This window comes from Pyrgilauda ruficollis, unplaced genomic scaffold (genome assembly GCF_017590135.1).
Source record: "Pyrgilauda ruficollis isolate IOZ18807 unplaced genomic scaffold, ASM1759013v1 scaffold7, whole genome shotgun sequence".
Classification (NCBI taxonomy): domain Eukaryota; kingdom Metazoa; phylum Chordata; class Aves; order Passeriformes; family Passeridae; genus Pyrgilauda; species Pyrgilauda ruficollis.
Genome location: NW_024528821.1, coordinates 6,734,251 through 6,865,689, shown reverse-complemented (window position 1 = coordinate 6,865,689; position 131,439 = coordinate 6,734,251). Strand labels below are relative to the sequence as shown.

General features: G+C 44.6%; 3 protein-coding genes across 4 annotated transcripts in view; all 3 read right to left on the bottom strand.

Annotated features, from left to right (window-relative positions):
• Positions 1 to 1,427: 1,427 nt before the first annotated feature.
• Positions 1,428 to 16,532, bottom strand: IL13RA1 (interleukin 13 receptor subunit alpha 1). The gene is made up of 10 exons (XM_041485228.1): positions 16,424 to 16,532; positions 13,165 to 13,322; positions 9,744 to 9,879; positions 7,630 to 7,750; positions 5,693 to 5,877; positions 5,164 to 5,315; positions 3,872 to 4,004; positions 3,326 to 3,422; positions 2,976 to 3,060; positions 1,428 to 1,858 (listed from the first exon to the last, which is right to left on the bottom strand). Exons 1-10 carry the CDS (start codon positions 16,503 to 16,505, stop codon positions 1,739 to 1,741), a joined length of 1,269 nt encoding a protein of 422 aa, XP_041341162.1. The 5' UTR covers positions 16,506 to 16,532; the 3' UTR covers positions 1,428 to 1,738.
• Positions 16,533 to 23,747: 7,215 nt separating this feature from the next.
• DOCK11 (dedicator of cytokinesis 11) lies at positions 23,748 to 100,289 on the bottom strand. 2 transcript variants are annotated; one of them, XM_041485110.1, is made up of 54 exons: positions 100,103 to 100,289; positions 83,173 to 83,289; positions 82,860 to 82,949; positions 82,110 to 82,192; positions 80,968 to 81,037; positions 78,648 to 78,743; positions 75,613 to 75,747; positions 74,437 to 74,614; positions 73,922 to 74,001; positions 73,459 to 73,542; positions 71,532 to 71,672; positions 69,720 to 69,929; positions 69,265 to 69,387; positions 68,200 to 68,282; positions 66,599 to 66,721; positions 66,340 to 66,416; positions 65,656 to 65,840; positions 65,330 to 65,395; positions 65,060 to 65,152; positions 64,545 to 64,668; positions 63,831 to 63,952; positions 63,337 to 63,423; positions 62,148 to 62,237; positions 60,525 to 60,643; positions 58,863 to 58,932; positions 58,663 to 58,788; positions 57,635 to 57,706; positions 57,119 to 57,265; positions 56,574 to 56,657; positions 56,011 to 56,122; positions 52,426 to 52,604; positions 50,526 to 50,639; positions 49,957 to 50,032; positions 49,569 to 49,672; positions 47,570 to 47,681; positions 47,383 to 47,449; positions 46,858 to 46,905; positions 46,605 to 46,670; positions 46,247 to 46,380; positions 45,449 to 45,564; positions 43,509 to 43,646; positions 38,960 to 39,142; positions 38,191 to 38,304; positions 36,297 to 36,512; positions 36,156 to 36,213; positions 34,360 to 34,466; positions 33,248 to 33,370; positions 32,227 to 32,340; positions 30,290 to 30,436; positions 29,209 to 29,419; positions 28,693 to 28,886; positions 28,144 to 28,244; positions 26,719 to 26,857; positions 23,748 to 24,254 (listed from the first exon to the last, which is right to left on the bottom strand). In XM_041485110.1, exons 1-54 carry the CDS (start codon positions 100,202 to 100,204, stop codon positions 24,132 to 24,134), a joined length of 6,273 nt encoding a protein of 2,090 aa, XP_041341044.1. In that variant the 5' UTR covers positions 100,205 to 100,289; the 3' UTR covers positions 23,748 to 24,131. The 2 variants fall into 2 exon arrangements, with proteins under 2 accessions (XP_041341044.1, XP_041341045.1); XM_041485111.1 differs by lacking the exon at positions 46,605 to 46,670.
• Positions 100,290 to 109,867: 9,578 nt separating this feature from the next.
• The window catches only part of WDR44 (WD repeat domain 44), a 23,310-nt gene continuing 1,738 nt past the window's right edge, over positions 109,868 to 131,439 (bottom strand). The window contains exons 2-20 of the mRNA XM_041485203.1: positions 126,696 to 126,729; positions 124,188 to 124,262; positions 123,061 to 123,691; positions 122,330 to 122,460; positions 122,144 to 122,236; positions 121,082 to 121,218; positions 119,984 to 120,067; positions 119,557 to 119,663; positions 118,435 to 118,586; positions 116,868 to 117,006; positions 116,709 to 116,773; positions 115,376 to 115,489; positions 114,458 to 114,580; positions 113,360 to 113,551; positions 113,095 to 113,196; positions 112,713 to 112,828; positions 112,146 to 112,273; positions 111,383 to 111,514; positions 109,868 to 110,930 (exon numbers count right to left, since the gene is read on the bottom strand). Coding sequence (XP_041341137.1) covers positions 110,836 to 110,930; positions 111,383 to 111,514; positions 112,146 to 112,273; positions 112,713 to 112,828; positions 113,095 to 113,196; positions 113,360 to 113,551; positions 114,458 to 114,580; positions 115,376 to 115,489; positions 116,709 to 116,773; positions 116,868 to 117,006; positions 118,435 to 118,586; positions 119,557 to 119,663; positions 119,984 to 120,067; positions 121,082 to 121,218; positions 122,144 to 122,236; positions 122,330 to 122,460; positions 123,061 to 123,691; positions 124,188 to 124,262; positions 126,696 to 126,729 — 2,650 coding nt within the window. The 3' untranslated portion in view covers positions 109,868 to 110,835. The remainder of the gene's footprint in view (positions 110,931 to 111,382; positions 111,515 to 112,145; positions 112,274 to 112,712; positions 112,829 to 113,094; positions 113,197 to 113,359; positions 113,552 to 114,457; positions 114,581 to 115,375; positions 115,490 to 116,708; positions 116,774 to 116,867; positions 117,007 to 118,434; positions 118,587 to 119,556; positions 119,664 to 119,983; positions 120,068 to 121,081; positions 121,219 to 122,143; positions 122,237 to 122,329; positions 122,461 to 123,060; positions 123,692 to 124,187; positions 124,263 to 126,695; positions 126,730 to 131,439) is intronic.

Here is a 131,439-nt window from a genome sequence, read left to right as displayed (position 1 = left end):
TATTTAAGAGGCTCAGTGGACAATGGGGAAATAACTGGATTTATTGATAAGGAGGGAATACATAAGTGCATAAAAATGCACATTTATAGCTAATAAGCATGTGGCACTCGTTCTACTTCGTGCAGAACAATATGTTCTAAACATAATAGCATTTAGTTTCACTTTTTTGACTGAATGGAGTTTGAAGACAGGGATGAACTGTAAAAGGTTAGTAGCTATAAAGTCTGCTCCTAGAAAGCCTATCAGGAGATCTCTTCCCAGTCTGCTAAGACTGCCCATGTCTCACTTGTCTACACTTATCTGGAAGGAGCAAGAAATCCCTGAGCACTAATCATAAAGGGCTTCCATGGATCCTTTTCTCTCCATTCCATTATCTTCTTCCTCCAGCACAATCAAGGTACCACTGTAACCACCCTTGCAGCACAGGGCAGAAACTAATGCTGAGAATGCAGAGCAGAAAAATGTCACAGTTGTCCAGAAAACACCTGCTGAGCTTTCCTGGGTAAAGAACCCTCAAAACAACAACAAAAACACCTGTCAAACTGTTACAGTAAAATATAGAAGAAATCTTTTTTAAAAAGTCAAGTCAGCACCTTGTTTTACATTGCTAAGTCCTAGAGGGGAAGCTCAAATCAGAGTCTCATCACTATAGAAAGAATAAAACTTATCTCTTAGAAAACAGGTCAAGGTTGTCACCCCCTCTTCCACAAATCCATCAGTTTGGCAGGATGGGTCTTGAAGCCTTTGAATTAGTTGGTTTAATATTTGCTAATCAGTTTGACCACAGCTCTTTAGACTCATGCATCCATCCTGATATTTTTGCTGGACAGGCTCAGGACAACTTAGCTGCTAAAAATCAGGTGTCTTCAGGCCAATATGGCCAAAGTAGAATCACAGTCTGGTGAGACTCAATACAGTTATCTGCTACTGCACAGAACAAGTAAAAAAAAAATCTATTTCTCATTTTAAACAAAGTATAATTAACCCAAGAAGTCCATGAAGGCAAGGCATCTGAGGACAGGCAACTGACAGGATAACAAAACTAAGCCTTTTTTATGAATATGCTGAACACCAGCTGGAAAGCAGAGGCTTTTCATACACATTTTCAAATTAAATTCCTTCTTTAGTGGGATTTGACCAAGCCCCAGCTGATGGGCAGAAGCACAAGAATGTCAGTCCCTAAATGCCCTCTAGAGAGTGCCCAGCCCAGGCACACAAAGGGTTATCCACAAGCAGTCCATGCTCTGCCATCCCACCTGGCAGCAGCTCCACGTGTAGCACTAATGACCCATCCCACCTACTGCAAACAGAGCCAAATACTTCAGAGAAGTCACAGTGCTTGCTCAAAAAAAAAAAAAAAAAAATCAAAAACCCCCAAAAAAAAAAAAAACCCCCAAAAAAAAAAAAAACCCACCAAACAAAAAAACCCTGACAGTCTGGTGTGAGGCACAAACACAAGTGCAAGTGGCGAGTAACAGGGCGGAGCTGGCTGAAGCCAGAGCAGGGAACCCACAATGCAGTCCCATGGAATTACATACATGCTCATCTTGCATCTTGACTGAGCTCAGATGAGGATTTCTGGCAGAGATGGAAGAACAGCCACTGTTTGTGATGCATCTTCAGAGGAGGAGCCAGTGAGTCAGAGCTGGCCAGTGCCTCACAGGCCTCTTCACATCTACAGTCACCTGAGGTACAGGAGCAGGATCAGCCTCCTCCTCTTTCACTGATAAAGCAGAGTCTACCTGTTTTCTTTTTCAGGATTACTGCTCTCTGAAGTTTCTGTTAAAATTAAAGAATGAATTTCTTCTTCTATAATTAACCTGTCAAAAGCATTTGTGGGGTCATCCTTTGCAGAGCTCTGAAAGAGAGGAACAACATTTTTAACAGTGTCTCCTCGTGGCAAGGGTTGCTTTTTCACCCCAGTAAGACAGACCCCTGTTCCACAACATAGACCCTGTGTTATGGTGGGAAGCCAAAGTAGCTGGGCAACAAACTGTGCTTTTCAGAGCCATGGCTTAGGCCTGGCTGACAGAAGAGATATCCTCTAGAGATGAAGTTGGTCCCCACTTTAAGGGTGCTTCCAGCTACAACCAAAGGGTGAAGCTCAGGCAAGAGGATGGAGAGCTGAGCACGAGCACACTTTGTAGAGTTTTCACTGAGCACACAGAGAAAATTACTTGGGGCAGTAGCAAAACACTTGTGAAAGCACAACAAAGTGTAACAGCTACCACAGTGGCCAAGAGTCCCATCTGGGAGAACAACATTCATGTCAAGGTTTGAATTATGGCTTGTCAGTGTATTTCTCTTTGGATTTTTATAAAGGAAGATTTATTTAGAAAAGTTTCCTTAATGGGTATTATGTTTCTTTTCCCCAAAATAAGGCACCACTGCAAGTCTTTCATCAACCAGTGCCTGAAACAACTATAGCTGGTTTTGTTCTTTCATCAACAAGAAGCTGTATGTCTGATTTACTTCCTAGCTGACAGACTATGATAAATGTGAGAGTGCTAAAAATGTTAGTTTCTGGAAGCCAAACACAAATAGCTTAATTCAGCATCATAAATATGATTAAGTAGCAGAAAGACATGAATGTTCAGTAGAAGTCACTTAATGGAATTGCAAAAACAAAACCAACAATCCTCAAACCAAAACCCACACAGCAAAAGAAGCCTGACAATCAGAAAACTGCCGCCCAAAAAACCCCAACCTGAAAAAAATTTAAGGGACTGGAGTAACAGAATAATGCAATTCTATTAATCTAACTGGAAAAGCACATACAGCTGGGGTGGTGGGGAAGGAAATCTAAGTTTTGAGTAATTGTTTCCGAACAATTCCTAGTATTGTAAAATACTTAATCTTCATATGATATAATTACTTCTACACAGTTAGTTATAAGACAGACATAGGAAAAACAAAACTGCAAGCCTAGAGATCCCAGTTCAATAGATTTGTTGACCGATCAGCTTCTTACTAACCTGGGAATCCTCGTTCTGCTCTCCAAACATGCGCTTAAGAATTTCTCTAGGGTCTGGAATTGGTGGAAGAATTAATATCTTCAACCTTCATGAAGTTAAAAAGAAAATATTTAGATTAAAGATATATTAATTCAAAAATCATTTAAACATGTCGAAATCATGTTTGGGTACAGTCAAGAAAATGTGTGGAGTCAATTTTGTCATCACTGGCCAGCCTTCGTTTTCTGTACAACTGTACTCATTTCTTATTTTTACTCCCCAAAACACAAGGGGAACATTGACACAGACAGATTCTAAATAACTTTCATCTTGACAAAGACAGCAGCAAATGTAAGGAGATCAATATTTACCTTTTTAGATAAACCAGTAGAATTATTGTAGATACTGCCACTATTAATGGAATGGTAATTATTAGAACAAAATAGATTGTAGAATCTCTCTTCTCACCTGGAAAACAGAAATTGTAGAAACTTAGGGACATTTTGAGAGGCTTTTTAGGAATAACGACAACAAAATAGTTAATTCTCCAATTTTTTCATAAACTCAGTGCTTTTTCAAGTACACTAGCACTTTTGTAGGCAAGGACAGTCTTGTTTTCCAAAGATGGGATTATAATGTAGATGTGCTTGGCAAGGAAATGCAAATGAGCAAGACTCAGGGCTGAAAAACTGGCTACACTGGACTTTGCACAGCTCCACAAATGGCACCACAAAACAGCAGCACAGGCTGGGACTGGTGGTGCTGCTGAGGGACTAGAGCCCTTCTGCCCTCTTTTCACTCAAATAGGTACATAAGGAGATGATCTCTGACTCCCATTTATTTAGCAGAGAGAAAGGTTTTAAATGCCTTAACAGATGAAGAGTAGAGTGCAACACAAAGCAGGGCAAGTGTCTCACCAATGCTCTTTTCCTCGCTCCAGTCGCTTTGGAGGTGGCTGTTGTAACACTCCCGCTTTGGCTTTGCTCTCACTTTGAAGGTGTACTTGCTGTTAGGATCAATGCCAGCAATTGACACAGAATTCACTTCAGACTAAGGCAAAAAAGAAAAGGCAATTTGCTTTGTTCAATTAGCACTGTATTCTCAGTCACTTCCAGGACTATTTACATTGTGCAGCTAATGTATTCTGAATGTTTTGATGGAAGACCTTTTTATGACTATGAAACCTTAAAAATAGGGCATAGTGGAATTTAACAAGCACAGAAGGCCTAAATGCACATTCCAAAGCTAAGATTTAATCTCATTCACTGCTACATCTATCATGCAGCATTTGGCATCAATGATTAAACTAAGACTTTGCATTTGGAACGGTGCCTTTCTAAACTTTTTTTTCCTTTTTCTGAGAAACATCTGTGATTTACCTTCCCTTCTTGTCAGGGCAGCATAACCAGCCATAGCAATGTGTTCTGTGATGCCTCTACAAAGAAGAGCACACACTAGATAGGACCTAACCACTTATTTTTTATCCAAAATACCACTTTCCTGGGGAATGTTGCTAGCATTCAAGTTTGGCATAGAATATACAACTAAACATGCTCCACAGGAGAAGACTGCCACTCACTTTGAAATTTATCATGCTGTTTTTATCATTCTGACTAAACAGTACATTCAGTTTGGCTATGGACATATAGCACGAGTCCATCCAGACACTAAACTCAATGCTTTTTATGTGCACACTAAAATCAGTGTACCTGAGGGTGCACCCCCTCTTTCTTCCCCTCCATCCTCAGTCTTTATCCCCTTGCTTTTCTCTGTGAGATTCTCTGTCCTTGTGTGCACCAGCAGCTGATTTTTCTTTAGGGCAATCAGGTCACAGCATTCAAGTCCAAAGCTGCCACATGGCCAGAGACCAACAGCAGGAAAACCCAACACCAAAACACAAAGCCCATAAGCCTGAGAAGCAGACAGGCACCATTTCCTGATAGTCTAGTAAATCCCTCTTTATCAGACTGTTCTTACACACTAACAAATTGTCCTAACAAATGATGGGAAGGATTCATAAGACTTGCATGAATTTTGATGTACAGCTTTTACTAACATAAACCTACAGTATGAGAGAAAAATCCTACATTCACACAGCACTTCCAGCTCTGGCACCCAACCCAGTCACATGCAACTGCTCACTTTCAACCACAAATATTACAAAAGATTCACAGGAAAAAAAAAAGAAAAAAAAGCAACGAAAACTTACTGCAATGATCTGACCATTGTCCAAATCCCCATTGCAATACTTAACTTCGTAGTTTAAACAACTTTTTGGAAATGTTTCTGATTCACTCCATTTTACATCAATTCCATCATTAGTCTTTGACAATGTCAATTGTCTTGGTGTGGTAGGTTTTACTGCAATGCAAAATGGAATAATTAGTTCAAAAGCCTGTTTCACTGCTTACAAAAATTGTTCAGTCCTGTATTGCAGAATACTACACTTACAGCAGATTAAGAGAAAGAGGAAGAAGTTAGCACCAGTAAGTCAAAAAAAGAGTAAATCCAACTAAAGAATGAGTAGAAATTAATAGAAAATTACCCCTCCCCTTCTTCCCAGACACCCATCCCACAGAAAACAAACTCTTGTCTATATCATTTCAAATCAAAGGTCAGTAGAAGGGAGCATCTAGTCTCATTGTCTCATCCATACTTTATGAAGTTTCTCAAACACAACAATGTACTACCAAATTTCTCATTTTAATTATATTTGTATGATGTGATGTTAAACTTACCAAGGGTGGTAGGATTTTTACTTGCACACACAGGCCTAACTTCTTCAGAATCCCCTCTAATCAAAATACTTATAGCAGGATAAGTTCTCCTGTCTTTTGGGAAGGTAAGATTGAAAATGCATTCAAAGATTCCTTGGTCTACAGAGGAGCTGCTACAGTCCTTAGCGTTTTCCAAGCCATCAAACCTACAGGAAGAAATCATTCTTGTAAACTTCAGAAGAAAAGGACAGCAAGGGGAAGGCTTGTTTATAAATGTGTATTACAAATTCTAAAGACTGGTATTGCATTAAAGCTATGCTATAGCATATAAAAAAAAGTAAAGCTACGCAAAGTAAGCAGCCTCTAATTTATCTCAAGCTTTAGAAAGAGCATTGTTTTTGTGAAGAGTGCCAAGGAGCAGAAAGAGAAGCAGGCTTGCTTTATATCAAAAAGAACAACTGCTGTCAGCTTTGGTTCACATTTTCCACATGGGAGAACAATTCCAAGGAGTAAAGAATATTTAGAAAACATACTAATTTGGACCACTTCTTGTCAGCAGAATTTCATCTCTGTGATAGAACAAGCTGATCAATTTTCTTTAGCTCTGCCTCAAGTATTGCAGCTTTGAGACAGTTGAGTTTTCCCTGATTTGATTTTCAAAATGTCAGTATTCCCTTTCAATAATAGAGAAGTTAGGAAGACAAACTTCTTCCTTGCTTCTCTTTGTTGCCCAAGTCTCAATGAAAATACACCACTAGCCTTTCCTCCCAGGAAAACAAAATACCCCACCTCACTGGCATTGTGGAAAATGTAACTTACAGTCTAAAATTGAAGTGTTTTCTTAGTTTTTTTCTTTAAAAATCTATAAAGTCTTATTCTTTCAAAGCAGCATGAATTAAAACACTTTGAAGTCAGTGCAGCTACATCTTCCATTAAAAGTAAGGGCAGGTTGAAAATACATAGCTCAAATCTACAGCATTATTCCAGTAAGTATCCCTATACCCAGAAATTCAGATCATCAACCCTGCATTGGTCCTGTTCTTATACCAAAGAAAAAGATTGAGCAGCAATCTAGACAGGGAACAAATACTGCCCTCACATTTAATGAAAGCACCAAGATTTGTGCTGTTTGCTGCCCAAATGCCCTGAACTGAACAGCTGGCCTTCAAGACTGCCACAGGAGAAGAAGAGCAAAAAGTTTACGCAATTAGCTCAAATCAAACAGAAAGCTGATTTAAAATACAACATGGGCTTTCGAAAAGAAAACTCCACTATTTCTACAGAAGCTAATGCAATCTGGCATTTCACAAGCCCCAAAGTGCAGAGGTATGCATAGATCAGCATGTACAGCTATCAATGCCAAGACCTGGCTCACGCAAGTCTCCTCCTTTGGAACACGACACCATTTATGGCTGTCCACTGGCCAGAGGGGATGATGATGATAAAAAGATGTTCTTCATAGCTTTAAAGGTGAATCAGTTATTTACATCATTGAAGATGCAAACAGAAGTTCTGCTAAGAGTTATTAATGCTTTCATACCATTTCCCAATGGTTTATGAGCTGACACATACATTGTGGTAATCCTAACTTAAACATCCTGTTTTGTTGGGCTGCAAAGAAAGCAACTAATACATTGGTCTAGCTTAGTTCTTAATTATTCTCTCTTTGAATCAAGTGCCCAAACAGAAAAATATAGAAAGCAATAGCAGCTGTGTTAATCTGGGCTACAGAAGCAGACACAAAACAGTTTTATCAGCTTCCCAAAAAGTCTTGGCCATAGCAGCTTCTGACCCCTCCAGTGGTGAAGTTTTCTGTTGGATGGGGCTGAGCAGTAACTTGGACACAATGCCCTGGGAATTTTATAAGCAACAGGAAGCAGACAAGCGGAATGTGTCATGTAAAACTAAAGATTAGTCCTGGAGCACTTCAGAGCTGAGAACACGAATCTCCCACGAACCAGTAGAACAAAGTGTAGTTGGTGTCGCTGCTTGCGTTCTCCCCACGACGCCAGGTACAAGCCATGTACTCCAAATTGTGCCAAACACAGCCCAAGTCAACAGCAGCAGTACCTGGAATACCTGCAAGGCAAGTTGGAAATGTTCTCTAAGGTTTATTTTGTCCAAGTTTTCTCTGCTGTTTCCAGAAGCAGAACATTTCATTTTACATAACTGAAACTGGAAGGCAGAAATGGGTTGGTTACCTCCCAGACTACACTGCCTGTTCAGCACAACAAACCAATTCCAGCTGTTTAGAGCTTGCAATGGCTGAAATCTCAGCAGAGTAACTTCTAGAGGCAAGCCAATCACAACAGCACATCCCAGAGCTCACCGTGGTTTAATTGCTACTTAGAGTACCAGATGCTAAGGACAAGGTATTGAGTCAGGAAAACATTTATTTCTATTAATCTACAGGTACTTTAAAAATAAGTCAAAGTAGCTGGTAATTGCAGGGAAAACTATAACAAAGCTAAATGCTTTTACAGCTATCAGTGTCAACCATAATTAAAGCTATTAAAAACTATTTTTAGCTTCTCCAGATACAGTATTAGCTGCTTTGCATTTATAATATGACTATCAGTGTCAACCATAATTAAAGGCTGACTATTTTTAGCTTCTCCAGATACAGTATTAGCTGCTTTGCATTTATAATATGAGAAAATACCTCTGAGTCTTAAATACTGACAAAAGCAACACTAGGTAAGTTGACTTTTTAATGGAGACTCGTATACCTTTAGACCTCAAAATGTAACATTTGGAAACTTAAGTCACATCAATATAAATGAGTACTTAGCAATTGTGAATAAGTCAATGGATCACCAGGCAGAGCAATTATGGAATAAAGTCTTTCATATTCAGTCTTGCATTTCTGTATGAGTTCTTTAGACTGCATTACCATATTACATTGCATTGGATACCTTTTCCTTCTGACAAGTAGCAACATCTCCATGAACTAAAAACTAAACCCGTATTAAATGCAGATCTACTTTGAAAGTCCAGCTTGCGTTCTCCCTGAAGCAGCAACTAAAAATATAGGGAAATGAAACAGGTTTTCCTGTTTCAAGAAGTATATAAAAATATTTCATCTGCAAACACACTTTTAAAAGCCCCAGCCTGTTTAGTACATGTTGTCCTAATGATCTGCTTCCCTGATTTTCCAGGGCCCTCCTGGCAGACACACACAGGCTTGATAAAGTCTCTTATTCTCCCAGCCACATGTGGTTTTCATCCACATCAAGTCATGCTCCTGGGTTAAGACAGACTTTTAGGCAAGAGGCTCATTTTCTTGATGTACATCCTAACTTCAAGTATTCAGCAAAATAACTTACTCCTCAAAGTCTGCTTCCTAACAGACTTTGAGGAGTCTTGCTGTGGACCCCATACTTCTGCATGCCAAGAAACAAAAAATACTTTTTCTTCATTCATTTTGCTATGCTTTGTAGACCTCACTCATCTCTTGAAGAAGACAGAACCCTATTGCAATTATTTAAGCAATTTATTCAACAAGTTATTAAATTTACTACATTCCTCCCTCCTACATAGACAGTTGTAGAGTTATTTTATGGGCTTCTGTTTATACAGAAAAATCATAAAAAATAAACTGACTTAGATGCCAGTCATGAAGGCAGCAGGCTTAATGGAGTCAGACCTATCTCTAATGCCACAACCACCAAAACCAAAGCAGCTCGTACTCCATTCCTGGGTTTAGGTGGGGGGAAGAAAACCAAATCATTTGTCATACCATCTCAGATGCATGGGAATTCCTGCCAGCGTAAGGAAATATTACAGCCCTTCAGAAAGAAGGGCTCAAAGGAGGCAGAAGACAAGTACAGGACCTACACTGCTGTTTTGGAAGAGGACTTCAATCTTACAAGCATGCCCAGAAGACTTTAAGCATCAGAAGACCCCAGTTCTGTTTAAAGGTGGTATAACCATTCTGTTTAAGCTCTATCAATAAAACCAGCCCTTGTATCTGGTGTTTCTCTATGATGCATTTCATGATTTCTTCTTGAAAGAGAGGAGAAAAAGCCATGTCTCCTCAGGCCAAGAGGGGTCTGGCCACTGCTGGCATTACCTTTTGGCAGAAGGGAGGTCTCCACCCAGGGGCTGGGCTCACTGGTGTTGTCATTCTTGCATTCACTTCTCACTCTGAGGCGCATTTCCTCATTCAAGTGTGCATCCGTCACACGGAAGCGGCTCTTGCTCCACTCCTGGGTTTAGATGGGGGAAGAAAACCAAAACATTTGTCATATTATCTCAGATACAAGGGAATTCCTGCCAGAATAAGGATAAATTACAGCCCTTCAGTAAGACTACAGCTCAAAGCCAAAGGAAACCAGTGTCTGACTATGCGGGAAGCCTCAGCGTCGCTTGGCTTTGCTTTTTTCTTTCTCAGGCACAACCAGAACTCACAAAGAAAAACTACTCCCATCCCTGTGACCTACAGACCTAAGTAAAGACTACACAGAGATCAAGAAGTAAGTATAACAAGGGGGAAAATGATCCTAGAAAAAGTCTTCATGGATAATACAAAATAAGCTTGTTTATACTACAGTGGTATTAACAGGCACTTACAGATCTGACCTTCACCTTTCTGTGTGTGTGCACATGAGGACATGACCAACAAAATGAAGAACATTTTAAGACGCAACCAAAAAGCAGTGAGATGAGTTTAGATGATTTAAGGAGCAAAAGAAAAACCTACCAAAACAAACCCATAAATGGCTATTAAAAGCAGTGACACCACATCAAGCCCAAGTATCTCACGATTTTCCATTTCAAGTATGTTTGTATGAGAAAAAGGCTCACCCTTTTATCACACACTTTCTTGAGCATCTTTTGTTGGCCTAGGAGGATGCTTTTTATTTAACTGGAAACTGGGTACGAAACAAATATCTTTATGGCTGTTATATCTGTTATGGCCAAAGAATGCTGTAACTAATCATATATAGAAATAATAAACATTGGCACTAATGAGAGGGTAAACAAATGTACAGATTAGGTTTGTGTGGGTTTAAAAGATAGGTGTCTGGCAAGGAAGGTGGGATAGAATAATTTGGTGGGAAGGGGACCCACATTTTCTAACTCCAAAATAACGGGGCTTTCAGGCAAAGACATGAGAAAAGAACAGCAGTTCTTTGCCAGCATGTGTGTGACCCTGCAAACAGCGGCAGCCCCAGCGGGCAGAGCACAGCCCCAGCCCAGCCTGCCTTGGCTGCAGTTCCGGGCACGGCCAGCAGGGGCGCTGCTGGCTCCCGGCCGGGCAGGGGGCGATGCTTCCCCGCGCCTGCAGGGGGCGCTGTGCCGCCAGCTCGGCCGCGTCTCCCTCACGCGCTGATGGCGGGCGGGCCGGCGGGAGAGAGGGAAAAGCGGCTTTGTCTGCAAAGCGCAGGGACAGCCACTGTCAGTGCCCCTCTGGATGGCGAAAGGAGCTGCAGTAGGAACCTCAGAAGAAGCAAGCTGGAACGGTGTGCAAAATGCCGCAGTAATAAATGAAATGTAGCAGAAACTCCGCAGCCGTAGCAGGAGCCGCGGGGTGTCCTGTTGGGCAGGGTGTGGGGTTACAGCACAGTGAAACACCCGGAGCAATGGCAGAGGAACAGCGGGGCTGGGCAGCGTCAGCCCGGCCCATGAACACAACCAGGAGAGGCTCCCTCGGAGGGGAAAGGGGCTCAGGGTCCTGGGTTTTCCTGAGGCACCCGAGTAGATGGTCAGGATTCCTTCCTGAGAGATCAGGTGTTAACAGTGCCCCAGTTCAATGGCTGCTCCCACGAGCACAGCCTCACCCACGGTAGGAGAAAACAGTGGGAGAGGGGACTCCCCAGTGGTGGGGAATTCTTCCCACAGCAACCACAGCCTGTGACCCCAGGAGCGAGAGAGAGCTCTGAGCCGAGCCCAGCCCCTCACCCTCAGCCAAAATGTCAAAGTATCTCTGCCCTTCCCAAAAGAAAACCCCCCAGCTAAGGGGCTGCAGCCAGCTGCACCCCTTCAGCCCACCTTGGCCACTTCTTTTGTCTCTCTTTAGCACCAGTTGTTATCATCTCTAGCAACAAATGGGAGAAAATTTCCTTAAAAAAAAAAAAAAATCCTAACCTCCAACAGATTCTGTGAGCAAAAAGAAGCAGCAAGATGTACAGTCTGTTTCATCCTGTCCTGTGAAACTGCTGACCCTCAGTTCTTTCATTGCTGATGACCTTACTATCTATCAGACCCTTCCACAAACTTAGTCAGCTCTTCAACCAAGGAGACTTTCTACTTGTTGATTTGTTAATGAATCAATCAAAAGAGGCAAATATGTTTCTGCTGTGTTAGCAGGTTCAACTGGCTCATCTAAAGGTCCAGCGAAGATTATTAGAGGTCATTAGTGTCAAAATGAAACATCACCCTTTTAGGTGTAACATTAAATCAGCTCAGCTGTTTGCAAAATGCAGAGTCACAGAATTATAAAATGCTTTGGGCTGGAAGGGAGCTTAAAGACCATCCAGTTCCAACCCCCTCGCTGTGGGTTCCTGCGTTCCGCTAGAACAGGTTGCTCAAGGCTCCATCCAAACTGGCCAAACCACATCCCTACTCATGTCCAGGATATCCTGGAGCTGTGAGAAAAAATGCAGTGGTTAGCATGAAGAGGCCAATGTAAGCATCAGGCTGTAAGACTGTAACAGGGCTCAACAACAGACTCCTTCAAGAGGCATCATATCAATTGTAACCATACCTGATATAGCAGCACTGCCTCCCCCACAGCTGGCATCTACCAAAGGCTTCAAACTCCCAGAGTTTGGAATAACGAATTTATTTTCTTACTGGCAATAAATTGTAAAAAATCTTGTCCTACAGCTCATAGCAACGGGCACCATGGCAATGCCCTGTTCAAACAGCAGCTAATCCACAGCAAGGAGCACATCTGGGCTGCAAACCATCTAACACAGAAAATGAAAGCCCAAAACAAATGAATTACATACTTCTGTTCCAGGCAACAAACATGCACCATACTGTCTTCAAAACACAACCCTCCCATAAATAATTGTAATTGCAGGGAGAAGGTAAATGGGGGAATGTTAATTCTTTGCATTACCTCCAAAACATGCAATACTGTCAAACTACAGTGAAATCTGCATGTCTCTTCAAAGTGAGTCCAAAGTAAAGGAGAAAAATTCAAATTGCAAATTCCCATTAAATTCTTGAGTATGTAGACTGCCCTGTATCTAATTTTTCTAGAAAGCTGCACAAGCAAAGACTGAAACGAGACTTTTCCCATTATTATTACAGTACTTCTGTGTTACCATCAGCACTCAGTTATCAGAGAGCAACAGACAGATTCTTCTGATCTGAAGATCCCATATGCTGGTATGATTCACTTTTGAGGTTTTGATCCCACGATAAGAATGAAATGCTGTGTTAAAATTGTATTTATACATGTGTATATGCTCTCCCACATGGAGATTTTTAACACTAAGACATTTACTGGAACACAGAGCCCAAAGAGGTGATGTACTTACTCTTCTGTCCTCAGGAACCCCATTAATGACGATGTCACTGGAGTACTCCAGGTTGCAGCTACTGCTGACGTTCTCTGGGGGGTTCCATGTCCAGTTCAGAGTACAGATATGGGTAAATGAATAGTCCAAGTTGGATGGAGATGGAAGAACTTTTGCTCCTGGAAGAAAGGCGTTACCAGTGTAACAATCCTGCTGGCCCACACTTTACCATTAGTAATACTGGCAGATTTTTAACTCTCTGACAGAAAAGAACACAAATAACTTCTCAGCTTCATCAGCCCACTAAAGTGTTTCTCAACACAAAGTGTTACCTCAACTCATAAATAATTTAAATATGCACAAATTAACTGAAAAGTATTTTTAAGAAATTGTAGCCTGCAACAACACAGTGGTTGTGGTACTCGAGCTTTTGCACATTCAAGGAAGTTGAATCACATGCTGAAACTTTAGTAAAAACAGTATATACATTTTGTGGAGCAATTAATACCGTGTTCTCCCCAAAAGTTATCCATCAGCATAGCTTTAAAGAGAAATCCTTAAAAAGACAAGTGATTACATCTTGCAAGCAACAGCTGTATGTTAGAAGCACAATTTAAGCAAAGATTGCAAGCAAAGCAAAGACTGCAAATGCAAGAATGTTAAAAAACAACAAGGAAACCACATCACTTTCTCAATTACCTATTAAAAATATAATGCTATGTTCTGGCACAGTGAGCAAAACCAGGGTGGGACAAGTAGTAATTTACTGCTGCCATGCTTCAGTGGTCCATTTTTTACCCCCGCAAAGGCCAATGAGAAGCAGAGCAGGGCCATGACTCAGAAACGGTCGCAGCGATAAATCCATTTGTGCATTGACCCTTCCTTATCTTGTGCACTGAGTCAATGCCTACTCAAGATCCATCACAAAGCTTGAAGATCATATTAGAAAACAAAGAAGGGAAATATGACAGGAAATGGCAAACTTCCAGGAAAAAGTAAAGTACATGTCAGACATCAATTCTGAAAAACATCACCAACTGGGAATTCCCTAAGAAAGGAAAAGTGAATTTTAAAGGGCTACTCTAATATGAACTATGAGAAGATGTTGAACCAGAAGCCCAATGAGGCTGTTTCTCAGGGTATCTCCAGGTGTCATCACTGAGCCACTGCCACTTGTTAGTCTGTGGACAGAGTGTACCCTTGTTACTCAATAGTTTCACAAACCCTTCAAACAGATATCAGCTCGTGCTGCATGTCTTGCTGTCCAAGGGAACCAAGCTCAACCCATCCCAACATTCAAGAGAGCTCATAGGAAAAGGGCAGAATAATTCCATCAAGATCAGTTTTCCCATCCAGGTCACAGTGCAGCCCCGTTTCCTTCTGTTAGCACAAGGGAGAGGGAAGATAGAGAACCAAAAGAGCTTCCTTGAGCAAGAGTTCTGCTCAGAGTGTCCATGACACCACTATTTTAGATTTCCTGAGAGTCAGAGTAGCTAAATATTGAAGGGAATTCATCAAACTTCTGGAGCTCTCTCAGACCTTTGCATAGTTCAAGGACAGGCAATGGTAGAGATCAGGCATCATTATAATCCATGTGTTTGCATAGATAATGAGAAAAATTACAAAGATTCACTGATTTAGTTTGAATATGCTTAATTTGTTTGAATACATAAAATTTTTGGGAATTTTGTTTGAGCAGAAAGAGAGAATTTTTATTCTTGCAAAAATACAGTCTCTATTGAGAAAACTGAAGGTAGCAAGAACGTCTTTGCCTATTACCTCTTCCACTAACAAAAACACAGGATGGGCTTTAGGAACAGCCTTGGGACATTAAGTTTGCAAATACTGAGTCCTTTTGATCATATTAAAAAAAAAAATCAACAAGAGTACACAGCTCCAAACATTCCATCTTGTCATGATTGAGCTTTTACCTACAATAGCCACAAACCATTAAAAAATGCCATCCCTAATTTCTACTCTAAACATTCTAAACCTTTTCTTCTAAAAGGTTTGATTAGAAGCCATTGCACTTAAGTTTGTAGATTACTAGCCACACAAAGAAATGCTAATATTTACAGCTGATAAATTAATCAGTAAATCGTATTAAAAAAAAGTAAAAAGTTTAAATCTAGTAGGTTTTTGAATAATGTACAGAATTCTGAAGCTCGTGTTTTAATGTTTTTTATTCAGCTTTTATTCATAGATTAAGCCAATCTCATACTTTTGTCTGTGTAAAATATAGTCTCATGCTCTCGTTATTGAAATATCTATAGCAATTTTGCAGAACAACTTAATGACCAACCACAAAATGTAGGCAAGCCGTTATTTCACTGCTAAAATGCAAAACCACCGTGGTGCTTCTAAGAAAAGAAGAACAGCAGTAGCTAGCAGACATTACGTGAGACATAGAAAACATTATTTCTAAAAGCCCTAACGAGGAAACATCAGCAAATCCTTTGCTTCAAGTACCACGTGAGAGTGTTGTAAAGTAGTAAAAAACTCATCATACTTTTATTTTGTCCACCTGCATTTTCTGAAAGTTGATTTCACAGTGCTAAACTGAATTGCAGACAGTTGAGAAAAATAACATCTCGTTAATATCTATAGCTGGGTTTTTGGATAACATGAGCAGAGAATAAACCTTCAAGCTCGGGTCCTTACTAAGTCCTCACAGACGCGCACGCATGTTTCCTAAAACTAAACATTCGTACTTCCAAAATCGGGAATACCGAAGGAAGAGCGAGGGAGGCTCTGCGTGCCCGCACACGGCGGAGCCGCTCCCGCACCGCCGCAAGACGCGGGCACCGGCGGGAGGGCGGGGGAGTCTGCTTGGGGATTTAAGGCAAAAACTGTCCCGGGAAACGAAGATAGAGCTTAAAACATTTCTGCCGACCCTGCCAAGAGCTGCCTTACTGAAAGGGGAGAACAGATTTTCAGCATCCCCGCTCCCAGTAAAGTGGCAGAGCAGAACGCGCAGCCGGCGCTGCCTCGCACACGGCTGACGAGCTTCGGGCGATTCCTACTACAAAATGAAAGCATTTCCCTTACATCCATGCCCGCATTTCCCTTACATCCATGCCCGCATTTCCCTTACATCCATGCCCGCGTGTGCGCGGAGCCACGGCCGAGCCGCCCGACCCGACCCACGCACGAGGAGAGCCCGGAGCGGCCGCGCCAGCGCCGGCACCGGCACCGCGCCTGCGGGCACGGAGCGCAGCCGGCAGCCGCTCCCGAGCGCCGCCACCCCGTCCCCGTTCCCCGCCGCCCTGCCCGCTCCTACCTGCCGCTGTCCCCGCGGCCACCACCCAGCAGACGGCGAGGAGGAGCGCGCAGGGCAGCGGAGCTGCTGCGGGGACAGCCATAGCTCGGCCGCCCCGGCGCGGCCCTTCGCTCCCACTTCCCGTCAAGGGGCCGGACCAGCCGGGAAGGGCGGCGTGACGAGACGGGACAGGCCGGGCCGGCCCGCCCAGGTAATCCGAGCCGGGCGGGAGGGGCGGCCCGGCCCCTCCACCTGGGCAGCACCGCCCCGGGCCGCAGGGCTGTGCAGCGACGGGAGCATCCCACGGCCGCACTGCACTCCCTCTGTTGTGGCCCCTCTGTCGCCCCATGTGCTGCCCCTTCACTGCCCTCCGCTCCCCGCCGCTGCCTCCAGCATGTTCAGCACAGAAACACTTCACCGAATCAATTCGATTGGAAAAGACTCTGAGATCATTGAGTTCCCTTCCGCTGGAGTCGTCGGTGCCTCCCCGAGCCCGGGCTTGGCCGCGCTGCAATCGCGGAACCGCAGGGACGCCGCGGGAGGTGCCCGCACAGCCGCTGCGGGGACCGCACCCGCTCCGCTGCCCCGCCGCCAGCCCCGTGCCCTCCGTGATTCCTCACATGGCCCTGCACCGCGGCCACAGACTCACGAAGATCTCGTTCTGTCAGTCAACGTAGTTTTCCTTTTACAACTGGGTTCACCCTTGTCTGCTACAGCTATTGAAGCGTGCCCCAGGCAGGGTATGGTTCATATCCTCTCCCAGGAAAGCAGCTACGTTAGCACATCCCCGAGCAGTTCTCTTGATGTCAGAGCAGTTATTTAGCCCCTGGCAGAATGCCGCTTTTCAAAATCCCTCCTGAAAATTCAGCTAATTTCTACAGTTCTCATCTGTGCTAAAAATGCATAGTGTTCTTTCTTTTTTTTTTTTTTTTTTTTTTTTTTTTTTTTTTTTTCAGATCTGCCTTCAACAAACTTCCCCAAACTTCCTCTGCTTCAGCCCTTTCCAAACATAATATGGTCACTTGGAATTTTGCTCTCACATTTTTTATGTGTGTGATGGAGCAAGTTTTCCAAAATTTTCTCAGAACTGGGAATAAGACATAAGTGCTATTTTGATGAATTTCAGGAGAATAAAATATTTGGGATAAAACTTTTCCTTCTGAACCAGAATTTTGTGGTAGCTAGCAAGCTTGGTTCTAGTTACCACCCAAATACAGATAATTCTCAAAATAGTACAGATCCAGCAGGGAGGAAACTTGGTAATTCTCAAAATAGTACAGATCCAGCAGGGAGGAAACCAAAATTTGTTAGTAAAACTGACTTATTCCTAACCAAACAGAATGTTTCAGTATTTACTCAGCTCCTCAAAGAGTTTTGCAAGAGTTCATCTGCTTTTTAGACACTCATTCTAGAAAAAGGGAAGTGGACCTTTTTATGACAGGGTGGGGAATATCCTGTGTTAATGTTGGGCTTTTTTTGCTTTTCTGACTTTTTGTTTAATAAGAGGACTTCTAGTTGCTCTTAAAAAGTGCCCAAGGACTTGCAATTATAATCATATAAACATGTGGTTTAAAGTTCCAGGACTTGGAACATTTAAACTGTGTGATGGAGATCAGATTGTGCAATTAAGAGCAAGCATGGACTATGCCTGCTAGTGAGGACATTTGTAGAGCTGATCCAAGCAACGCCTTTCTTGCTTTCAGTTTCCTTGCTGTTTTCTTTCCTTCCTTCTTTCTGTTTTGTCCACTCCTTCTCCCAGGAGAGCCAATGCCAAGCACACATGCAATCGTTCACTCCTTTTGGCTGCCTGCCTATCAACGTTGTCAGCAGCTGAAACACTTTTCCCCCTGTCTCTTCCTTCTCCCTGAAAGCTCAACTCGTTGTCATGTTCCCATCCCGATTCCCGGCAATCACAACTGTTGCCAGAGCCTTTGATCCCTGTCACCTAGCAGAGACTTCCCATTTCTCAATCTCATTGAGTCCTGTCCTGCAGCTTTCTGTTGCAAATCTCGTGCTCATTTATGTTCTTGTGAGCAAATGCACCTGCACTGTGGTGACTGCAACTCATATAGACACACCTGAGGAACATTTCAAATGATCTGTTGAACAAGTACTTGGAGTATGGCTTCAAGTTTGGCATAAACTGATTTACAATCATCTTACTGACCTGCCCTTGGCTGTGTGCTCCTGCCTTTTTCCACCCACACAAACAAAGCCAGTGATTGTGGGGCCATGCAGTGAGTTTGCAGATGCAAGAAAACAAAAATCCAATGATTTTTCCTGTGCATGTTCCCTAAATCAGATTAAGAAATTCTGCCAATGCCTGGTGTGCCTGCACAATTACATCCAGCAAGAGGCAATGATTATTAGCAGCACAGGGCCATGGGGAAATGTCCCTTTTGGGACCACAAGTTATTCCACATCAATGTAGAGATTCCTCATTTCTGATTTTGCAGCAGCTTCTGTCAATACGTTAGGTCTCCACCAAAATAATTACAGGCTCTTCAGAAGACAGCTGGATTCAGTTCAAAAAAGGACTCAAATAGAATACAGCTGGATCTGAGGCACAAAAATCCAAAACCGTGTTGAAAAAAACCCAGTCTGACTCACATGGCTCCTCACATCTTGACCTTTGTTGTGTTCTTTGTTCTGTATTCTTTGGGGACATCTACAATTTTGCGACACACATTCACAACAGACACTAACTCTGCAAACTCTGAACTGCTGCCCAAGCCCTGCCGGGAATGAGAAATTTTGTGGAATAAAACCCACCTCCTTTGAAGAACACTTTGGGGTGGACATGGAGCCAAACATGTTTGTGCAAATGTTCTATCTCCCCCTCTGATAAATTCTATTACAAGCCCATGTATCAACTTTTATGCTTACTATTCCCTAAGTATGAAGATCTACTTGGTTTACCTATTTATTTGGCAAGGGAGTAATTACTGACCAAGGGAGGCAAGGCATAAACCTGGTTTTACAGCTGTTTGGCCAAGGCTCACAAGAGCTCCATACAGAAGCCTCAGAAGACAGAAGTAGAAAAAAACAGTTTTTCCTTTATCCTCTGGTGAGGTAAATAACAATTATACCTGACTTACATTACATCATGTAAGAGCTGGTTCAACTGCCTGGGCATGTACATTAGTCTAACCACCTTGTAGGTTGAGCTAGCTGAAGGAGAGCAACAACAAATTCATCCCTAAAGAGCAAAAGTCTGGGTTTCAAAATTGTCACTTCAGAACAGAGCAAAAACACAACCACAAATTTACCGGATATTTTTTAGGAAAGTAGGGTTATCTGCTGGGACATTTCCTTACTTGTGATTCAGATCTTGTTTCTATTGTTAAATTTGTGTCTATGACTGTCTCTGTTTCCCCAATTAATCATGTTTGTGGGATTTCCCTGAGCTGGATGTTGTGGTGCTTATGCTCCTTTAGGATTTGTCAGTCAGCATCTTCTATCTGTTGCTGAATAATTTAGTATTCACCATTTCACTTGGTGTACTTCTGTGTTTGAAGATTTATTTTGGTAACCTTCTTTAGGGTGTGCATATGTGATAGCTCAGTGCACTAGGGTTTAGTCCCATGAATCTTACACTGGTATTAGCTTCTGATCACTCACCCTGTTCTGTAAAATGAAGAAAGAAATAAAAACAAACAAAAAAAAAACCTAGGCAAAACATGGTTATTGAAATACTTATTTTTCCTGGTTGTCTAGTCTTTATTTTGACCTGAAATAAACTCTGAACTTGACTGCAGTGTGAATTTTTTCCCCTGCATTCTTGTCAAAATTATTCATTATTCAAGAAAAAGGAAGTGAAAAGAGCAGTACAGGATGGCTGGTCTCAGGAAGTTCTTGAGGAGCTCTGTTCATCCTCTGTGTCCAGTGCAGCAGTTAAGAACCAAGGCAAATGGGAGGTGCTGTTCTTTCACACACAGAAGGTTAAACAGGGCTAGTACAACACTCAAAGGTACAACACGCAGGATAAAAGCACTCCTGTTATGATTATGGAGCAGCAGGTGTTAGATTTACATGAGAAGAGAGTAAATTACATCCAGCTGAAATATTGTATGTGTATCACAATTGGTTCACCACTGCTTGGCATAAGCAGATTATTTGAAGTACTAGAGTCTGGTTGCATAAGAATTAGCTGTACACAGTGCTCCTCAACCCAGTAAGAACCCCCTTTTCAGTTAGAGAACTCATCTCAGTGAACATCAGACCAACATGTTCTACTCTCCTCAAGTGGGTAAATTGGGTAAGATGTAATTTAATTTCTATTAAATTTTTGAGCCCATAATTTCCACTTTTGTTCTTCTCCAGTTCTTTTGGGCCAAGTTACTCAAAACATAATGTGGAATCCCTGGGATTTGGTACCTTTAGAAAGGGAAAACAAACATATTTTACCTACTTTAAGACAGAAGTATTATGTTTATGCAAAGTCTTATTTGAGATCAAAATACCATGTTGTGTATGTTCAAAGGTCTTCTGGAACAAAACCAAACATCACACACTACACGTATTCCCTCATCCATGATTTTTCATTTGCTGGCCTATCTCATGGAAAGCCCTGATATCAGAAGAAGTTTAGAACATCAAATGATATGTAAAAATACATCATTTTCTGCAGTAAATTCTTCATTCCAGAAATTTTGGGGGAGAGGAAATGGAGCTCTGAGGTTATTTTTCTTAAACTGGTACTTTCTAATCCCTCTGCAGAGAAAAAAGCAGTAGGTCCAAGAGAGAAAATATTTATACTTTGCTTACTTGGTAAATCTCTAAAAGCAAGTTCTTGTACATAAAATTCTGGTAGACCCTTTGTTGCTTTGTATGTCCTATTTGTAAACCATCTGGCTCTGACACATCCCATTATCCAAACCAATCCTGATACTTTGAATAGCCAACTGCTCTTAATCCTCACAGATACTTCATCCCATTTCTTTTCCTTTTATGCAAAATTACCAAGGCATCCATTCTGAAGACTTGATGTATTACACAGCAGTTTTACAGCAAAAATAATTGGAGGCACACAAATAAAATATATAATGTAGCCAAGCTGAGGTATAGAAAGAGTGCGTGCCAGGATGTCATTTGAAATATGTTCCACTAATTTTTCAAGACTAAAAAATCCTGCCATTCCTTAGGCAACATAAGAAAATGAAAAATGTTAATGAACAATAGGCATTTCTATTCTTCTCAAACAGGTAGAAAATATGATGTACCCAGTGTGAGCATCAGCTACTTAAAACAGGAACATATACAGTACAATCTCCAGATATATCTGTGAGTTAAGCTCTTTCAGCCATAAATAAGAAAAGATCTGGAGGATTTCTCTACATGAGACAATTAAGTAAGAAAAGGATAGAGAAAATGTGATCATCTTCTTGGCACCATTGTCCAAAAACAGCTGGAAAATAATGGCCACTCCTCATCCTTTCTAGATGGGTGAATACACAAAGGAAAAACAAGTTGGTTTGTTACCAGTCTTTTTATAACCTACATAAAAAGGAGATTTTTCTGTAAAAATCTTAGGGGATATAATTTATGTAATTCATTAAAACTGCAAACAATTGTATCTTCTGAAATGCAGTAACTGTATATATTCTAACTGGACTGATATTAAGCACTTCTTTTTTGACCAAATTACTGTGACAGGACAGCTTTCCAGTAGATGACAGTGAAATGACAGAAAAACTCCAATATCAACAGCTTCAGAAGTTTAGACAAAAATTCATCTTGGACCATTAAAGATATCTGAAGATGCAAGTAAGAATTCCACTGGAATTCCAGTAAAAATAAGGAACAGAAATTGAAAATTCAGCCAACTATATCATCTCAGAACATAAAAGACATCAAAAAACATGCATAAGGATCTCCCTGCAAATCCAGGAAAACTATTAGGTTATCTGTAGTATTTGAAAGAGCCACAGTGCAAGAGCTTTTGGATGTCTGTATCTCATACATCTGCTGACTGCAGTCAAGATATCCCTTTACTACTGATATTTAGAGGTCAATTAGCTCCAGAAGTATCTTGTCTTGGATTGACTAATAATGAGCTTCACATGTCTTAGTAAAGTAACTTGGAAAACTCTCACTATATGCTTTTAAGTATTATTTGTTGAAAGATAACAATGAGGAAGGTGCTAACCATATTTATACACACTAATCTCTCTTCCTCTTACTGAAGTGTTTGCTAAATTTAGAGCCTGTCTGGCACAAAAGCACATAGAAGCAAAAATGTGGCTGGTTTGTTATAGGCACATCTGTATTTTGCTTGAAACAGCTAATGGGTGAGTTTATGGATCACAACATTATTTTCTCAGAATACAAATAATTGTAGGTATTTAGAATCATGCATAATAAATATTTTGAAATGTAGTCCAGTTACTATTTGAAGATAATTTTTGTCACAAAGACTTAGAAGCTAAATATTTTATAGACACTACAGCCAAGCTAAATACCCAGCTGGAGTCCTTTTATTATGGCATTTTGTTACATATCTTTAAAACTCCCACCCTTCCCATATGAACTACTGGAACCATATATACAATTGACAGGATTTTGAAAAACATGGATGTTAAAAATGTCGCTGGAAAAAAGAATTACTGAACTGTGTTCTTCTTCCTGAATCTGAAGCGTGTTATTAAAAAAGAGGCAGAGAATGTATGAAAGCTTTGGGGAGGGAAGAAGGAATAGAAGAATTCTGGAAAATACATTTTCTCCAACCACCTATCAGACAAAAACAATGAACTTTCAGAGAACAAATCTGCTTAACAGGAGGGAACATGCATGACCTGTGGTGCTAACAAATCCCTCAATTTTGTATAAGTTATTTTGATGTGCTGCAAGTTTTTAAATCACATCTCTCCAATTATTAGATTTTTTTTCCAAAAGTTATTAAAACACCTTATAATTTCCAACTCAATTTAAGCTGTTCTCAGAGTTTATATCTGTGTGAGATCATGAGTGGCAAGTAGGAGAAAACTCATATGAAATGACACATCTCTCAGGTTTGCTCTCAGCGGGTACAATCCATCCTCTCCTGCAACTGTGAAAAATTGGAATCAACTACAGTAAGCTCAACTTTCATGGAGATTACTTTAGAAATATCTGCTCTGAGGATGCATGAAAATTATAATTTCTGACTTAGGTTTTATTATTCCAGACTAGGGCAAGTTTACTCTCATTGAGTGCAATAGGGGTATGTGGACCCCAAGTCACTTTTTAAAAGAGAAAGGTCTCTTACCTTGTATTGTAAATACAATTTCTCCTTCATGTCCCCTGTCCAACAAAGCTTTTAGCAGCAAATATGATGAAATGCTAATTTCTATATACTCTATAGTCCTTCTATTTACAAAGTAGTTTTACATTTTATTATATTCCATTGTACAGCTTTACACAGTACGTCATTGTTTCGATTCATAGTTCAGCAATTCAACATGTATTTAGGTAATTGCCTTTCCATGTCCTGCTATTCATTTAGCTTAAAAAAAAACAGTAGAAAACAAGCACAGTGGTGCAATGTCCAGGCACTTTCAATGTTGCTCAGCAAAATAAGCAAGCACCCTGTTTGAAAGCATGGCAACTTTTTTTGTGGGAAATAAAAACCGAAGCAAAACAAACCAAACCACCCTGCAGTTCAATCTTTGCTCATCATGGATGGTTTCAAACATCCTCTGTACAGTTCCAAGAATTCCTGAGGAAGCTCTGTAAAATATGACTGATATGTTTACATGTCAGCAGTGGGTCTGAGTGAGCAGTAACTTCCATCACCAGAGGTTCCACTGATGGCACAGAAGACATGAAGGGAGTCCTGCATCCACGGTGAATGCATTGTGTCTTCATGATAGATCTAAAAAAGCAAAACAATCATCAATTCAGTACAAGTTTCACTTCATTATGATAATCAAGCTGTTTAAAAAGGTATGCAAAAGATATATCCAACCTTGTCTTCAAAGCTGTTTCACAAAGGCAGCACAAAAAAGAAATGAGAAAGAAGAGTAGTTTAGTGATTTCTGCAGCTTTAATACATACACCAGTCTGTGTATTACTGGATCACTTTTAGTTACAACTATGCACTGTGGGAAAGAAATAGTTCTCTGTACAACAATTTTTATTATGTCTCAGCAGTAACAGAATTCTAATAGGTTTTTTGTGAGCATGGGGAATACAGGCAGCTAAATCCCATTACTACCTCTGTGTCCAGATTTTGTACTTTGCAGCCTGAAGGACATCCTGACAGCACAGGATCCAGCTGGAATGGCAGAGCTGACTGTGCATTTATTTTCACCATGTGGTTCACCAGTCAAGTTAGTAACCTTGAAATTGCAGTAGTGAAACTGAGATCACTGTCCATCATAAACAGCCTCTGGACACCCAGCTTTCTGCCAGTTTCTGGAATTTCCTGGACCTGTTCAGCTGCAGTTTATAAATTTTTTGTGTTTACATTGTAGTTTAAAAGATCTGTAAATAGTTCACAGGCTGACCCAGTGACTACCCATCTGCTCTTGCATCTCAAACAAAGGGCACTGCCTGTGGTGCTTTAGGACACTGATAATATTTAGAAAAGCATATGCTATTTGCAGTGAGAACCATAATTTAATGCACTATACTTTTTACATTTAACTGAGTAATGTTGCAAAATAAGAAAACTTATTCCATTAGGATGAATTTGTTAGATATTAGGTCATTTGATGGCAATGAAAAGTTCGAGTCAGCTGTTGTACATCATGTTATGCAACCATGAAGAACAGTGTACATAAACATGGTATTTTAAGCTGCCTTTTGAGCTATTACAAGAAGAAAGTGAAAAGTGTATCCTTCCCAGGGAGCCCTTCACTTGGACATTTCAGTCACACTTTGCCCATTAAGCAAAGACACAGCAGTGGATAAATCTATTGAGATAGCAGGGGGTGTGTTTTAACAATGCTTCTTTGTGCTAAAATAATCTTAGCTATTGTACTTTGACAGTGCAGGACTGAGTGATTTGTTTTTGATTTGACTATTGCAAAATTCAAAAGCCACAAAAGTTTCAGCAGCTGCATGCAAATTAGAAGTCTTGGCACTGGCAAACAGCTTAGTGTAAGCAGGTGGCGGCTCTTATGAACAAGCCTCTCTGCAGTTAGTGGCAATGAAAAAAACAGTGTGGCAAATGTGCAAAATCAATAGTTTGCATATTAAAACAACGGTGGCCATGAGCAGAATAGAAGGGGAATGTAACAAAAGCAACAGAAATGCAGCAGTCACTCTCAGACGGATCCAGCCTTACACTCCTACAACAAAATTCATCCCAATCATGAGACTGTTCCCTGAAATTATATTGTACTATTCCATAACAAGACTCTGACTCCCATAAGCATTATTTTATTGTAAATCAACCTCATTTACAAACAGCAGCTTGGTGCAGTTGTATTATTTTGCCATTTGTAGATTTTTCATTTCGTGTGAACAACTACTCAACTAACTGTGGAATTTGCCTATTCATTTTTAGTGAGTTAACATGTTGCATCATTCATTCATAGTGACACATAGACTGTATATTGACTAACTGGGAGATCCTGAAAGCATTCTTCTAAATTTCAAGTTCTATGGACCACAATGCAGTCTGTACTGCATTTTATATCCTTGATGCTATAAATCTACAAGCTTTCTTTTGTCATAATGAAGGCAACATTAAAGAGCACAGGCATGGAAATTACTTCAGAAAGAGAGTTCTCATCTAATTTCACAGCATGATACTAGATAGAAGTACAGCTGCTTTGAATCTCTCACCTCTCTGACGCTATTAGCAAAAAGTATTTTCCTAGAAAGACCCAAGAAAACATAAAATGATAGATCAAATAAACTAGCATGAATTTTAACTGTGCATATAAATTTGCATGTTGGCATTAGGCAAAAATTAAAAGAAAACATATATAAGGAAAAATAACACAAAAAAACCACCATAAGCTGACTAGAACTGAGGAAATGGAAATTCTGCCAGAGAACTTTGACCTGTGACCTCTTAATAATTTCCAAATATGACGCAGAACGTGACACAGGATTTCTGACAACCACGGCAGGCAGTGGTGTGTCACTGAAGACTCCACCCTGCAGCACTCTGAATACCAACACCAGGCTGAGACTTTCAGTCAATAGAAAGAGTTTCAGGAATCCACCAACTCCACTGCTTAATTTTCACGTTTGCTTACTCGCCCTTTTACATTTAACTACAGAACATGAGGAGTGATCACATTTTCAGTTCCCAGCCAGTTCTCAGCTTAGTCACTTTTAAAGCACAGAGAGCCACCTCTGTGGGCTCCTGGTACAGTACGTGCCTGCTCATGGATGATGTCAGAAAGCTCCTTCACCATATCCTGAAAGTTTGATTTTAACCCCTCATGGTACTCCACTTGATCCTCCTTAATGAGACGCTCGTTGAGCTCCAGAGCAATTCCACAGGCTTGGATAAACTTCCTGGGGAGGAAAGGAATGAACTTGGGGCATTACAATAGTCCAGTTTCTATCAAAGCAAGCAACTCAACAGACAGGCAAATCTCAGTATTTCCCACCCCCTCTTCTCCTGTGTTTGGGGCAAGACATATTCCAGGGGTATTCCTGGCCCAGTGAATCAGGGAATGCAGAGGGACTGCAACACAGGTACTGGGCTTTCTGCTGGAGCTCCTGTGATCCTGGATCCTCAGCAGGTGGGACAGCCAGTCCTGCAGGGCTGCCCAGAGCTGGGTGCATGTGACACAGCAGGGCTGTCAGAGGTCAGAGACACCCTCCAGAAGGAAATTCACACCATGGGAAGCTCTTTCTGAGGTCTGTTATTGATTCTTTGCTTCATTTAACACACATATTTTCCTTTTTTAAAAAACTCAATATAAACACATTCACAACTGAAATGGAGACCGTGTTTGCACTGCAAGGCTGGAAAGTAAAACCATGCATGGCAAGTTCTCAGGGATTGCTCCCTGACTGCCAAGTTACTTGGTACACAGAATGAGAATGGGATTGGCTCAAATGCTGCTTTCTTCATACAACGAGAATGGAGAAATGGGTGAAATGGGAGCCACCACCACAGAGTAAAAAATGCAGAGGCTGGTAGACAGCTGGTTGCACCTGAGAGATCCAGAAAAGAGTGTGGCAAAGACTCATCATACTGAGGTGAAACAAGAGTTGCCTAATTATATCTTGGGGGACACTTTCAAGTGGGAGGTAAAACTTACCCTAAGGGACAGAAGTTGGAAAAACACCTGTGCAAGTCACACAGTTTCAAAAATGAGCAACAGAAACAAGAACAGTGCTCTTCCACCATAAACTGGGAAAGGATTTGCTTTAAAATATTTCAAGTTCATCATTAGTCAGCAAAAAGTCTCCTTGGAAAAACTGGCAAACAATGCACAATATCAAAGACCCTTGAGCCCCTGGACTGTCAGATCTCTGGTTTTCAAACATACTTCATGTGATAATCTCAAAAACCCACACAAACTGTTGAAGCAAGTGTTCGAGCAAATCTCCTAATGGAGAGCACAGCCCTGGACTTGGGAATATAGATCTTGAAATATATAATCTTGATATATATAATTTCATTGGCTTTTTTCATATGTGTGAGCACCCACAACCCCATGAGACTTGGATCTTTATAAGACATATCTAAGTATCCAGCATCTGCTGAGTTTGGAGACAGACAAAAATATAACCAGAGTAGGTACGATCTTCCAGCCAGCTGCTAGTTTTTATCACATTAGAAATCCTACCTGAACATTTCTTTTAACTCATTCACCTTCTTAGCAGGATATTTGCTGGACTGGCTATCACTTAGGAAAGCTCTGGCATAAGCCAAAGGACCAGCATTAACCTAGAATGAAAGAAGAAATCATTTATGCTAGAACTCCTGCTGGGATAAAAAGAAATATTAAGATTGTTTCCTCATATTTTCCTCTTATTTCTGTGTGGAAAAGCAGCACAGTCTGAGTCCTAAGGTCACTCATCCAGCTCGAGAAGCAAGACTCACAAACAGCTCTTTGTGCCTGATCCTCACAGTACAATCTTGAAGACTTCAGTATGTTTCAGCAGTTACTTATGGTTAATTAATGTGCAATTACACTTGATTCTGTAAACACCACTGGAGGAAATGTTTATTCCCAGCGTGTGTAGCACTGGACGTGGCAGGGAGGCTGTGCTGGAGGCTGCAGCCCTGAAGCCTGGGGAGTTAATGATTTCTGGAAAGTAAATGTGTTGTGACCATGCCTCACCCCGAGCTGTGCATGCAAATGCAATTCTGAACAGACTTCAAGCAGACTGACCTGCACAGAGACACAGCCCTGCAGTTTGAGCTGCAGCTGGATCATGTCAACATCACCAGCAGAGCTGCAGAGTTTCTGCAGCTCTGCTGTCTTGTCCTTTATTTCATCAGTAGCGACATCAATTGGCTTTAAATTGACTTGATGTTCATAATTGACTGGAATTCTCTTCTTAACATATGGAAAGGAGTTCAAAGCTAGCAGAAACAGCAAAAGAAATGTATAGATTGAGAAGTCATGCAGCACATAGGAGTACTCTTCACAGAACATATACAAGCAGATTCTTGTCCTTGGGGATGTGAAATCCCAAACAAGGCTATAATTTAACAGGAAGATGTTTTAATCTGTAAAAATGTGCACATAAAAACACAAGGTAAATCCCTGCTCCCAAGCAGAATATTGTCTCACAATTCTGATTAAGCTGAGTGAATGTGTCACACTTCTGGAATATTTTCATGAGCTGGAACAAGTCTCCTAATAGTTAGGGATACTGTCTCATGTTCAGATATTTGTACTTACTAGTTAGAATGGTCCTTTTTTTGCATTGTTCTTCCACACTGCCATGCTTTTTTCCAGATAAAGTGTAAGGAGTTTCAAATACAAATCTATTGATATTATGATTTCTTTCAAATTCAGTTTTTCTTTCAGACATTTCTTTGTCTTCAAAGTAGGGCTTCACATAAGTCACTTGAATATGGGCATACTTGGGATCAAGGTCTTTAATGTTGACCTATGAAATAAGAGGGTTACACACAGGAGGAGCAAAGGTTACTAAGTTATAATTGGCTAATCTATTCACTGGGATCTGATTTAAAATAATTCCCTCTGATCTGGCCTCACTGCAGGAAGGCCAATGACTTGCAAAATGCTCATTTTGCCTTCAGCAGATATGTCTAGACCATCCACCAGCAGATAAGACAAGGAGGTGTGGCACGAGAAATACATCACGTGGTGCCAAACAAGCTGTTCCTGCAGCAGGCAGTCACGTCCCCTGACCCATCAAGGCAGCACAGGCCTGAGCTACTCAATCCTTTTAACACAGCCACGAAGTTTCCAGACTCAGTGATCAAAAAGATCCAGTGCTCATGCAGTACTGGGCCAGCCAAACCCGCAGGCTTGCACTAAACCAGCTTTGGGATCACCAGCATTGCCTTTGGTAACCCAGATAAATCCCACTGCAGCCTGAGGTTGTGCACAGCTCTTGCAGGGAGCTTAAATAAGTATTCCATATGAAAAGAAAGGAGCTAAGGCTGCAAAGCCCCAGGAGGTTTTCTTTTAGACTTGCAGCATCAAAGCAACGAGAAGTAACTGTGCTTCCAGTCACCTGATGCTCTGTGCTGGCTTCTAATGCCTTCAACAAGGCTCAGAGCAATGGGGACTGCAATTTCCATTTGTAATCCACACCTGGGAGCCACAGCAGCACCTTGTCAAGCTCTGCAACATGTCCACACACAGGAGCATGAGGATGCCAGGGGGAATGGGAAGCAAGGTGTTTGTAAGAGGGTGGAGGAGAGGGCTCATTCTCCCCCTCCCACTGGCAGAAGGAAGGGATGCTCTGTCATCTTCCTTCAGCTCCACAGAGCATGCAGTTTAACTCTACCTTATTAGAATCCTGGATGATCTTTACAGTCTCTGACCCAAATTTTTCTCCATAAAGTTTAAGAAGTCTGAAGGAGATCTCCGAGAGGCCTGTCAGTTTGGGTTCCTTATAGACGTATTCCTTCCCATCTTCTTCCTCAAAGAATGTCTGGCATTAACCACAAAACAAAACAAAACAAAACAAAACAAAAACAGTGAGGAATAGCTGTGTTCCTTCATTTGGAAAACTTGTATCTTAGATTTGCTGCTTGTAAAGCAACATTTCAGAAAGCCAAAAAGTTTTGGAAGGCTGTGGCTCACAAAGTCTCACTGAACTTTGCCTGTTTAATAGGTTCCTTCAAAAATGGTCTGAAAAAAATAAAATTCTTCAACCAACACAAACACAACACATCATTGCTTGAGTACAAACAGTGAGAAATCTAAACTATGTGGAAGATGGTTTGGCCAGCATTTGACCTTTTGGAAGTTTGGAAAGAGATAGGCAGGAGAAAAAAAACCACAAACACAAGGTACAGAGAAGGAGCAGAAAGATATGTGAGTTGAGGAAGCCCTGACAACAGAGCCACAGGAAGAGTTGGATATTCAAGAATTTGTGTAAGCTGCAAGAGACTTTAAGCGATAAAAAAAGAAATGGGTTTCCTGTGCTTTAATTCCTCTTGTATGCAGGGAAGTGGGATTTGGTGTATTTACTGTAAATGGAGACCAAAACACATCAAAGGCTGTGCTTGCATCACCAGTCTTACCCATAATGGAAACAGCATGGGAACTTCATAATTTGTTGAGCTGTTCCAGTTAGAACTTGTGACACAGCGTTAAGCTATCTGTGTGTAGCTGGAATATAAAGCCAGAAAAGCTTCAAAGTGCAAAACTGGACCAAGTACTGGTTGTTGGGACGCTACACAACTCAATTTTAAGGGCTGATCCAGTTATTTCCAACTTCCAGAAAACCAAGCCAACAGTTGTTTCCTTTTATCTGTTGCTAACCTTATTTACTTTTTACTTATCCAGAATTACAGAGAAGATGAGGGTAAATATAAAATGCATGTCTGCTACAGCAAAAGTCACTGCTCTGATAAATTGTGACAGTGACATTCAAAGGTACAAACCCATGATGGTTGCAGGGGTATTCATGATTCCCTTTGAAAGACGGAGTAAAGAAAGGCAAGGCTAATATAATTTACATGGTGTTTTCTAAAGAGGGGTCCTGCACCTCCCCTTGGTTGAGTCCGCAAGCAGAACCAGCTTGTTCAGAGACAGAAAGGACATGAGGGTATCACACTTTATTAATTGCTACAGGTGGAGAAAAAAAAATAAAACCACAAATGCTTTTAAGCTCAGAAGACTTCAATGAGATATGATAAGATCATGCCACTTCCTGGGACTCTGAGCCCCAGATCTTATTCAGTTTTCCAGCTACCTCAGCTAACACAAGCACTACCTATCTCTACATGTGTGTAATCAACACTGATACATATTTTGCCTCCAGCTTCTCTCATAACCTTTTACTCTGCTAATACCCAGAAGGCAGCAGCATTTTTCTGTAGGAAAAAAAAAATGTCTGTTACTGCTACTGTGTATATACTATGGTTATAGTTATATACTGTTACTAGTTATATACTATACACACTAAATTATGTCTGTGTAACCTACAATAACAATAATTACAAAAAACCCTCAGTGTTTTCTGAACCCACTAAGGCATTTCTTAACTGCTGAGTTGTTTTAAGCCTACCAGCAGAATCATAAACTTTATAATAAATCAAGCGCTCCTGGAAACAGAAACAAACCCTCATCCCCAGTGTGCAATACCAAAACACTCATGTAGACACACTGGTGGCTGTACCAGAGGAGCTTTTCAACTCCAGGTCTGACAGAGCAGCAGCTTTTGGGGCCAGGATGCCTGGTGAGGGCAGCTGGCAAGCCAGTGTGTATACTTACTTGTCCATAAAAGGCCACTCTGAAAAAGGTTCCAAGAAGCCTCTTCCTTGTGTGCATGACTTCCAATATCTTAGCATATGCTCCATGGAGTGTTCTGTACAGCTGGGTGAGTTTCTGGAAATCATATTTTAACATTATGAGGAAAGCAGGATTTTCCAAGTAGCACAGCTAACACCAGAAGCTTCTGAGATAGCTGAACACAATCCTCTGGAGAATTGAAACCTTAATTTCTAAAGAGGTTGAACTCATGCAGTCTTGTTTGAAAAACCTGGTTTTAAGTAGATGCTTAGTGTCAGGTTTGCAGGGTACCCCCGACTGCAGGAACATCACTGCCCCTGGAGAGAAGGCTGAGTGCACTGTCTCAGGGTGTTTCCTGACTGAGCCTTCACACACAGAGCAGCTGGCAATATTTTACCCAGGAAGTATTGTTTTGATTAAAAGCAGCTTTACAACAACAACAAAAAAAATATATAGGTGAAAGTAAGGCTTCCCCAGCTCCCTCCAGGTTCATTTATATGGCTGGATGTTCTGTCATGGCAGAGGGAGGGAAAGAGGACCAACACTAAGCTGAAGTTACAGCTGAAGCACAGCTCACAGCACGTGGTGGGACGGAGCAAGGCTGGGAACAGCCTCCTTCCTTCCTCTTCACTTGCCACTGAAGTACTCACAGATCTAGTCCTTTCTTTGAACTGCTCTCATTCTGGTTTTAACCCTTTAAAAACTCAGGTCTCTCAAAAAGAATCTAGCTTCAATGAGCATATGGAATGACAACAGGTTTTTTTAACAGGCAGGTGGTAATTATTCACTAAACATGAGTCATCCATGTTGTTAGCTTTGATAAACACCTTTCAGATCATTGCTTTCACTAATTTCTTTAATAACCAGCAATGAGGCACAGTGTGTGCTTTACTGACACCAATTCAGTAACTAATAGCTTCAAAAATAAAAAAGTCTCCTGTTTTTTATTTCTTAGCAGCCTAGAAAATTACCTGCTCCATGCAAACTAGTTGGAAATACCCACCTCAAATTCACGCCGCTTTTCATAAATGGGAATGATCAGTTTGGAAACCTCAGAAATTGTTTCATAACGCTCTGCCTTCCACAGACCATCTATGCACTGCTCCAGCAGCTCCACCAGGACCTCCTATGACAGCAACCAAATAGGTGGTGTTATTAACACTCCAGCTTAGAAGATAAAACCATTCTAACTTCAGATACTTCTATCAGATCCCAGAATAAGTAATTGCAGTTACCTAAGTTTAAACACTGTGTATTCCTGGCCTTTCTAAAGGCATTCTAAATTCTGGGGAGGGCCAAGAGGTGGGAGAAAAAAAAAGGACAAGTTATTTTTTAAAAGTTCATTAATTCTTCATAAACCATTAGCATAATAGCCAGCAAGTATGTCCTGGTTATTTAGTTACTTTCCCAGGAAAATGCAAAAACTCTGTGAGAGTATGAATAGGACAGCATTGGAGATCAGAGGTGTGTGACTAAGAAACACATCCAAGGAACAAATTTTGGCTGTGACGCCAAGATCCTCAAGCCTTGATGAATGGGCAGCTGGGCTGCAGGGCCACCTTGCTCAGCCATGTGGCCAAACCAAGGCAGCTGCACAGGGATGGTGCAGAAGCACTTGTGAGACTTCGTGACTCATGGGTGGATCTACCCACTTCCCCAAGGCCTTGCTAGGGTTTCTGGATTGTTCTGCTGCAATGGTGTCCTGCAGAACAGCCCTAACTCCAGGGGAACCCTAAGATGACCTCTCCCTTGCAGGGCTTCACTTCGTATTGTCCCTTCTTGGAAATGCCTCACCCGGCTGTGCTACCCTGTGCTGGCAAGATTAGCATTTGCATAACACAGCAGGCTAAGGTTGTGGTGCTGCTTTTTCAGCCTCAGTGCTAGAAAAGATCTTCATAGGAACCAAGAACTTACATCAGTTTTACTTGTCTGAATCACACAAAGAAAATTCTCCAGAGCAGATTTCTCTTGGGAAATCGGAGTGGAACAGTCTTGTTCACAGATACCAGTGCACAACTGCAATTTGTTAGAGCTCATATGAACGAAGTCTAAAACTAAATCCTAATCAGATATCAAATATCCTACCATCCTCCTACCTACAGTACAGGACCTCACCTCACTGTAATGTACATCCATCATCCCACCATCTTCTTTCATTGCACCTTCTTCATCAATGTTGGGAGTGATTTTCCTGAAGGCAGCGCATCCACTGGGAAACAGTTCTGCAGCAGACAAAAGCAAATAGATTAGTGGAATTATCTCAAATGTGTCATGCTGCTGTATTTTGACCTGAGCTGGCAAATCAATACCACTCAACAACTCTCTCACTGCCCCACTCAGCCCTGGTGGGATGGGGAGGAAAATCAGGGAAAATAAGTAAAATCCATGGGCTGAGATAAGAACAGTTTAATAACTGAAACAAAGTAAACTAAGTTAATAATAATAACAGAGAGAAAGACATAAACCTCAAGAAAATCAAGTGATTCACAACACAGCTGCTCATCACCTACTGACCAATGCCAAAACCATTCCCAGACTGGCCCCCTTTCCAGGTAACTCCCCCAGCTAATACACTGGGCATGACATTCTGAGATGTGAAATATCCCTTTGGCCAGTTCAGGTCAGCTGCCCCAGCTATTCCTTCCCAGGTTTGCGTGCCGCTGCTCACTGGCATAGCTTGAGACACTGAAGAAGTCCTTGGCTTAGAGTAAGTGCTACTGAGAAACAGCCAAAGCAGCCTGTGTTGTAAACATTACTCTCACACTGAACCCAAAAGAGAGCACTGGCTACCAAGGAAGAAAAGGAACTCTATCCCTATCCAGTTATTGCTGGAGAGCTGGGTGGTAAGCACACAGAAGTGTACACTCCTAGCAAGGAAGCACAGTTAGCTACCCCAAAACTTGGGGTAGTTCAGCCTTTACTGAATAATTCCAGCCTCTGTATATGTAAAGAGTGTCAGTGACAGAAGTAACTCAGTGTTCAAACTTCATTTAATATTCATTTGGACTTGTTCCTCTTCCCTTTTAGGAGTTCTCCTTTACCACTACTTGTGGTAAGCAGCCTTTGTGTACAAATAAAACATTGCAAACTTTCAGTACCCCCCTCTCTGCAGCCATGTGAAATGTGCATATATATCACAAAAACACGTCCTGGTTTTTCCCCACTTTGCCAAGACAAAGTACAGAATTTGGAGGGACTCCAATCCCCCTGAGCAGGGCACTGAAGAACTTTCCAGCCAAGGCAGTGTATGTAATCAGTGTTCATGCAGCCTTAACTTTCTGAAATGTTAAGGGTCATTCAACAATTACTCCCTTAAATGGAAATGAGAAATGGGGTCAATATATCAACTGTAGAACAGGTATTTAAAAGAAAACCTGCAATGTGGTGTAACTTGAGAACACACAGCTCTGTCCTTCCTTCCTGTTTTGCACTAAGCCACAAAACTCTCCTTTTTTCTGACTCCAATTCGTATGTTCTTTACATATATGTATGGTTAGGCTAGTATCATTTCTTGACTGAATTTTGACTGCTTTATTCTACAGTTTTCTGTACTCCCTATAGTAATAATTCTGATGATCATATTGAGTCAGTTTTTGACATGGCCTTCCCCAGTGAGCACATTTCCTAATGTAAAATACAAGTGAACATTTAAACGAAGACGTGATGTGTCGGTTCTTATTTCACTCAGCACCATCTAGCATGGCTGTCTAAGGGAACAGGTATGAACAACATTCATTTCTTAAAAACTACTTATCTTCTAGCTTTATACACTGCAATAATTTCTTTTTCCTTTTCAGCTTGTTTATAAAATTACAATTTACCAAATTGAGAGAGCCTTGTCTTTAAAAAGATTCTGACACGCCCAAACCCACCATCATCTTCCTCATGTCTCCCAACCAGCAGACACTTACTCTTCCTGTGCAGGAACTCTGCAACGAGGGCTGCAACGTGAACATAGCACATGGCTGCCTGCAAGGCACAAAGGGAAATTATCAAAATGTCATCTGTACATCTGTCCCGTTGTGCAGCACGTTTTCAATTGCACAAATCACCTCTGAGAAGTCTCCATTCTTCACGTGTATCTTGGCCATGCTGTCCAGCCACGTCTTCCGGAGCTCGGGGGTACTTGCGTAAGACTTGGCCAAACTGTACTGGAGATCCACCAGCATTTCTGGGTCCTTTTCATGTTCTTTCATTTGAGCAGTAGCCATGAGCACTGTGCGGATTCTCTTTGTCAAATCCTTGACTTCAGAAGGAAAAGCTGTTGCCTGACACAAAACAAATTGAATTAGAAGCTAACACAGAAAATACAGGCTTTGCCAAGGAATGACCCTTTCAGCCAACTTCACTTATCTGAGAATACTGAGAAAACAGTAGATAAGGCTAATTAACTCTTCCTTACTGAACTGCCCCTGCACACGGAGTACAGTGTTTCAGCTGCATTCAGAGGCATTTCAGTCATGACATGCACAGGGCCAATCTCTGCAGGTCGTGCCCAGGATGCCAGGCTGGCTGTTCCTGTGCCACAGTGAGGCTGCCACTTGGGCACTCAGGAGCTGCTCTGAGAGCAACACAGAAGTGCTCCAAGAATGCAAATATCTCTGGATGAGACCACAAACCGTGCCTCCAGTATTTTTTCATGTCATTCAACATCTGGCTTGTTAGGCTCTGATGTGGTCTGTCTTCAATTCCTAAAGCATTGAAGGCATTTGTAGAGCTTCCCACCACAGGAATGTAGTAGAGAAGCACGTGCTCTGATCTGATTCCCTACTCAGAACTAGGCCAAGATTGAATTAGACCCAAGGCTTGCCCAGCCAAGTTTTATAATCTCCTAAAACAGAAAATCCACCTCCTTTCTAGGCCCTGCCCCAGGGCTGCACAGTGCTCTTGGTAAATAATTTTTTCTTAAGCAAAACTGGAATTGCCCTTGCTGCAACTTGCATACACTATCTCTTGTTCTGCACTCCACACTCCGAAAAGAGTCCAACTATGTCTCTATAAACTGTCTGCTGTGAAAGAAGCAGGTAGGTTCCCCCTCAGTTCTCTCCCTTCCATGATGAGCCTGGTTTATGCTCCCTCTCCTCAGAGTCCTTAGCCCAGCTGCTGCTGTGGCTGTGCATGGCATTCTGTCCAGTGTGTTGAAGACTCTTCTGTACTCTTGCACTTACACAAATACAAAAACTTGATATAATGATCATCTCATGATGTAAATTACAAGTAAAGTATGGCTCAGTAAAACCCTTAACAACATCTGTGTGCAGAAAAGAACTGAGGTTTTTGCCAGGTATATTCTACCTATAAATTTGTTAGATCACAATTAAACACCTAATGGAAGTTCCCATTAAGCCTTTAGGTCATAGGATAACCGTGGAACTTTAAAAACACTTCCCATTTCCCCCGTCCTGCCTTGGCAGCTACTCTGTGTGAAATGGAGCACATTGCAATTGTTCAATGGATTGGGTACAAACCACTAATTCTAGCACAAAGATAGGCAATTATTTTCCAAAGAAATACAACCATTAATCTCCATATAAGAGCTCTTTCTGAATATTACTGACACTTAGTTGAATAAAACTAAATCCTGCTAATTATTACCTTCAGGCAACAGGAATACCAGACCCTCCCTTGTCATTTCCCTCAAAGCTGGGAGTTCCTGGAAAGCTCTTTGGACAATCTTCCAAGCAGAACATGGCAAAGCACAACCTGAGCTGCTGGGCTCCCTCCCCTTGGTGTGAGGCCTCACCTTTGGAGCATGACCTGCCTGAGCAGCTGGTCCTATGGCTGCTGGCATGACACTTGTTTACTGAGCAAATGCAGCCTACTACAAGCCTATAAATCACAGTTCCAGTCATTAGCCCAACCCTTAAACACAGTTTCCTGGAGTCTGTCCCCAGGCTTGCATCAATGGCTGATAGCACCTGATGGGATGTGACATCTCCAACTCACCTTCATCGGCCTGTCGCTGTTTGCAAAGTTGTTAATGATGAGCAAGGAGTCCTGAAATCTGGTCCCACCACTGAGGGCTACATCTGCAATTAACTGGCTCACTGCAATTATTATCTGTGGGACAAGGTAGAGGCTTTATTTAAACAAGCCATAATAAAAGGGTTTTATTAAGGTCACAGTTAATAAAATGTTCACAGGAAAACATCACATCTTTTCCACCACGTAAGCAGTGGTTGGCACTGTGGCTCATCTCAGATCCACCAAGGACAGACACTCCCCAGAGGACCAAACTGCCTTGCAGAACTAACAATCCAACTATTCCAACATGAATCCCTGTTTGGACATTAGCTACCTTCTTCTGTGATCCTTTACAACCCAAAGGGTATTCATCTGTCCCCCATGGTATCTATATTTGCTTCAAAAACTACCAATGCCAAAAAAGCAGCTCCTAGGAAATCCCTCCTAGGAAATCTCCTGCCTTAAGGGCAGCTTTCCATCCCATCCCAGCCAGTCTCTGGCACAGAGATGTGTCTGGTGTCTGATACACTAAAATTCAACAGCTTGGAGTACTTGATGGCAATTATTTTACCTAAAGGTGCCTGGACCAGTCACTGGAAATAGGAATTAGGCAAAGCCTGGAAAGCAGGAGGGTTTTTGTCCATATGGCAATGACAGGATCCTCTGCAGGTAGGAGGTCACAGAGCTCTGTTGCTGTAACTGTTCATTAAATCTGAGGTGTCCTGTCTCTAGCTTTTCTCCAGCCACTGACCTGAAGATGTGTTCTCAGAAATGTTCTCCTTTTGGTGAACTCAAAATTATTTCTCATCAGGAGGTACAGAAGAGCAGAGGCTTCGTTCCTTGTGGAGGACACCTTGGAAGTGCAACACTTCAGGATCTCATAGCAGAGGGCAGCACACATGTTCACCCTTCCTTTGAAAAATGCTGAGGGAAACTTCACAAGAGACATGCAAATATTAGAAAATACACCACTAAATGGCATAGGGTTCAGATGGGCAGGGGTACAGGGCAACAAACTAAGCTCCAGTCTGGACAGCCTCAGCAAAACTTCTGCCAGAATTCTGAGTCCGAAAGTATTTGTGGGAATGAATTTGGGGTCTATTTTTAACTACATTTCCTAGACTGATGGGAACATTGCTGTCACGTTTCTTGGAGATGTGATTGCTTGTGTCCATCTAACCCTTTCCTTGACAACATCTGGATTTATTGGCAAATTCTCACCAAATTGGACTGATAGAATTACATTCTTCCAAAAGCCATAATCACAAGCAGTGGGGCAGAGAGGAGAGGTTCCACAGGCATTCCCACCACAAGGTGCTATCTGGAAGATCAGAAAATCCATCAGAGCCCAACCAGGAATCCAACCTCACTGGGAAATGTGACCTGCAATGCTCACACATCTACTTCTACATGATCCCCCCAAAAAATCTAAAATCATGCCTGCATGCCCTCAGGAATGCAAACAAGAGACTGGCTTGTCCCTTAGAGCCTAAAATTCAGTGACCTGCTCTGCCTCCCCAGCCAGGGCCACCCACGGAGCAGCAGGACCAAGCAAAGCCACAGTGCAAGCTCCCTCAGTCACAGCAGGGCTCAGGGACCTGCAGCAGGGAGACGGGAACACCAGCACCCTGGTGGCCTGTCTGTCCCCTCAGCAAACCCCTGAGCACAGCTGCCAGGGCAAGCCCAGCCCTGCCTGGAAAGGGACACCTGCAGCAGACAGGTGGGACACCTGTCCCAGTGGGCAGCAGCCTCCTGGGGATGCCAGGGTGTGTCCCCCTGGCTGTGGTCACAAGAAGTGGCTGGCAGGGAGGTGACACCACACTTGTCTTCCTTCCACCTCGGCAGAGACTGAGCACAGGGAAGCAGAACAAGGAAGGGCTTTGTGCTGGCACGCAGGGACCTGCTGGGGAGGGGAGATGCCAACACCTCCCGAGGGGGTGGAGGCTGCTGGGGCATTGCACAGCAGCACTCTGCTCCTTCTGCTGCAGCTGGCAACCAGGCCCAAAGAATTCCCTGGCAAAAAGAGTCAACAGAGGCAATCACGGTTTTACCTCTTCAGAGGAAAGATTGTTCAGTTTGTTCGAGACCCCATGGTCCTCATGGGCCATGGCCCATAAGCCACTTTTATCTGCCCCACTACCTTCTGCCCATGGGAGGTGACAGTAAATAGTGTCAGCCAGAGGCTGAAGCTGTTATTGTGGCCCTCCACTCCTTGCATTAAGTATGTATGTTCCAGGAAAACTTGTAGGTGCTGCCATGGCTACCACCATGGCATGCTGTTGACAGGGTCTTAAAACAGGGATCTAGGACCTGTGGTAGCAAGATACTGGGATTGCACCAAGAAACCAGAATTAGGACACAAAACCCTTTTTGTTCACTGCCTCTGGCCAAAAACTATCTTCAAAAAACCAAATGGGAGAAAGAAGGACAGAGGCAAACAAACATCATAGTAACACAGGGCCATACAGCTCGTGTGTGCACCTGGAAAAGGAGCTCCAAGGATCTGCTGCCCACTGCAGTGCTGTCCTTCCCCAAGCCAGACAGGATCATGGTCAGCACTGGGCTTAGCTGTGTGCCAGGGCATGCACACACAGCACAGCGATGGCAGGGACACTGCCTGCCAGCAGAGGCTTTCCTGGCACTTCCAATGCACTGCTAGGGACAAAGCCCTTGCCTGGGAATCTGCTGCAGGAGGAGCCCTGTGCACACCCCTCCACAGCAGCTCTGGAGGAAAACCTGTGCCCTTTCCACAGCGAACCCGGGTCCCTTTCTGGAGACCAAGCCCAAGCAGATGCAGTGGCTCCTGGTGCCAGGTCCAGGCAAGCAGATCCAGAGGTGTCTGGCTGCTGGAAGCCCAGCCAGGCGCTGCCTGTGGCTGCCCAGCTGGCCCAGAACACTGGGGAAAGCACGAAACAGCCCCTGTGGTGACGATGTGCACACTGCAGGAGCCCATTCTGATCCAGTCCCACACGATGGACCAGAGCAGGGCTCAACCCAGCTCCCAGAGAGGCTCAAAGGGATGTGAGGGCAGGACAGCCATGGGGACAGGCAGGAGGATGTCTGAGCTAGTCTTTAATGCACACCCCTCCTCTATGTATGTTTTCCCTTATAACCTTTAATTTAAAGACCATTCCTAAGCATGCATGTAGATATTTATATAAGTATTTATCTGTAAGTGATGCCCTGAAAAGACAGATTCAGTTCTTAAGGAAACCTAGAGTGCGAAACAAGAACAATCTAGTTTTTGTTGGTTCTTACCAGCCAGTAAAACAGAGGCAGCTTTCTTGCCAAATTCCCAGAACACACACATGCAACCAAAACCAAAGATGCAAATAATTACAGAAGATTTTTATTCTTTTCTCTCTTGCAACATTTTTTTAAGTCTTTTGCCTATCAAATAACTGGATTTAATGTAGAAGACAAATTATGGGATGCAGAATACATCTCAGGAGTTTTTTTCCCTCCAGCAACCATCTGCTGTGACCACAAATAAGAGGGGGGTTCTTTTAATTGTAATTACAGCTACAGAAGACCCTAAAAACGAAAAAAATTCCATTCTAGCTGTGACAAAGGTATAACTCCCTTTTGCTTTTCTTGAAATTAAAAAGTAGAGCAGAGCTAGTATTTGAAAACAAACTTGCAGGAAAACATTTCATCCTTGACTTCTCATGCAATGCAGTGACCACCTGCCTTGGCCACCATAGCCACTTCAGGCCGCAGAAGAACCCTTGAGAGGACTTAAAAGGAAGTTTGGGACTTGTGTGGTTATGGAGCTGGCAAAGAAAACACTTCCTCCTTATAGATACCATCTGCTGGGCTCATATCTTGCTTTTACAGAAGCCATATATGTCCTGTCCTAGGGGAAATGTGAGAAAGCTGAAACCAATAATTTGTATCTTTAAAGACCCATGATGTGAAATTCAGCATGGATTTAGACTGGGATAAATCTAAAAAACCAATCCCACTGCCCATCCTTGCAGCAGCCGAGCATGCAGCCTCCCTGCTGCCATTGATGTTTTGGAAAGCAACTGTAGAACTCCTGAAGGGCTCCAGGCTTTGAAGGCTGACAGTGAAATTGAGCAGGTGTGCGTGTCTGGCTTCACATTCAAAAAAACCCCACAGAAAATATGTCAGGAAGGCAAGGAATGTCTTTTATTTGCTATAGGCACAAAACAAATATTTCTGGCTAAACAAACTTTTGGCTAGCAAGGGGGAGAGCAGGGTGTGTGCAGATCTGCAGCAGGATGGATCTCGAGGCTAAGCAGACCACAGGCAAGCAGAAACGTCAAAAGAAAGGCAGAGCAATAAACATGCACTGAACCCTGCAAAAAGCAGTGATTCCTGCCCCTGCCAGTTGCCAATCTGCAGGCTTTAAGAAACCCCATGGAAAAACACCTTGTAGGAGACCACTGACTGGAGCAGACAGGGAGCCACCAAGATCTCTGCATTTCTGCTTAGCACAAGCCAAAATCCAGCCCTAGACTTATACTAACTCTTAGCTTTGCTGTGGGGTTACAGCAAAATGTACAAAGCACAGACTTTTTCCACCTTTGAAAAGCAGTTTGGCATCTCTTCTTTTGATCAGACTTTGCCCAGCAGCTAGTGCAAAAGCTCCTTTGGAAATTACTCTTTTCTGCTTACCACTCAGACACTGTGCCCTGCCTGGCTGCAATCATGGATTTTCCTCGTTAATGAAGTGTAGTGCTCAAGGGATTTGAGGTGTTTTAATTAATTTTGTATTTATGATAACTGCAAAGCTTGGGAGGAATGGTGTTCTCATGTACATCAGGTCTGGAAAACGTCCCTATGAGCAGTGGCAGGTTTTGACAAGCACAAAGGGCAATGCCACCATCAGTCACTCTTCCTTTGTGGTCAGCTGTGGCTTTGTCACTGCCTCACTACCTGCCAGGGCTCAGAGAGCACAGAACAAGGCTCAGCAAGAACCATCATCTGTCCCAGCAGTGGGTGAGGAGCTGCCTGCCAGTGCATGCATTATTCAGGCAATAGCACTGTCAGCAGCACTGGCAGTCTGGGGCAAAGATTCAAGCACCAGCTGTTGGTCAGACAGACACTAATCCTGGTGACCAAGGCCAGTGTGGGAACTCCTCATGATTTCTCCTTTTGCTTCCTGATACCCAACAAATTATAAATAACTAAAGAATTTAACCTGGGTTATTCTTTAAATCTGTGAAGCTGTTTTCCAAAACACATCTCCAAAATATCACTTTAACAGGAGTTTAACCATACTGGCCTCTCTGCCATACTTACAAGTTCTCCCACACCCTTGTCAATGTACCTACCTTGCTAATGAAAGCTCTCAGAGAGGCAAACACATGCTTAAGGGCTGCTTCTGACTGCCCATTTTTGAGAAAAGCCAGATGAATATCAAAAACCTTCTTCATAAGTGGATTGTGGCCATCGTTGCTTAAAAGCTGGGTCTGGAAAGCAACAGGAGAATTTACTTAGCAGAAATGTTGTGCCTGCAGCTGGAAATGACAGAGATAATCTTGCATAATTAATCACATTAATTCTTAAGCCAGATAAGCAACAGGGCCTTCAGTAAAAATATAACCAATAAAATGTGACAATCAATAAAAACTTACAGTACTTAGCAGACGTTATTTTTGTAGCAGAGAAAAAAACTAAAATATTTTATCACTTTCAAATCACTAATTCCAAAACCTAAGTCAATATTCTGTAAAACTGTCACTGGTTGCCTAGTTATTTCAAATAAAACTTGCTGTTACCAATGTAACTATCACCCTGGGGTTATTTTTTTTTCCCCATTTCTTTTTATTTTTCTTGAAAATTGTTTTGTTTGCAGCCCAAAAGAGAGAGGGGGAAGAAAAATAAAATAAGACCCATTTTCTCACTGGATAGATTTGTAGCTGTAGTTAGTAATTTCACTTCCCTTGTTTCCTGCAGAGTTTTGCCAGTTTGCCCCTTTTTCAGATATGGTAAAATGGAATTACTGGAGGGTTATTGATACACTTTGGTGTCAGACCAGGTGGGCTGTGCCCGCTGCCATCCCCCACAGGGCTGTGCAGGAGGTTTGGGCATGACACAAGGATGTGGATATCCTGTATTGACAGGAAATCAACAGCCCCCATCCCACTGCCAGTCCTCACAGTCCTTGGGCTGGCTCAGATTTTGACACCTTGCACAGAGCTTGTGGTAGGTTCAAGATCCAGAGTTTTACACTGAGCTCATTTCCTGCGGCAGCGGAACAGCACAGCCCAGCTGCTGCTGCAGCACAGGACCCACTCGATTCTGGTGTGGCCCTGAAAGTGAAGCCAAAACCCAGGAAAAGGGAATCCAGTCTATCCTGTGCTTTGAAAATCACATGGTTTTGTGGTTCAGCAATAACTCAAAAGAGGCAGCTGAGAAAGCCAAGCAAGTTTCAAGTGTTGTATCTAAATCCTTTTGCTGTTACCAAACTTCTAAGGAGTAATTTAATATCTGCACCAGGATGGCTTTTTGGCTCTGCAAAGGAAGCAGAGGCTATGAATACCTTTCTCTTCATCTCCGTGTAGAAAGGAAATCTTCATCGTGCTTGCTCTGAAATCCAGAGCTGCTCTTGTGACACTACACAAGACACGCTGCTACATGCAGGATTCCTCTGACTACACTTCAGGAAGAGCATTTCTGGAACAAATCTGGCACACTTGCTGCCATCCTGGGGTTCTCTTCACCTCAGAGGCCTTGGTTTTTGTACATGGCAATGGCTGCCAAAAGCACAAATCCCAACATGGAAGAGAAGATTTCTACCCCTGGTTCTGCTCCTGTCTGCACTGGTAACCACAGCTGGAGTGCCTCAGCCTGAGATATTCATGTACAGTGATTCAAAGAAATGTGGGCCTTGCTTCTAGGTAACATAGGGTACAAAAGAGTGACTGTTCTAAAAATGTTGGACATTCATTTCCCTTTTCTCTAGTCCCTCCTTTCTACATGATATACATTTCCTCTTATTCTATTTTTGTAACACCTACAGTCATGCTATAACATACATGAGATTTTCTCTGGCCTTGCAGTTTTGAAGAAATGGCAAGATTGTGTATGGGTATAATTACTCTGAGACCCTGTGAAACACTCAGTGTTTTGGAAAATAAACAAGCTGCAAACTATTTGCTTTTGTAAAGCCTTCCATATTCTTCCACTCTAGGAGAACAGATCACCAAAATCCACACACATATAAAAAACCAGCACACTTTTCTACAACATTTTGGATTTCAGTGCTGACCTTGAAACTCTGAGTGAAAAAAGAGATGGTGTCCAGCACTGTCAGGCACACTTCGGTGGCAATATTGCCCTCCAGTAATGCCTGGTGCACAATATCTGCTTCTGAGGTGCCTGCATCTGTGGACAGAGAGAAAATTAGGAGGAAACAGTGTTCAACAGTCCAGCTCCTGAAAAATTTAAGTGCTATACAGATAAGGTTCTCCCTTGCATTATTGCTGCATTTGGGAGATAATGCAAGAATAGCAAAATGCTGAAGTTGCCAACCCTATTCAGAGAAGCTGCCTCTGCCTGATGCCACACCAGAAAAACAGTACCTGTATTGCCCTTTAATATCACTGTCTTTACAGCCAGACAGAGCATGAGGTGCCCAAGCTGTCTCCAGAGAGGGGAGACGGCAAAGTGCTCCAATGGGACAAAATGCACCCACATGGAGAGGCTTAGAGCAGATCCCAGCACAGGTCACTGTGCAGTGCAGCTCTCCTGCTTGTGCAGTTCCCTACCCAAACCAAGGCATCACCTGCCCACACACTCAGCCATGGAGCTGAGCCAAGACAGGCAAGAGCAGAAAGCCACACAAGTCCTAAATCCCAGGGGTGATTTTTAAGGGGCTGGCTTGAATGCCACCCTCACCCATCTAGGAATGCCACCCTCACCCATCTAGGAATGTTGCAGGGAGGCCTGCAACATTCTGCAGAATCTGAGCAACCTGAAGCAACCAGCAGCCAGTGGAAATGGCTACATGCAGTTTTCCTGGGGCTGGCACGTGCCCTGGCCCTGCTGGCCCTGCTGCCACACGTACTGTGGTTGAGGGTGAAGGAGCTCTCCAAGCTGCCCAGGTGCTGGAGCCGCACCCCGGCCCTGCTGCGGAGCGCCGGCATGGTCTGGGATTTCCTCTCGGCTGCCGTGTGCTTGGACAACCAGGCATCCTGCACCCTGCAAGGGGAGCAAAGACAGGCCTTGGGCAGCAGCAGCAGCAGCCACAGCACTTCAGGATTACACCAGGATGGAGTCCTCTTCCTCCAACACACCAATGCGGGACGGTCCCAGTGGGACTGCCCACGCTGCGCCCATCCTGCTGCTCCAGAAGGTCCTAGGGCTAACACAAGAGCAGGGATGCTGCTCAGGAAGCAGGGAAGCAGCTGGGGCTCTTGTCTCACCTGCAGCTGGCTGGGGGGGACACTGCCAACCTGTGCGCGCCTGAGCCTGGGGGTCTCATGCAGGAGCTGGAGGGGAGGGAAGGGGCAGGGTGCTGAGATGAGGGAACCCTGCTCAGGGCACGGCGCTGAGCAGAGCCCCAGACCCACTGGGGTTTGCCCAGCCTGGGTGTGCACCAGCCCTTCCCACCTCTGCTGGGGCAGGGAGCACGGGCATGATCCCCACACCCCAGCACCAGATGGAAGGAGGCAGTACCTGGCAATATTTCTCTTCCCCACGTATCTGAAGTGAAATAAACACACCCTAGGAAGAAAATGAAACATGTCTTTGTTACAGATCCTGCAGATCAGGAACGATCCAGAACATTTAAAACCTACCCTGTTCTCGCCTGCAGCCACACTTCTCTGTGCACAAGGGCTTGGGTCTGTATTTACAAGTCACTTGACCTCACACTCTTGGTTTCAAAATTCTATGGCACATCCCTGTCTTCTCACCCATGTGTTCTCCCTGATTTGCTACAAAGTGGAGGCTGTGACAGTGAAGGGGAAGTTGAGCCCACAGGTGGTGGGACACACCCCAGACAGAGCACAGGGCACTGCCACCAAACCATGCTTCCTCAATATACGCTTGCTTCTCCTCAGAGGGAGGAAGAGCATGTCATTCCAACCTGGCCAGACACCCCTAGTGCTGCACAGGACAGTGTGTGCACTGTGGTCTCCTCCTTAGCCATTCTGACCACACAAAGGTGCAGTGTTTGAACAGCAGCCTCACGATACTCACTCCAGAAGCATGAGGACGTTGATCAGCTCCTGGGGGGAGAATTTGTTCCAGTAAGCTAAAAGAGTATCTGAAATAAAATGAAGAACAATACACTGAGATTTTAAAAAACTCAAAGGTGGGACTTTACAGACCAAAACTGATGGTCCCTCGTCCTTCTGGCTGCCCTCAGTGAGCAGGAGGCACCAACCTTCAGAGATCATCTTCACAATGTACAGGTAGCACATCAGAAGGGTCCGGATCTCGAACTGGTCCAGCCGGCTGTAGTGGGACAGGCTGCTCCTCATGGAGCTCCTGCGGATCTGCAGGGACACAGCTGTGACACACAGGGCTCCTGGGCTGTGCAGCACGGGCACAGCAAACCTGGCACACACCAGGAGCGCTGGCATCCCTCCTGCCCCCCACATGTGCACCCCACAGCACCACGCCTTGGAAACAGCTCATCCAGTGATGCAGCCTGGAAATCCTGGGCACATCAGCAAACACTTCTCTGCTCAGAGGAAAAATGTCTGGGCAGCGAATGACAGGTTATCCAGCAAAATACAGAGCAGCCTGCTTTCATTTCCCCTGCCCTCTGTAGCAGCTAAGCTCCTGGACATTTTTAAAGCCAGTTCCCCTAAAAAAAAAATTTACTGGCTGTCACCATTTAAAGCAAAAATCTGACTTTCTGTTAAAGACATACACTTCAAAACAAAATGTCAGTTATTAAAAAAGGGGGACATTTCATCTTAAGAACTTTCTCCTCCCCTTGATTTTTCGAAGTGTTTTGATTTTCCTCCTACGTAGTGACTCAGGGAAAGCACATGAAATCCTGATGATGAGTCAATTTATGTGGGAAAGGCTTGGGCATTGTGTGATGGGAAGCATGACTTCTAAAGTTATACTAGTTTTATTTTGCATTCTCCGTGCTTGTCTGAGCTGTATCCTTTGGTAAATGGACACAATGAAGCCCTAGGCTTCTTCTAAAGCTTTGCCTCACATGTTTGGAGAGGGATCCACAGATTTATTTGCTGTTTATTCTGGGATAAGCTGTGGATGTGAGTCACAATAAAGCAGAAATAAACAATCATGTTAGAGTTGGAGACATGGTGCTATGGCCAGAGATTTGCTGTTGACCATGCCAAACTATCAAGTCAGCACACAATTCACTCCAGGGGAACGGGGCAATGAGCAGAGTCTGCCTCAGACGACTGCTGAGGCTGTGCTCCTCCACGGGGCATTGCTTTTACATGGTTCTGTGCTTATTGCATTCCCTAACAGACAGATTGCTTCCAACAACTCTGAAAAACATTCAAGCACATTCAAGAGGAGGATGTCTGGCCATGGGGGAAAGCTGAGCTGGCAGCCACACCACTCCTGCAAACCCCCTCAGCAGCACTGGAGCACTGCTCAGGGCTTTGCTGGACATTCAAGTGCTTGGCTGTACTCAGTCCTGGAGCTCTGTGATTTATGGAGGAGAGCAAGGCCTCACCTCTTCTAAGCACGTCAGGACACGGCCATGGGCCCAGATAGTCTTTGCCTTGCTCCTTACAAGGGCCAAATTTTTTGAAGATGCATCAATGACTCATGCCAACCCAAGATATCTGCAAAGCGCCTTGAGGAAAACCAGGGATTGGTTTGCACAAATACCTGTGTGCAATCTGCCAAGAAAAAGAGTACTGAATACCCTGCTGTCTGAACAGTGGGTCAGAGGTCTTTGTGGCATGACTGTCACCTTCTGCAAGTCTGGGCCTGTGGTTCCTCGCCTGGGCTGGTTTTCCTGCAAACACTTTATCTTAAGTCAGTGGTCACTGGCAATCTCACACCACGGTGCTTTGCTTCTCAGACATCTGGAAACCAATTCCCAGCACCAGGAACTGGGGTGCAGCCAGGCTCAGAGCCACCCACACACAGGGAGCACATCTGAGTATGGGCAAATGCACCGTAGGAGCAGAGATTTTCCACACAGATTTTGCCTTTCATCTTCAACAAGTAATTTGTCAGCCATTCTATTTTTGGCTCAGCGATGTTTGAAGAGGGAAAGCATACCAGACTTGTGACTTTGACCTTTGTTAAAGATCAATCTGGTTGTTTCCAGAGATATCTAGAAGCAGCTTTTGAGAGTGTTGCCACAGGGAACTCCTTTTCCCTCCCCCTTATTTATCACAGCCTGCAGGCTGTGCTGCTCTGCCCAGCCCCTGGTACATTACATTTTCACTCTGATCCGGGGAACTGGTCGCTCCCTCTGAGTTCAGGGATCCTTTTGAGTCCTCTCGCTTTATTGTATGGCCATTTGGAAGGGCTGCTCCACAGGCTGAAAGAAACCCCAGACCCCACAATTAAACCCTTTGCACTTGTCAGCACAGCAGAGGCAGCACAGATGGGGCTTGCCAAAGCCCCATGTCTAAAGCTGCAAAAGGAAAAATCTGGAAAGGACAGGTAGGGTGACACCACATCTGGGGAAAACCATGCAGAGTCTGTGAGGTCTTTTAGGAGATGACTGTTTCAGGTTTTGGGTAATGGGTTTTGGGTGCTTCAGGCTGGTAACAGCTGTATTAAAATAAATGGGAAATTTAGAATTTAGAAAAATTAATTTACCTGTATCTTTGTCTGCAATCAGGCTGGATCTGCTTGAGGGGGATGGAAAACTGCATATGAATTCATCCCTGGATGCCTGTAAAGCAATACAAGGTTTTGTGACCAGTCAAAGATAACACCTATTCTCTTACAAATAGGAAACAGTGCAATACAAAATAGCACATTAGAGCAGGTTTTAAAAACAACACAGATGAAAACAAAAATTTCCTTACTTCTACAACAAGGAGACAAAGGGGGAGGAGTACAAAGAATAGCAGAACATATTAAATAAGTAATAGTAGTGTTTTCCTTTTTCATCATTTGAATTGAAATTCTGAATTGTTTTTCTCAGACATCCTATTTGTTATTCTTTTGGCCCAGCAAGGAGGGAAGCCTGGTCTGCAAGGCTAAAGCCACTTGGGAGCCACACACACAACTCTTGGGAAGCCAGGCAACTCCCCAGAACAGCTGCGGCAGTCCCAGGCCAAGTCCTGCTCAAGCTCGCTGCTCTGGAGGGACTCAGCTCCTCTCAAGCACTGCACAACCTGTCCAGAAACACGTCAGATGTGGAGGCATCCAGCTTCACTCACAGGGCTGGAGGCAGGGCAGGAGGTCAGTGCCTCGTGGCCAGCCACGCGCTGCAGGTTCTCCAGGAGCACCCCGAGCAGCGGCAGGTACAGCTGGGCAATTTTTGCCTGCTGGTTCTGAAAGCACAGAGAAAAATCTCAGTAAGAGCCTAGCTTTCCAGTGGAAAAAAGGGGAACTCTTGAGCCAAAACACGTATACATACATATCTTTATTTTTACACAGTATGTGGGGTTCAAGAATGTGAGCTGGTTTGGCTTCTCACCTCCACTTCTAGAGCTGCCAGAGAGGTATTACCCTTCTAGCTTGGGATACTCGGGGGTTTTGGAGGCTAAATAACATTCCCAGTCACAGAGGATGTGTGAAAAACTAAGTCCTGGATTTCCTAACTCTTTAACTGGCACTTGACTTGCATAGTTTGATTTTTAAGTGCAACACCCAGGAGTAACATAACAGGAACATTTGCTCCATGCCTGGTGCTGGCTACTGCTTCCAGTGAGAAATTCTCCATAGCAAATGCTTCTAGTGAAAACAGTTTGTAGGAACAGATTAATTTGGATTAACTGGTACAGATCAAAATGATTGGGTTGACATTTTCTAAATGGAGGACTCTTTTATATCCAATTCTTTTTTGTTAAACATATATTTTCCTGGATTTGGCTGAAAGGTAAAAAAAAACAAATTTAAGGCTTGCACATTGAGTAGAACTTTTTTAAATAATAAAGAAATCCAATTTTTTCTTCTGATTCAGTATGACAAGAGATAAAAAAAATCTTGAAAACCCTCATGGGTTGACAAAACCTTCCCTCAGCTGTTGATGGAGCCGGGGTCTCCTTGGCTGGAGCAAGGGTGTGCCAGCACATGCTCAGCCTGTCCTGCCCTGGGATTTTTTTGCTTTGTAGTCTCTGGACACCAGCTGAGCATCCTGCCCTGGCTCCAGGCAGTTTCCTGGTCACACTGCCCTGAGCACAGCACACACCCAATATATGTATTCACATTTACAACACATACACCAGCATCCTGTGGGACAGCAGTAAGGCAGGGGAGATTCTGAGGAGTCAGGGGAGTGCTGCACACTGCAGGAGCAAACAGCTCCTGAGTTAGCCATGGATCCTCACTGCACAGAAAAGCAAGCCTCCAGCTCAGACCTTCAAACAGGCAGAGGAGGGAGGGAAGAGGAGCTGGCTCTGGGCCCGTGAGAGCCCCTGGCACACCTGGGGCACTCTCCCACCCTTGATGCCAGGAAGCCACCCATGCTCCCAGAAAACACTCAGGAGTGCAGCACACTAGGAGCAATGTGAGGACCAAAACTCTAAACAGAGGCACGTTTTCAAGGGCAGGCAGTGTCTGCACAGACAGCTGGGCACTTTGGAGGGCATATGGGTCAGCAGGGAGCAGTACCAAGATAAAACAAACCCATATCCAGCCTCTTGCAGCATCATCACGTGCTGAGCCTCTGACCAAAGAAAACTGAGATCCACCCAGAGGAAATCCAGCACCTCATGAGAATCAAGACCCTCTCCTCTGGGTCACTAATCAGTGAAACATGCAGCATGTAGCAGAGATCAGTTCTGTTTCCTGATTACAGCATATTAATACAGGACATGAATTAGGCCCAAGACCAGAACATCACTGATGTCCTAATTTTGTCAAACAAACTCTCTCAAGCTCCTTAACGGTTTTGGGGTAATTACCTAAATATTCAGCATGAGCAAGAGGGCTGCAGTTATTTCCTAGATGATTTCTGAGCTATTACTGTTGTTCCATAACTGTCAGATATTTACAATGGTTCCCTAAAAAGCAATTAGAATACCCCTGGTGCACTCTGCAAAATCTAAAATTCTGGTAATTTTTCTCATAAAATGCAACAACATGAAGTTAAAAAGCCAACAAAACAGGCCTGACCTTGTGCTGGTATCTGTTGTCAAAGGCATGCTTGATCAGGAGGTTTTTTAAGACTGAGATGGCCGTATATCTGATATCATAATTGTCCTGCAAGGCAACAGAGGCTTCTCTAAGAAGCATCCCCACGAGGAAGTGATGCCTGCAATACTCATCAGTTAAACTGTACTCAAGATTTGTATCTGAAAGAAACAACAAGGCAATGGTTAAGGGAAATGCTCCAAGAGTCTGTTCAGAGCAAGACATAACAGTCATGTAAGCCACAGAGTCCTCAAACAGTGTTCACCACTCTCCTGCAGTGCACTGATCTTTGAAAAAAGATGAACTGACCATACAGAGTTCTCCAGCAGTGAACTAAGTCATATCAAAGAAGTTGGTGCCTTCCAGTTCAGGCTGTTCATTAATTTCAGCCCTCACTGTTTCAGTAGCAGTTCAAGGCAGGATTTCTGCAATGTGATGCTCTGCAAAGCTTCTCTCTCTATGAGTAATTTGTAAGTCGGAGATGGCTGAAATGGGGCAAGACAGCACAACTTACTGCCTGGGGATGCTCTGCTCCTGGCTGGGGGCTGTCCTGTGAATCCCCATCCACCCAGGCAGCAGGGTGGGAATGGGCAGTGGAAATGGTGGGTTTACCTGGCCACCCAGCCCTAGCAGTGCTGCTGTGCAGCTCATTGCACATCCCCCAGCAATCTGTGTTCCTTCTCTCGAGGTCAGAGAGCAGAGCAGAAGCATGTAGTGCTGCTGGGATGAGGGATGCCAAGGAGGAGATGGTGCCAAGGGAGCAGTCTGCACCCCAGTGTGCACAGCGGGGCAGCCAGGGAGCCAGGCTGGGGCTCCAGGCTGCTGCTTGCCAGAAGCAGACACTGAGCTCAGCTCCTCAGAAGCTGCCCTGACTGCCAAGAGAAAGCCAGCTCAGTACCTCGTCACCTTGCCTCACTTAACCTGCACCCTGCACCTCACACAGACTCAGGCAGATTCTGTGATCAAAGCAGAGGCTGCTACCAGGATAAGGCATCACTTCTGCAGAGGAGCCTGGACAGAGCAGCAGGAAGTGACAGACACACTGACTGTGGTGCAGGGTGTGTGTGCACTGGGGCTGCTGTGAACAGCCTTGTCCTGACACCATTACCTCTGCCAGGCCATCTGCCAAACTAGAGCCACCACAGGGATAACCCCAAAGCTCTCTGTTCTTCCCCCAAAAGTACAAATGCCATATGCTCAGCTCAGACTTTTTTTTTTTTTCCAAAACCCCACAGGTATGAAAGTTCTTCTTTGGTAAGGCAGGGTGCATTCAGCTTTGAAAATCCCAGCCAAAGGGCTCCAACAGTTCTGTGGCTGCAAAAGATATTTTTAAACTCATTTATTCAAAAGTAGCATTTACTGGATTGTGAAACTCTGATTCAGAGGAAAGAAAAAGCCACCTGGAACATTACCTGGCTTTCACTGTTAGTCATGTTAGCAAATGCCTAATTGTCACACATCATGGTTATTACATTAGTAACAATGTAATATTATTTCCATTTGATTGGAAAGTGCATACTTAATTCAACATTAGAGGAGTCGACCATCCCAGTTGGACCTACCTACTGAAGTGAACTGTTCCACAGCAAATGAAAAAAAATCTAATTATGTGTAAAAAGAAACGGGACAAATAAAAAGACAGCAAGAATACACAGGAACAAATAAAGCTCTTGGAAAATCAAGTAATAATCTTGGAGAAACAGGACAGTATGTCATGTTTTAATATTATTTCTGAGGCCTTTGCTTAACTCCCAGCTTCTGTCAATCCCTTGGATTCTGTCCCATCACAACATTGCAAAACTAATCGTGTGCTGCTGGCCATGAGGCCGAGCTTGGGGCTGGCTCTGGCTGATGTGAGCTTGGGGCTGGCTCTGGCTGATGTCCCCATGTGAGGCAGCAGGGACAGACCAACAACCAGCCCTGCAGTAGCTGGGAGGTTTCAGAGCTGCTGCTCCAAGATGCAACACTCCAAGTCAACAGGATGTGGTTTGACAGGGCTGTGAAACCTGCCTGCCCACCTGCACTGGCTGAAGCTGCAGAAACTCTCTCTGTCCACCTTCCTGGGGGCTATTCCTTCTTCTCCTAGAAACAGAGCAGTAGGGGTTTGGGCATCCCCTCCCTGCACCCTCACAGGCTGATGAGGTCAGACACACCAGCAGGGTCCCTCCTGAGCCCTGTGACCACAGATCTGTCCAAAAAGCCAGACAAGTCTGCAGTGAAGGTGCACCCCACACGGTTCTGCCATGGCAGGCAGGGCTCAGGCACCACTGCAAAGGCACCTGTGCTACCTGAGCATGGGCTGCTCCACTGCCAGGAGCTGTGTGTGAACCTCAGCTGCTAGGTCCAGACACAACAAAACACAGCAGCAAAGATGAGCTGCCCTTACAGCTTTTCAATTTAACCATCACAAAGGCAAAGGTGAATGTTAACCAAGAAAGAGCATCCTTATGTTACCATGCCACTAGCAAGCATCAGCGGATGTGTTTTCCTTGGCTGTTTCTAGCAGTACTCTTTTTCTAGCAATACTCTTTGTTAAGCAATGCCAGGCAAGTAGCCAAACTGAAGTAAGAGATTAGCAGCTGGTCCAGAAAGCTCTGAGGGGTCAGATATTTACCACAGTAAGAGATATTTCATTTACTTCTGCCACTTGTATGTGTGTGGAACCACTTTGGGACTTGTATGGCTTCACTGTGAGGCACAGCCAAACATCCCCTTTCCCCACCAGAATACATCATACAATCATAAATCCACTGGGCTTTTACATGGGGAATCCCAATCCTCACTCTTCCCTCCAGTACCTCCACTAGCCAGGCTGCTGGCACCCAAACCTGGCAAACAGAGGAGCCATGAGGAGCCAGAGGGAATGAGGCTCTGTCTGCAGCACTCCTGGGGCTGGCAGGGGCTGCTCCAGCCACAGCACCTGCACACAGCCTCAGCTCAGCCCTTCCACGCCGTGCTGAGCAGCTTCAGCACCAGAGAGAACACGGTGTGGCAGGGAAAGCAGGGTGGGTGTGCAGGGTGCCACGGTACCAACACCCTGGGCATGCACCAAGGACTGGCACGGGCTCCAGCTCTGCTGGCTGCCCCCAGGCCTGAGAGCAAGCTCGAGCACACTGTGCACTGCTGTGCCTTGCTCAGTGTGGAAGCAGAAGGTGACCTGGATCCCCTTCTGGGGGCCACAGGGAGAGCTGGCAGCAGGGCAGTGAGTTCCACCTTTCTCCTGCATCCCGTTCCCTACAGGACCCCCCTTGAGACACCCACGTCTCAGGGGAGGCTGACACTCCTGAGAGGAAAGGATTGCATTGCACAATTTGCCTATTTACTGAAACACAGGCAGTGTCTTCCAGATATTGCTAGTCCCAAGTAAACTTAAATATAGGAAATACCAAGAACACTGACTGCATACCATTCCGGAACAAAATTATATAAACCTGACAGAAAAATATCTTGAGGTTAATGTTCTAACCAGGACATACATTTTCTTGACACCAAACCAAAGTTCATCTAGTCAGAAGCCATGAGCACTAATAAATTATAGCTCTTTAGCCAATCTCTTAAAGAACATACCTTGAACTCTTTGCAGCTTGGGTTTGGAAAATGTCATTGGTAAGTTCAGAGGGATGTAGTGCTCGTGATTGCAAACAGTTTGAAGAAATTCAAACTTGTACTCAACCAGCAGCTGAGATAAAAAAAAAAAAGACAAACACAAAGTATGTTTTTAGTTTGGCCCATTTTCTTCCAGTTCAGTGTACTTGTAGCACAAGGATTGAAGAATGTAATAAATCTATCTATGCTATCTAATAAATAGCATCTGGTAAAACTCACTAATAATTGGCAAATTCTTGTGTTGTTCTGCCTAAGTGTCAATGCATACAGGTGTCACTTGGGACTTTGTATTTTTCATTCAGACCATTAACCACTCTTTCCTGTCATTCTGACTCTTTACATCACTTTAAAGAACATCTGGCTACAGGCTCTTACCCCAGACAAAGAGGTCTCCACCTCTAAAAGACTCTGCAGGAACAGAGTCTAAAAGACCTCCAAGACTTGTATAAAATAATCACTACAAAGCTCTGACTGATGTAGATGTGTACAGCTGCAAACCACTTTTCAAGAAACCTACTGCTTACCTTAGGGTCTTTTGGGCTGAATCCAGAAATGTAATCATTTATCAAGTTAAAAACAAATCCTCTGTCCATAAAGGTCAAGCAACGCTGGAGAAAAAATAGCAATATGTGACCAACCATTAAAAATCAAAGCAATCATCTTAAATCCCCTGCATACTACCGTCCTGCCAGCAGCCAGATTTTATCCTCTGGGTTGCTGCTGATTTTCCAAAACATACATGATCCTGTTTCTCTGAAATCATTTGGATGACTTTACTTAAGTAGTCTCCAGTGGACAACAAAAATATTTAAAATGAGAGTATATATATTTCAGGTTCCAAACAGTTGCTAGGAATGCCTGAAAAGCCTCAGTAACATACAAAGTTACTGTCTCTTTGGAAAGAGGTTTCTTTCCTAGGACAGCTTATCCCCTCGAGAATTTTTACAACTGAAAAAACCAAAGACAAGATAAATTAAAACCACATTTGTTTGCTTGCTCCATATCTCTCATTGTCAATCTCTCTTTTTTTTCCTGATCAAATCCTGGGAGAAGGAAAGAAACCGCTGACCTTCAGGAAGTTAGCCAAGCTGAAGTTGACATTCCTGGACTCCTCGGGGATCTCGTTATAGCGGATGGTGACGTGAGGAATGATGGCCAGCAGCAGCGAGTGCAGGGCGTGCTGGTAGGACTCGGGGAACCTCTGGCCTCTGGGCAGCTGAAACCAAGAGCACAGCCCAGCTCAGGGCTGCAAGCCACAGCTGGGACAGCTGAGCACAGGCACGAGCTCTTTAGCATTTGCTTTTGTCGCTTCCTAATACAACAGTGATCAAAGAAAGTATTGGCTGCAACTGCAGTAGGTAGTAATGGCAAAGGAGGCTGCACAAGCCATAAGGACTTCTGGAATCTTTAAATTAAAACTGAGAGTGAAAGGGCAGAAAAGGGAAAAGTAAAGTGAAAAAGAAAGTGAAGCTGTTCAGCTTGGCAGGTTTGTTTTATTTTTAAATAGTCACAGAGCTTTTCAGAAAAGCTTTTGGAGGAGTTTGTGACAGTATTGTAATGCAACATTGACCAAATTTATATTTACCTTGATTTTGTTTTCTTCCAGTAAGTACATTGCCATGGACTTTGCCAGTGCTTCAAAGAAAAACCACGAGTACTAGAATGAACAAAGAATACTATTACTTTTCTCAGCAGGATTGAACATGACTGATATTCCCTGACTATGTGGGGAAGCACCTGTGTGGGAGGGAAAGCTCACATGCAAGTGGGTTTCTGTAAGCACAGCTGTGCTTGCACAGCTGCCTGGGAATAGATGCCTTTGCTACCCAGAGATGTCCTGCCAGTCTTAGGGTGGGAACGCACCCCAATGCACCCTGCCAAGAACCAGCAGAGTTTGGGGTGCAAGCCCAGAGAGGCAGAAACTCAGTTTGCCTCCCATGAGTCACCCTTCAGGTGTGGCTTGAGGAAAATAGGTAAAACTGGCAAAATGAACAGCCTTTTGCTGCCTCCTGCCATGGGCCTAAACAGAGGCTCTCCGCAAGAATTCATCTCTGTTTTAAGGGGAGTGTGGTGGATACTCCATGTGTGGAGACACGAATCTTGACTCTATGTTTTAGAAGGTTGGTTTATTATATTATGATATATAGTATATTAAAATACTATATTAAAACTACACTAAAAGAATAGAGAGAAAAGGATTCATCAGAAGGTTAGAAAGAACAGGAATGGAATGAATAACAAAATTTTGTGACTGCTCACAGCCTGGACACAGGTGGCTGTGATTGGTCATCAAGTGAAAACAATCCACATAGACTAATTTAAGATGCGCCTGTTGGTAAACAATGTCCAGACCACATTCCACAGCCATCAGATAGTTAACTGTTTACATTTCTTTTCTGAGGCTTCTCGGCTAAGAGAAAAATTCTAGCAAAGGATTTTTCATAAAATATCATAATAACAGGGGAGAACCTCAAGGATGTGGATGTAAGGAGTTGGTTTGCATGGAAGGTTTGCCCCTGCAGCGGGTTTAGATGGGGATAAGTGTTGGGCTTTACACCAGACCCCCTTTTCTTCCCCTCTACCCTTGGCAGCCAAGTACTGCCAACACCTCACCTTGAGGAGCTTATTGATGGCCAGAAAATCTGCTGACTGCTTCAAGATGGTGGCCATGGAAAGCACCAGGATTTCGTGGGTCATCTTTGCCTGCTTGGCACTGGGTTTCTCGGCTCGGAAGACGTACTGAGGCAAGAAGAGCAGGGTCAGGGTGAGCTGCCCCCAGCAGGGACTCTGGAGGGCAGAGTGTCACCACTGACCTTTAGGAAGGAGCGCAGGTAGTGGTCCAGACCTTCCTCATGACACTTGGACACGATGTGCAGAAGAACCCTGGGGAGAAACGTGGTTTGTGTTCAGCACGCCACACAAGGGCAAGTTCCTCTGCCTCGCAGAGCAGACACACACGTGTCCCACCTGCCCAACCCCAAAACCTCACCACTGACACGGCCTCATTTGCAGAGCGACAGCTCTTGCAGGCCAGCACCCCCACACAGCTCCTGCACCACCCTGGCACAGAGCACTCAGAGGAGGTGCCCAAAGCCTCTTCTCCACTTCTGTGCTGGCCCAGGAATGGCCCAGACAAGCTGACTTTTAGCACTCAGGACTCCTTGCACAAAGAGGCGAGACAGAACATTTTCCATCGTTGTTATAATCTGACACCTCCTTGCATCCCCAGGATTTATTAATTCTGGAAGCCTCCTTTTTTTAAAAATTTATTTACATCACATGCTCCTTGTTACATGCACTGGCTTATTTTGGGCTGTTGCCTTGCAGTGTGGGAAGGTCAAGCAGGCGCTGGAGAGCATGCCAGCCCTCTGGACTCACTCCCAGGTGGCTGATCAAGGCAGCAAGAGCCTGGTTTCCCCAGCCACTGCTGGGGATTTACATTCCACTCCCAGCCAGAGGGAACAACAAGCCATTGCATGTTGTCACAGACCCCACAGGCCAAACCACAAGGAGGAGTTTACAAGCCATTTATCAGATAAAGTGGGTTTTAAATTCCACTATGAAAATCTGATGAAAAAAGAGATGTTGTTAAACAGAACGATACTGACAAACTGGAAAGTATCAGGCCAAGCTTTGATAAAAATCTCTGGAAATGAAGGTGGGAGCTGGTCACCCAACAGGTACCTGGGGTCACCTGCTGCCCTGTCCTCGCCCTCTCCAAACAGAGTGGAAATACAGTGCTCCACAAAGGAAAAGTTCTCATGACCCACACCATATGGTGCAGGGCTGTGACTGCAACAGGCACCACGCCCTGGGGACCAGGGCTCAGCCTCCAGCCTGCAGTTCCATGGCAGCAGGATGCTCCTGGTACACGGAGGCATGCTCTGTATGGGACCAGAGCAGGTGACATCCAGCACCCGAGGCAGCACCGGGAGGAAGGTGCACGTTTTGCATGTTTTAGTGCATCTCTGGGTTCCAGGGGTCGCTGCTGGTGCCAGGCAGGGAAGGTGCTCCGGCTGCAGCTCCCTGCAGTGCTGCCCGGGCCGCTGCTGCCCTCTCGGGGCTGCACAGCTGGAGCTGCAGCACTGCCACAGCAGCCCCAGGAGCAATCCTGGCACCAGGGACTGGCGTGTTAGGATGAGACCAGGACACTGCTCCTCACATCTGCTGCCTGCAGCTGGGACACACCTGGGCACTCTGCAGCCTTTTGATAAGACAACTCGGCTCCCAGAGCCACCAAACCCTTTCTCTTTAGAGACACAAACCAGCAGTATCTTTACAGTACCACGTTTTTCCTCACACCACTCCCAGAAGAGCCCCACAATGCCCCCACGCCACCCACATGATCCATGGGAAGACAGCAGCAGGGGACAGCCAGTGCTGTCCCTCAGCACCCTGTTCTGCAAACCAGAGCCTGCTTTGCGCTGCCATCGGTGGCCTTGCATTTGTCACTGGATGGCTCACCCAGCACTCACATGGTGCAGTTGACAGCTACTTCATCCTCCTGCGTCACGTTTGTGAGGACTCTAAATAGTTGCATAAGAATTACAGGTAGAAACTGAATCATTACTTGGATCTCCATGGCGTGCAAACACTAAAACAAATGTTCAGAACACAGACACTTTTAGTTCAATGTGTTGCAGATGTTAAACGTTTACAGTCCGCAGGCATTTCTGTGGCAATGGGACAGGCAAAGGCTGCAGGGTGTGGAAATGCTTCAGCCCACTGCAGGACAGGGCAACTGGGAGCTGCTGCCTCCTTCTGACAGATCCCAGCTGCAAACCTTCAGGGATCACTCATGGCAGGCATTAATCCTCCTCACAGATGTGTGCAGGCAGCTATGACTTTGTTAAAGGTCACATGCCAGTATTCGATTTGAAAAGCCCAGAATTTAAGGCTGAAGTTTTGCTTTCAAGTCTTCTCATCACTTGTGCCAGTTTTTTGAAGTCCCATTTCCACAAATGCCTTTGGAGCATGAAAAACTGCTGCCCAATGACTTTCAGAGAGACTTTTCGTTTCAAAGAGCACAGCTTGCTATTGCAAATGGAGTTTAAGGCACTTGGTGAAGGTCGGGATGGCCTCGTGCACACACCCTCCACCAGACTCACAGCTCTTGTGCCTGAAGCTCATGATATGAGTCTAGGAAATACAGCATGTTTCATTTTCAGTTTTCAAACCTGCAAATCTAACAAAAGGTTTTTAAATCTGTATCTAGCTATTTAAATTACTGCAATTATTGAGGTGGTGGTGGTGGTTAAGAATCCCTCACTTGTGGTTAGCACATACCCATCTCCCTGTCTAGGCTGCAGTGAGGGTGCTGGGGCTTGGCAGGACTGGGACTTGGCAAAATGCTCACAACAAAGCTACTGTGACTTTAGTGCTTGGCTTCAAAACCTGCTATTCTTTCTATTTCTTAAAATATTTATACCTTATCTGACACATATTAAGTAACCCTGTGGTGATACATCCCCACCACTGGAAGTGGAGCTGTTGCTACAGCACCACTCTGAAAAACAGGCAGTTATGGAAGGAAACAAGGACAGTAAATAGCCAAGAATATTTCCTGCAGAAGCCCTTGCTGGACCTGCTTCAAAGCCCTTACTCATGCTGCAGTGATTACCAGAAAGATGGGTCTAGGTCATAAGTCACCTCTGCTCAAATTCAACTGGCTGATAATCTCGCATATCTTTTTCAGCCTGAAAAAAATCTCCCGTTTCGAAAGGGCTTCCAGAAAACAAGGAATTGTGCTACAGTTTAAAGGGCTGAATCAAACCTAGAGCAGCAAGGGAGGAGTGTGTGAGTCCACCAGGAGAGAGCTTTGCCATGAGCATGGCAGGGCAATGCTGACTGCTTGTTTTATCCCTTGTGGAAGGCAGAGGGAAGCAGCACACAGAAAATCGTCTGACAAGATAAATGAATGTAGGGACATGAAAAAACATTTCATTTAAATACCAGCCCACCTGACAGGATAAAGCAAAAGTAAGGGTACTGCACAATGCACTGGCCCCGCAAGGGTGTGTTCCCAGAGGGCAGGGTTCTGGGTATTTGCTGACAGTCTCTAAGAACACAAATGAAGCCCAGCGACAGGCACTGTTCACCTTTAGGTATTTAACAAGCTCTCCTGGTACTTCCTTAGCTCCCGCCTGAACCAGCTGGCAGTAGTGGAAGAATTTGTGCAAGTGCATGTCCTGGAAAAGACAAACAAATTCAGTTCAGCAGCCTCAACATCTGTCAGCCCCTACTTTGTCACTTGCACTTGGAAATCTGGTGCCTTACCTGCAGCAGTGGGCCATGTCCCCAGCAAACCCCAAGTCCCTGCCAGTGGCACTTCTGGCCCCCAGCTGCCATCTCCCAGGACTGCTCTCTGTCTTTTCCAACATACCCATCCCCTGCTCAGCCCCTGGCTCCCAGCTAACCTCAATATTAAGCACAAAAGTTCTAGCAGTGTTAAAACTCTCCTGTGGTTGTACTACCCTGAGCTCCAGTCCCCAGCCAGCACTGGCCTGGAGAAACAGAAACCCTCCCAAGAGCTGCAACTCACAGAAACTGCCTCACCCCCTGCATGACCACCCTCCTACTGTCCATCTGGGAAAGACTCTCCTTCCCAGTACTCTCCCTCCTCCTCCAAGGTTAGATTTAATTACTGGGTTATTTAACTCTGAAAAGCATCTGGAAATGTAATTTTGGGGGGAAGCACAACTACTATGCTGCTCTCAGTGCTATACAGAGTCAGTAAATCTCCAAAAACAGAATTAGATGCTGAAAGCCATTTGCTCTGAATGTAAATGTACCTGACAGCATCCAGCCAAGGGCATTCCCCCAGGAGCAGTGCTGACAGGACAGCCCTAGAGAACGGGCTGGGGATCTTTGCTGCACATCATGTGAAACTTAGGGAAGTCCACCGCTGCCATAATACAGCAGAACACACCAGGACTTGGTAAAACAGCCTGAACTGCTTTCCAAGGGAAACCAGGGCTGTTTTCTTGTGTCTGCTGCTGTCAGAGAACTTTTTTTTAAAAAACTTGGACTCGACGATCTTAGACGTCTTTTCGACATTTCGGCCAAGGAAACATCAGCCCCTCCCTAGGCTCATTCAGTCACAGATTATCTCGCCCCATCCAGCCAAGGAGCAGATCCCAGCCATGCTGCTTCAGAAGGATCTCAGTGCTGCTTTGCAGAGCAGGTACCAGGGCCCTCTTTCCCACACCACCTATGGCTTAGCTGTAGTAGAGACACAGCAGTTTCTTCCTTTACATTTGTGCTGGAAGTTTTTAAAGTTTGACTTACCTGGGTGTAAATGGTAGAGTCCAAATGGATTCTGATTTTAAACAGTGGCTTTGCTCCATCCACCCACTTTGCATCCGTGCTGGGCTGCTGTGAACACACAACATCCAAGTACTTGGTTTCAGACTAGGGTGAGAAGGTGGCTCACCTGCTCAGAAGGTACTGGCTGGGGTGGAAGAAGGGGCCCACGCCGCACAAACACCACTTTCCCCATGAAAACAGGCACACAGAGCACGGGCTCATTCTCCTGCTCTGTGCCATCTGCAACAGCCCAGCCCACCACAGAAATACCCTCTGCAACTGGAATACCCAGAGAAAAGTGGAATTAAAGGGGTCCTGCCTCCCAGCCCTAAGAACTTTAAGCTTTGGGTGTCCCCTGCAGTAGAGATCTTTTCACCCGAGCAAAGCACCAACAGAAACCCAGAATTTACAGTGGTAACCAAAGCTCAGCTTCCCTCCTCCTTTTCCATTCAAGCCCACTTCAGATGGCCTCCTACCTTGCGTGAGTCGCTGTCTGCAAGGCCCAGGTAGCCGGGGGGGAGGGCGGATGCCACGGGCAGCTGCCGCTCCAGGGGGACGATGCGCCCGTCCTTCAGCAGCGGCACCCAGCTGAACCCCACTGCGGAGACAACCACGGCAGCAGGGTCAGCACACACACTGGCACATGCTCAGCTCACCCCAGGAAGTCCAAACCTGCAGCTGTGCAAGTGGCTTTAGCAAGGGATTGACCACAGCAGTGGCATTAATGCACTTTTTACCCGGGGAACAAAATTCAGACACAGCACAGACCAGGAACAGTGCATGAGCCATGGCTGGGCACCATGCTAAAGGTCCTTCTCCTTTGGATGAAGGGAGAGGCTTCCCAGCCAGCGGGACCCAGGGGTGCACATGCCCAGTGTTGCCAGGATCAGCCCCTGAAACCCTGATCTCACAGCAAGTTTTTACTGGTGACCTGCCTGACAACAGCACATTTGTGCAAGTCAAGTCAGGAACATACAGAAAGAGCTGTCAGACTGCAGCAAAAATTTGAGATTTAATATAAACTAAACCCATGGAGTTTATCCATTTTTGATCTACAATTTCATATTAGGTTGATTTTAGAAAAGAAAATTCATATAGGCTGGTATGCTAATCACTTTTTTTTCAATGTCCCATTTGTTTTATCTTGGCCTTTTACGCTCCAACAGAAGTAATTTAAGCATTGAACATACCTTGAGTTTCAACGGTGTCTTGTTTTTTCGATGTTGCCTTTGTATTAATTTCACAGCTGACATGATAGAAGGTGAAAAGCAAATGATGCTTTTGATGGAGGTGAATTGGAAGCTCAATTTTAATCTAAAATGATATCATGATAGATCAGACTGTATTTTTAGTTGTGGAGTAATATTTTAGTTCTATTTCATTTCACAAATGTTATGTTGTATGCAGTTACACAAGACAATTCTTACCCATCTTAAATAACTCCTAACATTTCCACCACATTTGCAACATTACTTATTAATGGGGGTGTGTGATTGGAGTGCACAAAGCGTGACAGTAAAGACAGCAGAAAACAAACTGACATCAAAAACTGACAAAGGCTCTGGCTTTGCTGAGCCCTTCTGCTGAGGCAAAGGGCTGGTGATTATCTTTTATTTCACCCAGCCCTAGAAAAGGAGGCATCCTGAAAAGCCCCTTGGCACTGTAGCATCCAGGAAAATGTGCTGTTTCCCCCAGGTGCTTTTACCTCATCATAGAACTCCGGGCTCTGGTTGTGATGCAGCACGGCAGCGAACGCGTTTGTGGTCAGCAGAGGGCCCCCGGGTTTGCCATATATGCACTGCAAACACAAATTAACAGCTGAATTCACGCTCCTGCCACCCTAAATCAGCTGGGTAAATTAAACCAGCGACCATGGAAAAAACAGTGCTTTTCTCCTGCCCTGCTCAGCCTGGCTGGTACAGAGCACCCAGCAGTGGCCAAACGGCAGCCCTGTTAAAAGGCAGCATTAACCCACCTTTAATGGCCTGGCATCAGCTTCATCTGAATCCCTGAACTCAACACAGACAGCAATATTCCTTGCCTGAAATGGGGGAGAACAGGAGTATGAGCAGCAGCATCACCCTGGCCCACGCCAAGCCTGACTGCAGGTCACTCCCCAGTCATTCCCAGGACACTCCTCAGGTGATCCCCAGGTCACTCCCCAGTCATTCCCAGGACACTCCCCAGGTGATTCCCAGGTCACTCCCCAGGTCACTCCCCAAGTGATTCCCAGGTCACTCCCTAGGTCACTCTCCAGGCCTCTCCCCAGATGATTCCCAGGTCTCTCCCCAGGTCACTCACCTTTGCAAACACCTTCTGGTTCTCGTACTTCAAGTGCAAGGGGTACACGTAGAGGTGGTTTTTGTAGACGGTGAAGGGGTAACAGTATTTTGCAACTTCTGGGACAAGCTCCTCCACTTCAACTGCAATGTCCTCACAGCCCTTCTCAAAAGGTTTTATAGGAATGTAGGAAGCTGTGAAACAATCTATAAGAGAATAAGAACTGAAAAAATTAGGTCCACTAAAAAAGCATTTTGGACAGGAGATTAGCCTACATAACCTGCGACAGGAGTTGACAAAAGCCCATGGAATTACACTGAACACATCATAAGTCCTTTCTTTGCTTCAGTTTCTTTAAATGCAAGGTAAAGAATCACACTGACCATGACTGCAAAGCCCTACAAAGTTATGGACCAAAAATGTGATATGAGATTGGTGCAAAAGCAGGCAGCTGGCTTCCTTCAGATTTAGGATGTGATGGCCAAAATGTAAAAAGGATCAATCCCTCAGGTAAATCTCTGCACTTGGACCACATCTCCACAGAATGCATCAGAAAGACTCACAAGTCAGTGGTTGTGCTGAATTACTCATTTCTGATGGCAGCCCTGAGACACTCTTGTTAATGCAACAGCACAATCCCCCCTAGAGGCATTAACTCCTGAGGCTCAAGCCATCAGCACTTCTGTTAAGACCCAAGATCCTTACTTGTGAAGTCCAGTGGGATGTCTTTGATGATGATATTTAACTGGGCTGGAATGACCTGAAGTTTTGTCTTCTCTGGTCTGTGTTAGGGAGAGAGGAACAAGAGTGTGAACCTTGAAAGCTCAGGTGCTGAGCACATCACCAGCACTTTTTGCTACCCTCCAAGTATTTCAGAAATTGCCATCTCATGCTTACTACACTTAACAGTTTAAAAATGTATGTCAAAATGCCTGCCCAGCCCCTGCACCAGTCTCTCACTTACTTCTTATACTCCGCTAAAAGCTTCAGCATATCTTCATTTGAGAGTTTGCCACTGTCTTGCTTGTACAGGGGTGAGAATTTTCCATCAGCATCAAGAGTGCCCTGGGAGTCTTTGAAAACCGGCCTGCAGAAACAAAGAGGTGTCTTTTCTAAATGTTGGCAAATATACAGACACTGAGGTCTTTGACACATCTGAAAGGCAGTTCATCAGGCAAGGGGTTCACTGGCCTGTGACTGCTCCCAGTACCACAGTCCTGCCCGTTCTCCCACCCTGACCTGGTGCTTAGCCCCCCCCAGGCTGCAGCTGCCACATGAAATCACACAGGACATCATTACCCATTCCCCTCTCTCCAGCCAGGTCAGGACACATTCAGCCCATTTTCAAGCCTGGTCCACAATCCCTAACACCCTTCCATCCCCTCCCACCAACACCAAGTGGTAAAGCACCTTCCCACTTGCACATGGGGTCAGAGCACAGAAACCCTCCTAGGAAAGGAGTGCACGATAAAAACCAGTTTGGGGACATGCACCAGATTCCTCCTGAGTCAGAGCAGGAAACTGGACTCTGCCCTGGATGAAAACCAGCATCTCTGCCCTTGAAAATAATGGGTGTCTGTGTATAACAGCATTAAAGCATCTGCACTCTGCTCCTGTGCAAGCACTTTCCTCTGAGACCCACAGGGGAAATGTTCCAGGGATGCAGAGAAACACAGCTCCCTGCAGCAGCCCACTCAGCTCTTTGGCATCCAAAGGCAGCTCTTTAGCCAGCAGGAGCAAACCTGAAGCCAGGCTAAGTCAATGCCCACCCAGAGCCCACCATTAGGGGGAGGGTCCACTTGGAAGAGGGCTGAGTGCTGGCTGCCAGGATCCAGCTGCATCCCAAAACCACCATCCCAAAGATGAGCAGCCAGCACCACAGGAACACCCAGCTCAAGAATACACATTGCAAGTGGTGTACCCCCAAACTCCAGCCCACTGTGACAGCTTTCTGTGCTCCCATGTCGTTCCCAGCACCAAAATGCAATTTAGCACTAGGAGGCAGTAGATGAGCTTGCCTTCCTCTGACTGAGCTTTAAAAGAGTTAGTACTGACATACTTATGAGTCCCAGTAAAAGAACAGCAAGGGAATGGGATCACTACCTCCAGCCATTCCCAAGAACATTAATTAAAGCAGAGTTTAAGATAGAAAACAAACCCCTCTGATTGCCACTGCCAGGCTGGGAAGTCCTCTGCTCTCATCCTGTCCCTGGCTATGGCTGGTGCCAGGAGGGAATTTCTGCAGTGATTCCCTTGGTAGCATGGGACACTGTATTCTGTGCCCAGGAATGTTCTGCCCTGACAGCAGTAGCTGCAGGTCGGTAGGAAGGTTACTGCCTTCCCAGCCCTAGAGCTGTTTACTTTTTAATATTTTATTTCTAATTCTAGATAGAGCACTTCAGGCCAATCCCAATTCTTTCTTGGGAGTTGGAGCCAAACTCTGCCCTCAGCTGCAACCTCACTGACTTCAGGCACTTGGTCCCTTGCCCAGCCATGTCCCAGGTCACTCCCAGCAGCAGCAGCAGCAGCTCCCACTGGGGGCAGAGCCCAGCCCGAGGCACTGACCTGGCAGCCCAGCCGAAGGGCATCCGGTACTGCCCCAGACGGCTGCACACCTGCTTGGCCACCTTGTGGACCTTCTGGGCAGTCTGCAAAACACGAGAGAGGCAGGTCAGCGTGGGCCAGGGCTTTGATGCTGCCCCAGAACAGCAGTGAAGGGCGCTGCAGTCTCCAGGGAGGAGCATCTCTCCGTCTGCTCCAGGCGCAGCTCACAGCCATCCCTGTCTGTCACCTCACACCACCCACAGCTGTTAGTCTGCAAAGCAGCAGCACACCTTGTGGGCAGTCCTGTTAAACCTCCTTGGGATTGAAATGTCAGGGTATTTGTTAGTGCTCTATCTGCCAAAAGGTGTTAGGGTACTTTCCAAAACTGACTGCACTTGGCTCACCCTACACAGACTTACAAAGTGTGCCAAGGGAATGCCATCATTACCAGGTATTCCATAATAGACTTTTCAGGAACTATTCTTGACTGGCTGCAACAAGGCAGCATCAGCTCTACGTGGATGCAGAGATTGAAGCTGGTGGCAAACTGTAGGGCCTCGCCCTTGGATGTCAGGAAAAATTTCTTCACTCTAAGGGCTGTTAAGCACAGGAACAGGCTGCCCAGAGAAGTGATGGAGGTGTTTACAACGTGTGGATGTGGTGCTTAGGGACACAGTTTAGTGGTGGAGTTGACAGTGCTGGGTTAATGGTTGGACTCAATGATCTTATAGCGTTTTTCCAAGATAAAGGATTCCATGAGTCTATGCAGACACTTCATTCTGGAGATGGAGTGTCCCACTTTTTCCTGCCACCCCAGGCTTTGGCTTGCTGAAGTGTAATGGGGAAAGGTCTGGCCCCAAATGCTTGGCTCTTTCTAATCCTGTGCCTCTTTCCAGGGGAAGGAATCAAGTCTCCCAGGACAGCCCAAATGAAGCCAGCCTGGGAACAGTGCAAGCAGAATGGACAAAGATTTTGCCAGCAAGAAACTGAAGAGCTGCAGAACAAGCCACGTTTCAGCCCCCTCTACTCCCTGCAGCAGCAGCAGACAGCACCACTCAGTTGATGCACCCATGGCCCAGCCAGTACCTTCCCAGGGTCTGAGTTTTTCATGTAGGGCTCTGCACAGTGGGCAATGCTGCCCTGCAGCACCTTCTCCACTCGGGCCACCAGGAAGATCTCTGTGTGCGGGTTGGTCACGGAGAACACCCCCTGCAACAGAGAGGCAGCAGCTGTCACACAGCAGGACCCCAGCGTGCACCAGGGGTCTGGCCTGACACCCCACTGCCCTCCCACACCCCACACACCCCCTGCCCCGGGCATGGCCACAGGGGCTCACCAGGCTCGAGCACGGCCAAGTCTTGGAGAGCTCTCCTGGCACCGCGCCTGTCACTGCCAGCGAGCCCCGCACGGCAACCTCGACACCGACCGCAGCTCAAGAGAAAAGCTGGCTTCTGGTTACCACACAGAGGACAAGAGCACACTCCAAAGTCACGGAACAGCCCCAGCAGCGGCACAGAAGGAGGAGGAAGCGAGGCACTGACCCGTTTTACGTAGCGCAGGCAGGACTCGGGGACGCCGTGCACCAGGCTCTGGCCAGCAGCGGGCCCCGGGGTGCCCTCGGCCCCGGGCTCCGAGCTCTCCTGCAGCATGTCCCGGACACATGGAGGGTTCAGGTCCACGTGGAAGTCAGCTGAGAGCTTGCAATTACTTTTCAGGTCGAATAATGCCAAGCTTAGGAAAAAGGGCTCAACCTGGAAATTGTATTGAATATGAGTGTCATAAAAAATGCACGGCACCGGGTCAAGAGTATCAACAGCACTGCTCTCCCTGGCAAGGAAACTTCTGCTCCTGTTTGTTCCTTTAGTTTGGTACACCAGCATTTTACACAACTGTGACACACAATCCATGTTTATTTGCTTTATAAATATAAGATTCATTTTTTTCCTGCACCTTCTTGCATTTTGATCTAGTCAGTTTGAACAAAGCTATATGAAGTATAAAGAATGAAATCCATATGTTTTTTATATAAGTGGTAAATGATGAAGTCAGGAAGAAGAGATGAACTCAATTTATCAGAGCTGTTTATCATTTTGCAGTAAGAAATCAGCTTAAGAGTGTTTATGATCACCTACTAAAGATCACTATATGTATTTTCCAAAGCCCAGCAGCTCTGGATGGCTCAACTGTGACACTCAAAATGTTCCCCAGATGCTATCCCAGGAGGAAAGTTAGCTCTCCCAGCCAGGAGAGCTCAAATACAAGGCTGACACTGCTGAGGAAATGCATGTGCAAAATCTGCCAACTGCTTTGTAGCTACTGACCTTGACAGCACCAGGCAAGTGGCAATAATTCATGTATTTCTAATTCAAACATCCTAGTAGGCATGCATCCATGGAAAGATAAAAATGCAGGCCTGAAGATAAAACTGTAGCATGCCCAAGACATTCCAGCATGACTTGGAGGCAGTACATCAATGCTGAAAATGTGCTGATTAGGTCTCACTCTGGACCTGATTAAGGATGGATAAAAAGAATCTTTGCTATTAGCAATGCATCCATCTGCTGGGAGTTACTGAGCCTGGTGTCTCAGAGCTGTGAGCTGCCAATATGAAACCACCACAAAAAAGCCTTTGTGATTCCACCAGGCATCAGACAGGGCAGCATCAGCAGAGATGGGGCAGTGCTGGTGCCCCTGCCTCCCCTGCTGCTCTGCACCCCTGCAGAAAGGGCTGACTCCAGCCACAGCAAGCACAGGACGTGACAGCAGGGATCTGTTTTGGGAGAAAAGACTGGAGGAGACTGGTCTATTCAGCCCAGCAGAACAAAGGCTGAGGTGAGATGTGATAGCTGCCTACAGACATCAGAGGCTCAGAAAATACAAGGGTTTTTAGGCTAAGGCACAACTTTGGCACAATAACAAATGCATATAATAAAGTGACTGTGAATAGAGTTAGGCTGGGAGTCAGAGGAAGGTTCCAGAACAGGGAAATCCCTTGCCATTAGGGGAAACAAAATAAAACATAGCCGCGAGTGGTTTGAGGATGGAGCCTAATCATTTACCAACAGGACTTTGACAGGGATGCAGGATCTGGCAGACACACAGCCCCCATTCCCTGTGCCCCTGAACCACAGGTTTCCCAGCAGGCTCAGTTTCTGGCAGGCTGAGGCACATCAGCACAGACCCTGTCCCCAAACATGTTTTTGGACTCTGGGCCAGCAGTCATTCCCGTCCAGGTCCCACTGGTGCTCATGGCAAAGTGGGATAGTTTTAACCCCACAGATTAATTTGCCAAGGGATTTTCTTGCTGGTGAGAGGAAAAAAGACAAAGCAGGACATGCTGGAGCTCCCCTTACGTTGGTGGGTCCTTCTTCTGCCCTGTCGCTCAGCTGAGCAAGGAGGTTGAGGGAGAAGTCCTGGCAGCAAACCACGAAGCGCCTGCTGCACTTTTCCTCAAAAGGCTTCACATCTGGCTCAATCCCTGAGAAATCGAGTCTCTAGACAGCAAACAAACACATCTGGTCTCATTAAAAAAGAAAACAACCCCCTGAAAAATGTTAAGGGATCTGCCAATACTATCTTTATCAATTTTTTAAGGTGGTCGAAAAGGTATAACGCGTTTCACAAATGAGTGCGATTTGATGGTGTTACACAAAGGTATTCAGGACATGAATTCATGGGTATGCATCAATTTTTAGCAACCTGTTTTGTAGAGCACAGCAAACTAAACCTCAGAATGATTTCAGTTCCTTCCTGCTTTGCTGTAACCCAGGGGATCTTCCCAAACACCACTGAGAGCTTGGGCAAGAAAGCGGAACCTAAGACAACGATCAGGAAAGTGCCTTGCACCATGAAGGCATGGCTAGCTGAGAGATGGCCCCCGTGCCTGAAATACAGAGAAGGCACTCGTGGGATTGTAAACAACATTTCAAAGTGGAAGGCAGGTCCAGATGCACAGCAGTAACTGGTATGGGGTATGGCTAGAACCAGCAGAGAGTGTCTGGCTGGGAAATCCAGACAGGCTCGACCATCATCACCTCCTCCCTAACCCAGCACACCACGCCTGGCCTGTGCCTCCACACCCACCCTCCTCAAAGGGCAGGCACACTTGCCACCAAAGACCCTCAGCCTTCTGGCTGAGGCACTGGGGGACAGAACTACCAAACACCCCTAAATACCAGCAGGTATTTTTGCTTCCCCTGTTTTCTTTTCGTGAGGAAAATACATTGCAGGTATACGTTCCTGCTCCCAGTTTCCTTAGCACCAGGCATACAAGTGTGTATGTACCAGCACTGACTGGACTGCTCCACACTGAATAAAATTTCCATTTTTATTATCTGACTAGAACATAGGAAGCTTCTCAGAGCTTCTCCTGAAAAAAAAAGAAAAAAGAAAAAAGAAACCAAAAAGCCTCCTGGATGCTTATCTTCCTTCTGTTAAAGACTCTAAAGAATTGCCAACAGAAAAGCTCATTTGGTACAACTAAACCTTTTAAAGACTAATTGCATTTCCTTGTTAAACCAGAATGTTCTATTTCACAGGTGTGAACACGCCAAACTAGAAGGAGAACCAGAAACCATGACGTGCCCTGGAACAGTTCTCTAAAACTCTGTTAGCAATTGCAGCTCATTCCACTGAAATCCCACACCTGGACCCTGGCAGAGAATCCAAGTTCAAAGCCAAGAAGAAAACAGGCCAACAGACAACGACCCCTGCTCCAGGGCACCAGACCAGCACAGGGTGTTTCTCTCAGTTTCTCTGTCCCTACATTTGAAAACTCCCTGAAGACTGAGGCTGTCCCTGGAAACCCTGCCATGGCCTTTGCCACCACTGCTCCCTGCACCAGGTGTGCTGAGCCCATGCAGCATTGCAGCTATCCATGCAACACCTCTTCTACTGCTTCTTCTTGCAAGCATGAGAACATCTCAGAGCCCCAGAGAAAATCTGGTTTGAAATCCAGCAACATCAAATACATCACACAAATGCCAGCAAAGCTGGAGGGAGGCCAGTGTGGGGCTGCTGCAACTCTTCCCTGTGTCAGAGCTGCCTCCTGAGCAGTGACATCCCATTCTGCTCCCACTGATGCAGAATTTTTTATTTTATTATTTAATATTTACCCAGAGAAGCCACGAACTGGCTCTCACTGACAGGCATATGGGCTGCACTTCTGTTCTCCACTGGAAAACATGCTGCCTCTGCAGGCAAACCCTGTGGCCATGCAAGGGGACAAGGGAGGTGACACAGTGAACAAAACCTCACACTGGAAAATGTGGGAGTGTTTACCTGGACTTCTGGGTCAAAAGAAAAGATGTTTTGTCTTCCATCATTCCTGCTCAGTTTGTTTAGTTGATCTGTTTCTCTTCCATACTAGGACAAAGGAAGGCATTGATATTAGTGCCTGGACACACAGAGGCAAACACTCGCTGTTGGGGAAGAACTGAGTCTAAACAAAATAATTATTTTTCAGGTTGACTTTGTGATACATGAGCTGATGCAAAGCACTGCCATGGTGCAAGGACAGTGCAGAGATGTGGCTGAGCTGGAGGAAAAAGCAGGCAACCACACTTGGAGGTGAGGAACAGGCAGCCTCAAACCATGGGTGAGACAGACGGGTGGGATAAAAGAGATCCCACCAGGACCTGGTGCCTGCCCAGAGCTGGAGACACAGAAAGCAGAAAATCCCTCTCCCAGATAAGCTGGACAGAAGTAGCTGTGGGTGGTGAGAGTGATCCTGCAAACACAATACCTTCATCAGCTCTGGATGCATGCTTCTCTCCAGGCTCTCCAGGATGTTCTCTGACTTTCCCTGCGTGCTTGATTCATCATCTGCAAGGACACAAGAAACAGATGTTCAAAACAACTGCAGGAGCAGCACTCTGCCAGAAAGCACCCTGCAGTATTTGCTAACAATAGCACAGAAACAGTTTACAGAGACTTTTCCATTCCTTGGGAATAAGATTTTTCCATGCATTACCAGTATCAAAGTGTACTATTACAGTCTGCTAGGTCTGTCCAAAGCAGAACTTCACAGAGCCAATTTTCCAGGACCCTTGAAACTTTGCCATGGATTTCCCTTCCAGAAGAAGGGTCAGATTTCCCTCCACTTTTATTCCTCAGACTATCATCTGTGTTATACTAAGCCCCTCTGCATGATACTGTGTGTCAGCCACAATTCTTGCATTAGACACAGTGCAGTGTACACTTCTCCAGGCACACTGCTTGCATCCTGTGGAGAAGGGAGGTGTTTGTTTACAAACTGACCTTGCACAGATTCCACAGCATCTTTCTTCTCCTGCACCAAACTCTCAGTATTGCTCTGAATGATTTTCCTCAGAGTCACCAGCCACTCCTCCATCTCCTGCTCAGTTTCAGCTGCAAGATAGTGGCTGTACTTGTCTATTGTCTTCAGCTCAAACGCATAGCGGCGCATCTTGGGACACTGAGCAACAAAAAGAGATTTATATTACATTTTCCTCAACAACCCAGCACAGTACCTGCCACACAGCTCCTCTCTGGGAAAGCATCCTGAGCAGAAATACCACAAAACACAAGGCAGGCACCCTCCCTGACACAGCAATCTGGCTGCAGTCACAGAGGACTTTGTGGCTTGAGCAGTGCACAGGTCCATGGCCAGCTACTCTGAGTGAAGGAAAGCCAGACTGGAGCACAGACATTGCAGCAAGGAGCAGAACAAGCTCCTTCTGATGTCACCAGACCTTTAGTATTTACCCAGAGAAGCCAGGAACTGGATTTGTCTGACGTGGTAAGTAATGCTGCACTCCAGAACACTTAGAGGCATCTATCTTTAAAAAGCAAGTGGTACAATGCAGCTTTTTGAAGCTGTGCTGGCCTTTAAACAGCATCTTCCAACCAGAAGGCAAGGCAAATCTGATGCAATTTGGGAAGTACATCCCATAGATCACTGAGGTGTGTGCATTATTGCTTTTACTGTGTTCAGAAAGATAAATGGAAACTCACAGCTCTGACTCATCCATGCTGATGGGGTAATTTAAGCCACCCTGCACCACACTCAGTGCCTGCAGCTTCTGCAGAGACAGCACGGGCAGGAGGCAGAGCAGCAATCCACTGCTGCACCTCACTCCAGCACAACTAAGCAAACCCAGGATTTGGACCTGTACAAATACCTGCTCCTAAAACCTTATGACCCCTGAGTAGATCCTGGATTCCAAAGGACTACATGTTTGCATGGACTTACCAAGATATAGCTTAAGAAAGAAGAAGCTGGAGCAAGCAGCAATTAGAGGAGGAAGGTGCCCCAGATAATTAATATAATTTACCTCCTGGCCTATTGATCAGTTTAGCTGAACAGCTTTGGGCTAGTTTGCAATTCCATGCCTTCAGATCTGGAGAGAGCAGGCCTGTCTCAGAGCCAGCAATCCATAACTCCATGCAGAGCCACACAGAAAAGACACCTACCTGAACCACATCATTGCAAGCATCCAAGAAAATGCAGCCTTTGGATTCTTTTGAAATTTTCTCATCTTTGTAGGAATTCAGAATATAGGAGCCATCTGTGAGCTGTGACAAGTAAAAATACCTCCTCTTGAATACCTGTAGAAACAGAAATTCTTGCTCAGGCAAGTATTCACTCTGCTGTACATCACAAACCATGGTTTCCACATCTGCCCTCCTTGCTACTGAGAAAAGACTGCAACACAAAACACTGCTGACCCTGGAGTGTTGCAGATTCCCCATTTGAATATGGTTTGCTTTTACAAAGAGAGGCTTCCATCATCTTTAATTTTAATGCCCTTGCTGTTATTGTAAGTTTGCCCATCTGAGCAATGCCCCAGGGCTTCCAGCTCATCTCTCAGCTGGCTCCAGCCTCATTTATCTTTACAAAGCAATGCTGCACAGTAAATTCAGATCAGCACTTACTTGAAGATCCATCCCACCCTAAAGCAGGTATTTCCAGAGTCTTTTTCATACAGACCTCAGACTTACAAAGCAATTGTCTGGAAGACTTAGGAACAGACATGTGGAAATTCCTAGCACTCAAATGCAAGCCAAGGGACAATGCAATCCATTCAGCTGCTTGGGTTTTTTGTGGCTTTGGGTTTGAGTTTTTTTATACAAACTGATTTTCATGAACTGGCTTTGGCTTAGTGTCCAATTCTTACATCAAAAACCAGAAATTTCAGGAGAAGTGCTCCTGTGTTTGTACTACTGATTTTCATGAAGGAAAAAAAACACTCTGAACACCTTTATTCATGCTTGTCAGCCAAAAGCTACTGGACTATAATTCAGCAGAGCATTTTGGCAGCAATTGTGGTAGCACCATATGCTGTAAGGAGCAGGGTACATTTATTTCACTGTTGCTGGGTATCTGTATGAGGAGAACCATGAAGGAAGCCAGGCCAAGCAGCACTGCAAGGATTTCTACTGTTCTGTCTACCTGGAAGATCTATGAAAAAACCCAGCATTTTTCATCCCACATGGGAGATTACAAGTAATTTCCTCTCTCTATCATTACTGACACTAGCACATGTTCAGTAAACCCACTGGCTGGCAGAGAACTGGGAGGGAGCCTCGTGCCCTGAAGCATAACCCATCCCTCTGAGAGATAACCTCTGGCCTCATTTGGATGACTAATTAGCTGTAGAGATGCTCCACGGGTTGTTGAGCTTTAAGTTTTATAAGATTTAACTGAACTTTTAGTTCAGCAGAGCATAAAGACACATGGAAAGCTAAGGATGTGAAGCATTAATCCAGCCTAAACACTGATTTAGCACTCCACTGAAGCAATCTCAGGAATTTTGGCAGTGGATCCTACAGAAACCCATGAGAGATCTCTCTCTAGATGTGACAGGGTTGATATCCCTTGTGGTTATGGCATTTCATGCTGAACAGTTTGTATTTGCTGAACTCTGTTCAAAAGCAAATGCAGAATCAAACAGCAAACGCTGTTCCTGTGATCTTCCCCCCGTGCAAGCACTGCTGTCAGAAATCACTGTCAGAGGATGATGATCATTTGAAATTAATGCTATAAATCTGTGAGCAGAGGGAACATCCCATCTGATCAGGCTACAGGTGCTGCTGGTGAGCACTGAGGTTGCAGAGGGAGGGCAGAGAGCTGGGCAAGTGCCTTGGGGCAGAGAAGGACAGAAGGACAATCCTGGTGCCATGGTTGTAGCCAGGCCACCACCACACTGCCAACCAGAGAGGGAGAGCTGAGCCAAACCAGGGCAGCTCTCTGCACAGGAAAGGATGGCCTGAAATAAAGGGTGGCAGCTGCAGCCCAATGAGAGTTTGCTGGTGGTTCAGCTCCCCACAGAGCACACTCTGTGTGAGCACCAACAGCCCAGCAGAGAACCAGCACTGACAACAAGGACACACCACAGCAGCCTCTCCTGTGGTGGAAAGGCTGAAGGTGGCCAAAGCCCTCACTTTCTGACATGTGCCCTAGAGGTGCTGTGTAAGGCACAGCCCAGAGAACATCTCCTGATTCTCAGTACTTGACATCAGAGTTTCACTGGAGATTCTGGATCTTATGAATTGAACTGAAGCCAGGGTAGTTCAGGTAACTTCTCTGAAAGGCAGGTCTGAGCTGCAGGGCACTGTGCCAATACCACCAGAGGCTCAGACTAGAACAGACCCCACTGACTACTCTGAGCACAAATGACACCGCCTCCAGAAGTTTCAGGGGAAAAAAAGTTGCTTTAAGCTTGCTTGGAAAAGCAGAGGATCAGAAAATCCTTTTCTGTCTGTCACCTTCAAGCCCATTTTAAAACTCAAATTAAAATTAGCCCTATGAACAGTCCTGCTCCACTTGCCCTGGAAGCATAACTCATTGAATCAAGCCTTGGAACAGTTAGGCTTTTTGAGATTATTTTAATATATCCTTACAAACTCCCTAACAATCTCTCTGTGCTGTAACAAGGCAGCTGCATGGTGGGACTGCAGACAGGCTCACTGCCATACCAAAAACCTGTGGTGGAACTACTAAAAATCTCTGCACAATCTAAGCAATGTCACGCTGGATTATGAAGAGCAGAGAACAGGAGACAAGGCAGCTGCTGCTTTTGGGTCAGTAATGCTACATCTCTGCAGCAATATCACCCCTGCTTTAAAAGCAAAGATTTATCATTTCATTTTAAAGCTGGCCTCCCTACATGTTTCCAGCCAGCAAGGAAACTATCAATTCAGAAAGCTGTCTTTGCAGGGCAGCTGTTTCCTCTCCTGGGCCTCAGCTGCTCATCCAGAAAACAATCTTTCTGTACTAGAACACTCTTCACCTTCTTGGTTAGCAGGGTCCAACGTGCATCAGACTCACGTGCTGGGGAGGGGAGGGTCGGAAGCTGTTGCCAGGCTGGATTTTCCAGCCCACCATGGGACACAAGAGGGGCAGATGCCATCCTAACCCAAACCCAGCCATCGTGCTCCTGGGAGCTTTGGAGATGTGGCTGAACTTCACCTCATGCCTGGTTCATGAGAAACTGCACCAAACTCACCTTCATGGTAACAGTGATGGTGCTGTTGACGTTTGCTTTGTGCAGCCAGCCCTGCTTGATCACACCACCCTTCTGGGAGCACAGGGAAGAGGAGTCCTGAGAGACAGCAAACAGTCATAAAGAGGAGGTCAGGTAAACTGTTTCCTACAGGAAATTCCCCTTGGACAAAGGGATTTGTCCACCCTGGAAAGCAATACCATTTTATGTACAGCAATACAGTGACATGTAGAATGTATGTGCAACAGGTACAGTTATGCATAAAGTGTTATCACAAAAAAAAAAAAAAAATCAGGGATATTCCTTTCCAATAAAGAGGTAAAACAGGCTAGATTGAGTCACCTTTAAAAAAAAGAAAGATTACATCTATTCTGATAGAGCTGCACAGTGATTTTGCAATGAGGCCTGTTGGTTCTTATGCAGTATTTCAAAACTTGTGGAAGATGGAAATTTTCAAGATGGTCTGTTTAGGAAGTTGCCAAATGCAGAACTCTGAATTTTTCCTGTCATTTCCTTTTGTCATTCTCACATTTTAAATTTCAGCAAAAACCACCAAACCCCAGAAAAATAACTGAACTATCTGGCTGATTTCACATTTACCAAACCACAGAGCTGCAAGTGTCCCAGCCAGGCTGCTCCTGGCACACCAGATGGGTCCCACCTGCTGCTGCCCCATGGCCCCAGAAAGAGAGAATGGCTCTCCATTCATACCTAACCATGACCTCCACTGGGCAGGGAAATGAGAGCCCAAAGTGATGAAAAAATCTCCCCCTGGGGCTTGCAGTGACTCAGCAGCAGAGGCAGCCCCAGCCTGCCCTGAAGGAGCCGGCTTACAGAGCCTGCTGCATCCAAAGGGGCAGGGCTTCACTCTTTTCCTGTCCAACTTCCAGAGTAAATTTTCTGATACTTTATTTCCCTGGGTAAAACAACCCATGGTTTCTCCTTTATAGTGGTTCACCTTTTTTTTATCAAGAGATTTCTTTTACTTGAATTTCCATTACACAATTCTAATGCAAATGCTCTGTCGGGAAACTGTAACAGAATCCTTCAGATACGGCCATGCCAAAAGATATAAACGTCAAAACATCTGTGAAAGCACTTGGAATGCTCTTCCACAACAAACCTCACTAACTTCTCTTGTTTGAGGATTTGGGACACTGACCAGAAAAAGAAAGTCTCCAAATTTTGATAGAGTATTTTTGTCCTTTTGCTGTTTTGGAACCACACTGATAACAATGCACAGCAACGTCTCCAGCCCAGAGCAGATATTTTTTAAGAGGCAGCATCTCAAGTTACTGATGTAATGCAAATTAACAACATAGCTAAAAAAAGATTAAGGCCAAACTTGACAAAACATTTCCATTTATAAAGAAGCCAACGCAGTCCAGACCTGAGTTGTGCTGGGACATACCCCAGTAATTTGAGAAATGTGCATGAAACAGCCTCTCCCAAATCTTCAGCTCTGCAACAAAGTTCTCCTTTCCTCTGTGAGTTCCTCAGCAGTAACATATTGGTGCCATGGGAATTTTAAACAGCTGGGCTAAACCCTTCCCTCTGTAAACAAAAACTTCCTCATATCACGTGCGTGGATTAATCTCCACGTGGTACTTGAAACAGAAAAACACTGCCCATCCCTTCTGCAGCAAATGTGGTATTCATGGGCAGGAAACATGGCATCTGCAGCATCCAAAATAACCATCAGGTCTGAGATGTCCCTGCTGGCAGAGCCCCCAGCTCAGCCCCAGAGGAGCTCCAGGGCTGCCAATCCTCCCTAATGCCAGCTGAGCTCAAAGATGCCATTCCAGAGGAAGCAAACGCCTCCCAGCACTGGCACAGGATGTACAGAGCAGGACTGACACACTGTCAGCAGGTGGGTCGAAGGGACTGGTGAAAAATTGCTGATTACGTGGTAAATCACAAAACTTTCTAAGAGGTGAACCCCAGAATCACAGTGTAGTTGAAAAAGAAACTGCCCAGTTTTAGCTCTGGACATGAAGAGATTTCCTCAGTAACTACTTGGCTTATTTTTTTTCCTCTTCCTATGATGCTCTGTTTCAAGGGAAAAAAACATGAGAAGTATTACTAATCTTCCAGATAACTTAGGAGATCCTTGGCTCCAAGAGATTATCATGTCATACTTTGAAATTAATCACTGCCTCACTTTTGATGCCATTTTCACAGCAGAAAGCAACTCACCAGAAAACTGTTCCTAGGAACTGAATTCTGGCTTTGCTTTGTGAAGTTAACTTCTTAATGTATTCCTGCTTTTTTTTAACAGGAATACATTAAAAACAATAAACCAAAAAACCAACCTTTTCCTTACCTCATCCTTTTCAAAGTCTTCATCAATTTCAAACACATGGCTTGGAATCTTGTCTGGCCTAAAGGATTTGCTGAAATCACAACACATTTTCATCTTTAATGAGTGGAACATGAGGGTTGTATGAGCCAGTAGCTGATGCTGGATCCAGAAGCAGCAGCCAAAGTGCAGACTGCAGAGCACAGAAGACAGAGTGCAAGAGACCTACAGCTCCTTACAGCTGGGGAAAGCTAAGTTCTGAGTGCATTTCATGGAAATTAGGCACAAGCAGCCTGTAATTAGCTTTCTCTTGTTAGCTCTTGGATTCTGCAGAGTTTTTGCTGACTTGCATTTATGGAACAAAGAGAGAGCACTGTGGTTTATCTTCCATCTTTACCAAAGAAGAAGCAAGATTAGACTACCAGATTATTCAAAAATTTTAACATTATTTAATCAACAGTATGACTCCATTGCTGCTTCACATCCCCTCGGGATCCTCAGAACACACCCACTACATCCAGTTATAAAGAAAAAGCATTTTACAAGCTTCCAGCACACGAGCAGCCTGGACAGGGGTCCAGACATGCCCAGAGTGTGGGCAGTGAGCAGAGCAGGCGCCACCACACAGAAAACAACAATCCAGCAGAAATTGAGATGGATGTGCCTGTCTGAAAAACCCAATTAGCTCTGGAGCTGGAAGCACTGGCACAGCACTGGCACAGCCCAGTGTTCCAAGCACATAAGGGCCCAGCACTGGCAGCACCAGCAGCAGTATCACATCACCCTCTCTGTGCTGGGGCACAGCGAGGATCTGCTCAGCCTGTGTGAGGCACACAGGAACTTCAGCCCAGGGGGACAGTGGGGCTCCTGGGCTAGGATGTGCAGGCTGCCATTTATTCATCCTGCCATGGGTCTGGGCTGCAGTCTGTCCTCATCCCAAACGAGGGGGTGTGCACACACTGGAGGGGGGGTGTGAGGCACTGACCCACACAACACTCTGGGCATCTCCCTGCCAGAGCTGAGGGACAATGGCAGGACAAAAACCTCTGGCTCTAACCTGCAGGGTCAGAGAGCCTGCTTGTGGGACAGGCATCAGGGAAAGGGCAGACTGCTCCTGCTAAGGCCTCTGATCACACATCAGCATTCCAAGGGAGCACGACACTTACCATGGCAACATCCGAAAGTCTCCTGAGTATTCCTCATATTTGTAGTTTACCACGAACCAGTCAGAGCTGTAGGTTTTAATGCACTGAAAGGAAAACAATACAGCTCTCAGAAAGCTACAGCAAGCAAAACAAAGCCCAGCACCAGTCTGAGAGGTTACACACTGCAGGGTGAGGTAAGCACAAGCGGGAAGGGCGTGGGCAAGGCTGCTTCACTTGTTTCATGTAGCAATGCAGAATTTCATAAGGAACCTTTCAGCACAGAGACAAAAATCACACAGCATCTGGCCTGCCACACAGCTACAGATTTTGGATTTACATCACTCCAAGGCTCTAAAAAAGGAGTAGTGATTTGGAAGAAGACTGTTTTCCAGAAGGCAAAAGTTTTCTGTCCTCAGAAACACAGCACGTCTGACTCGGCACGACCATCGCTTCTTGTTCTGCTGCACTTGAAGGGAATGGTCCTGGAGAGCAGCACTTCACAACAAACCCACAGCACTCCAGATGCTCCATGGAGGGTGTGGATCCCCTTGTCAGGCAGGTGGTGCAAAGCCACACACCTTGGCTGTGTCCAAAACCCACTGCAGGCACCCTGCACACGAGACACCTGTGAGAGCTCTCCCGTGCAGCAGGTCGGGCAGGGAAGGAGAAGCCAAGGGACCTGCAATGCTGCAGACCAGGAGCTACAGCTGAGCATCCTGTCCAAGGGCTATCAAGGGCTGAAGGCAGGTGTCACATGGGCTCTGTCCCTACCTCTTTGACAAAGAGACTCTGAGCTTTCTTTAGAGCATCTTCTGGCACTGTTGACTGGACAGTCCTTCTCTGTCGGCCGATGACCGAGATCTGCAGGAAAAAGGAAAACTTTTTCAGCATAAACTCCATCTTCAAGGCTTGACATTCACTTTAAATAAATGTGGTGGGCCTAAGCCACCAGTGGGTCATTTTGGTTTTATATGTCAGTCATGCAGCCAAAATTAACATGTGGTTAATGGTGGAAATTTTCCAAGGTAAGCAGGACGGGAGACGAGTGAGTCTCAAACATGGGAAGCAGCCAGAGCAAACTCACAGACACATCTTCAATTGGAAATATCAGGAGATCCCGGAGGGGATCACTGTAGATCTGAACTCTGCGCTGAAGGATCACGTTCTCATAGTCCAAGGGTTCCACCACTTTTGCTTTTTCCTGCAGGAAAAACAGATTATGAAAAATATTACATATGTGTAACGTCTAAAATAACCAGTAACTAACACCTTGTGCTTCATTTCAAGCTGTGTGACCACTGGACTGCCCATTACTCAGCACTCTGATACTCCTGTGCTGCAGGTCACCAACCACTGATGAGCAGAGAGGGAAATGAAGGGTTAAGTTGGAAGCAATAAGCTAAGGGAAGAAAGGAAGCACTGTGCTGCTCTGTCTCAGCACAGTCTCTAATTTCCTAATGGAGCAAGAAAGCCTCCTGGACAGGCCATAGCTCTAACAGCTGCAAGATCCAGCATCTTTATGTTCGAGCAGCTCATCTGTACAGCTTGGAAGAAACACAGGAAGGCTCCTGCACTGGCTCTGCTCAGCTCGGGGCTGGCTTTGCTTGAGGAGCAGATGAGAGCTGTGCTCTCCTAGGAACGATGAGAGCAAGGCTGCAGCTACCACTGCCAAAGCAGGAATCTCAGCCCATGGAAGGAAGAACAGCATCCCTCTGGAAAGACAGGAAAGCCCTCTCCATAAATCACAGCCCAGACACAGCCAAGGGCTAGAGCTCAGTTTTATTCTCACTCACATTTCAGGGAAGCAAGAGGAACTTCTCCAAAAATCCCTGGAGTCATCAGCAAAAACTATTAGGAGAGTTTCATTACATTCCTTATTTTACCTATTTTGTCTGTGTAACAAGTCCAGAAAACAGAACTTAGTAAAATGAGAAGAACAACTTCTGAAGCAGGCAAATGCCATCTCAGCTGCCCAGCCTGACTTCAGGCTTTATGAGCAAGAGTCAGGCTCTCAGCACTGCATTGTGAAAATCAAACTTCACACCAAAAGCCAAGCAATAACTCTCTATAGGAGTGGTCACAATAAAACAGGAACCAAATTCTGACCCATCACCTTTGCCTTGTTTTGAACCTCGACCAAAATCCTGATGCTTGGCCCTGCCACAGACAGTGTTTGTGAAATCCCTGCCATCTGCCTCTGGACATGACATCCTGCAGGACAAGAGCCTTGGGCTCTCCACTCTCAGAAGAGGAACATCAGATGCTTCCCCATGGGCAGCACATGCTACTCCCCAGCTTTGAAATGGCTTTTCTGGGATGAACTGCTCACCATGACTAGAGTTAAAGACCAGACCAGTACAAGGTCTCTTGCTGCACACAGCACAATCAGCAGTTTAAAAAAATTAGTCCCAAATGAGGACTGAAAGCTCAGCACTGTATAACACCACTGGATAAACAGCCACACCACCTGAAGTCCAAACAACTCAGTATTTTCTGTGACATGTGAGATAAGCAAGGAAGTCAACATTGCTCTTCCATAACCAATCCTAGCCAAAGGTCCTGTGCCTTTGCCTCCTGACCATCCTTTGGCTCCTGGGATGCATTAATGAAACGCCTCCTGCCTCAGACAGTTTTGCATTTAAAATGTCCCCTTTCCATGCTGCAGAAATCCAGCATGAATGAAAAAGTTCCCTTCTTAATCTCTGAAACCTTTGCTTTACTGCTTGCACAGTCCTGAAAGGAACCTCACACTCCTCAGAATACCAGAGAGAAAGACAAAGGTCAGGCAGCAGAGAGCCCAGGCTGGGTGCCAGAGCATCCAGGGAGCTCCCTCAGCCATGAGGGATTTGGGAATGGGGTGACAAATGCTGCCAGTCCCACTGCACACACAGAACTTGCTGCTTCTACATCCAAGACCTGAGCTGTACAGGGATTTAATAAGAAGAGTCCATGTGAAAAACAGGAATCTGAAAAACCCAACAGGTAGACAGAGAAAAGGAACTTTACTCTCAGTCAGTCTCGTGCTCATTAAATGCTTAATTGAATTTGGTTAATCACCTGAAACACTGGTCTTATTTCAGGATAGCACTGTGCACTTCTCAAAGTCTGCTGAGCTTTGCAAATTAAGTGTATTAACAGGACATCCATTTGCAGGTCTGGGGCCCCAGAGCTGGTCCTGCCCACGACAGCAGGCAGGGCCCACAGAGCGGGCACACAGCTCTGCCAGCCTCTCTGATTCACTGCAGCAATCCTGCAAAACTCAGCAGCCCTGGAGGTTAAAGCAGGGCCATGGCCCGAGAACTCACACCAGGCCCCTCTCACCTCACCCTGCTGCAGCTGTAACTAAATTAGAGTCCCTCTACGAGCCTTCCACATCTCTTTGGGAATGCAGACCTTCCAATCACACAGAGTTTTTAGTCCTTTTTTGTTTTGCAACATGGTCCTGAAACTAGGACTGTGTTTCTAAAGCTGTCCTTCTACAAAGTTGGGGCTTTGATGACATTCCTTTTCTAGATCTGATACCTCTGATGACCAGCAAGACAAAGTCCTGGCAGTCATCCTCATGGGATCCAATGACAGCTGAAGGGTAAGAGCTGCAAAGCATCCCAGATCCTCACATGAGATGTTAGGAAACTCATAGAGCACTGCCTACAACAAATACAAAAAAAAAAAAAAAATCCATAAAACTTGCTGCAGCCCTTCTAGTCTGGTGGATGTAATGATACTGGAAAAAACGTGTGGTGCAGGCTGTGATCTATATCTGACAAACCAGCACCAGGCCCTGTGACACGCACCCGATGCCCGAGGGATGTGCACTGGCACCCAGAAGGGTTCTGCAGCACCCAGACAGGCATTTCTCCTCTGGGGCTGTCAGAAGTGCAGCCCCTGGGGCTCCCCTGCCCCGGGGTGTGCCAGCTCCCTGGCTCAGCACACGGCAGCAGCTCGGCGGCGTGCCGGCCACGCTCACACCCAGCTCATCACCCCGCGCCTGTCGTGTCTCTGAAGCAAAGCCAGCAGATGTAGGTCAAGCTGGTTGTTAGCAAAGCAGCTGCTGAAGGAAGGATGTGGCCTGGCTCCTGCCTGCCATCGAGGAAACAAACTGCTGCCTCCACCCCAAACCGTGCAGGCTGCCCAGCAGGGCCAGGCAAGCTGGGGTCCCTGCAAACAGACCGTGAGTGAGGAGGGAGCCATCCCAAATATCTGTTGCCCTTTTGACCTTTGGAGTCGACGCACTCCCAGCAGTCCAGAAAGGCTGGAGATAAAGCTTTAAATGTTGAAAATGGGATTTCAGAGTCTTAGTTTCCCTGAAGGTTGAAGTGCACACCCCACACCACCCCGGGCTCAGACCGCGCTGCCCAGCGCTGTCACAACAGCAGATGGCACCCACCAAAGTCATTACAAAAGCAGAGGAAAAACTATTACACTAAAGTAATTAGAGTCTTAGAAACCACAAATTCCTCCACAGGGGAAGCCAATACCCAAGCACGAAGAAATGCTGCCAGTCCAGCAACAAAATCAATCCATTTCTGCAGAAAAAAACGTGCAGTGCTGCCAAAGGCATCCTGCTCTGTGGCACACACAGCAGCTCTTCATCCAGGGCAGACACTGCACTGGGATGCTCCTGAGAACACAGCAGGGACAGGCTGGGTGAGCTTTCCTCTCCTGTGGTTCTGTGGATGCACCAGAGCACACCCAGCAGCAGCACCCAGCCCAAAGCACTGCAGCTCACTGTGCCGGGATAAAAAACAAGTGAAACACCTCAGGGAAAAACAAGCATGATTTTAAACAAAGATAAGATGAGAGCAGTGCACCCTCCCAGACAAGCCCACTCATCCCTGTTTAAAAAGCCTCAGGTTGAAGCCCCACAGCAGCCTGTTCCCAAAGCACACGTTGCTCTTTCTGCGCTCTGCTCTGCCCAGCACGGGGCTGTGCCCAGGGCTGTCTGCCGTGCTGGAGCCCCGTCCACGCTGGGTCACGAGGCTCCACTTGGACAGCAGCACAGGCAGAACAACAGCCTGTCTATTGGAGTATTGACTCCCCACCACAAGCGAGCTGGCTGGCATTTTAACAGGAAATTCAGAGAAATTACTTCAACAGAAACATGCCCACAAACACCAACACAAGGCTCTGCCTTTGGCCAAGCACGAGCACAAAGAGCCCAGAATGAGGGAAAATCCCAAGCAAGGTCCTTGTCCTCAGTGCCCTGCTTGTCCACTGCCCTCTGCCAGCCTGAGCCCAAACCCTCCCCAAGAGAGACAGAGAGCAAAGGAAAAGTTTAGCAAGGGAATTAGCCATTAACAAAGAGGGGGATACTTAAGTCAGATTAAATTGTCACCTTTCTGCATCCATTTTGCAAAGCGCATAAAATTCTGTTTATTTGCTTTATAAACAAAGGCTCACAATGCCAGCTTGCTCATGAGGAGCAGTATAGGAAAGAACATTTCTATTTTAAACTTTTAGTGCCTGAAAACCAGCAGCAACCTGTCTTCCAGTGTTCTGCATTTGAATACCATAAAAACACACCACCTTTTTGTTATATATGATTAATGTTCTTCTGAGATCCGTTTCTCCCAGAATTAAACAGATAAAACCCAAGTGATGTGAACGTACAGAAAATGGAAAATGTTTCCTCTGGGGATTTTTTTAAAGCAGAAGTCAAAGGAAAACTATGAGAAAGCTTTTGTATTTTCAGTCCTATCAGTTCAGCCCTCATTTAAAACAATAGCCAGAGAAGAAAGTGGCAAACCAGCCTGGTTTGGCTCCTGTGTAACCAATTTTCTGGTCCTCTGCAGTGACACAAGTCCTCGGCAGCTGCCAGCACAGGGCGGAAGCCAAGCCCAGCACTGGAGCTGCACCACACTGGACTTTCACTTCTCTGGTCCCAACGGCCACCAAACACACACAAAACAAACACACACACAAACACACCAAACACACACAAAACAAACAAACACACACACAAACACACCAAACACACACAAAACAAACAAACACACACACAAACACACCAAACACACACACAAACACACACAGAAATACAGACACAGAAAACACACACACACACAAAACACCAAACACACAAAACACCAAACACAAACACACACAAAACAAACACACACCAAACACACACACAAAAACAACACACCAAACACACATACACACAAAACAAAGACACACACACAAAAACACCAAACACATACACCAACACACAAAACACACACACATAAAACATACACACACACCAAACACACACACACCAAATACACACACACCAAACACACACACCAAACACACACACACCCTGCTCTGCATCACTTCCTCTGGGCCTTCCACTGAAAAACCTGCGGGTTCAGCAGCCCCAGCACAGCTCCTTTTCCCACATCCTCAGAAATGAAGCCCTACCCAGTGCGTGCAGCACATCCCAAAGCAGCAAGAGAGACACAAATGAGATGAGTTTTTCAAGTGCTGGTTGTTTGGAGCAGCTGAAGAGGGAGGAGGAAGAGGACAGATCACATGTATGTATGTAACTGTATTATCTCAGATTGTACAACTGCTCCCCAAAATTCAGCGACCATTTTACAGCCTATTTGCTGCCTCATCTGTTGCAACCCTGCAATGCACTTACATGGAAAGCCAAGCAAAAGCCCAAATTTGAAACTAAATATCAAAGGGCCAAGTAGGTGAAATAGACAGAAAATAAGAGGAAAAGTCAATTTGGAGAATTAAAAGCTAAAAGAGGGGAAAATGGACGTGGTACAACTACCCTAGGGACACACCTGTCACAGCTAAAATCACATCACTTCTGAGACTGGCAACACTCCAGGGCAGAGAGACCACTCCCCACTGCAATGCACCATCTGGAAATGTGAGGATACCTCAAAACAGCAGAGAGAAGTCCCCACTTTTTTATTTTGCACAAGAAACCTGACTGTACATGAGAGAATTCAAATGATGCCTGGGAACTGAGCAAGCTCACTTGGCAAACCATATGGGCATATGGAAATGAGCAATTTCTATCCACAGAAAAGCTTTTCCACAGCCAGGGATTCAAAGATCAGGTCAGGGAAAACTCAAATTGTGTGGCCTTTAAGAGCTTTTTCCTTTCAGTATCACATTTGTGACTCCTCACTTTTTCCACCCCCAGCTCCTGCACTGCCATCTGATCCCATTTACACACTCTCACTCGAGCTTGCAGAAAGGCCACAGAGCTCAGTTTACAAAAGCTCAGATTCACAGAGAAGTCATCACTGCAGACTGCTGGGCATAAGAAAGAATAATGAAAACCCATAAACTCTGGGCTTGGCCATCCAATGTTTATGGAAGTGCCATAAACCTCTGCAAAGGCAGAATAAAGCCTGTGCCCCAATGACTTTGGATTCAAAACTCCAGGAGAAGGGAAGAGGTGGGAGCAGAGAGCAGGGGAGGAAGGGCAAGCAGGGAGACACTGTGAGTCAGCACATATGGCAGCAGCCACAACAGTGAACACAGTGCAGCCTTGCTGATGCCAAGAGGTTTGGGCTTCTCAGCAAAGCCACATTTTGGGAAGCAATCAGCAGGGAGGCAATGAGGCAGCTCCCAGCAGGTGATGGGGAGCTGGTGTCCACGAGCCTGATGCAAACCCAGCACTCAGCTGGATGTAGCAGATGTACAATGGTAAAACTTCAAGGGTGAAAAACAGTCCATAAAGCTGGGTATGAGCAGGCCAAAACTATTTTTACACTGGCCAGAAGGAAGGAAGTTTAAAAACACAAGGAAAATATCCAGACAGGAATCCTGGCTCTGCTGAAGACACCAAAACACTGAGACACCACAGGTGCACCTGGACAGGTGAGAGGGATGGACTGTAAGGTGGGCACGCAAACACACAGAGCACCTTGTGAGAAGGCAAGGGAGGAAAACCTCACCAGAAGGAGGAGAAGCAGGGGAAGCATGGAGAGGGAAGGGTCTCAGGAGCTGGCCCAAGGTGGTGCAGGGAGGGTAGAATGGGGGATGGGGCTTTACCCATCTGGGATGGATTTGTGCAGGGGCCACATCATGGGAAGTATGGACTGTGCAAAGGCTGGGCTGTGTAGCTGTCAGAGGCAGGAGACAGGGTCAGGGAGGCCAAGAGGGGCTGGCAGAGAAGGTGTGCACTGCAGGCAGGAGAGGAGCCCCAGGGGCAATCAGGAAGGGAAGAAGGAATTGGCGAGGAGATGGAGCCTGCCAGGGAGTGATCAGGTGCTAAGACAGCTCAGAGCAAGGCTCTGCACAGCCCTCCACGGGCAGCAGGACAGCAACCTCCTGAACAGCAGCACACCATTGCCAAGGCTCTCCTGGGACAGGGCTCTGGCTCAGAGTCCACACACTCCCACCTCCATCCCAGCTCCGAATGCAGAGCCAGCAGCACCAGGCTGCTGTGCCCCACTGCTCCCCTGCACTGCACCTCCAGCAGCTCTCAGAGAAATGAAAATGTGGTGGGGAAGGGGAGGATGAGTGCACAGTCCTGGCACCCTGTAAGAAAACATCAGCAGTGGAAATGACTCACTCTTTCCATCCCAAGCTCGAATCAAAAGCCAGCCCCCTCTCCTGTGCTTCCCTCCACCCCGCCCAAGTTCTGTGCAAAAGCATTTCACCGACCCACACCCCTCCCGTCCTGCATCAACGGCCCTGGGTGGCACCAGAACCCAGGTTCTGGGTATTTTGAAAGGTGGAAGTCTCCTTTTTCAATGTAATGCTCATTTCCCAGTGAAAAAGGGAGTGCCAACAGTCACAGTGCTGTCCCTGAGAGTGACACGGCATTGGTGTGAGACACCAGCTTGGAGAAGGCTTGAAGAGATAAAAAGCTGATGTCACTGTAGACATGCATACATTTACCTGTCATCTCTAGGCCTGTCAAATAAAATGAATTCAGGCCTTGAAGTGTCTACAAGTTGGTTTAGAAATACAGGAAGCCAGAATTATCAGCATATGACTCTTCATTTTCCTTCCACTTACTGAGAAGTGGACTCCACAGTCTACAGCCTTTAGCAGATCCTATTCTGAAGCAGAGTTCTGCAGCCACGAGTGGCAGGAACATTGTTTTTTTTCCTGAAAGCTTGAGATTCTTGCATAATCACTTAAGCAAGCAGGCCCCAGAACACAGCTGCATAGCAAAGAAGCAGTGAGAGTTCACAGCCCAAGTGAGAGTGGCCCAGCCTAGAAGGCAGTGCTGCCACTCCAGCCCACCTGCACTTCACCTCCACACATCACCCCTGAAAACCATGCCTTGAGCAAGGGCAGAGCCAGCAGGAAGAGCACTGGCAAGTGGTAGCTGGGGGCATGACCCTTGTCTGGCATGAGCTCACACTTGAGGTGATCCAGCACTGTTCCTGCACAGGGCAGGGCATCAGGACAAGCACTTTGCTTTCAGTACCCTTGTCCCTGTGCCTGACCTTCCTCAGGATCACCAGGTGCTGCTGTGTGACAGTGACAGCTCAGTACCTTCTGCCATGGACTCTCCAGTGCCCAGCCCCTGAATCCCTGCCTGCACAGGTACACCCTGGCTCAAATCCAGCCCCTGAATCCCTGCCTGCACAGGTACATCCTTGCTCAAATCCAGCCCCTGAATCCCTGCCTGCACAGGTACACCCTTGCTCAAATCCAGCCCCTGAATCCCTGCCTGCACAGGTACACCCTGGCTCAAATCCAGCCCCTGCATCCCTGCCTGCACAGGTACACCCTGGCTCAAATCCAGCTCCTGCATCCCTGCCTGCACAGGTACACCCTGGCTCAAACACAGCCCTTCTCCGGAGGAGCAGAGGGAGGGACCAGGGTAGCTCTATGTCAGCCAAGCTGCACCTGCATCCAGCTGAGCATCTGCTGCAGAGCATGGGAGAGGTGCAAACACGTCACAGCTTTGATTTCTCTCCTTCAAAAACAACAGAGTTAATAGAAATTGGCAAAAGGGTACTGGTTTCTATGGGATAACTGAATTTCTGCCAGATATGACTTCTCAAAGCATTCTGTAACACAGGCATGCTAAAAAAGGAAAATAGTAATTACAACTACAATAATACATGTTATTTATTTAGGTCCTTAGCTGGAACATCCCAAAGTGCTTTTCAGATGTCACTTGTATTCCATCATTTATTTATGTAGTATCAGTTTTATATTTAGCATCCAAATCCAGAATAGCCAGCTCCAGAACATCTTAAAGCAATTAATGGCACATAAGCAGAACCCCTCCCTTTCCTGTCTGTCTCAAACTCTTGTTTTTCTCTCGGGCAGCCGCTCGCACGCAGGGCTGAGCCAAGAGCACAGCCACTGCCCAGGCAGCAGGGGAGCACTGCCACCCCTCTGGGGCAGGGACAAACCAGCACCAGGCAGGACACTTGTCCAGGCCCAGGGAGCAGCACGGGGGAAGAACAGGGCAGGAAGCCACAGGCAGTTTTGGGCTGCCTCAGCAGCACAGCAGCCAAACCCCAGCCGTGTCAGTGGTGGTTTCAGCAGCTCAGGAAGTTGTCTCAGCCCCATCTGTGCTCCATTTTCAGGCTGCAGGCAGTGATACAGGTGCAAAGGGGCTGTAAAGTTTGACTCTGTCCCCCCCAGCAAACACAGGGGAGGCTGTGGATGGGCTCTGCAAGGGATGGGCTCTTGGAGGCTTCACCCCACCCACAGACAAAATGCTGCTGTCAACAGAAGCACCTCAAAGCTTCCACAAATAAAAACATCCCTACCACTGCAACATCATGCAACAGGACAAGGGAGAGTTTAGGGCTCCCCAGGCAGAGAGGGAAAGAAAAACCTGTCTGAGTCCAGTGCAGCTCTCCTGGAATCTGAAAGTGCCACGGAAAGCAGTTCTGTGCTGGCAGCTGGGTTTGTGTGCCTCAACACCAGCTTTGTGGGCATTCAGCCCACCCTGCCCAGCACCATCATCTCCCTCCAAGAGATGGATACTCCCTTTCCCTCCCCTGACCACGACCTTTCTACCTGTCCCTGTCACAAAGGCAGCTCCTGCCAAGCCCCTCATGTCCCTGTGTGCCCCCACCCCTTTCTGGCTGGCACAAGAGCTCCCTGGAGTCCCTGCTCCAGCTCCCCCCATGTCCCCAAGGGCCACATACAGAGCCTGTGCTTGGCAGATTCCTGGCACACACGGAGCCAGCCCTGCTGCACACACAGACCCTGCAGCCCAGCCCACGCCCAGGCTCCTGGCCACTGCCAAAATACAGTTACATGTGTGGCTGTGATGGCTCTCCAGAGCAACCTACAGCTCTCTGACACCACCAGCTCCTACTACTGCACAGGGCAGATGTCATTTTCCTGGCTTCTCCCATGCAGTGTCCTTGCTCAGGGGACAGACAGGCCAGGCTGCAGTGGGAATGTCACCCAGCACGGAGCCAGGGGCAGCATGAGGCAGTGGGGAATGCTGGGGACCAGCACAGAGTCTCCTTCCAGATGCAACCACTCCCCAGGAACAGTCCTGTGACAGGAGATATTAATAGGAGAGAGAAGAAACTGCTTTTCAGCGAGAGAGAGGGGTGAGAAAGGGGTCAGGAACAAGCAGCCCTGACCCCATTAGAGAAGCAGCAGGAGGCAAGGAAAAGCTGTAAAGATAAGTCAGGGCTGTGTTGAAGGAAAGAGGAGCCAGCAAAGGAGAGCTTTGATTTGCACCTTTAAGGGAATGAAAGAGATGGAAGAGCTGGTGACAGAGAAACATATTCCAGCATTTTTAAGATGACAGCAATGGCCACAAAGGTATAAGAAACTACTTTTTTCTTCCTTGCACAAAGCAGGAGTGAGGAGGCCAATTAACCAGGGATGCTGAAGCACACATGTACCCCATGTCTGGCTGCCGCTCAGCTGCTGTGTGTGACTGTGACTTGCATTCTCAGGCCACAGAAATGTCAAAAGCTTTGTGCAGTTTTGCACCATTAGAGATAATAAATCAGCATGCAGAGGGCTAAGTGAAATCATGAAAGAGCCACCCAGCTGCATATAGAAAACAATGCTACACTACACACTGCAGCAGGTTGTCCTGGTTCAAATGCTCCTGGTGCCGGGGGAGATACCTGCAAATATCTCCAGATATCAGAACAGGCTGAAACAAAGCCCAGGAGCCATCCCCTCACTGGATTGTGAGAGCACAAATCCCAGCTGCAGTGCTGGCAGTGGCTGCAGGCAGCACCACCAACCATCTGTTCCAGGCATTGACTGCACTGACAGTGCTGGGCTGGGGCAGATGCTGTCAGTACAGGGACACCTGCATTTTCATGACATTGTCCTCAGCACAGAGCAAACCACTCTCAGCCTTGCCAGTGAGTGCTAAAGCCCCAACTAGCAAAAAGTGGTAAGAGATAAACTCATGTAAGGGCTATGTGCTTCGTTCTCTTCCCAGAGCTTGCCTATAACAGGCAGGAGGATGCAAACATTCAAATGATGCCTTGGGAAGGAAAAGATTTTGCACCTATCAAAAGCTTGTCATTGCCTCCAAAAACCTCCAGAACTGGACACACTGACTGCAGCTCATCCTGCAATAGCCATACCTCAGCACACAGGCACTCAGAGGAGCAAGGAACTGCTCCATCTCTTAAGGACTGGCTATCAGTAACACGTATGCCAGAGATTTGTCCCCACATAGCTCCAGAGTGTACTTGGAGCCTTGCTCCTCTCCATCAAACCGTGCCCTTCATCCACTCCACAGCTGGTGTGTGCCCAGGCAGGGGCAAACCCAGCCACTTCCCTGGCACGCTTGGCCAGCCCTGGGCTAAGTCCAGCCCCTCACGCACAGGAGCCCTGATTCAGGAAAGCATGTGATTCATTTTAAGAATGCTTTTAAATGTTTTCTTGAATAAGCCCCTGTGAACAGCATTCTCTCCAGAGTCACTTCCACGGGAGTCACCAGGGCCAGCTCCGGAGGCACCCGGGCACAGCAGGCAAATCCTGCCCTGCTTAAACCAACAGCAAAACTCCCGCCCACTCAGGCAGGGGCAGAATTTCCTCCCGTGCCTCATATATGTCTGTTTTTCTATGTAAATTGTGCAAACACAGCATGTTGACTGCCCCCGGGGGAACACGCATATATTCTGTCTCTCTTGAGTGCCAAGATCACTACAAACGCTGCATATAAACAGGATTCACATTGATCAAAGTGAATTTAGCTTATTAAAAGAGGATTCTATGCAGAAAGCTGATTTCCTCTGCCTGAGCATAATTCAAGACACTAATAATGTAGTTTAAGCTGAAAAAAAAAACCCACAGAAAGAACAAAATGCCTTTTTGCCTCCAGTCAAAACCTCCTTAGTATCACCATTAAGGAGCTTGATATCTCCTTTTTGCCTCTGACTGAAACGGAGCCACCCAGAGGAGCCCAGCCCAGCCAGGATCAAACAAAACCCATCTCCTCCTGGCACGCTGCCCACCCTCTCACGGGGAGCTTTCAGGGAGCACATCCCCCAGCACCAGACACTTGCCCTGAATACCTCTGGATGGCAAGGACCCACGCAGTTGCTTGTAAGCAGAAGATCTCCCACACTGCCACTGCTGGCAGATGTGTGGCCCAGACCTAGGAGTGCCACCAAGCTGTGCCCTGGGGGTACCAGAGATGCTCCCCTGGCCTGGCTGACCCAGCGTGGGCTAATCTTTTGCAGCTGCTCCTTCTCAGAGAAGACAGTCTTTCTAAAATCTTCATGGCAAAGCAGTAAATGCATCTTCAGTTAAACTGTATAGAAATGATCTAAAGAAAATCAGAGCAATTGTGCGAGACTTAAAATTGCCACCAGATGACTGGGTTTGGCAGCACTGTGGGAAAATGCATCATCTGTGTTTTGTCAAGTGCTTGCTGCTCTGATCTGGTGCCTCCCACACTTTTAATTTCCCTGTCACGACACAGAGAACGACACTTGTGGAGAGCTTGCACGGGGGTTGAGACACAGCCCCTCTCCCTGCAGGGCCCCAGTGCTGCTGAGCACATCCCAAAGGGACAGGGCAGGCACAGGGTGTCTCAGCTTTGCCCTCACATCCAACAAACAAGTGCAGCTGATTTGGATCCTTAGGCAGAAGGAAGAGCCCTTGCTGTCGTCCTGGCAGTGTCACAAGAGCAGTCACACGTGAGCTCTTACACTGCCCCACAGCACTCCATGGGGTGAAGGAGGGGTGAAGGAGAGGTGCACAGGCACTTCCATCAGAACAAGGACTGCCCACCTGAGCACTCAGGTGCATCCTGCTGGCAAGTGTCTGACCTCTGCAGCTGCCCAGGTCCCCCACAGCCAGTGCCCCCGAGCAGGGCGCTCCTGCCTTGCTGCTCAACTTTCCCACTATTACTCAGCAACATCAGAGGATGGGAGGAGGGAGATTGCACCGAAGGTCTGAGCCAAAATCACCCATCTCCTTCCACTGCCGAAGGTCCCTGGCTGCTCTCTTTGAGCTCTAGCCCAGATGCCTCTCCCAGGTATCATCAGCACTTTGGCTCTGAAGTTGCACTTCTAACACAGAATCTTACTGTTGGTGCCCCAAGGTTTAAGCTGCAGGTCATCTTTCAGTCAAGAACGGTTTAAGTTATCACACTTGGGCTTTGACTGCTCCTTTCTTTAACCTAATCTTAAAATTTCCCTTTATCTTTCAAGTGTGTCATTTATCCCACCTGCCAACAAACACTTCCACTAAATTTGTCTGTTTATTTAAACAGTGACATTATTTGTCAATTAGCCTGCCAAAACTTCATCCCTAGTTGTAATCAGTAGCACACATCAGGGACCATTCAAAGCTGAAATTGATACAATCTGCCCTGCAGCCTCTTGCAGAAAAGAGCACAGAGAGAAGCAGGGTTCCCACAGAGCGCGCTGCCCGCGGCACCCCGGCACTCCCAGCGCGGCTCTGCAGGGCTGTGCCTGCTTTCCAGGGATTCCTGCTCAACGGTGCCTCCCCGGCCCAGCCTGCCTGCGAACGAGGTGCAAGGCCAGAACGATGGCCGGGATGCTGGGAACAGCAGCAGAGTGAGAGGGAGCAGGAGCCCCAAGTGAAGGCACTTGATCCTTCCCCGTGCTTCACACAGGGCACAAAGTGCCCCGAGCTCCACAGCCTGTGCTGACTTCACTGCTGCAGCTTCCAGCTCTGCTTACCCCGACAGGAGCAGCTCTGACTGCAGCCTAGCAGCTGGTCCAAAGGGCAGTGTGTGGACACAGGCACTCCAGGACACCTTGGAAAGGGACGAACTCCCCTCACTGCCAACCACCACCATATCCAACGCTTCCCTTTCACAAGCACAAAGGAGCAAAGCCCTGCCAAAATCAACAATGTAAATACTCTCCTTGCACTAGACAGGCATAAATCAAAAACCAGGAACAGAAATAAGATGGCATGGGCTTCACTGCCCCTGCAAGACAGCAGCTTTGTAACCACACTGTACCAGACATCACACTCCTCAGGCTGGACACGGCGCTTCTGGCCAGAGAGACACCTCCTCAAATGCACAAATTGTGGCTCTGGACAAGCTGAGCACTTCCATGACATTAAAAGCTTTCCTCACTGAGATGCTTTCATTTATGAGCATTTCATTCACTGACTACAAACAGCTTCTTACTCCAGACAGTTCCTTGTCTCGAGGCGTGCCCTGAATGCCCAGAGTGCCGAGCTCAACCAACACACTGAAAGAGCCCCACGGTGCCCACTCCTCCTGGGGATGAAGGTGTGTGCTCTGCTGCCTGCAGCATTAGCTCTGCTCACCACCAGAGATACCTGTGCTTTCAGCTGCAATTGCCCCAAGGCAAGCAGACAGGCAAGGCACTTGACAAGATGACCGAGGCAGTATTAAACTATTCAAATACTTTTTATTGACTCAATATCATCTGCTCTGTCCAGGATGCAGGAAGAGGATGGGATCCTGTCAGGCAAAGGCTCCAGTGCGGGTCCAGTCTCCTTCAGAAAGTCCTGATATCCTGGGACACAGTGCATCACTTGCTGCCAGCCTGCTCTATCCAGTTATCAAACACCAACTCCTACTCCCCGTGTACCCACTGGCCCCCCTCTGCTTCCCAGAGGCACCCCTGAGCTCAGCACTGCCCCAGGGTGAGGGATCACAGTCCTGATTGCTGGGCCCTTCCATCTGTCCCACACTGTGTGGCAAGCAGAGGGCAGAAGGGATGGGGAGGTGCTGACACAGCTCTGCAGCTGCCCAGCACCATCAGCACCAAAACTGAGACTTGCTTTGAGAACAGGATCAGAAACTGTGACTTCTCAGTCTCACCCTCACTCCACCACTCCCCGCCATCATTTCTCAGGATCCTCTCTGTACCCTCCCAACAGCCAGCACGCCAGCCACACACATCCCTTCCTCACAAAAGTGACAAACTAGAAGATAGAGGGGAGCCAGCTTTTTGCTGGAGCAAGCCTCAGCCTTATTCACTGAGGAAGGTCAAAATGCCATCTGAGACAGTCCTATAAGCTCGTGCCACCTCCTTGCCCACTCCGTGCTCACTGCAGTGCTTTGTGGCTCTTCCCAGTGATGCAGAAGTGCTGGGATTTATCCATTGCTGCTGAACTGTCGAAAGCAGGAAGCTCTGCCAGGCCCTCGGGATCAGGAACACCTGCCCTCACCCTCCTCTGGTGCTTGGCTGCAAACACACGAGGCAGCACAGCAGCTCTGGGCATTTGCCTGCCAGAAAGAGAGAGAAGTTGGCAGGGACAGCGTGGGCAATGAAACCCTAGAGAGGATCAGAAAAAGAGTGGCTGCCTGACAGACTCTGACGCTCCTTTGGGTTCCTGTCAAGGTTTTATTTATCTTCATCTGCAGTCCCACCCATCCCTTCCCCTTCTGAGAGAAAGAACCTGACACAGGCGCCACACAACCATTTGCATGTAGGATACCAAAGCTCTTCTGGTCCTATATATACAATTTTATTTTTAATGAGAAGTTCCATCAGCTTGTAGAAAGCCTTTGTCCCTGTGTATTGTTGATGAAAGAGGGAAAGCAAATCACATGGAAGCCCATAAGAATCCCCAAACAACTGCACATAGAAGCAAAAACTAGCATGAGGAAATCAGGCTGGATTATCATCATGGCACTTTTTTTTTTTTTCAGACTTAGAAATCTGTAAATTTAAAAGAAAACTCAGTTTTTAAAAGAAATGTTTGAACCTCTCAATTTATTTAACAGCACATGCCATTCAATCTAATAGTAGAGAACTAATAGGGATTATTTGCTGAACTTGTACTGCACTTTCTGCATATCCCATTGCCTAACCTTTCTTCCATCAAAGTCAAGGTCAAAGTTGATTACACGCTAGAGTAATTCAATGAGCACCAGTGAAACACATCCAACAAAGCCCCGGGAAGCTGTGAGCTGACCCCGGCATCCTCCCAAGGCACAGCACTGCCGTTTGCACAGCTGTGAGCACAACAAAGACAACCTGCTGCAGCATCCCCCATGCCGGCATGAAGCGCATCTGACCGCGTGTGTGACTTTCACCCCAGACCCCTGAGCGCGATTCCCGGGATCTATCGAGCTCCCGGCTCAGCGCCTGTGCCTCCCGCCTTGCCAGGTCGTGCCCTCCAGTCCTGCCCTATCCATGTGCCGGTTTCACATTGTCTGCACCCTGTTACTCCGCTACCTGTTTGCTGGATGCCCCGCACTCCTGTTCCCGTTAATAATTCCTGCTGCCACCGCCCCACGCCAGGACAAGCGCCGCTTCCCCGCGATGCTCCCGGCTCGGAGCGCTCAGAGGAGCACGGTGGCGGCAGGTGTGGCGGCCGGCGGGATGGGACGGCACAACACACCGGGAGGGGATCCCAAAGAGAGATCCCCATCCCCTGCCTTGCCCAGCCGCGCCCTCCTCACCCCTTGCCCAGCGCTTCCCAAATCCTGCCCCGCCGCTCCCTGCGCATCCCCCGCTCTGCCAAGCCCCGACCCAGCTCTGTCCTTTCTCCAGGCCGCCTCTTCCTCTTCCTCTCCCCGCTCTCGGCGCATCCCCTGCCCGGCTCTGCCCCTGCCCAGCGCCGCCGGGCTCCTCCCGCTGCCGCCCATCGCCGAGCGGGACCGGGCGCGGCCGCTGCCGGGCGCTCACCAGCACGAAGGAGCTGCGCACCGCCTCCGAGACGCTCTGCCGCAGCTCGGCCGCCGTGCCCGGCTTGCTGAGCCGCTTCGTGAACTTCCTCACTTCCGACATGGCGACATGATCCGAGCCGAGCCAAGCCGAGCCGAGCCGAGCCGAGCCTCAGGCTCCCTCCGCGCTCCCTCGCTGCCGCCGGGCGGGCGCGGCCGGGCCGGGGCGGGCGGAGCCGCGGGGCGGGCCCGCTCGGGTCCCTGCTCGCCCCGCCCCGCCCGGCCCCGCTTTGTCCCCGCCGCAGGTGGCCCGGACCCCGCCCCGGCGCGGGGACAGCCGCGGTGCCTCGCCCGGAGCGTGCCCCGCCGGCTCCGCGGCGATGTTGGCGGGGCCGCTCCGGGGATGCAGCGGAGACTCGGCCGGCGAGGGCAGCGGGCTCCGGCTGAACGGGCTGGACCTTTAGAACAGCATCACTCGGCGGAATGGGGCACCTGGTGATCTCCCGGCTCTCCCAGGTGATCCTGCAAGGCTGAGCTGGATCCAGGACGAGAGCTTTCTACGGAGCATCTCTGTGCTGGTCGGGGTTGCGTGAAATGTACCAGGGCACCGGGCTGTGTTTTGGGTTTGTGCTGGAAACTGTGTTGATAATTAGGGATGTTTTCCTTATCGCTGAGCAGCGTTGACACAGAGGAAAGGCAAGAACTTTTCTGCTCCTCACCCCACCCCAAAATTGCACCAATGAGCTGGGAAGGGACACAGCCAGGACAGCTCACCCCGAGTGACCCAAGGGACACCCCACACCCCATGGCATCAGCTGACTGGTAAAATCGGGGCCAGAAGAAGGGAGTGGGAACATTCAGAGTCTTCCCAAGTCACCATCACTCATGAGAGAGCTCTGCTGTCCTGGGGGTGCCTGAACATCTGGCTGCCCTGGGAAGTTGTGAATGAATTCCTTGTTTTGCTTTGCCTGTGTGAGTGACTTTTGCTTTACTTACAGAACTGTATTTAGTTTCCTCACTTATACCCTTCTGATTCTGCCCCCACATCCCACTGGGAGGAAGGGATGGAACAGCTGTGTGCAGCTGAGCTGTGAGCTGGGGTTAAATGAGAAAATACCCAACCTATAGAATTTGCTATAGGAAAGTGCTTTGGTTACAGAGACCACGATCACATTTGCTTGCCCAACTGCAAAACCAAGAAGTAAGGATAGGAGAAGATTCCTTAGGACTCAATTCCTATTCCTCATTACTTTGTCATTGTGCACTTCTTTGAAGGATGGTGATTTTGAAATTACAATAGAGAGCCTTTGTTTTGTTTATTAAAGCCTTTTAAATTTTTTTTAACTTATTTTGTGTGTTCTGTCTTCACAGCAAGATACTGAATTGAATAGAGTTGCCATGTAGTCATAGGAATTTACACACATTGTGCCATATGACTGATTAAGTACTATCTACAAGGATCTCACTGGAATTATAGGCATGCCATAAATCACACAACATATAGAGAAGTAGTTTTGATTATGAGAGCCAATCTGTAGGGGGTAATGAATACAGCCATTATGATCCAAACCATTCCAAATGTTATTTGTGACTCCTAAAGCATGCAAGCCAGTTATTGTTCTGCTTTTTAGGAGTTCACTGAAGGGGCAGCAGTCATCATTTCATATGAAACATTGCTCTGGGTTGTTACATCAGAGGCAAAACAAATCTGAAATTTTATTGTTAATTATCAAATATCTATTAGATGTGGGATAGAAAAAGTTGACAAGAACTTGCACTTTCACAACCATGAAGCTTTTCCAAACCCAAGTTAAATGAAAAGCATTGTGATGCACAGTTCCAGTAGCAGCACTGTGAGGTTCACTTCCTTATTCCCACACCCATGAGTGCTCTTGTAGAGATTTAATCAGCCACTTCAAATCCTCACAGCGACTCCCCTGCAGTCAACTGGCAAATAAAGTTATTAGGTCTCCTTCACCTGGCCACAAAAGGACAGGTAACACAATGATGCTGGTCACAGAGTGAGGGTAGCCCTGTTCAGGGTAGCCCCTGGACCCTGTGGCTCCTCAGAGGGGTTTGGGCACTCAGGAGAGCCCACAAAAGTGACTGTGGCCAACACCTGTGGCAGAGCCATTTCTGCCTTCCATTTGCTACGTTAGGAACAGCTCTGAGAACCAGAGTGTTTGTCTGGGGAGGAGAGTGCTGTGATGGTCACTTGACAAGAAATAAACCCTCCCTAAAGCACACACTCCATTTCTTATCTAGACAGAAGCAAAAGGTTCCTACAAAGATTATGAGCCTGGTTGGGTGCCAGCATCCAAAGAGCTGCCCATCAGCATCCCAGTGACCTGAGCTCAGCAGCCAGGGAAGACAGGGAACAGTGAGGCTGCTTTTTGAAGCAAAGAATGAAAAGGAAAATAAAAGCAAAGGAAAGGACACATCACATGAAAACAACCTGCAGAAAGCTGTGATTCCATCTGGGGCAGACTAAACATCAGAGGAAGAGTGTCAAGCACAAAAAGTGTTAAGGCAAGAACAACAGCAGCCACAGCAGCGCTGTTACAGACAAACCCAGGCCTGCAAGGACTGTAGTTTTCATCTCCTTTTTCACAGGGAAAAAAGCCAGTAATGGTTTATCAGCACAAGAAAGGCACCCAAGGACACACAGGAGCATTTGGAAGTGCTGAGGAGTGGCACTGCCTCAGATAACCAAACTTTCTCCAACTCAGTTTGCCATGGGCAAATCACAGATTCGAATGTGCTAATATTTTCATCCCTTTGTCCTTTTGTTGAGACTACAGCCTTGAAGTTCCCAATGTCATTTTGACCCCACATCTGCCTGAGTGATCAGAGGGTGAACAGCAGCAGCAGCAGCTTGTAGTTCCCAGTGAGGATACACACTGGAAGGTGCAGCCAACCTGGGCAAAGCAGCTCTGCTGCACAGCACAGACTACAGCAAGAGAAAATTTCCAGAGGACATCATATTAAACTGATAGTGGTATCCTTCCCACTTAGCAGGAGTACTATAGCACAGAAAATGCACTTTTTTTTTGACAAATATCTGTCAGTGCAGCTGATGCTGACATAAAGTCTGGAACAATATATAGGGGACCCTGAACTATCTCCACAGGCCTCCCAAAAGGTACTGAAGGGTTAGTGGCAGGCAAACACTTACCTATGTGGTTAACCATGAGTTTCACTGCACTGGGGAGGGTCCTGCATTCCTGCAGGGAACCTGCCAGACTGAGTTACACAGATCCAGATGTGCTTTTTTTGCCAGGCAGGAGGAGGATTATGAATGCCACAACATCTTCTATTTCCCAGCTTCAAAATTCCTGTGAGATACAGCTATGATGTGTGAATGTATTTCAACAAACCAACAAACAAACCAGAAAGTGTCCTTAGAATGATATCTGCACACTGACCCCTCTTGATAGCAAAGCCAGGCACAGACTGCCCCACATAAGAACTCCTTAAGCAACAAATTTTGTGCATCTTGTGCCTTCTGCCAAAGCAAATGAAGTGCTTGGGTATCTTGATCAGCCCGCACTCCTGAGCTGCACATGCAGCCAGCCAGCACTGCTGGTGAATTCCAGGGGGAACCTGGAAGTCTCGGGAGATACAGACAGTGTGCAAGGCTGGGTGTGGCAGGAGCAGCTGGTCAGACACCTCAGCTAGGGCTGCTCCTCCCCGGGAGCCACATGCCGTGTCACCCATCGCTGGAGGGGTCAGTGGCACTGGCATTAAGCAGCCACTTGTTGGCTTCTCCAGGCCTGTGAAGGGAGGCTGCTCCAGCCGGGCAGCAAGGAGCTGCTCCTGAGGCTGCAAAGCCCTGGTGTTAAAGGGCTGCCCTCTGCTGACTGAGCCCGGATGGACGGGCACAGCCCCTGGGGATGGGAGGAGTGCCAAGGCAAGCACTGCCTGGCCCCTCCGGGTGAGCATTCAGCTCTGCAGGAGCACGCACTGCTCTCCTTGTTCACCTCCTCCAGCTCCTGGGATGGAAGGCAAGCTGCAGGTGCATCCTAGCTGTTCCCATCAGCATCCACCTTCATGGAAGATCATACAAGGGTTTCAGGGACCTTGGGTAAACTCCTCCTTGCACAAAGGGCCAGTAAAGTGGCACTAAGAGGCACCACTGGTAATGGTGAATCCATGTGATATCTCAGGCTGCCCTTAGCACATCCTTAAAGGGACAATATTGACCCAGCAGTCACCAGATTTTTGTATTTTGTATTTAAAAGCTCTCCCAAAGTTTACCTCCTGAAAAATAAGGTAACTTCATCATATTTGATTTTAAAAAAATGTGACCAAGATGCCACTTCTGAAACACGCAGCATTAACTATTTTCAGATACAGAACTACAAATAAGATTAATAGCAATTCCAGCTGTATCTAAATCACTTCTTCTTCATTTTTCATATGTGGCTTTTTTTCTTCTGCCACAGAGAACTGAGCAGAGATAAAACCTCCTCAGTCCATGTATTCTGCACACCCAGACACTGGAAGGGAGAGAGGTCAAGATGTGGTTGTTGGTGAGGGCCAGCACTGTCTCACTGTACAGGTGGAGAGTCCTGACAGCAACTGCAGAGCTGCTGCCTGCACCAGCATCACAGACATGGCCACACACAGCAGTGACAGCACTGCTGTGCCTGCCTCACTGCCCTGCAGGCTCCACCCCTAACCCCAGGGAGAAAGGGCAAGAACAATTTCTGGTAAACTGGGAACACCTCAAAAGGCAGATGTTTAAATCTGTTCTAGTGTTTTACTACTCTGACAGGGAAAAAAACCCAACCCAACAATTTTTAAATGTTTATTTAAACATAGGAATTTCCTCTCTCTCATTTGTGCCCATGGCCACTTTCCTTCCACTGGATACCATCAGAAGTCTCCAATATTTACCTGGTCAGGAATTTTCACACCTGGGCAAATCCCCCTGAGATGGCTCTTCTCCAGGGTGGACAGACCCAGCTCTCTCAAGCTCTCCATACCTTGACTAGCCCTTTGTTGGACTCTCTCCAGCAAATCCCTGTCTCTCTGTGTACTGGGAAGCCCAGCACGGCAGTGATGATGCCCCTGAGCTGTTGCCCCTCTCTTCTGCATCCTGGGGCACAACTGATGAGATGGGAGAGATGGAAGGAAAGCACAGGGTTGGGGCTAAGCTGTAGAGCTCTACTCTAACACAGCAACATCCAGCTTATCAGCACTCCCCATTTATCTTCCTCTGCTTGAAAGCTTTAAAGATCATTTACAATAACTGCCACACACAAGAGGATTATTATTATCTCACACAACTCCCATGAGCAGCTCTCTAGCTTGGACAAAGAACACAGCAATTAAGGGGTGGATACACACAGCTGCTGGACATCTCCCTTAGGTCAAAATGCCATTGCTGCCTGGTCTCAGCCCAGTATTTTTCATGACAACTCTGTGAAAAGGCAGAAGAAAAAAACTCCCTGATGTTTCTTTCCTTGTATAGATATGTGAGGCCAACTGGAAAACTGTATGGGGGGTTACCATTGCTCAAATAAATCTATTTCACAATATGCTCTGCAGAGTCAAGTACTGCACAAGTCAATAAATTAATCTCTCACCCTTTCAAAGTCTCTTACTTTGTTACTGCTCTTCATTATTTGTTTTCAGACAGCAAAAGGAAGGAGCTGTTACTCCATAAAAACAGTGTCTGTTGAAAACCTTAGGCACAAATTGAACTAAGCGAAGTCCAGCAGGTCTAAAAAGAAAAAAATGGCATTGGGATATTTAGATATGCACAAAGCAAGTAAGTGGAAGCAGAATGGAAGATAACAAAGAAGCACTTTCTGTGAGGCTGGTCACATTCTGGGACAGGTTATCTACCAAAAATACAGTGTCTATCCCTGGAGACACTCAAAGGCCTGTGCAACTTGCTCTGACCTGGCTGAGAAGAGGGGATTGGACTAGAGCTCCAGAGGACTCCCTGGATCTTGAGTAATGTGTGATTCTGTAACAAGCTCTTCTGTTAATCACCATAATATAATACCAGCCTTTATTCAGGAGGGTACTAAAGGATAGATTTAAATTTATGCATTAAACCTACAAAAATCAAAGGAATTACGGTTAGTGGAAAAGCAAACTTTCTGGCACAGCTCTAAACATGTGCTCATCACTTACTGCAGTTAAATACAAATTTACCCACAGGCTTACACAAGTAGTCGTGTTCCTTTCTGAATGGCCTTTTGTGTGCTGTTCTGTACATAGCACTTGGCTTCACTCATTTTTCGTGCTCCATTTACTGAACATTATAGTCTGAGTAGAATTCCCCACCAAAGCCTGAAGCACCATCACTAAAGCACATATCAGTTTCTAACCATGTGAACTGAAAAGCCTCCTCTGCATCTTAGCAGGAGACCAATACTATTAGCAAAATACTAGGAAAGCGAAAGTAGCAGCTGTAGACAGCATAAAAACATGGATTCACAAATCCAGCAGCACGTCCTCAGAACCAGCCAGCAGCTCCCTACAACCTTCCAGTCTGTTCCCACTTTCACAAAATGAAGTAATGTGCTTATAAGCAGTTCTCAAACAAACAAGGTGCCATATATGAAACTAGAGAAAACACCTAGAAAACAGACACAGATAAAACACAAAAAAATTTGCATTGCTGATATTCCAGAAGCAGCAGGAAAGTTTGCCTCACAAGGTTAACAGCTTAGCATTCCTTACACTTACAGGTTCACTTTGGCTCATTTGAAGAGTGGCCATTTTCCAACACGTGCTCAGCAAATTGGTAATGACAGGCAAAAAAAGCAGTGGCCTTCCATGACTGATGAATTGATTCTGCCATGCCTATGGCTAATGCTCATATATTTAACAGTGTTAAAATCATGCCAGTCGCAGAGTTCAGCATGGCTTTCAGTTAAAAAACAAAACCCAAAAGAATCTCACCAACCAAAAGAAACAAAGATACCACCCCCTTTTTAACTTCAGAAAAAAGGACTTTTGCAGCATCTAGAAATCAAATTTTAGCATGATTCAGCTACTCGATCTGTTGTTTTTGTCCCTCTGTACATGCACTGGGCTTGGTGCCCAGCTCTCAAAGATACAAAGGTAGCAGACACAGCTTTGTTTCCACCCACAGGCACTCACTGCCAGAAACAGCTGCCAGGACCCAGCTACAGCAGAAATGAGGTGCTGAAGATCTGTGACACTCCAATCAGCTCATTTTATTGATTCTTGGGAAGTGACTGGGTTAATTCACATTTCCTGCACCAAGGTTCCTCTGCAATGGCAATTCCTCACTTTGCCTCCTGGGAAATCTCACTTTCTGTAAGCAGAATTTTGATGACATGAATGTCAACCTTTTGTTATTTAACAGAAGTTGTTACGGAGCCCCCTGGGAAAAAACACTCCAGAGAGAAGAACCCGCCTGCACAAAGGGAAATGTTTCATTTCAACAGATCTCCATGCATGCTGTGCTTATGCTCCAGCCAGGAACATCACTGCAGTGCAGGGGCACACCCTGATCTACAGACAGTGAAGGCACTTGACTGAACCCAACAGGCTCAGCAGAGAAACTGACATTTACCTGCAAGGGGAACTTGGAGGCTGTGGACAAAAGCAGAAGGCAGCACATAAGGTACCAGAGCAGTCTCCAGATCCAGCAGTGACTGAGATCAGAAGGACACAGCACCACTCAGACTGGAACAGCACTCAACCAACACAACTTTTGGAAGGAGAGGGAAAGAGGCTCTGATTTCTGAACCATCAAAACTGAGCAGAACAGTTCAGCTGGGGAAAAAGCACTGAGAATACTAGATCAATGCAGAGGAACACCAGAACTGTGAGTGCTGAAAAGCTAAATATCAAGATAAATGGAAGTCAATCTTCCTCAAGATCAGCTTTGTTTACTGCCTGAATAATGAAAATAACCCTTTTTTAATGAGCACCTGAGTACTTAACAGTCCAAACACAAACATCTTAAGAGTTTCTGGCAGCTAATATGCAAAACTAACAGTTCAACTTATATCTCCAAATCAGTCATGCTGAAAAAACCCCAAGATCATTCAGATCATTAAGAGGTTACAGAGGAGACTTTGCACAGAACATGTAAAGTGCAGGCCATTCATGTTGCAGGAACCCCTCCCAAAGTCCCTCAGCCCCACATGTACAACATGTCAACACTGCATGTTGACAGAAGCCAGGAATTCAGTCACTCAAAGCTGGGTTTGACCCATCCTCTCCTGTGTATTTCTTAGCAGCTAATAAGAGCTCCCTTCTCCCATAACTCATCCCTTATTTTTGCATTTACTTTTTTAACTATAATAGGGGAAAAGCAGGAAAGGAAGAGCAGCATACACACACACAAAAATAACATACCCAAAATCCCAATGCTAAGCCCATGCACCTCTTCCTCCAGTCTGGACTTTTAGTTCCAGAGAAAGGAAAGCCACAATGTGCCAAGACTCTGGAATTCAGGTATCTGTAAGCAAAGTGATGGCATTGTACTGCATAAAGCAGCTTCTTAACTTCCATGAGTCAATAAATATGAAGAACATCTACAACCCCTAGAAGTGTCTGGGAACAACTCACAGAAATCTCAGTGAGTTACAGTCTTCTACACAGATATTGCATATATTTTAGAAACTGATTTTTGGAGTCACAAACGAAATGTCTTCTTGTGCTACCTCCTCAATTCTGTCAATTCAGTGGAGCTCAAAGTAACAAAAGAACCCTGAGAGAGTTTAGTTTGTTTCATCCACGCAGTTATTTTCAACTCTGAGTCAAATTCACCCAACTGCATTAACTGAAGATAATTTTATATAATGTGTGTACCATTCTTGTATCTATTTTGACTGATAATAAACCCTTTGCTTTTCTTGTCCAAGACAATTCTTTACAAGGTCATAGCCAAATTCATCTGAGTAGAAAAGAATTAAAGTGAGACTCACTTCCTGCCTTTCCACGTCTTCATTCTTCCATTAATGGGAAGGAGAGAATTCTGTGCACACTTTTGAAGTTTTCCTCATACAAAACTATCATATAATTACTCTTAATTCTACTTAATATCCAGTTGCAGTGCTTCATTCCCCATTCTTTCAGACATGAAGGTATGACAAGATCAGGAAAAGCTAACAAACCCTAGAAGTGTCTGGGAACAGCTCACAGAAATCTCAGTGAGTTACAGTCTTCTACACAGATATTGCATATATTTTAGAAACTGATTTTTGGAGTCACAAACGAAATGTCTTCTTGTGCTACCTCCTCAATTCTGTCAATTCAGTGGAGCTCAAAGTAACAAAAGAACCCTGAGAGAGTTTAGTTTGTTTCATCCACGCAGTTATTTTCAACTCTGAGTCAAATTCACCCAACTGCATTAACTGAAGATAATTTTATATAATGTGTGTACCATTCTTGTATCTATTTTGACTGATAATAAACCCTTTGCTTTTCTTGTCCAAGACAATTCTTTACAAGGTCATAGCCAAATTCATCTGAGTAGAAAAGAATTAAATGGTGAGACTCACTTCCTGCCTTTCCATGTCCTCATTCTTCCACTAATGGGAAGGAGAGAATTCTGTGCACACTTTTGAAGTTTTCCTCATACAAAACTATCATATAATTACTCTTAATTCTACTTAATTAGTTGCAGTACTTCATTCCCCATTCTTTCAGACATGAAGGTATGACAAGATCAGGAAAAGCAGAACTCAGAAGGTAACAAGTGCTTGTAGGATCACTGATCTCAGACACAGGTCAAAACTACTTTAGACAAAAGACAAATTAACAAATCAAAACAGAAAAGAAGCAACAATTTCCAAGTGTGTGACCAAGTTTAATGATACATTTGTTCTCTGAAACATTTGACCATCAATAACATTTCATGGGTTATGATGCCCAGAAAGTTACTTCATAGGTGTTTTATATGAATATTTACAAAGACTTTCAAAATTCAGTGGCACTAAACAAACAAGAAGAACTTAAAACTTTAAGCTACAATGCTTAAAAAATGTAAACAGTTTATTTTACATAGTTGTAAAATATAAGAACTTTCTAATGCAGCTTAATTTTATCTGGAAGGTGAATATATCCTGGTGCCCGTGAACACGGAATGAGAGAATTCTTTACACAAGTATTGTGCTCCAGTGTGCAAAAAATTATATATAAGAAAGGAATCTAAAGTCCACAATAATTAAAAGACAACAAAAAAATTTTCACGTCCTGAAGTTGAGAAATTTATAAAAACATTTACACATGGTTGCTGACCCATCAAAAACTTGCATAACTTAAAACTCTGAATATTAGCTACTACAAATTCAAGATCTTTCTCAAATGCAAAGATCAGACTACATTATTCAGCATTTTCCAGCCTTCCTTTCCCACCCCAGCTCCCGACATCTAGTGGCCACAAGCACCACTAAAATGCTTTTGAAACAGGTTCCAATTCGTGCATGGATCCAAAAGGCACACACATGTGCAAACACGATTTTGTGCAGAAACCTGTGCAGGTTCACAACGACATGGCAAAACAACTGTTTGTAGAAAGTTTAGAGTCTAATGTTTGGCAGAATTATTCTTACACACTCCTCTCTATCCTACAAGCCCAGGTGTTAATAGGCGCACTGCTTTCCAAGGATCCAATATTTGAGTAGCCTTAAAATAAAGATTTAAAAATAAATCAGCCTGTAACATTATTATATTAGATACTTTGCTTTTGCCTGCATTATTTATGGAATTTTAATCCCACAGTACCATAGCTTTATACTGTCAGTTGCGAACCAACTAAGATACGTATTTCTTTTTGTTAATGAAGACTTTAATTGCTCCAGTAAAATCAGCTGATAAAAGCACTTCTGTGTGATCTGTCTTCAGAGCTCCTTAACAGGAAAGAGAATAAACTGTTAGTTCATTATAATATACATATATATATACAAAAATCACACTCTCATTAAAATATATGACACCACTGTGATACCCTTCTTCCTTTATCATATTTCTGATTTCTAGCCAAATGCAGATGTTCAAGAAACATCTGCATTTCTAGGAAAGAAACCTTTTCATTAATGGTTGGTGCAGCTCTACCTCCTAACAGCTCCAATGTAAAAGGAACACTCAGGATGGCAACTGTACCCCTCATTTCACATCCTACCTCAGCTTTTAAGAATGCAACAGCTGCCAAAATGTTCAAGGTGGAATGCTAAGTTGGAATATACACCCATGACACTGCAAGGACTTTTCTTCTCAAGAAACTCCCACCCAGATCGAAAGTATTCATAGTATTTTCCTGCTCATACCATGGTACCAAGCTGAGTTCACCTTAAGCACCTACCAGAGGGTATGGTGTCTGATAGCTCACAATCTTCTCCCTTACTTTCAGCTTCTTGCTTTTCAGAAGTTTCCAGTGAAACCATCAAACCAGGATTTGGAGCAAAGATTGCAGAGGTAACGACTGCATTGTGCGCTTCAGAAAGACAATCCAATTTTGATTACCTTGTTTCAAGAATTTGTTGATTTTACAAGAATAACAGGCAGAACTTCCAGTAAACATACAAGAATCTCAGTGCTAGTGGCATCAGATAAACTCAGAATTCATGGAAGAACTGTCATTGTTCTATAATCTTAGGGATCTCAGAAGGTGCTCTAAGTGCCCAAAACTAACTGGCAAGAGGTCCAAAACACATTTGATATAAACATGGCCCACATTTTCCAAAAGCAGTGTGTATGTGGAGCAGATAAAAGAGCTGCTTTTTTCCCCACCCATTTTTGGTTTTAGCCTGCTGCGAAAGAGAAAGCTTGCATTTGTTTTCAAAGTCACTTTTCCATAAAGGATTATGGGTTGAAAATTATTTAGATTTCTAAAATCAGCCAGCAAAACATTAATTCAAAATCTCTTACTGAAGCTGGACAAACTGAGCTACTTTGTCTCTTGCCATCCCAAAGACAGTCTCCTGTGAACAAGGATTCCTGACAGGCCACCAATTACCATGCACCCTACTAAGAATTTGTTCACACTAAATGCATAGCAAATAAAATATTTCAACTTTCAAATCATATGAGCTTAGATAAAACAAAGATCAAAAGCTGGTTTTTACCTTTAATGCCTTCCCAGAAGTCATTTCGATCTCTTCTTACAGATGTAAACTTGCTCAGGTCATGGTATGTACTCCAAATGTAGACATATTTATCTTCTGAACCACTTACAATGTAGGTAAAATCATGGCTAAAGATTCAAAGAAGGAAAAAATTACATTTTTCAGCTGTTCAAGCATGCATTACAGCAGCTCTGCATCTCTAAACTCTGACACTAACTGGGCTACAGCCCAGTAAGTAGAGATGATTTTATCTGGAAAATTTATCTGGAGCAGGGGAACTGAGCATGATCTCCCAAGGTCCTTTCCAACCTCAGCTGCAGCACAGTTCCTGCCCTCACAGCACTACTAATGGACACACATCTCACTGTCCACAGGATGCAAATGCTTTCACTCACCCACCAGAGCTCCCAGCTCATCACTCTTCACCAGAGTCTTTTTTTACCTTTGCATTCCAAGCCAAGTGACATTTCAGAAGCTCAGTTTCATGCCAATGTAAATTATTTAAACAAAACCCTCTGTACTTCAGCCATAGCATTTCCCAAATCCATCAACTCCATTGTTTCTTACCTAAAGCTGGCTTTGATTTGGCTGCTGCTGTTGACATAACCTTTGTACTTCATAGATAAAGACAGATCTCTTAGGTCATACAACCTGATTCTGGAATCATTTGATGTCACTAGTATCTAGAAAAGAAATAAATTAATTTAGGCATGGAAACAATTAGCCATCTGCAACATTTTTTCATCTGCACATTAATCAGAGCATAATATCATTAAAAGAATATATATATATATATTCTGTTTTACTACTACTTAGTATTGTGTTAGGCTGAATCAGCAAAGAGTAAGGCTCATTTCAGTAGTTTAAAAGACTTTGCACAAACTTACTAAGCATTATATATAAATATCAGAATTCAGTACTGGGCCAAAGCTGCTCTGAAAGACAGTACCTTATTTTCTCCCGGCAAAGGTTCAATGCCAGTAATTTTTCTTCCAACTCTATTTCGACCTCTGGTAGAACGCACGTGTATTTGTGTGTGATACTTCAAGTGCTGAAAAGATATCAAAATGTGTCCCAAAATGAAAAAAATTGTGCAAAAACATTTGTTTGCTTCAAGCTCTAAGAGGTTTGTTTCTTGGTGTTTAAATAACCATGACTTCTAAATCTGTTTGTTATTTAACATAAAATATCCACAGCCCCAAAGTTTTTTTTACCTCTGTGTCATAAAAGATGCATCTTCCATCATAGGTGCCTATGACTGCGTATTTGCCATTCTGACAGAAGTTGGCAGCTGTGATCAATTTTGTCTGCCCATCTACTTCATTCCATAATGCCACTTTTTTGTCAGGAATGTTCCAGAGTCGGAGTTTTCCATCCAGTGAACCACTTAGGAAGTACCTGTCATCCTGAGAACACACAAGGTTTAATCCCCACTTGTGCTATGACTAAGTTTCTGCTTTCCTTAAAATCTTCCCACCCCATTTCCAAACAGCTCCTCTACAGAATTTCCCCATAAGAACCCTCAGATGAGCTGATTATAATGTTTGAGAAATTTTTGGCAAATGGAATTCAAATTCTTACAGGTTTTTGACAAGATTACACACATGCAGTTACACCTCAGGTTAGAAAACTGCCCACTGTTAGCACAGGTAGTTTCTACCCTCTCAACACTCACCCTGCCAGGAGCTGGAAGCTCCTTTCATGGTTTCCCATACATCTACTAGTTCTGTATGTTTAGGAAACACTGACAAACACTGTTCTTCCACTTGAGTTTTATTAATATTAGGAAGCTTGATTATAGTATTTTTAAAAAATTATAAAAAGTAAGTTGAAATTAATCTCTGGAGGCTTCTAATCCACCTCCCCTGCTTGTAGCAAGGACAGCTCCAAAAGTTTGATCAGGCTGTAGTGGGTTATATTCTGTCAAGTTTTAAAAATTCTCAAGGATTCTGTAGTCTCTGAACAATCTGTTCAATCTCATCAGGATTTTTTTCCCCACAAATATTTAAGCACGATATCCCTCACTGGAAATTCTAATTTTTCACAAAGTTACTCTACACTACACCAGCTCTGATGGTACAGCCAACAGACAATTCACTTTCCACTTTACTGTACACATGGTTAAACCCCATGGACAGTCGTGGTGAAGTTCAGTGAAGATGAACACAAAGTCCTCAAATATTATCCATGAAGCATATTTTTGACGTGCACAAACTCTATTATTCAATTTTTTTAATTAAAAAAAAAAAAGGAATTGAATGTAGTAATTTTAAATGCTACCTCTCTAGAAGTAAAAGGGCAGTTACACTTACCCTTGGATGGAAAGCTATAGCAGTGACAAAGTCTATATGCTGGAAACAGCAAAGACATTCCCTTCTTGATATGTGCCATAATCTGACAGTTTTATCCATAGAAGAAGAAAGCAAGAAATAATTCTGTGAAACAAGAGAATTCCACACTTATTAACAGACACAAAATTAACTGGAAATACAGAAGCAATTTGATTGGTAGAGCCTTACCAAGCCTATGCTACCATGAAATTCAACATGTTATATTTTCAGATAAAAAGGTTAATCCAAATTACCATTGCTGATCAGTGCTTTTCTTAAGAGCTGTACACTGACCCTTGGTAACAGAAAATTTTCTGGAACAATCTCAGTGAAAATGAATACTTGGAATGTAGTTAAAGTATTCAGAGAAGAAATGGCACGACAGGCTTCAGAGATGCCTGAGATGCTTCAACCAGACTGTGTTCCTAAAAGTACAAGTGCATTCTCATGTGGAGAATTATCTGAATAAGTCTGATGTGAAACATGGTAACTTTTTAATTTTAAAACAAATGTATGTGTTCAGCAACTTCAGAATGTGTACTTTGCACAAAAAGAGAAGCACACTGAAGACAGGAAAAGCAGTAAGATCATATAACAGAAACCACACAGCGCAATGGAAAATCCTCCCACTCAAAATAATTTAATTTTATTATTGAATACAGAACTGTAATTGTCACTGGTTTGTTTGGTTTTTTTAAGACCACTCTTAATTACACAAGCACAAGAAGGTTGCTCGCTTTATTCCAACTATTTCAGCTAGAATAAATGTTGCCTGTACAAAACTTCTCTTAACTTCAAGGATCATTTCATATTGTTTAAATGCATGGTTCCAGTAGCAACTGACAACAGAAAACAAGGAAAATACAGAAGAACTGTGTAGCCTGTATTAAAGTGCCTTACTTTAGACCAGGAAAGATCAAGAAGATCTGCTGTGTGGCCTTTGTATTTGCAAAATGGTCGCTGACGAAAGGGGGCATTTTTATCATCTGGGTCTTCATCAACTCCACTGCAAATCTATCAGAGAAATGTATAGAAATATTACCAAATATTAGACGGAAAAATTTACCATGAAGCACTTACTGCTTAAAAAAAGTATTAGGACAATAACAATTTGAACAAACAATACTGCACTAATAAACAACCAAAGTAAATGTCAAGTACAATGGGCTGTGAAACATCATCCTGGAAGTGCAAAATTAAGAACTTCTAGATTTTTTATTTTTCATTTCATTTTTCTCTTGTTCAGTGGGATGAGTCCGACAGCAATTTAAGCAAACACCTGAAGCTTTTGGAACAAAGTATATCAACCTTAAAAACTGCATTCCACTTCAGAATATAAAGTGAGAGTTCAGCTTTCCAAGCTTCTAGTGCATATTATAAATGACAACTTCCTAGTAAGAGACCAGTTCAGAATTAACAGGTGTAAAATAATCAATTTAAAAAGCCCTAGAAGTTCCTATACAAAACCTCTCCAGGAAAAAAAAACTAACCCAAACCCAACTACTCAAAACAGCATCTCTGGTGTGTGTGGTTTAGCAAGCCCACTCATTTACATGAGTTAAAGAACAATTGCTGGCCTCCCTGCTTCCCCCTCTGCCAAAACAACACACACTAAATAACGCTACTGCCAAGATCTTCACTTAAACCCCCATTTTGTCATCTGTTTCTTATACTACTGGAAGCCAAAAATAGAAAAAAACCACCTTAAATACATTCATTTTAATGGCAAGGTTTACTACAGTGTCTGGAAACTCTACAAGTAAGAGTATCTGAATACTTTTCTTCAGTCATGTTCATTTTTTTTTCTACACAGATGTGAAAAATTTAAATGTCAGGTATCATTATGCTTCTGAGAATCCCATTGCTCACTTTGGCCTTCCTCAGAAAAAACATCAAGTCAGACCTTAACCACAAGTAATGGCCAGAGATAAAACACTAAGACAGGAAATTCAATGATGTGAGGCTTTTCCCCTTAGCAATTCACTCAGCAATTTCCTCTGGCAGGAGGCCACAGCACAGCTATGCAGATTTTGTAATGCTTTAAATTCAGTGATGGGCTTCCTTGCTTGTACGTTGAATTAATATATTTGATTGAAGACATCTATTGATATGACAGTTTGACAAAAAGACACAAGCCAAGAACTCCTTAATGTGAGTTTGGATATAGCAACAATGAAGATCTGGCATTACAAACCAGACCATCTCTTCCCCTCCCAATGCCTTGTGTACCTACCCCTGCATCGGTGTCAGACTTGGAAGAATTCAGGCTCTCCTGAGAGGGAGAAGGGGAGACACGGCCTGGAACACAGACAGGAACACCATGGTCAGCATCAAGTTCCCAAATACCCAGAATTTCGACTGTTGCAGAGCTCCAGCCACGCATAGGAGATACCTTCTGTGTTGTACTTCATGCGCATGTTATTGAAATAGTCAAAGGCATTCTTCAAAACCCATATCCTTACTACATTGTCCTGCCCTGCAGATGCCAGTAATCGACCACAGTGAGAAAATTTCATTGTCCAAACAGCACCCTGTCAAAATAAAGAGATTATTGCTTAAGTCACAAAAAGTGCTTTTCTGTGTACCAAAAGACTTTCTACAACGTCAACTGACAAGATTTTAGACGTACACAAGATACCACAAGTAAAATAAACTGTAGATCAAAATGCTGATAAGTAATTGTTAACACTGGTGGATTGTGCAACATATGTGCAAAAACAGTTTGAAAGAAAAAGCCCACAGATGACTGCAAGAGAGGAGTTAGAGGAGGTCAGCACTACCACAGAATTCCACATAAGACTCGTACAGTTGTCTGAGGGACTCAGAACCTCCTGTTTTGTAGAACTGACACGCACTTGTAGCTGCATTTGAGGTTTGCATGCTTTTTCTAAAGTAGAAACTGATTGGTTACACCAACCGGCAACCAAAATGGGTACTACATATATTTGTTATATTCATCATTGGCATGAGGGATTTGCAAAGCCTCTGATGATAATTCTTTCTTCATTGCCAAGTCCAAAGAGTTACTAGTCAATAAAACATAACCACACAAGCAGTATCCCATTTCCTTCTGCTACTGAATAAAGAGCTACTAGGCATTTCACTCCACCATGCTCCACCAATCTGGAGGAATTTCCTAGGTTTAAGAAGTCAAACATTGGCATGATGGAAACTAACACAGATTACCAGCAGGAATGGGAAGTTCAGTTGTGGATGACAAGCTTGGAATCTCTGGTCACTGACTGCTGTAGGTCATTACCCTCAGCCCAACACTCAGAGATGAAGGATTGCTGCCAATATCAGACAGCTGCTGTCAGCAGAATTTTGGGAAATCAGGAATACTAAAATGTATTCCAGACTCACAGGGAAGCATATACACTTCAAACAGTGATGAATAAGTAGCTTTTCTGATGATTCTCCACAGGCATCTCTGCAATATCCTATCCTGGTTTCTCCCCACCTTATCATTCTGAACCACATACTCCATTAACTTCTCCCAACTTTTGCCTCCAAAACCTATTAAGTATTTCTGTTCAATATTGTGTTCATCTGTCTAATAGACTCATTTATTCACTGCTGAGCAGGTCAAGCTTGCTGCTCTGTGCTCAGTTCTGATAGAGAAAAACAGCCTATTTCAGCCTAAAGTTCTAACTGGAGGAACTAAAAATACCAAATACCACTTGATACCACAACTCTTCAAAGGAGAGCTCTGGAGAATCCCTGATGCCTAGGAATCTACATGCTTTTTACTCCATGAAGATCTGGTCAAACCAGCCAAATTTTCTTCTCCTTTTTTTTCTTTTTTTTTTTTTGCCAGACTATTATTTTCCAGAATGAAGTTTTTCCACAGAAAATAAACCTGACAGTCATTTTTGGAGGTCAGTGAGTAGATGAAAATGAGAAGTTGAATCTCAGGCTAAACAGACTGAGCAAAACCACAGATGGAATTTGAGACCTACCATATGCTCTCCACTGAGATCCTGAACAACTTTAATTTGTTCAAAATCATAAGGTCCCTTGAAGCCATGTGCTGCTTTGAACTTAACTGGTCTTGTATAGGGCATCCCTTCATCATCACTGGAAGAGGGATCATCTTGATCTGTGTGAAAGACTTAGAGGAACACAAATTCAGTACTACATATTGCAGCACCCATTTAATATGTTAGTAAACTCTTTGGTAGTGGATTAGTTTTGAGTTAGACCATTTCTATAGGCAATTTAAAGACCTAACAGCAAAATAAGAACAGTATTGCATTAAGTTCTAAAAATACATCTGCATTAATTTTAGGCTACAGCAAATCCAAACACTGAACACTGAAAATAAGAACTGCTATCAATTTTTGTTCTGCTCCTTTCTTGGCACCTGTCTTGCATTCAGCAGATCCTGCACTAAGTAATTTCTGTCATTTTGATGTGTGCTGAAAACGAGTCTGTTTTTTTCTCTGTGAGTACACTGCAATGGCCTGGTGATTTGCCCATGAAGTACAATAATTGCAAAAGAGCTCTGGCCAACAGCCAGTGGCAGCACAAGACACTGAAGTGCAGGAGTTCCATGGCACTTATCTCAGGCCGTGGTTACACCAGCTTGCTGCAGCACTACAAGTCTGTCTGAAAAATACACTGATGAAACAAGGGGAGAATTCAGTTGTAGCTGGGAACGCTAACAGGAGCTCATGCTATATGAGAATTCTAATTGTTTTCTGGCAACCAGTATCACAATCTGATTTACTAAAGTAATGAAGATAATCCACTTCTACCTTTGCTAGAATAACTTTCCAAAAATGTTTACATTTTGATATCAAAACCTCTTTCTAACAGCACAACAAAAAAATCAGAGCATTAAGCTGGTTTAGTTGAAAAGGTCTCTCAACTATTACTTTACAAGAATTTATCCTTGTAACCTGGTCATCTCAAAATGCCTACTAAGCTACAAGGTACAACTCTAAAAAAATTGTATCATCAATTGTTGAACAGCGGTAGAATGCAGCAGTGTATGTTCCTCTGCCTGCTCTGATTCCTAAAAGCACAAGGATAAACAGACTATCCTATTAAGAAAAAAAAAAAAAAGGATTGTCATTTACCTTCATCTCTAACACTCTTAACCTTATTAACAGCACGTTCGCCATATTCTTCAGCAAGGTGCTTTGCTTTCTTCACAGATTTGCCAAGGAACTTTTTCAGCTGAGTCCTTAAAAGCAAGGATACTTTTTCAACACATAATAATGGAAAATTGCCCCTTTTTTGGCCACTATGAATCAGTAATTTTGACTTGTAATGCAGCCTTATGTTTTTTCATTACTGCTTCTTAAAATAAGCAGTAAATTTGACAGCAGTCATGCAATCTTCAGTTCAACCACAAAGCTACAGGCTTATCTAAAATCAGGTATCACTTGTAAAGTGATTACTTGAAAGGTAACTTGTTGAGTAATCAGAAGGGAAGCTTCAGCTTAGAAAAATAAAGTCTGTTTTTTCTTTCTAGGGAAAGGAAAAAACAAAACAGCATCTTACGTTTTCTGCTTTAACCTCCCTCCATCGGTGTCAGTTTGCTGTGTCTGCATTTTGTCTTCATCATCAGACTGTGCTGCATCATTACTAGAAAATACAGAAGTGACTGTTTAATGGGATATCATAATGAATCTAAATTGAGTGAAACATTAGTAAAGTCGGCTCTGTATTTTAGGATCCATCTTTATTCCTCTATGTAACACATTAGAAAAACATGGACATTATTTCAATCACATAATAAACAGATTTTTCAATTCTTAGGCATCTTGATACTAAAGCTGCATACACTCTGCAGGTGCCAAAGATATATTATTCCCTGCCACAAATTTCCACCTTAAGCTTATAGTGACACTTTGAAAGCTAAGAACAAATAAAATACATTAAATTACTAGAAACAGGTAGCATGCCACTTTGTTCTCAGATCTTGCTTTCCACAGATCAAATCAATTAATAGTTGTTAATCCTGAAATGGAAGTTTTTTCACAATAGAGTTCTAGAAAAGTGAATTTCTCAACAATACACCAATGCAAAAAACCTAGAAGCTGTCTGATGTATAAATTCATATGGGCCTTTGAAAAGAACATCTAGACTGACATGATGTTCTGATCATTAAGCACGTGTCTTCTTCTATCAAAGATTGCAAAAAGAGTCCATTTTACACATCAGAAGGATCTAAAGGTCTATTAAGAACAGGCAAACCTCAAAGCATCAGCTGCACTAATGACAACAGATTTTCAGAGAAACAGTCTCCTATGAAACTCTGAAAAAAGTACAGGAGGTGGTGGCATGAACAACATCCAATACTTGAACGTTAAACGTGTTTAATTCAGCATAGAAATGACATTTAGTACATCAAAGGCTAACTGGAGATCAGTGGATTTTCAGATGTACTTGCTTGTCAAGTTCCAGCAAGATCAGCAACTTTTAGTTAACTTGAGAGAAATCAATAATGAGCCTGGCTCATTGAGAACTGGGAATTAGCTCAGATCAGTCAGACAGATGGATTTGGGCTCTTTCTACCTATGTAAGAGCAGCTTCTGTTTATGCAAAAACTGTGAGAGCAACAGCATCTTATGAGCTGAAAGCTCTCATAATTCATACCTGACATATTCTTTAGTTCTCCTCATGATATGCAAAGTCAGGGGATTAATGCCTGTTGGTAACTTTTCTTCTGCCAAACTCAGAGGTATTTCTTCACCTGTATCAAGGTTTTTTATCATTACACTGGCTAGAATTTCCTATGGAAAAAAATAAGATGTGAAATGAAGAGACCTTGATTAGACTTGAAAACCTAGAGCAAAACAGAAATCATCAAAACTTACAAATTATTTATCTTAATGGGAGGTTCTGTAGCTCACGATATATTTATTTTATGAAGACTAAGTTTAAATTACCATGTTAGTGCAAACATTATCAACCTAGACAAAGATGAACAGCTACATATCACAAGCTTCAATTTCATAAATCAAAAATGCAGCTATAGAGAATCCACCACTGCCTGACACCTTTCATGCTAATATCAAACATATGTAATTAAAAGACATTGCCGTCTTCTCCTTTCCTACTCCAGCTGCTGTATCTTAGGTTTAGCCAAAGGCAAACTTAGCATACAGGGAGAAAAGGAATTTAGAACTGACTAGCACCACAAAGGAAAAGGTTTATTTGGGGTCTCATGAACGCTGACATCGGTTCAGCAACAGTTAAAAAAAGCTATACAGTGATAGACAGAAATGAAAACTTACAAAAGCCAAATATCATCAGGATTAGCAGAATTATTAACTGAAAAAACTATTTTTTAGTATGAGGAAGATAATTTTCCTATTGCTGACTCTTCCTCTTTTAGACACATGACAAAATGTCAGGTTTGCTGGTGTTCCCTCCCATGAAAATCCTTTGAGGTGTTTGCATAGCTACCAATACGAACTTGATGGCATTTCAGGTCTGTTACACCTCACACTTCCAAAGGCTAGTGCCACACATGACTCAGGGGACACAAAGTTCTTAGGTGGACAAAGCCAGCTGTGCCATCACTCCTATCTGCATTCCTGGTGACAGCATGGAGTGGTTCAGAGAACAAGGAGTGACCTGACTACGACAACTCATTTAACAGACAGGGAAAGCAAGCACAAAGGTGTTCCATGTACAAACCACAGCCATAGATACCTCATCTGTGAGCTCTCTGCCAGAGTTAGACCTGGGTCTTTGTGGTCCAAGTACTTCATTTGTTGTTTGGCCATCAGCTGCTTTCCCATTTTCCTGAAATTGTGCAGACACAGATTACATTATCTCTACTGTAACACTGAAGCAATAGAAAATGTTCCAGTCAAACTCACAACCATTTCCCAATACCTGGGCAGTGACAATTTTATCTCCACTAGTTGCACTGGCCAAATCCAAGGAAGGCTGAGAATCTTTGGGTACACCTTCTGTCACTGAACTTGAAGTTAAAAGACCACCAGCTGTGAAGCTGTCTCGAGAAACTGAAAGAGATTTATTAGAAAGAAGAGCATAACACTTGCCATAGGGATCAAATCCTAAGATCAGTTACAGACCTGAGCACCCTTTCTGACCAGTTTGGTATTTTTTAATGATCAACTGCAACCATATCTAACTTACAACTATGTATTTCATATACAGTTGGAGGTTCAGGCATGACTTCACACCTAGGCCTCTTAAGCTTTATTAACTTCTTTTTAATAGTCATTTCCTAGTAACCCAGGACTACTCATCTTCATAAGACCTCAGTCCACACCTTGACTTGCATTTCTATGCAAATACAGACCACATACACATTTTATTTGAAGTAACTGTTTTTTAGCTTATGTATTGATGAGTCAACTTCTCCTTGCTATAGCTACAGCTATTTTAGTTAGTAGGAAGTCTTACCTTACAACAAAGTCTGTGAATGAGGAACACTTGTAAAGCAGAAGGGTATCACTTCACTGTAATAAGCTAAGATTGTTGAAGGACTTTTTACCGATCAACTAAACTAAAATCACAGGACTGAATGATCCTTCACTCAAAACACAAAAAATAATAACCCTGTAGATAAATAAACCCATCTGAAATAGAATACTTGCCTTCTAAAACAGGTTTTTGCACCTCAAAATCCAGTTCACTCTTCTTCTTCCGGGGAGGTGGAGCTGGCCGTGCAGGGGGGGGAGGTCTCGGGGGAGGAACATTTGTGGGAGGCGGGGGCCGGGCTGGGACAGGTTTCTTTGTGCTGGCAACTATGTCAGGCTCTACAGTCAGCTGCCTTGGGGGCTTTGCTGGGGGCATTTCTTCTGCTGTAGAAAGGTCTTTGGTAGATAAATCTGAAGCCACTTTTTCTAAAGTATTTGTCTCTTTCTTGTCTGTTATGTCCTCTTTTTTTGATGTTTCTCCTTGTGCTTCAGTTTCATCCATTTTATGGTCAGTTGCATTTGTTACTTTTGTTGGTTTATGAGATTCCTGTTGGTCAGAACTAACCAAAAGCTTCCCAGACTCCAATTCAGCGTCCTTACACACACTCTGATCCTCTGGTTCTCTAGTGTCTTCTGGTAATTGTACTTTAGCAGCTAGTACTTCTGGGATATCACTAACGATACCTGTTCCAGAAATCCAAGCATTTGCATCCGAAGTTGGAACAGTCAATTCATTTCCTCTAGAAGCCAAAGAATCATCTTCTAGTTGTTGGGCCTTCTGGCTTTCTTCTATAATACTGTCAATAATCTAAAGAAACAAAACAAAACCATTTTTCCAGTCACCAGGAGGTACTTCCTGGGTACACAAACCAGTCAGCCTGCACAATACCCACAAGAACTTTTCCAATGAAAATTTGTTTTATATACAAAATGCAGTTTTTTTGAAAAGGAGACCAGAACCTTGGTGCAGAAATGGACATATTCAAAAGATAAAACAAAGTAACTGATTTCCAGTCTTCTTTAATATACTTGGAGAGAAAGTTAGGAAACAAAAGTTGTTCACTCTTCAGAGTTCTCATGTACTGCTAAATATGATCCTGTAAATTACACAAATAATTTGAAACTGGTGAATCCTAAATACGTTTTTAGAATGCTTAATTTGATTTTTTACCCTTTAGATGAACATTCTTACTAACATTAACAACTAATTCTAACCTATGGTAGTTTCAGGAAGAATACTGATGATTAAATTATTTAATATTTTTTTGTGTGATGCTGGAAGCTCAAAGCAATATTAAACTAACCTCTTTCGAATCATCTTGTTTCATTTCTCGTACAAATGTTTCATTTCCAGCTTTGTGTAGCTTATTGTCCATATCCTACAAAAGAAAAAGTCATAAGATGGTGGTACTAACTTCTTCAGTAAGATGATCTAACAAAAATATAGCTCCAACAAATTAAATAGCATAAAGGACAAGAAATCTGACACATTTTCACACATCACTGCTGTCAGATGTTTAAACAGTAATGCTCAGTACACATGAGCAGTATTTCAGAGTCATGCACACTATGCAACAAAATAGGCAGTTATATGAGAGACTGCGACCTCAACTAAAATCAAAGAGAAGGCAGCATGAAATAAACATATATAATAATCTGCAGCAAGGAAATTCAATATTAAAATATTTTCTCTTTTCTTTATCAGCTTTTAGGAATGGATTCAAGAACTGTATAACAGCCACATATAGTAGAAACTAATTAGAAATTTCCAAATTAAGGCAGGCAGCTCTATCAAGTGGTCACAAATATGCTTCTGATATTCTAACATGGAATCTTACATTCTACAATTATTCCTAGTACACATTGTATATTTTAGCTATCAGTCATCTTCATGCAGATCCTTCCAAAATCCAAATAAGCTGAACTGAAAATATTCCATTAGTGAGTAAACATTTTAATCAATTCCTGCAAAATTTTTGGTTCAGAACCAAAGTAGTTTATACCATAGGATACTGCTTCAACCTCAGGTGATACAGATCAGCAAGAACTTCATCACACCCTTCTCTTCCACATGAATTATTAGAATCCTAAAGAGTTTGCATTAGGGAAAAAAAAACCTTTAAAAACTATCTAGTCCAATGAAAGGCCACAATATCACATTGTCCATAAGCACATATATCAGCAATATTTAAAGTGGAACCTGATGGAATCCTTGACATTGGAAGGGATCTGTAGAGATCCAGTAGCCCTCAAAGCACAGCCAACTAGAACAGGGTATTTTCAATCATTTGTCCCTGGTTGTTTATTTAGAGTGACTGTCTAGTACAGATATTTAAGAAAATTCTCCTTAGACTTTGTCTAGATTCCCAGACAATCAAACAGAACCTCTAGAGCATCCTAACATTATGTTTGAAACTCCTTCCTGCCCCAAACTCTTGCAGACATCCATCTTGGAGAGTTCTGACCTAAAGAAATGGCATATTGTGCAAAGACAGCTGCAATCACAGAAAAATTCTTCCTCCCTCTCCACTCCCTCCTGCCACAAAGCATTTCTAATCTAAATGCAAGCTCTACACTTTGCTTTATTATTAAAGTCTATCTTCAAACGTATGATGACATAAATACTTAAGTGTAATCAGTGCCTACAGAAGCCCATTATATTAATTTCCAATTCTGTTGACATTAAACTCACACACCTATTAAACTTTGGACTTAGGAAATATTTCTTACCCATTCCAAGACAAATGATACCATTAGTCACACATTCACTGAACTGATATGATACTAGGCAGAGAAGCTACTTTTTCCACTTTCAGAAATTTAGCTTTGAGCAAGTGATTTAGGAAGAAACTTCAAAAATTTAAAAATCGAATAGCAACATAGAGAACTTCATAGTTAATAATTCATTAAGACATTAAAGTTAGTTTTGAAGCTCATTGATTGCACACAGTTTAGTGGGAATAATAAAACAACATTGCTTGAAAGGATTACACATGTAATACTTAATTATTAAAGGGACATTAAACAGAACACAAACTTGGGGGTAAGGCCCTGTTCCCTAAGAGATATAGCAAGATATGGTATCACTGTTAAAATACTATTGATTCAGAGCAGAGTACTGCTGACAGCTCAGAAACACTGGCTTCACTAGGATTTCCCAACACTTTGCAGACAAATCTACAAACACTTTGCAGATAAATCTTCATTAGGCAGAAGTGTTGTAGAGCAGCACCTTTGGCCCTTTTGAGAGCAGGAAATGAGTGTTATTTGCACAAGGTTCCAGCTCCTCACCTATTCACTGTGTGCTGGATTCAGCCTTGCTGTCACTACGCACAGAATACCAATTACCTGCGTGGGAAGTGGCAACGCTGTCTCATTAAGCTAAATATAGTGGTTTATCTTCACATAACCTAGAGGGGAGGCTTCTGAACTACAAACATTAAGATTTTTCTTATTTTGGAGACAGAAGAGAGCACAACCAACCATTTCATATAAATCAGGACCAAAAGCCAGGTGACTGCAGAGGCTTGCTTACTACTCACAAATCAGCTGAAAGAGCACAGTTCGGTAATCCCATACAACTTAATTAAATTACACACACACATTTCAGAATAAAATGAGCTTTGAGACACTGTAACATACCCTAAATAAAAGGAAAGCTGGAATTTCAAGACAAGCACAATTGCTACCTACAACAAGGAAAGTCTGTAATTTCCTCTGTGCGCCGATGTCAGGAGTACTGTAGCACATCAGGTGGAAATACTCAACCCTGTGTTCATCAACAAGCACTTGACTGATTTTAAGAAACTCACCTTTACTACATGGGTTCCAACTTTTGTTGGTGACCTGTTAGAAAGAGAAGATAGACTTAGGTCAGCTTTGTTTTAAACAGTCTATAACACAGCCTTCCTTTGCAGGAACCATATACTTGATAATTTAGATGAGCAACAAAGTGAATGTTTTTCACATCACTTCTATACAAGTTCCCTACTCTGTACTACACAGAGATCCACAGATTCTACAAATTCTGAAAGTTTGTCAGCAGAATCTTCTAGAAATCACCTATAACCCTTTTCTAATAAAAAGATGTTATTCCAAGTACAAAACTAAAAACATTTTGCACTACAGAGAATTCAAAATTAGCATGCATATGCCAAGCATTGGGTGCACATTAAAGAAAAAAAAAAACTCTCAGGAAGCAGAAGCACAAAAGCACAAAGACTCCAGTACTCTGCAAATCAAATGCCTGAATCCTGATCCATAGCGTTGGCACTATCACAGGTACTCTGCCCTTCAGAATCTGTATCAAACCTAAGATCTTGTTTCTAATCAGGACATTTGGTATAAACAGATACAAAATACATTGTAACAGGAAGGAACTGGTGTGCACTACTTTCCAAAATACACACAGTGAAACAGTGACTTAGCATTAGCAACCACTCACACACCACCTCTCGTTACACTAATTACATGAAAGAACAAGCTATCTTAGGGGAATGGTATCAAATAATTACTTCTTGTCAAGTCAATTCAATTAGTGCATGGTCAGCTCTTATTATATCCTGAATTTACAACTTCTACAAGACTTCCATAATTCTGGAAGATATTTAAATATCGAGTCACACTGCTTACTCAGAGTCTTACTGATACATAAAGGTTGGACCAGATGATTTTCCCAGGCTGCTTCCACCCTGAATGGTTCTATGATTTTATCAGTTTGTCAGTCACAAGCAGAGACAAAGTTGCAGATTAATTCCCTAAAAGCTTACTACCAAAGAACTGCCTGGACTGCATACAGATCCCAGCTCAATACCAAGATCAGGGACACTCTGAACCCCAAGTATCACCTGGCACCAAGCAATACAGACAAATATCGAGATCTCAGCCTCATTTGCCCCTCCTGCCTCCAAAATCGTTTTAAGGAACAATACTTCCTGAAAAAACCCACAACTATTTCCATTTGGTTTTTAAGAACTTCATTTTCTCTTCACCATCTGGAAGCATTTAATCACAAAAAAGCAAAGATCCCATTTATACAGCAGAGCTAAGTAAACAAGAAAGTACGGTGGGTTGTTACATAAACACTTTATCATTGCAACTAACTTAACATGTTACACTGAGATGCTTCTGTCCAAATATTAACTTCAGGTGCACAATACCCGTGACACTGTTTTGAGGTATAATCCTCCTAGAAAGCTCTAACCCCAATGTGCAAAAAAAAGAGAAAATTTAATATTTTGACCAGAAAAACAAGAACATTTTTTGTATCGCAAAATACATTGCTGGGAAAGGCCGCAGCCTGTGTGGGATTTCTGGTTACTGAAACATTTTCAGTTCCACTATCAACTCCTGGATTTTCTTAGGAGTGGCAGAAATGTGTCACAGTTCATTAAGTCCATGAGATGACTTTAACAATGAAATATATTTATAATTACAACATTAATGCCTAGGCTTCAGCCAGGGTCCTATTTTACAAGACACTGCTTAACAACCCAAATAAGACAAATCCCTCAACTGCAATAGATATTTTTCTACTGTGACACTTCCCTAATTAGCCCCTCACTTCTGGTACAGGCAACTCATTCCTACGCTGGTTACACAAAATAGGCGGTTCAAAAGACACTGCCACTGTTTCAGACTTCTGCAGCTAATTAGTTTTGCAGAAAATCTGCACTCAAACAAAACCCGATGTTACTTTCCATGCTCAGGCTACTCAGCAACCTTGGGAAAAAGGTATTTGCTTGAGTGATAAAGGTTACAGAACTAGCAGGTGTAGAATATAAAATCGTTCTGATAGTTTGACATAACACACACACACAATTAAGAAGAAGCTTTACCATGGAATTGACATGCTTTTAAAATACTGAAAAGCTTCCACAGCTGTTTGGCAAAAACCCTACTTTCAGATCAATTTGTAATAAGGCCAGGTAAGTTCAGTGGCTTGCCTGAGAGGACTTGAGCTGTGTGTCTGTCAGCAGCATTGCTCCCAGAGTCGTGAGCAGTTACTGCTCAAGTGCTACTACATTTACACAAAGTCAGCCAGCTCGGTAACAGAAATCTTTTGTACTTCAACACAACTCTGGAATGCTCTTGTCTTCCCAACCACCTGAACTTACAGCCTTCTCCATGCCCCTTTACTTTTAGCCCATTAGTTTTTTAGATGCAGTGTATGAATCCTTGCATTTTAAAAAAAGTATATACAGCGGCAAAAGTGTCTGAAAATATTTACATAAGATCAACCCAAAGATCAAATATTGATTTGGCTTTGAAAGGTCAGGCAGCACATGAAAACTGACATAAGCCACAAAAATCACAAGGCGAAAACTAATCTGGTATGAACGTTTACTAAAAAAGTGGGATTTATAAACTGATAGCAATACATCTTCTAGACTGCATTTCACATAACTTCTACATTATCTTACATGACACCACTTTCACACCAATTTAGCAAAGGAAGGCTTCAAGGTTATCTACAAAGATTAAACATAATTCAAAGAAATATCCCATTTCACTTGCACAAATAGATGTCTGATTAGTCTGAAAGTCAAACAAATGCACAAATAAACTTTTTTAAAAAATTGTTTATCCCACTATCAAATTCATCCTGGTAGTGATCAGACCACAGGAAGCTCCCATTCTTACTACCAGGTAGCTCCAGCCTAGCACCTGTTTGAAGCAGGCTTCCCATTTTCAAGACGTTGTTGTTAAGTTTTGTGACAGAAAACAAAACATTCAGCCCTTCAAACAAAAAACAATGTGAGTACTGGCCTTGGGCAAATCCCAAACCGACAGTGCCTGCCTTCCTGGAAGGATGTACATTGTTATACAACAGGTGCCAGCAAGCAGATGGGAAGCTGTTTGCAGTGCACAGAGCAGCTGTGCCCTGTACAGAACATACAGGTTCAGCAGCCAGCCCAGAACTGCCTTCACCGCTGTCCTGTACACGATGTTCCCTCGAACCTGTCCTGCCCTGGAAGCTGTAATTACTCCTGCTGCAGCTCTCCATGGCAGTCACACCTTCAAACCTCCAGGGATTCACTGCTGCAGTGCATGTCTGGGGTGCCCTGAGGAAGCTCCTATGTGGGATCTTCAGCAAACTCTGAGCACAGAAATGCAACTGCAGCACTGAGCACAACCAGCACTTCACACTCCATCTATCTGCTGGCACCATCAGCTTTGCACGTTGGCTAAAACACTCACACACACAAAAGTTGTAGTAAGCATCTCCCACACGTCAATGGGGCACTTAACCTTACCTGTCTTCCTACACAGGGGAACACTAAATTCTTCAGGAAAAGCATCAAGGCAACTTCTAAAGTACAGGACTAATGAAGTTACAAGTCAAGAATTTAAACAAATCGGAGGACATTTTTCATTATCTACACCATCTCTTTCGTTTGGTTTCTCATAACAACTTTTAGGATACAAGCATACTAGGAACAAACTTGCCCCCCCTCCCCACATTGTTAGGCATGTGAAGTCCAAACTATTAGGTTTGGCAGTTTTTGATTTCAGAGTGGGTGGATCACTTTTCCTATGAATAAAATATAGAGGGTCTGTCACGTGCCTGCATCTAACCAAGTGTGCCTTACTTCACTTTCCTTCTCTCAAAACTGATACCCTCCTGCATGGGACTATTCAGGCCTCTACATTTCAGCATCTTTTCCTAAATTCTTCCATGATTATTGTGCTTTTAAAGTGAGTGACAGAGGTTAAATAGGGGCATCTTCTGTCACTCTACCTCTCTCTTTTTACTCTGGACTTAGTTATCCAACAGATGCACTCTCCACATGTCAAAAGCAGAATTACAAATAAAAGGCAAGATCTAGAGCAGAAGGGAAGCACACAGGCCTTGCCACAGGGGATACAGTAGTCTCAGAACATCTCCAAACACACCTCGTCTTAGAGAAGTCATCACCCCAGAACAGCTACCCCAGGAACACCACCTCAGACCATTCCAATCTGAAAGAAACACTTCACCTCAGGTTCTGTAATTTCTGCTAATTAGTTCTTAAAAAGCACCAGCTACAGATGTAGTTCAGGGTGAGAATATGGTGCTTTCCTGGAGAGGGACTCAAGCATCAGTACTTTAATGACTTAACAGTGGGAACTGGGAGCCTACATCCAACTTGAAAACTCCACTCTTACAGACCAGACAATTAATAAAGCAAGTAAACAGCAAAGAAGTCAGCAAGCTGACGTGAACACTTGGCACCACTTTCAGAGTTTCTCTATCAGCAGCTATTAAACTTCCCCACATAGAACAAAGGCTAGAGAGGGAGGAAGCTACAAACCTCACATTTTTAATGAGGGCAAATGTATCTACACTGCTTTGCTGCAAACTACTGCTGCCAAAAAGGATTCCCAGCTGATTTTACTGATCATCAGAACACTGAATGCAGGAGGAAATATCTGAAACTGCAGAGGGCAACATGTACTTGTTTTCAGTTGCCTTGCCTGTAAAAAGAAGGTATTTGGGGTTTTTTTTGTGGTCCCAACCCAACATCATTACACATGCAAAATAATATACCAGCCGGCTTCCTAGAAGTGCCCAAT

What these genes read in the sequence shown, in the direction of transcription:
- IL13RA1 (XM_041485228.1), bottom strand. Translation starts at nt 16,505, where the DNA reads ATGGCTGTCCCCGCAGCAGCTCCGCTGCCCTGCGCGCTCCTCCTCGCC. An exon ending in GACCTCCCTTCTGCCAAAAG is followed by an intron (nt 7,751 to 9,743) that starts GTAATGCCAGCA and finishes CTTGCCTTGCAG; the next exon opens with GTATTCCAGGTACTGCTGCT. An exon ending in ACAATGGTCAGATCATTGCA is followed by an intron (nt 4,005 to 5,163) that starts GTAAGTTTTCGT and finishes TTTTTGCCTTAG; the next exon opens with TCTGAAGTGAATTCTGTGTC.
- DOCK11 (XM_041485110.1), bottom strand. Translation starts at nt 100,204, where the DNA reads ATGTCGGAAGTGAGGAAGTTCACGAAGCGGCTCAGCAAGCCGGGCACG. An exon ending in CCCTTCGGCTGGGCTGCCAG is followed by an intron (nt 66,722 to 68,199) that starts GTCAGTGCCTCG and finishes TTGTTTCTGCAG; the next exon opens with GCCGGTTTTCAAAGACTCCC. An exon ending in CTGACATCATCCATGAGCAG is followed by an intron (nt 24,255 to 26,718) that starts GCACGTACTGTA and finishes TTGCTTTTTTAG; the next exon opens with ATCTATCATGAAGACACAAT.